General features: G+C 38.0%; 1 protein-coding gene and 1 non-coding gene across 8 annotated transcripts; one reads left to right on the top strand and one right to left on the bottom strand.

Moving 5' to 3' along the window:
* Window positions 1-42,919: 42,919 nt before the first annotated feature.
* On the top strand, window positions 42,920-133,703 carry ZNF638 (zinc finger protein 638). Of its 7 annotated transcripts, XM_061431971.1 has the most exons (29): window positions 42,923-43,010; window positions 44,773-44,881; window positions 55,565-57,080; window positions 61,496-61,557; window positions 68,642-68,680; window positions 69,424-69,716; window positions 70,817-71,094; window positions 72,345-72,491; window positions 73,400-73,522; window positions 93,225-93,283; window positions 93,502-93,554; window positions 98,095-98,145; window positions 99,836-99,907; window positions 100,685-100,771; window positions 101,198-101,266; window positions 101,894-101,931; window positions 103,713-103,844; window positions 109,420-109,548; window positions 110,720-110,761; window positions 111,280-111,414; window positions 113,902-114,027; window positions 116,792-116,829; window positions 122,146-123,364; window positions 123,966-124,031; window positions 125,875-126,829; window positions 127,614-127,718; window positions 130,680-130,769; window positions 131,536-131,654; window positions 133,384-133,703. In XM_061431971.1, the coding sequence occupies exons 3-29, from the start codon at window positions 55,767-55,769 to the stop codon at window positions 133,447-133,449; spliced, it is 5,907 nt and encodes a 1,968-aa protein (XP_061287955.1). In that variant the 5' UTR covers window positions 42,923-43,010; window positions 44,773-44,881; window positions 55,565-55,766; the 3' UTR covers window positions 133,450-133,703. The 7 variants fall into 7 exon arrangements, with proteins under 7 accessions (XP_061287956.1, XP_061287953.1, XP_061287958.1 ...); XM_061431972.1 differs by lacking the exon at window positions 44,773-44,881 and having other exon boundaries at window positions 42,920-43,010; window positions 131,542-131,654; XM_061431969.1 differs by lacking the exon at window positions 44,773-44,881 and having other exon boundaries at window positions 42,920-43,010.
* Window positions 113,176-113,247, bottom strand: TRNAC-GCA (transfer RNA cysteine (anticodon GCA)). Its single transcript has one exon. It is a non-coding gene; the product is annotated as a tRNA-Cys (tRNA).
* Window positions 133,704-144,179: the final 10,476 nt, after the last annotated feature.

Raw genomic sequence — 144,179 nt, 5'->3', positions numbered from 1 at the left:
TTGAGGGATCTCAGTTCCCTGACCAGGGCTTGAACCCGGGCCACGGCAGTGAAAGCTCAGAAGTAATCACTAGGCCACCAGGAAACTCCCTATTCTTTTTCTTTGGTGTTTTAGACCTCCTGGATTGATCCTTTAGTTTTCTTCGCCTGTTTTGTTTTGTTTTTTTTTTTAATCCTTCTCTCTCTCTTTTTTTGTCAACTTCTCAAGGCAATTTTTTCAACTCAATCTTTTAGCACTTCTATTTACTATTAAATTTTGATTATTGCATTTTTAACTTTAACCTTTTTCTCTAATTGCTTCTTTTCATGCATTCTGCTCTTATTTTATAGATGTATTTTCTTATCTTTTAAAAGATATTAGTTAGAGTTTAATTTTTTGAGTTTTCTTTTGCTTTTTTCATTGTTTCTGCTCATTGTGGTCCTTTTTCCTGTTTGGCTTTTCTGTTTCTCCAGGGAGAAGCCTCCAGTACTCTGTAGTGTGGGAATAATCCTTGGTGTTGACATTCTGGCAGGACCAATGAAGGGGAATATGTTGAGATTACCTGAGACTACCCCCCAGGAGTTCCTGGGTGGTCCAGTGGCTAAGACTCTGCACTCCGAATGCAAGGGACCTGGCTTCAGTACTAGTCAAGGCATAGATCTCATGTGCCACAAGTAAGACCTGGTGCAGCCAAATTTAAAAAAAGAAAGGCTACCCCCACAGTTCAGTGATCTGCTAAGAGGACCTTAGCATGTAGACATACTGTGCGTGTGTATGCTCACACTCTCAGTCACTAAGTTGTGTCCGACTCTTTGAGACCTCATGACCACCATGCTCCTCTGTCCATGGGCTTTTGTAGGCAAGGATACTGGAGTGGGTTGCCATTTCCTCCTCTAGGGGATCTTCCCTACCCGGGGATTGAACCTGCATCTCCTGCATTGGCAGCTGGACTGAGCCACCTGGAAGCTGTGATTTAATACAGTGAGAGGATATAGCATAAAACTGGCAAAGGGAAAAGGGAGGTGAGGCAAAGTCCAGAAGAAAGTAGGTGCAAACTTCCAGAGTCCTCTCCCACTGGAGTGACTGAGGCTCTGCTGAATTGTTCCAACACTGAATAGTAGCAACACGTGTGAAGTGTTGTCCATCAGGGGAGCTCATTTGTGACTTAGTACCCCGGGTTTTTACTGGGTGCTGCTCACATAGGTACCCTCTGCATAGCACACACCAAAATTCTAGACTCCCAGAAGGAAAGCAAGTCTTCTGCACAAATCGCATTGTTTGTGTTTCAGTTCAGTTCAGTTCAGTCACTCAGTTGTGTCTGACTCTTTGTGACCCCATGAATCGCAGCACGCCAGGCCTCCTTGTCCATCACCAACTCCCGGAGTCCACCCAAACCCATGTCCATCAAGTCGGTGATGCCATCCAACCATCTCATCCTCTGTCGTCCCCTTCTCCTCCTGCCCTCAATCTTTCCCAGCATCAGGGTCTTTTCAAATGAGTCAGCTCTTTGCATCAGGTGGCCAAAGTATTGGAGTTTCAGCTTCAACATCAGCTTTTGTTTGTGTTTAGGTGCATTAAACCACACGTATCAGTTAGGGGATGATGGGAACCTTGAAATCAGAGTTTTGCCATACAAGGGCTAGCCTTGCAAACAGGCCTTTCAAAAGGAGAGCAGTCATAGGCCTACTCTGTGAGTTCTTTCCTGCATAGGAACTGAAGGCCCCACAGTTTAACATACAGTTGGCACTTGGACAATGTGGAATTGGACTGTGCAGGTCCACTTGTACATGGATGTTTTTCAGTAATTATATTGGAAAAATGGAGATTTATGACAATTTGAGAAACTGGCAGAATGAATATCATATATGTAGATACTGTGCCTATCCTTAGATAAGCATAAGGTGAGTGATATTTAATATAAAATGAATCATGTGTTAGTTTTTTTACTGTTTTATAACTTCAATTTCAAAGAATTACATTACCCATTACAGTATTGTATGCCTGTCTCTTCCTTTCGCCTGATTGGATCAGCCTATTATCACAGGTAAGTGGTTTCTTTGGACTAGGAAAATGGCAACCCAGTCCGGTATTCTTGCCTGGAAATTTTCATGGACAGAAGAGCCCGGTGGGCTTCAGTCCACGGGGTTGCAAAGAGTCAGACAGGACTGAGTGACTGAGCACACACACAGGTGTTTTATGGGAAAAGATAGCAATGTTTCCAATATTGTATTATGAATGTGACTGTAATATTGTATGCCATAAAAATGTTATAATGACTTATTCATTAGTGGATAGGCTAACTGTAAAGCAATAGCATTGATTACCCTGGGCTACCATAAGACAGTCGTGTTGCTTCTTTGTCATTACTAATGCATGAATTGTTATACCTATAAATATACATTTCTTTTTCACATTATCTTTTCATTTTTGATGTTTAGTGTTAATAATACATTAGATATCTGCTGTGTTTTGTATAAGACAATATGATGTAGGTACTGATGATTCTTTAAGATGTATACTTACAGTGTCAATAAATACAGTATAGAGCTGTAAATGTATTTTCCCTTCCTTATGATTTTCTTTTTTTAATGTATTTTTAAAATTTTTAGTTGGAGGATAATTGCTTTACAATGGTGTGTTGGTTTCTGCCATACAACAAGGTGAAGCAGCCATAAGTGTGCAAATATCCCTTCTCCATCCCACCCCTTCAGGTGGTTGCAGAGCACCGGGCTGAGCTCCCTGTCTTACACAGAAACCTCCCACTAGCTATCTGTGTTACGCCCCACTGTCTTCTTCCTCCCCCACCATGTTCACAAGTCTGTTCTCTAGGTCTGTGTCTCTGTTCCTGCCCTGCAAGTTGGTTCACTAGTACCATTTTTCTACATTTTCATATATATGTGTTAATATACAATATTTTTCTCTTTCTGTATGACAGTCTCTAGGTTCGTCCACCTCAGTTCAACTGACTCAAATTCATTAATTTTCTTAATAACATTTTCTTTTCTCTAGCTACTTTATTGTAAAAGTACAGTACATAATACATAAAACATAAAAAACATGTGTTAATCAACTGTTTGTGTTATTGGTAAGGCTTCCAGTCACAGTAAGCCATTAGTAGTTAGGTTTTGTGGGAGTCAAAAGTTGTAGGTGGATTTTTCACTGCGTGGGGATGGGGGTCAGTGTCCCTGACCCCACATTGTTTAAGAGGCAACTATACAGGGTTTCTCTTAACCTCCTTGTCTTCTGCCTAGTGGCCTATCCTTGTCCTCTACTGGTGACCTGGAGGCTGGAGCCTTTCACCTACTGTAGGGCTGACGGTCACCTGTTTGAAACAGGGTAAGAGAGTGGCTCTGAGTGAGTGAATAGCCAACATTTTGCTATTGACTTGTCCTATAACTAGGACCACTAATATGGTCTGGGTGTTCCTGAGATCCTTTTCATACTAACACATGATGTTTGCCTTTTTCTTACAAGAGTACAATGAAGTTTTCTAGAGGCCTATAGTGTTATAATATACCGAATGCAGAAATATAAAGCAATGCCACTCTTCTCACTAATTTATTTTTTGTTTTGGAAAATATAGTTACTTTTTCTTAAAAATCATGAGGTTATTTTTAAATGGACTAAAATTTTTAAATAATTAAAATTTCTCAGTTTTTTCTTAAGATAATAAATCTAATAACTACATATAACCCACATAAGCAAAAGTTCTTTGGAGTATCAATGCTTTTTAATTATTGTAGGTCCTTGGACCAAAAAGCTTGAGAAACCTACATATTGCATTTTTCTGAGTCTTGCAGTTTGTCCTTTTGCTAGTTGTCTATCTATACCTGTGTTGTCCAGTTTGGTAGCGACTAGCCACATATTTAACTTTTAAATATAAGTTAATTAAAATGAAATAAAATAAAAATTCTGTTTCAGTTGTACCAAATTTCAAGTGGTCAATAACCACACGTGGGTAGTGGCTACTATAATGGACAACAGATCTAGAGCATTTTTATCACTGCAGAAATTTCTGTTAGACAGTGCTGATCAAAGCTGTTAACATTTAGAAGCTGTTCTTATTTCTTCCCCTTATGCTTTTCTACTCTCACGTTCTTTGCTTACATCATGATAGCTGAGCACATAAACATATATTATTGGTTCATAAAACATTTCATCATCAGATGATTATGGGACAGGCTTTTCTAGTGCACACACCCATGTGAAATTATGTAACTCACCACCTGGCTGGGACATGAACCTAGCCAAAATCCATGGTCTTTTAACTGAGATCACATACCTGGTTTCAGGACTTAATGAGGTGCAGGTTCTTGATGTCTTATCACAGAAAGAATTCAGTGAGAGACAAAGTGATAGGTAAGAAATAGATTGATTTAGACAACACACTCCACAGAGTGTGGGTCATCTCAGAAGGCAAGAGGCCTCAGGATATGGGGTTGTCGGTTTTTATAGGGGTGGGTAATTTCATAGGCTAATGAGTGAGGTGTCTTCTAGGTATTTTGGGGAGGGGGTGGGGATTTCCAGGAATTTGGCCACTGCTCACTTTTTGACTTTTGATGGCCAGCCTTGGTACTGTCATGGCACCTCAGGCTGTGTATGTGTCATTTATCTTGCTGATGTGTTACAATGAGCATATACTGAAGCTCAAGGTTTAGTGGGAGTTGACTTGTCCGCCATGTTGAACCTTTTTGGTTCTAAATGTCATGTCTTGGCTATGTCATTCTTTTAAATGTTGTGCCCTTACTCTTTCCCCTCTGTTACACTTGTAACATCTTTTACTTTTTGTTTGTTTTTGGCTGTGCTGGGCCTTCACTGCTGGGAGGGCTAGTTGCGGTGAGTTGGGGCTACTCTCTCACATCTAGGCGTGTGAACCAGACAGAGTTCACATGCCTAGATGCAAGAATTGTTGTGCACCACTATCAGTTTTCTTCAGTAGAAACTGAAGAAATAGCTCAATAGCAATCAAAGGCTAGAGTCCGATAATCTGGTAGAGTGTGATCCCGATGCAGCATAGTTTTCCAAAGAAGCACACGTTTTTCTCTTACAAAACTCATCCAGTGACGTCTGGATTTTAATTTGCCTACTTGTGTAAAATTGCTGCAGGGAAGAACTAATTCGACTCCATGTTGGATCTGTTTCTTTGAGTTTATTTACCTTTTGCTTTTTTTTTTTTTTTTATTGCAGTCATACATCATGGCCTGCCTCAGGGAACCCTGCCCTGCTACCTGACTGTTGAAGTGCTTTTATTAGAGACAGTCTGACCTGGCCTACCTGTGAATGGCTGCTGCTGCTGCTGCTAAGTAGCTTCAGTTGTGTCCGACTCTGTGCGACCCCATAGATGGCAGCCCACCCGGCTCCCCTGTTCCTGGGATTCTCCAGGCAAGAACACTGGAGTGGGTTGCCATTTCCTTCTCCAATGCATGAAAGTGAAAAGTGAAAGTGAAGTCGCTCAGTCGTGTCCAACTCTTAGCAACCCTATGGACTGCAGCCTACCAGACTCCTCCATTATGGGATTTTCCAGGCAAGAGTACTGGAGTAGGGTGCCATTACCTTCTCCAGTGAATGGCTGCAGACAAGAAGAAATTAACACATCCCCTCTTATTTTGCAAGATAAATAGATTTTTTTACTTTACTTCCTCACCTCTTCTCCTTCTCTGTCCTATAAAAGAACATCATATCCAGACCCTGATGAGTTGATATTTGGAGACGTTGTTGTTATTGTTCAGTCACTACCTAAGTCATGTCCGACTCTTTGAGACCCCATGAATTGCAGAATGCCAGGCTTCCCTGTCAGAGAAGGCCATGGCACCCCACTCCAGTACGCTTGCCTGGAAAATCCCATGGATGGAGGAGCCTGGTGGGCTGCAGTCTGTGGGGTCGCTAAGAGTCGGACATGACTGAGCGACTTCACTTTCACTTTTTGCTTTCATGCATTAGAGAAGGAAATGGCAACCCACTCCAGTGTTCTTGCCTGGAGAATCCCAGGGACGGGGGAGCCTGGTGGGCTGCCGTCTATAGGGTTGCACAGGGTCGGACACTACTGAATCGACTTAGCAGCAGCAGCAGCAGGCTTTCCTGTCCTTGACTATCTCCCAGAGTTTGCTCAAATTCATGTCCATTGAGTCAGTGATGTCATCCAACCATCTCATCCTCTGTCACCCCCTTCTGTTGCCCTCAGTCTTTCTCAGCATTAGGGTCTTTTCCAATGAGTCAGCTCTTCAGCTTCGGCATCAGTCTTCCAATGAAGATTTGGGGTTGATTTCCTTTAGGATTGACTGGTTTTATCTCCTTGCTCTCCTAGGAGCTCTAAAGAGTCTTCTCCAGTACCACAATTTGAAAGCATCAATTCTGCGGTGCTCAGTCTTCTTTATGGTCCAACCCTCACATCCATAGATTTGGAGACATTAGTCTGCCGTCTTCTCGGGTCAGCCACCTTTCTAAATAAAGTCATATTCCTTGCCTCAACACCTCACCTCTTGGTTAATTGGTCTGTCATGTGGTGAGCAGAGCAAGCTTGGACCTGGTAACAAAATTATCTATGTGAAAATTCTGGTTGACAGAGAGGTTACAGCTAACATTGAAATGAGTAAATTTGTATTCTGGATTCATTTTGTTTGCTAGGTTACTTGCTTGTTTTAAGCAAGTTGTTTAGCTTTATAAGGCAAATCAGTGATGAGCTAAATAGATAATTTAGCTTCTTACTTTGTTCCCAGACTGGTTTCCCTACCAGTGCTGAGAGTGACTGGCAACTTTTAAAAATTCAACACTGCCTGGAGCTTGGAGGACATAGTAAGCCTCAGTCCTGTGTTTTCACTAGAGAGACAGCCTTGTACATAGTGAACCATTACACAGTGTGATAGGTACTGCCCCAGAGGTGGGAAGATGTGATGTAGAATCACAAACTAGGAAGCAGTGAAATTTGGCTGGAGAGTTAACATTTTGTCAGGGCTTTGAGGACAACTAGAATTTAACCAGAATGATTTTTCTATTCATACAAATATGAGAACTTCCAATTGTATTTCTAAGTAAAAAGCCAGTCTCCTAGTTGATCCCCAGATCTAGCCTCCCAGTTGATCCCCAGACCTAGCCTCCCTTATACATATTGTATAAGGATTGCTCTGTATACCTGTATACATAGTGATGGAAGTGGCCGTGTATAGAGTCTAAGATTTGGTCGTAAAAGACATTGCCGCTTCCATGTGGTCTCCTGGTGTACTTGCTCTGAGTGTAACTGACTGTCGTGTTGTGGGAACACTTAAGCAGCCCGGTGAAGAGGCTCATATGGGAAGAAATCAAGTTTACTCTGGGCCAGTGGCCACCCAGCCGAAGAGTATTTCCTAGCTTCCCTGGAACCTAGGTTTATCTTTGTGACTAAGTTCTTGAGAGCAGAAGAGATATGTGCAATTTCTAGTACTTGCCTTTAAAACATACGTTTGCAGTCTTTTTTTCATTATCACTTCTGTAAGGAGCCTTCTTAGATATTTTTATCTCAAATTGCCCCCATGAAAATTTAATACCATAGATATATCATATCTGTTTATGCACTGTATGTAAATATCTGCACTTTAGCATAAAAAGGACTAAAGTTTTTTTTGCCCTTCTGCCACCCGTGAACCAGCGTTTGCCCTTTGGGGGCATTGTGTCCTTTCTGAGAATGCACATTTTAAAGGACTGGGTTTGTTCTCCCCTTCTTTGGGTTTGTTCTCTGTCTTCCTTCTTGTGGACAGAATTGTGTAGTGAGCTAACTTCAATTAGGCAGACAAAAGGAGAATGTAAGCAACAAAACAGAGGGAACTTGGAAGCTTAGGCAGCATCACAGGCCAAAGCTGCTGGCCTGTGACTAGACAGCTAACTGAGAAAGAAACTTACTCTGGTCTCATCCGACTCATATATCGATAATTTGCTACAGTTTTGTTTTGTTGTGTTTTTCAACCATTAGTTTTGTCATAGTAGAGTGTACTAGAACTGAGAGTGTACTAGGAGCACATACAGGATCTTCATGAACATTTTAAGGTACATTTCAGAAACGTGAGAAAAAAATATTTGAGAATTTAATTCTCCAAACTTCAATAAAATAATAGAAGGGGATAAAAAAGGCAAAGAAAGTGGAACAGGAGACCACAGTAATTTCAAGAACCGTTTAGAATATTGAAAGTTATTTTAGGACAGTGATCTCCAAAATGTAATCTCTGGGACAGCAGTATCAGTATTATATGGGCACTTACCGGAAATGCAGATCCTTAGGCCTCTCACCTCAGACCTACTAAATCAGAAACCCTAGGGTGGAGCCCAGTAATCTCTTTTAACGGACTCTCCAAAATGATTCTGATGTGTGTTCAAATTTGAGCAGCATTTCCTTCAAAGAATGGAGAGCCCCTTGAGAAGTTAGCCAGTTCACAGTGTTGTCCTTCCCTCACCCTCCACGCTCACTATTTGTTGGCTCTAGGGGCCAGAGAAGATGGGAATGAGACGTGCAAGCAGGAGTATCCTTTCGCCTTGGGGTGACCACCGTTAACATTCTGGTTACCGTCTTTTCATGCATTTCTGTATGTGCGTACATGTGCATATCTTTTAATTTTATACGTATGAGATCGTATTGATATTTTAATAGTCACTTTTTAGTTAATCGTTCTCTTCTTACATTCCACATCTTAGCAATGTGGTCTTATATTAGCAAGATAATATATACATTTCAGCAAAATTTAGTTTATAAATATTTATAATTATATTGCTGAAATATAAATATTATTTAGCTATACTTTTTAATGCATATGTATATATCATATATAGACACAACCCACAATTTTTTGTCTTTTGAGGTAATTCATGAATCAAATTTTCCATTGTTGAGTCAATTTTTATAATTTATAGTTTGCTGAGAAGTCATGTGTGTTCTTTTGATTTTCAAATTTGTTGTCTAGGGTTGCATGTGATTATCTCTTGCAGTTTATTTAGTCTCTTTTATATCTTCTTTCTTCAGCCATCTCCCTCCTTCCCCACTCTTTACTAAAATCAGGGTTTTGGTTTTTTGTTCTTTCAAAGAACAAAGTTTTGGATTTATATATCCTTGCTGTTATTTTTAAAATTTACTCTTACATTTATCAATTCCTGCTTCTTGTTGTATTCTGTTTTTTATCCTTTTTCCTTACTTTGAATAATAATTTCTTTACATTTTTTAAAGCCTATTTAATGATGAAAGCATTTAAGACTCTAAAATTTCCTCTGAGGACTGTTTTAGTTTTTAAAGTAATATCTCATTGGTCTAAATCTTTTTTCTTTTCATCACCTTCTAAATGGTTTGTAACTTCATTTCTGATTTCTTTGCTCCAAATAATATTTAGTAGTATGTTTGTTAATTTTCAAATATTTACGATTTTTGAAAATCTTTTTACTTTTGGAACTTTATTGACTGATTAGAGAAAGCAACATGTAAAATGCCTTCTTTAAAATACTTTTCCATTGTTCAGTTTATTTTTTTTTCAATAATACTTATTTATTTTGACTGCACTGGGTCTTCATTGCAGCGGGTGGGCTTCTATAGTTGTGGTATGTGGGATCTTAGTTCCCCAACCAGGGACTGAACCCCTGCCCCCAGCATTGGGAGCGGAGTCTTAACCACTGGACTATCAGGGAAGTCCCCAGCTGTGGTTTATTTTATTTTTTAATTGCAGTGTAATTGCTACAATGTTGTGTTACTTCCTGCTGTATAGTGAAGTGAATCATCTATTGTTGTTCAGTTGCTAAGTCACATCCAACTCTTTGTGACCCCATAGACTGTAGCACATTAGGCTTCTCTGTCCTTCACTATCTCCCAGAGTTTCTTCAAATTCATATCCATTGAGTCGGTGATGCTGTCTACTAACCATCTCATCCTCTGCTGCCTTCTTCTCCTTTGGCCTTCAGTCTTTCCCAGCATCATGATATTTTCCAGTGAGTCAACTCTTCGCATCATGTGGCCAAATTATTGGAGCTTCAGCTTCAGCCTCAGTCTTTTCAATGAATATCCAGGGTTGATATCCTTTAGAATTGAATTGACTGGTTTGATCTCCTTGCTGTCCAAGGGACTCTCAAGAGTCTTCTCCAACACAGTTTGAAAGCATCGTTTCTTAGACACTCACCCTTGTTTATGGTCCAACTCTCACATCTGTATATGACTACTGGAAAAACCATAGCTTTAAACTATATGGACCTTTGTCAGCAAAATGATGTCTCTGCTTTTTAATACACTGTCTAAATTTGTCATAGATTTCCTTCCAAGGAGCAAGTGTCTTTTAATTTCATGGCTGTAGTCACCGTCCACAGTGATTTTGGAGCCCAGGATAATAAAATCTGTCACTGCTTCCACCTTTCCCCCTACTATTTGCCATGAAGTGATGGGATCGGATGCCATGATCTTTGCTTTTTGAATGTTGAATTTCCAGCCAGCTTTTTCACTCTCTTCTTTCACCTTCATCAAGAGGCTCTTTAGTTCCTCGTCACTTTCTGCCACTAGAGTGGTATCATCTGCATAGCTGAGATTGCTGATATTTCTGCTGGCATTCTTGATTCCAGCTTGTGATTCGTCCTGTCCTGCATTTCATATGATGTATTCTGTATGTAGCAAAGAGTCGGACACGACTGAGCGACTGAACTGAACTGAATTCTGTATGTAAGTTAAATAAGCAGGGTAACAATATACAGCCTTGTCATACTCCTTTCCCAATTTTGAACCAGTCAGTTGTTCGAAGTCCAGTTCTAACTGTTGCTGAGTTCTGAGAAACCCAGTATAGGTTTCTCAGGACACAGTTATAGGAATTAGCTGTATGTACACCTATATCCCCTCCCGCCTTGGTTTATTTTAAATGACATAGCTGCTTGAGTACTTTTGCCCTGTAGGTTTCTTTGCTTTTCATAGAGAAGAATGGAATTACTAATTGACAGAATGTGTGCCATATATTTAAGAGTTTTGGTGCAAACTGGCTACAGAAACAGAACAAGAATTTCTTGGCCTAGGGGTTTTCTTATTTGTTAATTTTTTTCTACAAGCTTAGTTTAGAAGAGCTAAACAGTTAGCTCCATTTTGAGCTGAGTTTTCTTAGAACAAGGGCGGTTTGGATGACATGAAGTTAGGAGGTAAGGCCATTAAAAAAAGCAAAATAAAAACAACTTAGGCTTTTTTAGATGCAACTGGGTGTTCTGGGAAGTTAACCAAAGTTTTGTAAGAGTGTTAAGCTCCAAACAAAGAAGGGAGAGATTTTTGTGTAAAAAGACTACTGTTTGCTAGTTTTGCTAAGAATATAGATTGATGTTCATAAGACTTAAACCTTATGATGGGTTGAGGAGGGCGTTTGGAGGGGAAGTTGTCCCAAACTGATTGCCTGTGGACCACTTGTTGGACTGTAACAGTGTTTTATGTTTAGGATTAGTTGCCAACACTTTAAAATAAATAAAGCAGATTCAGACTTCCCTGGTGGTTCACCGGTTAAGACTGTGCTTCCAATGCAGGGGTCATGAGTTTAGTCCCTGGTTAGGGGACTAAGGTCCCACATGCCATGATGAGGCCAAAAGAAAAAAAAGCAGATTCACTCACACACACCCCCTGCATTCACACACACACACACACTACACATACACCAGTCTGCATTTCCAGTGTTTAAAGATTCCATGAAGGCTGAGATTACTTTAATGTGCTGCTGCAATAGACTGGAGCTGGGGTGTGCCTATCCCTTTTAGAAAGACACCTCCCCTTGGATGTCTCCACCATTCCCTTTTGCCCCTAGTTTCGAGGCTAAGTGTCAATAGTCAGTTATCCTTTGTCCTTGTGCTACTGTTTTTTCACTGTAGTTTTAAGAAGGAAGGACAGTGTATTTTGAGTCCACTTTTCTCTCAAAAGTAGGGAAAGAAAAAGCCATTTTGATTATTAAAAAAAAAAGAGATTTTTGTTGTAGAAATGCAGAATATTACTGTTTTAGTATGCAAAGTATATCTGTATCAAAAAAGTACAAATTAAGATGCCATTTTATTTTTTTAATTTCAAAGGAGACTTTATTTTTATTATATGTTTATTTTGCTGGGTCTTAGTGGCAGCATATGGGATCTTCAGTCTTCATTGCGGCATGCAAACCCTTAGTTGGGGCATGTGGGGTCTAATTCCCTGACCAGGGATTGAACATGGGCTTCCTGCATGGGGAGCACCAAGTCTTAGTCACTGGACCACTGGGGAAGTCCCAAGATGCCATTTTAAAACCAACCATAGGTAGTAAGCAATGTAACTAGTATATGGAAAAGTTACAATAGGGCTTGTTTTTGAATGTGAAATAAGGGACACTACTACAATATGTAGCTATTTACGTGGTAAGAAAAAAAGTTCCTGGGCATCAATACCATATAGCAATGGTAAGTTCCTAAAGCAATGCCTGTTGAGTAGGGCAGAAATTATGTACCTCAAAGAGAAAAAAAGTAAATGTAAATATCATTGGAAATACTGTTTCATAGCATACTGAAGATATGACCAGGTAATATTACAAATTTAAATCATATGTGGCATTTTTGATTTAAGCTCATGAAAATACATAAAGAGATAATATCACATAGTTAACACGTCTAGTCAAGGCTATGGTTTTTCCAGTGGTCATGTATGGAGTGAGAGTTGGACTGTGAAGAAGGCTGAGCGGCAAAGAATTGATGCTTTTGAACTGTATTGTTGGAGAGGACTCTTGGGAGTCCCTTGGACTGCAAGGAGATCCAACCAGTCCATTCTGAAGGAGATCAGCCCTGGGATTTCTTTGGAAGGAATGATGCTAAAGCTGAAACTCCAGTACTTTGGCCACCTCATGCGAAGAGTTGACTCTTTGGAAAAACTCTGATGCTGGGAGGGATTGGGGGCGGGAGGAGAAGGGGACGAGAGAGGATGAGATGGCTGGATGGCATCACTGACTCAATGGATGTGAGTCTGAGTGAACTCCGGGAGTTGGTGATGGACAGGGAGGCCAGGCGTGCTGCAGTTCATGGGGTCGCAAAGAGTCGGACACGACTGAGCAACTGAACTGAACTCATTTGTGATGCCTGAAAATTTTCATGAAGACATTTTGGATTTGTTGCCCATGAAATGGCAATATCAAGTGACTCTTACATATGTTAGAAAAGTCTGTCAAAATTTAATGTAAGTGTATAAAAATATATTAGCTTGGTTATAGATAGTGCTCCTAGATTAGTGAATAGTTGGGGTTAGCATTGGACCATGTTAAAAAGTCAAGGCCTAGATTAAATAAATTGTTTATTGCAGATTTTACTAGGAATAATTTTTAATTATTAAATTAAATTTTTAATTTGCTTAAAAAATGCAGCCAAGATAGTAATGATCACCATAAATTGGATAGTAATTCCTGAACTTCAGATGGTTCAAGACTTTGAAGAATTTATGGTATGCATAAACCTAGTCTTCAATGTATAGTTTAGAGATGACAGTGCTTTTTTAATGGTTATAAAAAATCAATCTGTACTTGCATCCAAGGGAAAATCTTTCCTCTCAGTTTACCAGTGATGAATGACTCAACTATTTGGCTTTTTTGGTTGGCGTTACAGCTCATCTAACTAGTCATCTTAAAAAAAAGGATTATTTTTACAAGGGCATTCCAAAGGCGTGCCATATAATTCAGCTCTCCTATTTGTAGTAAATATATATATATATATATATATATATTTGGCAAACTTTTTTTTTTTTGGCTCTGCAGCAGTTCCTGGACCAGGGATCCACATGCACCCCCTGCAGTAGAAACACAGAGTCTTAACCAGTGGACTGCCAGGGAAGTCTGGCAAATATTTTTTCAGAAATAGTCTGGATCACTGTCACATACTAAAGTTGGTTTCCAAAAGTGAAAATTGTGGCCTTACTGTCATTCCCCCAATTATGGAATTTAAGATTGAATTCTAAGAGATTTTTTGATTTTATACTTTATGAAAATGAAAAATTAATTTTTCAGTTAATAACAATAAGGTGAATGGATGGCTACAAGTGAAAGTATTTATTTATTTATTTGAATGTGCTGGGTCTTAGTTTCAGCATGCGCGATCTTTAACTGAGGCGTGTGGATTCTAGTTCCCTGACCGAGTCGAACCTGGGCCCCCTCCATTGAGAGTGTGGAGTCTTAGCCACTGGACCACCAGTTATGTCCCCCAAATGAAAGTATTAAAAGCTAAATTTTATAGCATCGGAGCATTAGAATTCTGAATCCTAAATTCAGAACTCACTATGCAAAGCTTCATGTTTGTTTGAAAGTACCTGTGTTTAAGAGGTGTTGTCTTCTTTTATGAAAATCAGTTTAAAAAAATATACTGGATTCAAGGGCTGAGCTCTGTATTATAGGTTGCATGCTAACTACATTGACATCTTGGTAAAGGGTAAAGGGTGTCAAGGTTTTGGTTCTAGATCAAAAATATATGAGCTGCAAGAAAATTTTAATAATTGTTTCTCTTTTAATTTGTTTTTTATTTCAGTTTCAAATTTATAATATCTAATACCATAATTGCTTGCATTTATGTTACATGCCTAAATCATGGTTCATTAAAAGTAATGTTTAATTCTATTTCTGGTGTTGAACTTTCTGTTATCTTGATCTCTTCAATTATTTATGTTCTAGCTTGTCCCCCATGTGTGTCGCACGTCCCCAGTAGGGGTTGGAATTTGTGACTCTTGTCATAGTTGAAAGGTGAAATGTTAGCTATGTCCTTGGGGAAGATGGCAATGAAAATACGGTGATCACATCATTCTAATTAATTACACTGTTATCACGTTTTCTTAACTTAGGCATTAAATCTATTTGCATGATGGTTTGTTTCATGGTGGCAGTTTTAGGGGATGAAAATTGAGCATTTCAACATTGTAAGTATATATCAGACAGCTCAGTATCATGGGACCAGAGCTTTTCCCTTCACCCCTCTCTCACCCCCTGTAGAATCTTCAGTGGGAGTTCCCTGTGAAAACTTCTAGGCAAAGCATTAAAAAACAGCACCCATAAGCTTTGATAGGATCAGAGACCCCACCCAGACTCAGTTTAGACAGGTAATTCTGTTCAAGTGAGGAACCAGAGGCTGTGCTACTTATGTTTTGTACTAACTCCTGAGATACTGTCATTGCCTCATTGAAATTCTTTGGTTTGGGATCAGATGCATGTAGTCTGTGAGAAGCTGCCTGGTACTCCCCTCTCCCTGGCAGCGCTATCCTCCCCTTGGCTCTGATGCTGCTATAGCTCTGCCTTCTCAATTGCTTGCTGTGTATTGCCTTTTCATAGAATTACAGGCTTGAAAGACTGTAGTAATGCTTTTGACCACAGAAAAAAAGTTTTTTTCTAGTTTATAAACTGGCCCGAGGAAAACAGAGAAAAAGAAAATGATGGGAAAAGTTCTTCTAGGGGGGAGGGAGGACGGCAAACGGGCGTCGGCGTGGCCCTTGCGCTCTCCCTTTCCTTCCCAATAAAAAAAAAAAGAAAAGTTCTTCTAAATCTTAAGTAATTTGTAGGTACTGAATTGTCACTGTTAGTATTTCCCTTTTTCTTCCCTAAAGTTCAGTATCTCTTTGGGTGTTTACATTTTAATTTTGCTGAATGTTTAGAAAAAAATCTATTTATTTAAGAAACGGCAATTTCAAAGGGTGAAATGTCAGCTCTTCACCTTTCTCCATACTCCCTTTTGGCCTTCTTTGGGGTCAGATAGGTATGACAAGAATATGTTTCTGGATCTTTTCTTCAGTAGTTCTCAAATGTGGTCCCTGTGCCAATAGTTTCCTGTACCGCCTGGAAACGTACTAAAAATGCAAAATCTTGGCCCCATCCCAAACCTACAGCATGAGAAACACTTGGGGCCTATGTCAGTAGCAATGTGTGATGATCGTGGCATATGCTAAAGCTTGAGAACCACCACTCTAATGACTTGAATTATATCTCTGTTAGCTTTGTACATGGAAACCTATACAAGTTTTAAAACTCCTTTAGTGTCTTCATGCTTTCCTGTCATCGCTTTGGGAGTCTAGGATAAAGTATATATTGGAGTGAACTGGGGACCTTTACCCTAGCTGGCTGGGACTTGTTTGGTTGTTGCAGTCAGTGAACTGCCTTGAATGACAATTACTGATTGTTGAGGTAACGGGTGAGATAGAGATGCCATGGGTACTTTCAGAAGAAATCAGATCTGGCATCCCAGGAACTAGTGACCTGGTTCTGAGACATGGCCAAGACCAGTTATTCTCATCTTGATTAGTGGCGGTAGTTTAGTCACTAAGTTGCCTCCAACTCTGTTGCGACCCTGTGGACTGTAGCCTGCCAACTTCCTCTGTCCATGGGATTTCCCAGGCAGGAATACTGGAGTGGGTTGCCATTTCCTTGTCTTCATTAGCTAGTGTATGTAATTCACTGGAGAGAAAAAAAAGTCTGAGTATACAACTTTGCATGTGAAATCGTGTGTTTCTTTTTATTGTGGTAAAATATGCATAACATGAAATCTACCATTTTGAACATTTTTAAGTATACGCTTCAGTGACGTTAAGTACGTTCACACTGTTGCACATCTATCATCACTATTCAGCTCCTGGACTTCTCCATCGTCCCACACCGAAATTCAGCACCTATTAAGCAGTAACTACCCATTCCTCCCTCCGTGGAGCCCCGGACGACCACTATTCTACTTTCTTTCTCTATGAATTTGACTATTCTAGGTTCCTCATGTAAGGGGAAGGATACAATTTTTGTACCTTTGTGTCTGACTTATTTCACTTAGCATAATGTCTCCAAGGTTCATCTAGGTTGTAGAAGGTACCAGAATTTCATACGTTTTAAGAGCCAAATTCCATTATGTGTATATACCACATTCTGTTTATCCATTCACCTGTGGGTAAAATTTGGGTTGTTTCTACCTTTTGGCTCTTGTGAATTGGTGTACAAATATCTGCTCAAGTCCCTGCTTTCAGTTCTTTTGAGTATATACTTAGAAGTGGAATTCCCAGATCATATGGTAATTCTCTGGGCTTCCCTGGTGGCTCAGATGGGAAAGAATCTGCCTACAATGCATGAGACCCAGTTTTGATCCCTGGGTAGGGAAGATACCCTGGAACAGGGAATGGGAACCCACTCTGGTATTCTTGCCTGGAGAATTCCAGGCAGAGGAGCCTGGCAGGCTACAGTTCTTGGGGTTGCAAAGAGTCATTTAAGTTACTCAAAATCAACTGATTCGTGGAGGTAAAGGAAGAGAAATATGTACTATTGAAGAGGGCCGGAGGGACTGCTGTTGCCTTTTTCTCACTTTGTGAATATGCAGTCCATTCTGTAACAGTCTGTGGAAACTGTGTAAATAGTTTGAAGGGTCGCAAAGAGTCAGATACGACTGAGTGACTGAACTGAACTGACCATTTATAAAGAAGAGTTATGCATGATTCAGGAGGCGAGACAAATGAACAATAGTGGTATTTTTACACTTTGGGGCAGGAATATTAGTTTTAAGGGAATGTCTCACCCATCGCAGGATTTTTATTTATTTTTGTTGAAGTATTGTTGAGGATGAGATGGCTGAATGGCATCACCCACGTGATGGACGTGAACTCGGGCAGACTTCAGGAGGTGGTGAGGGACAGGGAGGCCTGGCATGCTGCAGCCCATGGGGTTGCAAGTAGTTGGACACAACTGGGCGACTGAACACGTAGACACATTGATTTATACTGTGTTGGGTTCTGCTGCATAGCAAAGTGCTTCAGTTGTTTGTGTGTTGTTTTTAGTCACTGAGTTGTGTCTCTTTTGCAACCCATAGACTGTAGCCCGCCAGGCTCCTCTGTCCATGGGATTTCCAGGTGAGAATATTGGAGTGGGCTGCCCTTTTCTCCTCTAGGGGATCTTCCCCACCCAGGGATCTTCTACAGATCTCCTACATTGGAAGGCAGATTCATTACCATTGAGCCCCCAGGGAAGCCCCTCAGTTACATACACACATTCTTTCATTGCAGGATTTTTAGTATATCTGACCCTTGGCTGTTAAATGCCAGTAGTTCCTGAGTTATTGAATCTATCAAAGAACCACTCCTACAGATCTTCAAACATGAGTGGGTAGGGCAGGGGTTAGGAGCATTCTGTCTTGGTTTGTGAACACTAGAAGAGCAAAAGAGGAAGAACACAAGAAGGTCATAAAGAAAGAAAGTTGAGTGAAGAAGCATTAGAGGAACTGACCACCTGGTCTTTAGGATTGGTTGCACAGAACTGTGAATGCTGTATTTGAATAAGGAATTTTCAGAGATTATCTTGACCATAAGGTGGACAAGCAGGTGAGTTGGGTGCACTCAGGTTCTCTCGGAGGTTTAAGTTGGGCTCTCGGTTGCCAACACCAGGGAGCTGGCATGAAATGGACATGTGTCTAAGAGACTCTACAGTCTTCCCCTCTGACCCTCACACAGGAGTGTTCCCCTGGGACCTGCACTGGTCTTGTCTTGCCGGGCCCACCCTGTTCCTTCTCGCTCTCAGAGGAAGGGAAGGGGAAATACCCTTGAGGGGGGAGACCATCCTTGAGGTGAAGAAATAGGTTAGTGACTAATTTAAGAATTCTGATTTGCTATAAAGTGTTACTGGAGTAACTAAGGAAACACAGAATGAATTCTGCATAAAGAACTGTTTTGACTGTTATAACCGGAAAGTTGCATAGGTTTCCCTTCAGGAGGGACTTGGTGGGACAGCTTTCCTTTCTGGTTTTGGGCATGGCCAGCCTTGGTCTAGAAGTTCAGTAATAGACTGGATTATGCCCAGTTTTGGTCTCCACACTTTTAAAAAGGTATAAATTCAGGAGTCCATAGAAGGGGATCAAAATTTTTCCAGAACCCTGCTCAAAGGTTTAAATTTTTCAGTAGCAATACTACAAAAGACCACAAGATGGCAACAAAAGAACTCGAAAATGCCACTTTTTTTTTTTTTTTAAGTAGATTTGGAAGAGGTGAGTAACAGACCAGATGTTCCTTGATGAAAACAAGAAAAAGAGTTTAAGAATGCATATACTTTAAAACTTACAGAATAATCAAAATGCTTGCTCAGTAGATTTTTTTCAGAGTAAATTTGTGCTTGCTTATTGTTTAGGTAAAGGATTTCATACATGTTAAAAGACAGTATTGTGGTGTCACCTGTGAATCTAAAAAAACACCTCAAACTCAGAGAAACATAGAGTAGAAAGTGGTTTCCAGGGACTGGGGGTGGGGGGAGCAGAGGATGAGTTTGTTAGATGGCATCACTCACTCATTGGACATGAATTTGAGCAAATTCTGGAAAATAGTGGAGGACAGAGGAACCTGTTTTTGATGTGCTACAGTCCATGGTGTCACAGAGTCAGACATGACTTAGCAACTGACTAAGCAACATAACCACATCTTTATCCATTCCTCTGTCAGTGGACACTTAGATTGCTTCCATGTCCTGGCTGTTGCAGATAGTGCTGCAGTGAACACTGGGGTCCATGTATTTTTTTGAATTATGGTTTTCTCCAGATGTATGCCCAGGAGGATGATTGCTGGATCATATGGAAACTCTGTTTTTAGTTTTTTGAGGAACTTCCTTGCTGTTCTTCATAGTGGCCACAGCAATTTACATTGCCACCAACAGGGTGGGAGGGTTCCCTTTTCTCCATCTCTCACCAGCATTTGTTATTTGTAAGTCTTAATTTCTTTAGGATCAATTTCTAGATATAAAATTGCTATATTCAGGATGAAGACATTTTTAAAAAAAGGTTTTGTTAAGGTAAATTGCCTTCCAGAAAGATAGCATCCCCATTGATATTGAATGGGAAAGCTCATTTCTTTTCCTTAGGAATAGGCCTTTCTCTGTTAAGCCCCTTCAGTCAATTTGACTGTTTCGGTCTTGACCTCTGTCTTTAGGCATCTTCAAGGTGGGGAGGCACAGCTTATCTTCCTCTTGTCCACAGTCTGCATCCCAGAGACTGGCTTACTACCTTGCGGTATATACCTTTGTCCCACCTAGAGTCATTTGGGGTGGGCTAGAGGAGGCCCGGAATGGCCTTGACTCATCACCTGTCCTGTTTCTGTGGCTCTTTTTTGGATCCTTATCAGATCTCCCATCATGTCTCCTTCTGCACTTTAGATTTTTTTTTTCCTAGGCTGTGCTGGGACTTCACTGGGGTGTATGGTCTTCTCTCTAGTTGTGGCTTGTGGGCTTAGTTGCTATGCGACTTATGGGCTCCTAGTTCCCAGACCAGGGATTGAACCTTGCATTGGAAGGTGGACTCTTCCCTACTGGACCACCAGGGAAGTCCCTCCTTTACTTAGCATGCAGGAGAAGCTTTTGCAATGTAGTAAGGTTAGTATATCTGACTCGCACTATTTTGGGATTTGTGTCTAGGCAATAAAGGCACCTCTTTGCAAGGCTATTTATGGTGTTTACTGTATGTTTTCAGATAAACCAATTTGACTGAAGCTTGTTCTTTCCTGCCATAAATAGTCAATTATATGACAGGATAGTTTCTGACTTCGAGATACAGAAAAACCAATTCAAACAAATTCATTGTTTTACCTAGCAGCAGTAGAGTGGGCTTCAACCTGGTAAAACTCAGCAGTGACTCATTTATGTCATTATTGCTGTTGTTGTTTAGTTAAGTCATGTCTGACTCTTTTGTGATCCCATGGACCCCATCAGGCTCCTCTGTCCATGGGATTTCCCAAGCAAGAGTACTGGAGTGGGTTGCCATTTCCTTCTCCAGAGGATCTTCCTGACTCAGGGGTTTCTTTACTGCTGAGCCACAAGGAAGCCCTGTGTCATTATAGAACCCAGGTTTATTCCTCTCTTCATCTGCTATTATCTGCAGAGGCTTCATCCTAAGGCTGCCTTCTCGTGGTGGCAGGGGAGCTGCCAGTAACTCTGGAGAATACCACAGACTTCCTTGGTGATTTCTTGGAACAGAGGCAGGGAGGATCTTATTCTACTAAAATGAAATAAATCTTTGAATTTGTTATAGTATTGCTTCTGTTTTATGTTTTGGCTTCTTGGACTGAAGGCATGTGGGATTGTAGCTCCCCGACCAGGGATTAAACCCGTATCGCCTGTGTTGGAAGGCGAAGTCGTAACCACTGGACTATCAGGGAAGTCCCCTCACTTTTAAAAAAATTTTATTTTTATTTATTTGGCTGCACCCGGTCTTAGCTGTGGCAGGTGGGCTCTCCAGTCTTCAGTGCGGCATGTGGGGTCTTTAGTTATGGCATACGATCTCTTAGTTGCCCCCAGGCCTTCTGCACTGAGAATGTGGTCTGAGCCACTGGACCGGCAGTGGAGAAGTCCCTGAATACTGTGACCACGAGAATGGAATATTCTGATTGGTCATGTGTCTACTATGGGGTGTGTCGGCGGCAGGGACGTGCAGGTCAGCCACATATAAACTACTTAGAAGTGGTTCCCTTCTGGAAAAGGGTTTGGTTACTGGAAGAAGGCAGGAAAATGCTGGGAACACAAAAACAACAGTTGCTCACTATGATGGAATTTTATTAATAGCAATTCAGAGGAGGTTAGTTTGACTAGGGCAATGGCCTTCAAGTTGTGGTCCCTAGACCTACTGAATCAGAATCTCTGAGGATGGGGCCATCGGTCTGTGTTTTAATAAGTTCACCAGGTGATTCTGATACAGGTGAAGTTTGAGGTCCAGTGATAAAGAGGTTTCCCTCAGGAGCTGTGGAAGTGCAGTGGACTCTCAGTTAATTCTGGGTATAGGGGGATTTCTTATGGGAGGCCTAATATTGTTGGGTCCTAAAGTAGGAGGCAGACCTCACTGTGTGAGGAAATTTCCATTTCATTCTCTCTAACTTCCTGTTCTTCTTTTTCACTGAAGCCTGTGAAAGCCTTCCACTGTCAGTTTACCATATTTATCCTGCCTCTTTGAGCCACTGTGACTCATCTTTTCTTTCTCCTAGAATATCCTTTTTTTTTTTTTTTTTGTCGTCACTGATTTAAACCCTGTGTGTGTGCTCTGTGCTAAATCTCTTCAGTCGTGTCTGACTCTTTGCGAGCCTATGAACTATAGCCCGAAAGACTCCTCTGTCCATCGGATTCTCCAGGCAAGGATACTGGAATCCCAACCCGGGCATTGAACCCACATCTCCTACACTGGCAGGTGGATTCTTTACTGCTAGTGCCACCTGGGAAGCCCTAGCCATTCTTGAAGGTTCAGTTTAAACTTGTCTCTTTTCCAGGAAATCTTACCTGGTAGTCTCAATTTTCATACATTTTAATGATTCCTTGTATACCAGGTAGCACCGTGGTAAGTACTAGAATTGTCTAAATGAATTATACTATTTGGTTTAAAGGATATATATATGCATATTTTTGGAAAAGGCAATGGCACCGCACTCCAGTACTCTTGCCTGGAAAATCCCATGGACGGAGGAGCCTGGTGGGCTGCCATCTATGGGGTCACACAGAGTTGGACACGACTGACGTGACTTAGCAGCAGCAAAACTATACAGGTTTATGTAACTGCCACCATAATCAGAATAAAGAACAGGTTTTGGACTTCCCTGGTGGTCCAGCAGCTGATTCCACACTCCTAGTGCAGGAGGCCAGGGTTCAATCCTTGGTTAAGGAACTAGATCCCGCATGCCACAACTATTACAAAATCAGGTGCAACCAAGCAAAAAAAGAAAAGAACAATTTCATCATTCCAAAAACTCGCTTGTGCTAGCCCTTTGTAGTCATACTTTTCCTCACCCATAACTTCTGACAACTACTGATCTGCTCTCCATAACTATAGTTTTGTGGCTTTGAGGATGTCAAACAAATGGAATTGTATAGTTAGTTCAGTTCTGTTCAGTTGCTCAGTTGTGTCTGACTCTTTGGGACCCCATGGACTACAGCACGCCAGGCTTCCCTGTCCATCACCAACTCCTTGAAGGTTGCTCAAACTCATGTCCATCGAGTTGGTGATGTCATCCAACCATTTCATCCTCTGTTGTCCCCTTCTTCTCCTGCCTTTGATCTTTCCCAGCATCAGGGTCTTTTCAAATGAGTCAGCTCTTTGCATCAGGTAGCCAAAGTATTGGAGTTTCAGCTTCAACATCAGTCCTTCCAATGAACACCCAGGACTGAGCTCCTTTAGGAGGGACTGGTTGGATCTCCTTGCAGTCCAAGGGACTCTCAAGAGTCTTCTCCAACACCACAGTTCAAAAGCATCAGTTCTTCGGCGCCCAGCTTTCTTTATTTTATTTTTTTTTCCAGCTTTCTTTATAGTCCAACTCACATCCATACATGACTACTGGAAAAATCATAGCCTTGACTAGACAGACCTTTGTTGGCAAAGTAATGTCTCTGCTTTTTAATATGCTGTCTAGGTTGGTTATAGCTTTTCTTCCAAAGAGCTAGCGTCTTTTAATTTCACAGCTGCAGTCACCATCTGCAGTGATTTTGGCACCCCCCAAAATAAAGTCTGTCACTGTTTCCATTGTTTCCCGATCTATTTGCCATGAAGTGATGGGACTGGATCCCATAATCTTAGTTTTTTGAATGTTGAGTTGAAACTGTATAGTATGTAACCTCTTATGGCTGGATTCTTTCACCTAGCATGATGTTTTGAATTCTTTCAAGTTGTTTCATGTATTTGTTCCTTTCTATTGCTGAGTAGTGTTCATTGTGTAGATGTACTAAAGTTTGTTTATCCATTCATCCATTGAAGAACCTTTGGGTTGTTTCCAGTTTGGGACTGTTACAAATAAATCTGCTATGGATATTTCTATACAGTTTTTGTGTGAACATAAGTTTTTATTTCTCTAGGGTAGATCTCAGGAGTGGGATTATTGGGGCATACAGTAAATGCATTTAGCTTTACAAGAAAGCAGCAAACCATTTCCTAGAGTTGGCTGTATCATTTTGCATACCCACCGCAGTGTATCATATTACCCTACTGCCTTTGCCACAGCTAATTATATCAGGGGTAAGTGCCTTAGACTTGTGAGTAGACTAGCATGAGAACTCTGCAGCAAAGAGGATAAGAGCACCTCAAAAACTGAATTTGAGATTCTCAAAAAGAAGAGAAGCAAAAGCCAAAGTAGAAGCGAAGCACAAACCTAGAAATACTGAGTCACCTGTGGTAGACTTATTAAGTAGGGAACAGTAAGTGCCTGTTTCAGAGGGAGTGAAGAGATAAATCAGCAGAGCTGCTATTGGATCATGAACGATGAAAAGCTCATAGCCCATTGTTCCTTGAAAACTGACCTGGCTGCTGACTGGAAGACTTACACCTTTAATTTTTTTTCTTTTCTGTGTAGCCTTGAACTCTCATTAGTTATGAAGGGAACTTTTAATATAAAAGCTTCATTGAGATATAATTCATATACCATAAAATTTATCCATTGAAACTATTCATTGTTTTTTGTATATTCGTAGTTACATACTCATAACCACAATCATTATTAGAAACATTTTGATTACTTCAAAAAGAAGCTCAATACCCGCAGCAAAACAGCCTTTCTTATTATGGGGACCAGGTATAGTTCCTGCTCATCCCTAAGTAATAGGTTTACTTTTCTTGCATGCCTATGAACATATTCAAACAAGACAGTCTCAGCTTATGGCCAGAACCAGGTATCAACCTACATTCTCAAAGTTGAAAAGCTTATCTCCCACATGTGATTGTTTACTCCTGTGGGGTCCCGTGTGATGTCCTCCTTCCCAGGCTATAAGTATTAATAGTAAGTGAAAGCAAACTGCTCTCAATCTCATTTTTCCAGTGTTGGTTGTCAGGTGTTCAGTCATGCCCTTAATCCTAAAATGGGCATTCCAACTTCATGAATAGGGTGATGAAGAAGGAAATTAAAACAAGCGCCCAATAGTAGATTTGAGTAGGCAAATCAGCACACTTTAAAATAGTTATTTCAGATTTTCCCATCAGAGGAGCAGGAAGGAAAAAAAATATATAAAATTTTTTAAAAGAACAAACCCTAAGAGGAATGTGGAACAGCATCAGACATACCAATATATTACAGGAATCCCAGAGAGAGAGAAAAGAGAAAATATGAAAGAAGGACATTTTGAAGAAATAATATACAAAAACTTTTCAGATTTGGTGAAAGACATACAATTACACATCCAAAAAATTTAATGAATTCCAAGCAGAATAAAAGAGATCACTGGAAGACACAATATAGTCATATTGTTAGAAGAATAAGACAAATCCTGAAAACTTCCTTGTAGATTTCTCTCATCTACAGAAACGAGGCAAGAGAGAAAGGACCTATCTTGTACAAGGATGCCTCAGTAACAGTGACAGCCAGTTTCTCTTCAGAAACCATATTGGCTGGAAGGCAGTGGGATGACTTGCTAATGTGCTAAAAGAAGAAAATGTCAACCAAGAATTCTATATCTGGTAAAACTATCCTTAAAAAGTGAAAGAGAGTCATATTCCTTCGACTGCCATTGCTGCCATCCCAGGAAGATGGAAGGTGGGAGAAGAGCCTGTGTCACTTGTCACTCAAGTCCTCCAATTGTTACCCCAAAGAGTTTAGGATAGTTAACCTATGCCAAGCTTGTTAGCACTCCAACTCTGATCCAGAGTCGATCCAGGATTGCATCCAGTGCAGTGTCTACGTCATCAGTATTCTCTTTGACTGGAGAGAGCTCTACAGTATTTAATGGGGCCCAGAATGTGTGTGTCTCAGCTAATCCAGTGGGAGTTTCCAACTACAGCAATAAGCAAAAACATTAATCAGTCAGTCAGTTTAGTCGCTCAGTCATGTCTGACTCTTTGTGATCCCATGAATTGCAGGACGCAAGGCCTCCCTGTCCATCACCAAAGTGATGGTGTTCACTCAAACACCCGGAGTTCACTCAAACTCATGTCCATCGAGTTGGTGATGCCATCCAGCCATCTCATCCTCTGTCATCTCCTTCTCCTCTGCCCTCAATCTTTCCCAGCATCAGAGTCTTTTCCAATGAGTCAACTCTTCGCATGAGGTGGCCAAAGTGTTGGAGTTCAGCTTTAGCATCAGTCCTTCTAATGAACACCCAGGCCTGATCTCCTTTAGGATGGACTGATTGGACCTCCTTGCAGTCCAAGGGACTCTCAAGAGTCTTCTCCAACACCACAGTTCAAAAGCATCAATTCTTCGGCACTCAGCCTTCTTCACAGTCCAACTCTCACATCCATACATGACCACAGGAAAAACCATAGCTTTGACTAGACGGACCTTTGTTGGCAAAGTAATGTCTCTGCTTTTCAACATGCTATCTAGGTTGGTCATAACTTTCCTTCCAAGGAGTAAGGGTCTTTTAATTTCATGGCTGCAGTCACCATCTGCAGTGATTTTGGAGCCCCAAAAAATAAAGTCTGACACTGTTTCCACTGTTTCCCCATCTGTTTCCCATGAAGTGATGGGACCAGATGCCATGATCTTCGTTTTCTGAATGTTGAGCTTTAAGCCAACTTTTTCACTCTCCTCTTTCACTTTCATCAGGAGGCTTTTTAGTTCCTCTTCATTTTCTGCCATAAGAGTGGTGTCATCTGCATATCTGAGGTTATTGATATTTTTCCTGGCAATCTTGATTCCAGCTTGTGCTTCTTCCAGCCCAGCGTTTCTCATGATGTACTCTGCATATAAGTTAAATAAACAGGGTGACAGTATACAGCCTTGATGTACTCCATTTCCTATTTGGAACCAGTCTGTTGCTCCATGTCCAGTTCTAACTGTTGCTTCCTGACCTGCATACAGGTTTCTCAAGAGGCAGGTCAGGTGGCCTGGTATTCCCGTCTCTTTCAGAATCTTCCAGAGTTTATTGTGATCCACAGCCAAATTTATTGACACAAGTGCTACAACAGAAGGAATATCTGGTTTTGGTGCTGGTATTGAAACAGTCTTTGGTGGCCTTATCATTAGATATGACAGAAACCCTTCATGAAAGAAAAACAGTTCTCATATGCTATTCTTGGACTTGCCTTGTCTGAAGTGCTGAATCTCTTTTGTTTGGTGGTTTCTTTCTTGATTTTTTTTTTTTTTGCCTTGCAACAGAAACTACTGCTTAAAATGTTTTAAATTTGTATTAATAACACATGTAACTGTGTAGCTTACTGTGACTCTGAAAACTGTAGTGTTGGTGTTGTGGAAATGTATGTTATTTCCAAAGTCATTTTATTGAAGGTAAAAACAAAAGACAAATGAAGGAGAAATGAGGATATTCCCAGATAAACAAAAACCAAGAGAATTAGTTATTAGTAGACATGCCCCATAAGAAATGATAATGAAAGTCCTTCAAGATGAAATGAAAGAGCTGCTGCTGCTGCTGCTGCTAAGTTGCTTCAGTCGTGTCCGACTCTGTGCAACGCCATAGACGACAGCCCAGCAGGCTTCACCGTCCCTGGGATTCTCCAGGCAAGAACACTGGAGTGGGTTGCCATTTCCTTCTCCAATGCATGAAAGTGAAAAATGAAAATGAAAGAGCACTAGACAGTAACTCAAAACTATATGAAGAAATAAAGAAAAATAGTAGAAGTATTGACAAAGGTAAATGTAAAAGTCAATATTATTGCAAGTTTGGTTTGTAACCTTTTCTTCCTATATGATTTAAAAAGTAAACCTATGGTGTAAAGTAATAACTATAAATCTATATTAATCGGCATGCATTGTATAAAGATGTTCCGTTCAGTTCAGTTCAGTCACTCAGTCTTGTCCGACTCTTTGAGACCCCATGAATCGAAGCACACCAGGCCTCCCCTTCCATCACCAACCCCTGGAGTTCACCCAGACTCGCATGCATCGAGTCAGTGATGCCATCCAGCCATCTCATCCTCTGTCGTTCCCTTCTCCTCCTTCCCCCAATCCCTCCCAGCATCAGAGTCTTTTCCAGTGAGTCAACTCTTCGCATGAGGTGGCCAAAGTACTGGAGTTTCAGCTTTAGCATCAGTCCTTCCAAAGAAATCCCAGGGCTGATCTCCTTCAGAATGGACTGGTTGGATCTCCTTGCAGTCCAAGGGACTCTCAAGGGTCTTCTCCAACACCACAGTTCAAAAGCATCAATTCTTCAGTGCTCAGCCTTCTTCACAGTCCAACTCTCACATCCATACATGACCACAGGAAAAACCATAGCCTTGACTAGACAGATTTTTGTTGGCAAAGTAATGTCTCTGCTTTTGAATAGGCTATCTAGGTTGGTCATAACTTTCCTTCCAAGGAGTAAGCGTCTTTTAATTTCATGGTTACAGTCACCATCTGCAGTGATTTTGGAGCCCAAAAAAATAAAGTCTGACACTGTTTCCACTGTTTCCCCATCTATTTCCCATGAAGTGATGGGACCAGATGCCATGATCTTCGTTTTCTGAATGTTGAGCTTTAAGCCAACTTTTTCACTCTCCACTTTCACCTTCATCAAGAGGCTTTTTAGTTCCTCTTCACTTTCTGCCATAAGGGTGGTGTCATCTGCATATCTGAGGTTATTGATATTTTTCCCGGCAATCTTGATTCCAGCTTGTGCTTCTTCCAGCCCAGCGTTTCTCATGATGTACTCTGCATATAAGTTAAATAAACAGGGTGACAGTATACAGCCTTGACGTACGCCTTTTCCTATTTGGAACCAGACTGTTGTTCCATGTCCAGTTCTAACTGTTGCTTCCTGACCTGCATACAGATTTCTCAAGAGGCGGATCAGGTGGTCTGATATTCTCATCTCTTTCAGAATTTTCCACAGTTTATTGTGATCACACAGTCAAAGGCTTTGGCATAGTCAATAAAGCAGAAATAGGTGTTTTTCTGGAACTCTCTTGCTTTTTTTGATCCATCGGATGTTGGCAATTTGATCTCTGGTTCCTCTGCCTTTTCTAAAACCAGCTTGAACATCAGGAAGTTCACGGTTCACATATTGCTGAAGCCTGGCTTGGAGAATTTTGAGCATTACTTTACTAGCATGTGAGATGAGTGCAATTGTGCAGTAGTTTGAGCATTCTTTGGCATTGCCTTTCTTTGGGATTGGAATGAAAACTGACCTTTTCCAGTCCTGTGGCCACTGCTGAGTTTTCCAAATTGCTGGCATATTGAGTGCAGCACTTTCACAGCATCATCTTTCAGGATTTGGAATAGCTCAACTGGAATTCCATCACCTCCACTAGCTTTGTTCATAGTGATGCTTTCTAAGGCCCACTTGACTTCACATTCCAGGATGTCTGGCTCTAGGTGAGTGATCACACCATCGTGATTATCTGGGTCATGAAGATCTTTTTTGTACAGTTCTTCTGTGTATTCTTGCCATCTCTTCTTAATATCTTCTGCTTCTGTTAGGTCCATACCATTTCTGTCCTTTATTGAGCCCATCTTTGCATGAAATGTTCCTTTGGTATCTCTAATTTTCTTGAAGAGATCTCTAGTCTTTCCCATTCTGTTGTTTTCATCTATTTCTTTGCATTGATCGCTGAAGAAGGCTTTCTTATCTCTTCTTACTATTCTTTGGAACTCTGCATTCAGATGTTTATATCTTTCCTTTTCTCCTTTGCTTTTCGCTTCTCCTCTTTTCACAGCTATTTGTAAGGCCTCCCCAGACAGCCATTTTGCTTTTTTGCATTTCTTTTCTATGGGAATGGTCTTGATCCCTGTCTCCTGTACAATGTCACAAACCTCATTCCATAGTTCCTCAGGCACTCTATCTATCAGATCTAGGCCCTTAAATCTATTTCTCACTTCCACTGTATAATCATAAGGGATTTGATTTAGGTCATACCCGAATGGTCTAGTGGTTTTCCCTACTTTCTTCAATTTAAGTCTGAATTTGGCAATAAGGAGTTCATGATCTGAGCCACAGTCAGCTCCTGGTCTTGTTTTTGCTGACTGTGTAGAGCTTCTCCATCTTTGGCTGCAAAGAATATAATCAATCTGATTTCGGTGTTGACCATCTGGTGATGTCCATGTGTAGAGTCTTGTGTTGTTGGAAGAGGGTGTTTGCTATGACCAGTGCATTTTCTTGGCAAAACTCTCTTAGTCTTTGCCCTGCTTCATTCCGTATTCCAAGGCCAAATTTGCCTGTTACTCCAGGTGTTTCTTGACTTCCTACTTTTGCATTCCAGTCCTCTATAATGAAAAGGACATCTTTTTTGGGTGTTAGTTCTACAAGGTCTTGTAGGTCTTCATAGAATGGTTCAACTTCAGCTTCTTCAGCATTACTGGTTGAGGCATAGACTTGGATTACTTGATATTGAATGGTTTGCCTTGGAAATGAACAGAGATCATTCTGTCGTTTTTGAGATTGCATCCAAGTACTGCATTTCGGACTCTTTTGTTGACCATGATGGCTATTCCATTTCTTCTAAGGGATTCCTGCCTGCAGTAGTAGATATAATGGTCATCTGAGTTAAATTCACCCATTCCAGTCCATTTGAGTTCTCTGATTCCTAGAATGTCGACATTCACTCTTGCCAACTCTTGTTTGACCACTTCCAATTTGCCTTGATTCATGGACCTGACATTCCAGGTTCCTATGCAATATTGCTCTTTACAGCATCGGACCTTGCTTCTATCACCAGTCACATCCACAGCTGGGTATTCTTTTTGCTTTGGCTCCATCCCTTCATTCTTTCTGGAGTTATTTCTCCACTGATCTCCAGTAGCATATTGGACACCTACTGACGTGGGGAGTTTCTCTTTCAGTATCCTATCATTTTGCCTTTTCATACTGTTCATGGGGTTCTCAAGGCAAGAATACTGAAGTGGGTTGCCATTCCCTTCTCCAGTGGACCACATTCTGTCAGATCTCTCCACCATGACCCGCCCATCTTGGGTTGCCCCACGGGCATGGCTTGGTTTCATTGAGTTAGACAAGTCTGTGGTCCTAGTGTGATTAGATTGAATAGTTTTCTGTGAGTATGGTTTCAGTGTGTCTCCCCTCTGATGCCCTCTTGCAACACCTACCGTCTTGCTTGGGTTTCTCTTACCTTGGGCATGGGGTATCTCTTCATGGCTGTTCCAGCAAAGCGCAGCCTCTGCTCCTTACCTTGGACGAGGGATATCTTCTCACAGCCACCCTTCCTGACCTTCAAGGTGGGATAGCTCCTCTAGGCCCTCCTGCGCCCCTGCAGCCACGGATTGCTCTTCCCGGCTGCTGCCCCTGGCCTCGGGCGTGGGAGTGTGGGGTAGCTGTAGTTGGTGACAATAACAACATAAGGAGGGTGGAGCTGTAAAGAATTTTTTAATATAATCTACATTGAATTGGTAGAAAGTCTATTTTATCTAACTAATACTAATATAGCCTCTTCAGCTTTTTATTATTGGTAATATTTAATATTTCCTTGATATTTGTTTCCCATTCTTTTACTTTCAACCTAATTGTTTCAATGAGTCTGTAGTGTATGTCCTGTAGACAGTATATATTTGAACATACATTTGTATCTATTTTGATGATCTCTGCCTTTTGATTGGATTCTTTAATCCATTCACATATAATATTATTTATATGATGGATTTATGTCTATTTTACTTTTAGTTTTCTATTAGTCTCATAACTTTTCCCTTTCTGTTCCTCCTTTATTGCTTTGCTTTGTATTACGTAGTTGTTTTCCTAGTGTAACATCTTCATTCTTTTAATAATCTTTTTCTTTATGTAGATTGTTTTGAATTATTTTCTTAGTTCTTGCTCTAGGGTTTACCATGTACATTTAGACTTTTCAGAGTCCATTCAGGTTTGTACTGACTTTGTAGTTATATTTAAAAGCATCACTCTTATAGAGTACTAGTGCCTTGTCCCCTTTTCAGTGCTTTTAAAAATAACATTATATATATATTACATGTGCCAAAATACAGTGTTATAAATATTACTTTATATAATTTTATGTCTTTTAGGGAAGCTGAGAGAAGAAAGGAGAGCAAGTCTATATTTATAGAATTTACTATAGTAACCTTCTTATTTACCACTTTTGGTTCTCTTCACTTGTTCCTGTGTTTTCAAGTTACCACCTGGTGTCATTACCTTACTGAAATACAGATTTGCTTTCATTCATTTTCTTCTATTATTATCAAAATGGATTACATTTCTATGTGTTGTAGGTCAGCCATACAATTATATAACGGTTCTTTTATAAGTTGATTTTTAAATCACTTAAGAGAACAAAGGAAAATAAATATTTATATTGTCTTTCATAATTACCTTTACTGGTGCCTTTCCTTTTCCTGAGGATTTGAATTACTGTCTGCAGTCTCTTGTTTTCCACCTTAATAACTTTGTTTAGCATTTCTTGTAAGATAGGTCTTCTTGCAACAGATTCTCAGTTTTTATTTTGAATGTCTTTATTTTACTTTCATTTTGGAAGATATAAGATTTTTGGTTGACAACTTTTTCCCTGTAACACTCGAGTATGTCATTCCACTGTCTTTTGGCCCCCATTGTTTCTGATGAGAAATCAGTATGCCGTGAGTCATTTTTGTATTGCTGCTTTCAAAATTCTTTTTTGTCTCTGTCTTTTAACATATTTACAATGATATGCTTGTATGTGGATATATTTATATTACTTGGATGAGCTTCATGGATGTGTTGACTAAATGTTTTTCATCAAATTTGTGAAGCCGTTGGACATTATATCTTAATTTTTTTTTTAACTGCTCCTTATCTCCTCTCTCTTCTTCTGGTACTTCCATTATGCATATGTTGGTGCACCTACTGGTATCCAGCATTCTTCTGAGGCTCTGTTCATCTTTCTTCAGCCTTTTGTCTCCTGTGTTCTTTGAGTTGCATAATTACCACTGGTCTATCTTCAAGGGGCTTCCCTGGTGGCTTGTGGTAAAGAATGCACCTGCCAGTGCAGGAGATGTGAGTTGGATCCCTGGGTTGGGAAGATCCCCTGGAGAAGGAAATGGTAACCCCCTCCAGTAGCCTAGGAAATCCAATGGACAGAGTAGCCTGGCGGGCTATAGTCCACGGTGTCACAAAGAGTCAGATACAACTTAGCCACTAAACAACAATAACAGCAACAATGACTGTTGTCAAGAGAGCTGACTCTTTCTTCTATTAGTTCAGATCTGTTATTGAACCCCTTTAGTTAACTTGTCATTTTACTTACTGCACTTTTTATCCTCCACAATGTTAATGTAAGTTTTTTTAAAAAATTACTTCTCTCTGTTTATTGACATTCTCTACTTGTTGCAATTTTGTCATACCCTTATCTACTTCTAGCATGGCTTTCTTCAGCTCTTTCAATATGTTTATAATGATTATTATGAAATCTTGCTAAATCCAACACCTGGACCCTCTCGTAGCCAGTTTCTGTTGCCTATCTTTTTTCCTATGTAAGAGTCAGGCACACTGTCCTGTTTCTTTGTATGTCTTGTAATTTTTTTGTTGAAAATTAGACCCTCTAGATAATATATTGTAGTGAATCTGGATACTGATTAGCCCTCTCCCCGGGGACTTGTTTGTTGCTATTTGTCTACTTAATTGTTTAGTGACTTAACTATTTTAGTGAAATCTATTGCCTCTGTAATGTTCAGACTCTGTACGTGCGCCTCAGAGGTTGTAGCCTTCAGTGTGCACAGATTGCTCTGTGATGACAGTGTTTCAGCAGGGCTCACTTTGTGTCTTTCCCTGATCTCTCTGTTAAGCTGTCTGCCTCTATTGGTATCACACCCAGATTTTAGGCTGATTTTTCTGCTGTTTCTGTCTGTACCCTGGGACATAAATTTCTTTGTAGTTTGGTCCAATTAAATTTGGCCTCCTTTACTAGCGTACTTTTTTGAGACTAGTCTCTTGACATGTTTTCTGTCCCTAGAAGGCTATTTTAGCTTTTTTCTTTCACTGGTTCTCTCTGTTAAACTTGCTGACCTAACAGTTTAGCTTGCTGTTATTATTGAAGCTATCAGACTTCCTTTTAATTTCTTAACTCAATTTTTCCATTATTTTTGAGATAATAGAAAAATTGGCTTAGGCTTGAACTTCTCTATACTGTTTTAAATAAAGTCATTTCCTCTTAGGAGAGATTAAGAGCTCTCTGTTGTTATGGCTGCCTTTCTACCTGGGCAAAATTTCTGAGCCACTGTGCCAGAGCAGGTGTTAGGGACAGTGGCCCACTTCTTTGGAATGACAACCCTGCTTAAGAGCAGATCACTGGGTGAGGCAGTAGCCTCTGGTCTTCCTGGAGTCGAGTCTCTGTCCTGCCAACAGCTTGAAGGAAAGTGAAAGTGTTAGTCACTCAGTCACGTCTGACTCTTCAGGACCCCATGGACTGTAGCCCACCAGGTTGCTCTGTGCATGGAATTGTCCAAGCAGGAATTGCCAGGTGGGTTGTCATTCCCTTCTCCAGGGGATCTTCCTGACCCAGGGATCAAACCCAGGTCTCCCACATTGCAGGCAGATTCTTTACTGTTTGAGCCACCAGGGAAGCCCACCAATAGCTTGGGACAAGGGCAATTAGGGCCACAGTATCTTTGGCCTGCTTCATCTGGGATTGAGCCTCCAATTTATGTGTGTGGTCTGGGCTTAAGAAGGGAGCCCTAAACCTCTATGCTGCACTTGCCTAAAATTTATTCTCTGTTACACAGAGTTAGGAGGGAAAAGAAATGTTGGCGGCTCATCCTTCTGGGGGTGGGGGAAGCCATATCCCTTTGGAGTCAGGGGAAGAGGGAGGCCCATCTTCTTGTCAGTACAACCTAGAGTAGAGTTTCCATCACATGAGCTTGGTGGGAGTGACAAGTGAGTGGGTTATGGGTAAAGTGCCACAAACTTTCACTTCTTACCAAGAATTAGTAGATTTTCTTAAATGTTTCTTCATTTGCCATGTACCTTTAGAGCAATTTACATAGAATTTAAATTATTGTCTTTAAAAATAATTTTCGCCAGTATGTTTGGTTCACTGGGGAGTATGTCTATAGAACTCTTCATGCTTCCACTCTTGAAATGGACCTTTTTGTTGAGTTGCTTTTGTAGCTGGTATGTAGAATTTATACAGAGATATGTGTGTGTGTGTTGCTCAGTTGTGTCCAACTCTTTGTGACCCCATGGGCTGTAGCCCACCAGGCTTCTCTATCCATGGAGTTCTCCAGGCAAATCCTGGAGTGGGTTGCCATTCCCTTCTTCAGGGGATCTTCCCACCTAGGGAATTGAACTTGGGTCTCCCGCATTGCAGGCAGATTCCTTACTGTCGGAGCCAACAGGGAAGCCCACATGCAAAATAAAGTGGTAAGTAATTCATAAGATGAAAATCCTGAAGGTAAAGGATTATTCTTATATTTTTTGCATGAGGAAACTATTTCTTTGTATTGCTTAGAGTTCAAATCAAAATCCTGTTATTTCTAAATCCCAGGTGCTTGTTCACTGACTGATATGCTTTTGATTTGTATTTTTAATGAATTGAGACCCTAATCTTCAGATAACAAAGGCATTTGTTATGTACTGCTACATAAAAAATTTCCCTGAAACCTAATGGCCCAAAACAAAAATACACTTTTTTTTTTTTTTTTAATCCTTACCATTTCTATGGGTCAGGAATTCATAGCTGGGCAGTTCCTCCTTAGATTCAGGCATGAAGGTGCTTTCAGGATGTTGATTTAAGCTGTAGTCATTTATGCTTCACTGACGCTGGGGGTTCTGTCTCCCAACTGGCTCCCTGAAACGGCTGCGAATTTGGTGGTAAGTTGTTGGCTGGAATCTTTAATTTCTCTCCTTATGGGCTTCTCTGGCTTTCCCTAGTGTGAGTAATCCAAGGAGAGAAGGGAGTCAGTCAGAGTTTACTCTTTTCATGGCCTAGCCTTGCAAGTCACATAGCATCACTTGTACCACATTCTATTCATTAGAAACAATCTGGTAAATCGAACCTTCCTTCAGAGGAAATGGAATTGGGCTCCCCTTTGTGAAGTGAAATGTATCAAAGAATTTGTGGACTGATTTAGAAACCATCTTAAGAAGAGGCAAACAGATTTCAGTTCACCATTGCATTAGCTATGATAAAAACTCAGAAAAATATCTAGTTTTCTTGAGTTAGTTTCTACAATTCTCTATATATTATACTTGGCTACACAACTTACAGTCTGGCATAAATCCTGCAAAATTCAAGTATCAGTAAGAACTATGTTTTCTCAATGTTTTTGTTCTGTTGCAGGACCTGAAATGGTGTGGGATTTCTCAAATTTTCATCATGGCCCCTTGTCTATCCCAGTAGTTAGATTTGGATTCTAAAGACAATGGTTGCCTCCAAATTCTATTAGGATAGTTGCAATTGAGATGAAATGGCGATGAGATTCTTTGTCATTGAAACAAAGCCCCATTTATGTTAACAAATCACAGGATATGTTTGTGATGACTATTCTTTTTCTAATACGTTTAGGCATTAAGCTGTGACTGTGCTGAACGGGCAGAAGCTGAGCTCTGGATAGAGCTGCTCCGTACTTGTCTGACCAGTCAGAAAACAGAGTGGGTAAAATAAGAGGGTGGGGAATTGTAAAATAGAGTGTAGGTGAGAAGAGGATATGGGGTAGGATAGCTTTTTTCCCGATATTAGACATTTTTAGATGGGAATGAGAATATCTGTAAGTGGTCCAAGGAGACTAGATGACATGAAATCCTGGAGTAGCATGAATATAGTAGACTCTAAAGAGCCTGGCAGGCTATAGTCCATGGGGTCACAAAGGAGTCAGACATGACTTAGAGACTAAACAACATTAAGATTGAAAAGATATTTTGCCATGAATATTGATGAGCATCCTTCAGTTTATAGGAGATTTCCAGACACATCTTAATAGGCAAGCTAATCTGGTCCCCTCCCTTTAAAGAGATTGAAACTCAATGAGTTTAGTATCAGAGCAGGGACTAGAAAGGTCAGTTCCTAATCTAGTGTTTTATTCAGTGTTTTTATATTGTCTTGAGTGGTTCATAAGGCTTTGCATTATCTGGTTCCTTGATACCTCTCCACCTTCAATTTCCCCTACATCCTGTCACCTCAGCTGAGCTGGCTTTCTTATTCCTCCAACACACCCAACATGCTCTCTCCTCTCCAGGGAGGACCTCTCTGATTACCTTATTGAAAGCATAACCCAGCCCCTTGCTTCATCATTTTCCTTATTTGCCTTATTTCCCTTTAAAGAGGTTATTACAGTTAAATGAGATCAGATGGGTGGGCCCTTATCCATTATGACTGATGTTCTTTTAAGAAAAGGGAGAAACACCCGGAATGCACAGGCATAGAGAAAAGCCCACTTGAGGACCCAGCAAGAAGGTGGCCGACTTTCTTGTCCAAAGAGAGAAGCCTCAGGAGAAATCAAACCTGTCCACATCTTGATCTTGGACTTCCAGCCTCCAAAACCGTAAGAAAATAAGTTCTTGTCGTTTAAGTCATCCAGCCAGTGGTATTTTATGGCAGCTTAAACCAGTATTCCTTGTTTCCCTCCACTCATCTCCTTAGTTACTCATGCTGTTGCAGCCTTGTTAGCCTTCTTGCTGTTTCTCAAATATGCCAAGCTGGCTTTCACCTCAGTGAAACACCTCAGTGAAATGTAAAACACTGAAAGCTTGGAAAGCTCTTCCTCCCACATATCTCTGCTGCTGCTACTGCTGCTGAGTCACTTTAGTCGTGTCTGACTCTGTGCGACCCCATAGACGGCAGCCCACCAGGCTCCCCCATCCCTGGGATTCTCCAGGCAAGAACACTGGAGTGGGTTGCCATTTCCTTCTCCAGTGCATGAAAGTGAAAAGTGAAAATGAAGTCGTTCAGTCGTGTCCAACCCTCAGCGATGCCATGGACTGCAGCCTACCAGGATCCTCCATCCATGGGATTTTCCAGGCAGGAGTACTGGAGTGGGGTGCCATTGCCTTCTCTGAAATATCTCTGCAGCTTATGCTTAATTCCCACACTTCAGTCAGGTTTCTGCTCACATGTTGCCTTCTTAATGATGCCATCCTATTTAAATTTTAGCCTTTGTCATCTCTTGGTTCCCTATGTCCTGATTTCTATGTTTGTTTTTCCTCATACCACTTATCACCATCTGACATACTACATACTTTATTGTCTGTCCCTCCCATTAAGGCTGGAGATGCCATGAGAGCAGGAGTTAGTGTTGCTTTCTGGTTTGCCACTGATACTTTGGTACCCAGAGGGCCCCTGGCACAGAGTAGGCCCTCGAGTAATATTTATTGGATCAGTTGGTGGATGAACAAATGGCACTGGCCCATAGGTAGGCAAAAAGATTGATAGGATAGACTAGAGAGGCCATAAATCCATTTTCATATATAGGAATTTAATAATTTGTTGTCATTTTTTTTAAAGGGAAGAAATTGCAGAGAAGGGAGAAATGGTTGTTTACTTAATGTATGGAAACTTCATGGTTGATGTAATACATTTGGAAGAAGACAAAGTTAGGTTGCTACTTTTTATCATACAAAGAATTCATCTTAGATTAATTGAATGTCTAAATGTAAAAAAGTTATAAAAATATAAGCAAAAATATAGATATTTTAGAAGAATTTTTGGATAATTTCTGTGTGTATATGCTTTGGGTTGGGTGGGGGGGTGAGATGAGGCTTCTTAGACCGAAAGCAAACAATTAACAAACAAAACGCCCACACCATTTAGAAGTCATAACAGAATAAGTGACAAATTTGATTACATTTAAATTTTATAATGGCAAAAGACACTAAGAAATAAAAATTGTCAATGAGGAGGAACCAATTGCGACATATTTGACAAAGGGTTATATTCCTTGTACACAAGCACCAGCTCTTTATAAAAGAGACAGTCAGCTCATTAGAAATACAAAATGTATTAAAAGGGCTTTAAAAAAAAAAAAAAAACTCATCAGGATCATTCATCCTTTCATCAGATATACACTGATTTTCTACTGTGTGCCAAGTATCATTCTAGGTATTAAGAGATAAAGCAGTAAAAAAATCAGACAAATGTCCCTGACATCATAGAGCTCATGTTCTAGTGGAGGGAGATAGGTAGGAAATAATGAGATAAACCATAAGGTATGTTAGAAGGTGATAAGTGCTATAGAAATAAGGCCATGTAAAGGAGCAACATAAAGGAAGTAAATATAAGAGGTTACAGCACCCAACTCTAGGGAAATGAATAAGAAAACTTAGATGGAATGGATGCTTTTTCTAGGAGAATGTAAATGACAAGAATGATTGTGGAGGCAGGAGAGAAATTCTAGCCAAATTATTATATGTCTTAAAATATCTAGAGAAAGTTGTTTAAGAGCAACCCCTAGAAAAAGCGCCAGAAGAGGTATTTCAAAGGTGAATTCTACCAAGGTTAAAGAGCAGACAGGTCCATTGATTTTTTAAACTATTTTAGAGTTTAGAGAAAGAAGTGAGGTTGTAGAGAATGATTATTTGTTAACATATTTAATAACAATGGGAATTCATATAAGTTTTTTGAAAACTGTTGTGTCAATATCTAGTAAAATTAAATTATCTATCTCCTTTAATCTGGCTGTCTCACTATTGGGATTCTTGCCTTTGGAAATAAAAAATATCAGTTGGTAAGGCTGTTTGTATAAAACAATGTTTGTAGTATCAACTTCAGTGTTCAACAGGTTGAATTAATTGATGGGTGAGTTATACTATGAATATTTTATGCAACTATTTAAAAAAGAATTTATATGATTTACTTGGAGAAATGTCAGTAATCAGGAAAGCAAACAGCAGGCTAAGGTGTAAATCTTTGGGGAAAAAAGAATGAAGAACATTTCCAATTACACGCAAATAACATGTTTGTGTATGTTTATATGAATATAAAGAAATATATGAAAGGAAATAATCACACTTGAACCTTGATTATTTGGAGTTTTGGGAGAGCTTGGCTTTTTCTTTGTTGTTTTTGGCTTGTTGCCTCTATCAAAATTTTTAGTATGAAATGAATATCCAGTAAGATATTTTATAAAAGACTTTTCTTTCAGCATTTTCTATGCTAGTTTTAATGTGAATAAAAGACGTACATCTGCTTGGGTACTAGGTAAAGCTGATGCTAGAAACGGGGGAGTTGATATTAATTTGATGGTATCCAAAAGGCAGTATAGCAAGAAGAGATAAGAAAGCCTTCTTCAGCGATCAATACAAAGAAATAGACGAAAACAACAGAATGGGAAAGACTAGAGATCTCTTCAAGAAAATTAGAGATACCAAGGGAACATTTCATGCAAAGATGGGCTCGATAAAGGACAGAAATGGTATGCACCTAACAGAAGCAGAAGATACTAAGAAGAGGTGGCAGGAATACACAGAAGAACTGTACAAAAAAGATCTACATGACCAAAATAATCCCAATGGTGTGATCACTGACCTAAAGCCAGACATCCTGGAATGTGAAGTCAAGTGGGCCTTAGAAAGCATCTCTACGAACAAAGCTAGTGGTGATGGAATTCCAGTTGAGCTATTTCAAATCCTGAAAGATGATGCTGTGAAAGTGCTGCACTCAATATGCCAGCAAATTTGGAAAACTCAGCAGTGGCCACAGGACTGGAAAAGGTCAGTTTTCATTCCAATCCCAAAGAAAGGCAATGCCAAAGAATGTTCAAACTATCGCACAATTGCACTCATCTCACACGCTAGTAAAGTAATGCTCAAAATTCTCCAAGCCAGGCTTCAGCAATACATGAACCGTGAACTTCCAGATGTTCAAGCTGGTTTTAGGAAAGGCAGAGCAACCAGAGATCAAATTGCCAACATCCGCTGAGTCATCGAAAAAGCAAGAGAGTTCCAGAAAAACATCTATTTCTGCTTTATTGACTATGCCAAAGCCTTTGACTGTGTGGATCACAATAAACTGTGGAAAATTCTGAAAGAGATGGGAATACCAGACCACCTGACCTGCCTCTTGAGAAACCTAAATGCAGGTCAGGAAGCAACAGTTAGAACTGGACATGGAACAACAGACTGGTTTCAAATAGGAAAAGGAGTACGTCAAGGCTGTATATAGTCACCCTGCTTATTTAACTTATATGCAGAGTACATCATAAGAAACGCTGAGTTGGAACAACAGACTGGTTCCAAATAGGAAAAGGAGTACGTCAAGGCCGTATATCGTCACCCTGCTTATTTAACTTACATGCAGAGTACATCATGAGAAACGCTGGGTTGGAAGAAGCACAAGCTGGAATCAAGATTGCCGGGAGAAATATCAATAAAGTCAGATATGGAGATGACACCACCCTTATGGCAGAAAGTGAAGAGGAACTAAAAAGCCTCGTGATGAAAGTGAAAGAGGAGAGTGAAAAAGTTGGCTTAAAGCTCAATATTCAGAAAACGAAGGTCATGGCATCTGGTCCTATCACTCCATGGGAAATAGATGGGGAAACAGTGGAAACAGTGTCAGACTTTATTTTTTTGGACTCCAAAATCACTGCAGATGGTGACTGCAGCCATGAAATTAAAAGACGCTTACTCCTTGGAAGGAAAGTTATGACCAACCTAGATAGCATATTGAAAAGCAGAGACATTACTTTGCCAACAAAGGTCTGTCTAGTCAAGGCTATGGTTTTTCCTGTGGTCATGTATGGATGTGAGAGTTGGACTGTGAAGAAGGCTGAGCACCGAAGAATTGATGCTTTTGAACTGTGGTGTTGGAGAAGACCCTTGAGAGTCCCTTGGACTGCAAGGAGATCCAACCAGTCCATTCTGAAGGAGATCAGCCCTGGGATTTCTTTGGAAGGAATGGTGCTAAGGCTGAAACTCCAGTACTTTGGCCACCTCATGTGAAGAGTTGACTCATTGGAAAAGACTCTGGTGCTGGGAGGGATTGGGGGCAAGAGGAGAAGGGGACAACAGAGGATGAGATGGCTGGATGGCATCACTGACTCGATGGACATTGAGTCTGAGTGAACTCCAGGGGTTGGTGATGGACAGGGAGGCCTGGCATGCTGCGATTCATGGGGTCGCAAAGAGTCAGACATGACTGAGTGACTGAACTGAACTGAAAAGGCAGGATTTGTGAATTTGACCAGATTTTGCCAATGATTGAATTTTTTTGAATTTTTGCCAATGATTGAACTCTACAAAGTAGAGTTACGTTGAGAAGTTACTCAGGTTCTCTCAACCCAAGGTTTTTAATTGGTAAAAGAAAGGTTAAAAGTATTTACCACATTCAATTCAGTTCAGTTCAGTCGCTCAGTCGTGTCCAACTCTTTGCGACCCCATGAATTGCGGCAGGCTAGGCCTTCCTGTCCATCATCGACTCTAGGAGTTCACTCAAACTCATGTCCATCGAGTCGGTGATGCCATCCAGCCACCTCATCCTGTGTCGTCCCCTTTTCCTCCTGTCCCCAATCTCTCCCAGAATCAGGGCCTTTTCCAATGAGTCAACTCTTCGCATGAGGTGGCCAAAGTACTGGAGTTTCAGCTTCAGCATCATTCCTTCAAAAGAACACCCAGGACTGATCTCCTTTAGAATGGACATGTTGGATCTTCTTGCAGTCCAAGAGACTCTCAAGAGTCTTCTCCAACACCACAGTTCAAAAGCCTCTTTTACCACATTAGGTAGGTATTTTTATTGTTTAACAACTCAAGAAAGGATCTTTAAAGTGTTAAGCTTTTACCTCAATAAGATTTAATTGAATTCATATTTCCTGACATTTTCAGTGGCTGTGATAGACCTCGCATTATTGCAAGTATATATCTATTTCTATATCTTTATATAGAGGATAAAAGGCAGGCAAAGCATTACAATATCCAATGCCAGATGAGTACTATTTATTTTAATGTATTATTGAAGGCAAAAATGATCAGGGAAGACTTAATGGAGGAGGTGGGACAATGCAGGTCTTACATATGCTCATGATTTGGACAGGATAGTATTGGACAGGCACGGAATCGCAGAGGCACTGATACCGGTGCAGGAGTTTTGCCAGGGACGCCTGGAGTAACACACGCGAGAGCGCCCCCTTCCGGAACCAAGTTTCGCTGGTCGGTTTCTCTTGTCTACGGGAGAACCATGTGCCGGGGGTACGCAGGCGCGGGCAGCAGATGAGGGCTCGCCAAGGCTCGGCAGACGCGCATGCGTGCGGCTCTCTGGAGGCGGTAGCTTCTTCGGCGTCGAGACTGGAGGCTGAGTGCTAAACTGTGGGGCGCAAATGGAATCCGGCGGTTAGTCGGGTAGGCATAGGTAGGACGGCTGCCTTGTGGGGAACAGGGGATTGGAAGGCGGGAGCCCAAAGCGTGGAGGTCCTGAGCCTTTCCTGTACGGTCCAGGCCGACCATTGTATCTGTGTCGCAGCGACTGCGCACAAAATGGCGGCGGGCTGACGGCGGGGGCGGGAGGAGATTGGGGGACCCCCGGGATGGGAAGGGAGCTTGGCTCCCCAGCCACAGCGTCGGTTCACCGCACTGCTCCGGAGGGGCAGGTCGGGCACCGGGGCGAGGACCCTGCTTCAGAAAGAGCCGCCTGACGCGTTTGCACTGGGCGGAGGAACGAAAACAGCCCTTTGGCAAGGCCGTGGCTGCCCCTTCCCCATCGGCGCAGGGCCGGCCGGGCCGCGCCAGGCCTGACAGGAGGAAGCGGTGGAGAGGGAGCTTCGCGGAGGGAGGAACCATTCCCGTCGGGCCCGGAGGAGAGGCAGTGGAGCTCGAGCTGAGCCCATTAGCGAGCGACATTGTATAAGAAGCGTGGAGGAGAAGAACGTGTTTGTGTTCGGGGCTGGGGAAGGGGGAGCTGAGGTGAAGGGGGAGCGTACGATGTAGCGGCTTTGGCTGGTCCGGGTTTCTTCTGCCTGCCTTGTGCGGGAATGAAAGCCAAGAGAATGTCGTCTCTGTGCGGGATACGAAGGGCTCACGAACTGCTCTGATACTTACTTCCAGATTTCTCAGAGCAATCGAGAATGCGGATCGCTAGTGATTCCTAGCTTGGGCCCGTTCTGTTCAAGTTGGGGGGAGAACGTGTACCACATACGAGAATCCTTGAGGACAGCTGAAACAGATCTTCTGTTGAGATAACTGAATGAGGGAGACTTCTATTATTACAAGACCTGTAATTGAACTAGACAGTGAAGGCTGCCTCAAGCTATTTCCTCTTAATCTTAAAATTTGCTCCTAGGCAAAATTTGGGGGGGGGAATACTATTTTGATCTGGAGGAGTTCTGAAAAAAATTTGTTATAGGGATCCGGCGACTTACGTTGGTTTAAATTCTTTTTCTAACCAGCTTTGGAATTGTGCAAACAAAAAATTTTTTTTATTGTAAAGGGTTAATGTATTTTTCAAGGATGTCTGTTGGCTCATTTACAATTAAAATTGATAAACTGAAAAAACTTACAAAAATGAGGTTAATGAAATTTATACAGAAAAATGAACGCATAATTTACATTATTTCAACATAGCTTTAAATATTGTTGATGAGGTATTCTAGACTTAGTGGGCTTATGTTGTATTCTTTTTCTTTTTGGCAACATTTCATATACACTTTATTTTGTATTCCCATACTTTGTAATATACACTTTTAAGTAATTATGTAATATACACTTTAAAATAATATGTAATATACATATTTTATGTAATAGACACTTAAATAATATACACTTTAAAAATTAACACGTTAGTACACTAAAATATGCTGGACCATTCCCTTGATTGGTTGTTGAAACCAAGTGAGGGAAAGATAAAACAGTTGGAAGAAATCACAAAATCTCATCCGTTTTTATTACTAGCTTTATGTCACACATATCTATTACCTTGAGTATTGGTTATATTTTAGTTTTGTAACTGTAATGTGTTATTTTGTTATGGAAGGTGTATACAGCAGATACTCAGGTTTTAAAAATGCTTCTTAGAATCAGTGATCACTTTGTATTTCATGGCTGTCTTAAAGGTTTTCTCTTGGGTGCTCTTAAGAAGGTCATCTCTGGAAATTTTGTTTTTATGTAGTGAAAGAAAATGAGAGACAAATAGTTTAGTGGAAAGAGAATAGGCTTTGGAATCAGAAGATTTGGCTTCGAATCCCAGTTTTCCTCTTACTGTCTGAGTGAAATGTGGGGTAAGTTATTTTAGTCTTCCTGAACTTTTATTTCCTTGTCTGTCAAGTGGTAATAATACTGCTTCCTGCCTGGAATTATTGTGAGGGAGAAAATGTGTGAAAAGCCCCTATCCTTTGAGACATAACTAGGTGCTTAATAAATGTTAGTTGTTACTACTGCAAATTTTTAGGTGCTTTGGAAGCATCTTTTGATAGAAAATTGCAACCTGCAGATAGTCCCTCTTAATAAAAAGAAGAGGCTTAAAGAATGTAGGTTAAATTGATAGAATTTTGGAGCTGAAAGATCATCTAATGTTTCATTAAAATACTTTGTTCATCTATAAACTTTATGTATACCTCTCTTACTTTATGTATACCCCTCTTGAAGCACGTATCAAAATTGTAACCATTTATTTATATGATTGTTAGGCTCATCTTTGTATCTGTCTCAATGCCTAGTTTGTGTTAGATACTCACAGGTCGGGTGAATGAACTCAGCTGATGGTTGCCAGAGTCTGGGTAAGAACACAGGCTTTGGGGTCCAAATCATGCTTTGCTCCTATGACTTAACGTATACTGATCAGGGTTTGGAAAAAAATCTGTCCAAAGGATTAATAAAATGCTTTATATACTGAGAAATAGTGCTTCTAGTCTGGGTACCCAGTAACATATTTTGGGGTGTTTTGCAAGTAAACAAGCCACTGAATGTTGAAGTGGTTTAGAGATCCTCCAAACTGAAAGTAATTATACTTGTGGCTAAAGCCAGTAAGCCTTCTTTATGTTTAGCTTTTCTTACTCTTTCACTGCTTCAACTTATTTATTTACTGTAGTCTGAAATTTGTGATTGAAATGAAAATGAGAGGAAGATAGGTATATGGAAAATAAGAGTAATGGAAAGGAAAAAAACATAGTAGGGAAAAGGTAAGGTATAAAATAAAACACAGCTCTAATGATCAGTGAAGATCAAGAGTAATGGTTTTGTATTGAAAAGAAAAAAGTTCAGGGAGTTTAGGAGAAGGAGTTTTTAAGGTGTGCATATTTTGATATTTTCTTAGTGCTACCTTGGGAAACTTATATTTTGGATTATTTTTCAACTCTTGAGCCCCTTAAATAAATACCAAAATATATTTATTGTTACAGTCTTTAAGTTTTCATACTTTTCCCTTGCCTCATTTCTAGTCCATTTTATTAAACTTTCAGGTGATTTCTTTGTTGTCTCTGCCTAATGAGTAACTGTAACCAACTTTCTATTCTTTTTAATTTCCTCACTTGTTAGAAAAATTTTTTTTAATTAGGGAAAATTTTAAGTCTTTACAAAAGCAGAAAGTATTATATACTTATCACCCAGCTGCAACAATTAAAATTTACAACAATTATAAGTAAATCTTGTCTCTGCTCTCCACCCTATTTTTTTAAGCAATTCCTATGACATATTCCTTAATTTATAGTTCAGAATTTTTCTCTAAAATTTTAGAAAAAGACATGAATATCACACCTAAAGTAATAATAATTCCTTAATGTCAGATATTCAGTCAATTATTCAAATCTCCCCATTTATTTCTTACATGCTACCCCACCGTATTGATATTTTTGGAAATTATCTAGGTCTTAATGAAAGATAACTACCTGCTTCTTAAGTAAAGCATTTTGTTTATTAATGTAACATTTTTTGAGCCATCTGTTGCATGTCAGGGGGTATAATTTTAATCATTTTTTACATCAACAGTACGTGGAGTCATGGGTTAATCAGCTTGCTGAGGCTCACATTTTTAGCACTCCAGGATCAGAATTAAAGCACTGAGTCTAGGGTCTAAGTTCTTAAAAAAACACTATGCTGTGTTAGTCGGAAATTTTATTTATGGGAGTTACCCAATTTTGCATGAAATCACTTGCTGGCACCCTTCGTAGTAGGGTGGGTGTCTTCAGATCAGTGGAAGTTTCCCCAAAGATCAGATTATTATGGATTGCATAATGGTCTGACTAACAGTCAATAGTTAGGGAGTGAACATGATGTAGAAAAAGAATAGCCAAATCCAAAAAAGTGCTTAGGGCTGATTTTTTTTTTATCATTGCCAGTTTTCTGCCTGTAGCCATACTTACTTATAGTCCTTTTTTGACTGAGGATGTAACTAAGATGTTAGGTAGCCCAGTGTTGGGTCATTAACTATTTTTGAATGAGTTAAAATGCTGGCTGACAGGGGAATACCCTATTTCCCTTCCCTCTGTCCTTTTGCATGCTTGAATGCACACACACCCTTATTTTTTCCCTGAACTATTTTGAAAGTAACTTGCACATACTGTACTCTTAACCTTTATTAGTTTATTAGTTATTTAGTAGTTTATTACGTAAGAATAGGATATTTTCTTCTGTGGTCATAGTACAGTTATCAGTCTCAGTAAATTTAATGTTGATTTGATTTTTTTTTTTTTTTTACCATTTTCTGATTTTTTTTCAGTTGACCCAATAATGTTTCTTGTAGCAGTTCTCCCCCTCTCTAGTATAGGATCAGTCTAGGATTAGGTAACTGTATTTAGTTATCATGTTTTTTTAGTCTTGTTTACTTTGGAATATTCTGTAGTCTTTTTATCTTTTGTGAGGTTGACATTTTTGAAAAATACTGTTTGCTTTCATTTAATAGAACATTTCTCACTTTGGATTTTTTTTTTTTTATTCTTTTTTTGATGTTTCCTCTTGAGTAAATTATATGTCCCTGGCCAGAAAAATCAAGTTTCTATGTTCCCCCCATGGTACCAGATCTATAGATGAAGTCCATCTACCCTTCATGAATTATGATGTCTGAGCACAGGTTTGGTCAAAATGTTTTTTTCCCCCTTGAACTGATCTGTGGAGATTTAACACCACCCAAATGTCTTATTCCTCATTAAAATTTAACTCAGGATTTTTGCCTGAACCAATCTTTACATTACTATGATGTTACACAGTGATTTTCCAACTCAGTGATTCCTCTGTGTTTACAATGATTGATTGCTATGGAGGTGTGGACACCTGGTTTTTTCAGTGGTTTGTAATTTATTACTGTCCAGTTGTTTATTGCTTTCTCTTACATGTGTATATGTATGTGTGTGTGTGTGTGTGTGCACATGTGTGTATGTGTGCACATGTGTGTATATGTGTGTGTGTGTGTGTTAATCCCTCAGTTACGGCCAACTCTTGGCAACCCTGCAACACCATGGGCTGTAGCCCACCAGGCTCCTCTGTCTGTGGAATTTCCAGGCAAGAATACTGGAGTGGGTAGCCATTCCCTTCTCCAGGGGATCTTCCTGATGCAGGGATCGAACCCAGGTCTTCTGCACTGCATGTGGATCGTTTTACCATCTGAGCATCAGGAAAGCCTGTATATGTATATTTATAATCCTGTTTTCCACAGTCAGAATCCTGGTTCCCAGTGCTATAAAACATTTACCTAGGCTCTTCTCGATCCCATGGTATATCTGAAGTTATTTAAGAATTAATTCATCCATACCACTGCAAAAAAAAAAAGCAAAAAAACCCAGACTACTAAAAAGAGTGAGAATTCTTAAAAGTTATCTTTTCGCCTAAGTCAAATAGTGGTTTTATAAATTACTTAAGTAGTTTTCCTTTTCCCTTTTAAATAGCTATGGTGTTCATTTGAAAAATGAATTAGTTTGCTTTCAGTTTTAGCTTTCCCCTCTTCTTCCCATCCTTTTTTAATTTAAAAAAAAAAAAAAATTACATTGTTAACCTGATTCTGAAAGTCAAAATTATATAGTAAGGTATACTCCATAAAGTATCATTTCCATTTATTTCCTTTCAGTCCTTTCTGTTACCCCTTATGTAACCTACTTGTTTCCTGGTTATCCTACTTCTTGTAACCGTTAAGCTAAGTGGATATATGTGTCTTCTTGTTTCCATTTTTTACATAAAAAGACACATACGCTGTTTTGTAGTTTGTAAAGACTTTAAGGCATTTGGCTTTTTAAGACATTTGGCCAGATAATTTAGGTATGCTTAATTGAAGATTTTGGATGGCATTACCGATGCAATGGAGATGAACTTGGGCAAACTTTGGGAGATGGTGAGAGACTGAAGGCCTGGCATGCTGGAGTCCATGGGGTCGCAAAGAGTCAGACATGACTGGGCGACTGAACACCAACAAATTTAAGATTTTGGAAACCCATTCTAGGCAGGTGGGAACATTTTTTGGCTCATGCACTTCTTGAGGGCAGGGAGGGCAAAGATGCAGTTTTACCTCAAGAACAACTGAGTAGTAAATGTCTTCAGTACTATAGTTACCTCTTGGTCCTGCTTACCTGTTACATTGGCATTATTTTGTTTCAGTGTTTGTGCTTTCTCACTAAGGTGGTGAGTATGCTGTCAGCTGCATTTTGTCAACAGTTTTATCCGTACTTATGATTTTTCTCATTTCTAGTTTTAAAAAAATCCCAGAAAAGATTTCTTTATTCCAGTTTGGATTTGGTGGTTTCTTTTGGACTGATGTGTTTTATTTTTTGAGAGTACTGAAGTAATAAGCAGAACCACCATCTCAGGGGGGCATCATTTACTGGGAATACTGTGTTGTCTGTAAAGAATCATTTATGTGTACAGTATGTATATTCCTAAAAAAAGAAAAACATGTAAAAATTATACTCACGTATCTTATTTATAAAAAAGTTTGTGTTCCTGAAAATAATAACTATCAAATCATTGCTATCCAAGGTTTTTAATGGCTTTCATGGTAATCTATTTCTGATATTGTGCATTATTAGCAAGTTGATCTTCCATTTTCTTTAAGATCTGAAATCATGATGGTTACCAATCCTTTGTGAAGTTTGTGATGCCCTTCATGATAAAAACAGTGTTTCTAGTTATCTGCTTATTTTTTCTTTGTTTCTTTGGCACTTTCATTGAGGTGTGCCACATTTTGGCATTTTAACATCCAGCATGATATTCTGTATTTACGCTTGTGGCACCTTCAGAATTCTGTGACTTCCATACCTTTTGTGGGACAAAACTAAAGGTAGAAGAGAGTTGGCTGAGTGGATCTGTCTGTATATACTAGAGGAGATTAGAAGGTTGAGAACCAGTTAAACTGAGAAAAGCACAGAAGTAACTGGTCAGTGTAATACTTGCGTTGTTAGTAAGTGTGAAGGTAGATTTTATGTATTCTGAGACACAGTTGCTCTGACACAGGGTATCAAATCAGGTATGTGGGTATAAAACTAGAAAAGTAATGTTAATGGTAGTTTTCCTTTTGTGGTAAGGTTAGAAGACTGTTCTTTTCTGCATGTCATGAAGATGATATTTCTTTGGGGAGGGTGGTCATGAACAGGTATTGCTTTTTTAATAATTAGAAAAAACAAAGCTATAAAATTTAAATTTTATGTACCTAGAATACAGGATGGAAAGAACATTGAGAGGGGTTCAATTTGTGACCTTGCCAGTTAGTTCTAAGGCTTTACTTAATCGTAAACTTGAATTCCCTTGCTTACTTGGTGGTTGTAAGCTCAGATGAGATAATGAATACCGAAATGCTTTTTAAACCATGAAGTGGTTTAAAGTTCAAGTATGGGGTTTGATATAAATCTTTTCATTGTGAATCTAATTGGAGCCATTATGATCTGCCTGACTAATTTTTGGTGATGCTTTTATATTTTTAGATTTCAGACTTCTTTATCAATACGTATAAAGAAAATGAAGGATTCTTTTCCATCTGAAAGACTGTATCAAAATAGCAAGTAGTTTTTGATTGTGGTAGTGGACATGTCAGAAAGTATCTCAAGGGATATAATGGTGAATTTTTTAATACATCAAGCTATTCATTTCTGTCTCAAGAATTCAGTTTCTACTAGATGCTTCCAGAGTTTTTCTCATTGACTATATCTTGTTTCAGAGAGGCATGTTCTAGTTGATAGGGCATGGAAGATCGTTTTTAACTGCTACTTGTCTTCAGGAGTTCAGAATGTTTTCTGACCATTAAATACCCTGTTTTTGAAAAATATGGAACATAGGAAAATAAAATGTTAATTTAAAATAGAACTAGTATAGTTCATACAATGAAGTTTTGTGTACCTTCTTCCCCTTTCCATCCATGTATGTGTGCACATATACAAAACTAGAAATTCCATCAAAATATTAGTTCATTATCAGTAATGATTTTACTGGTAAGGATTTCACTTGCTGCTTTTTATTGTTTTCTTTAACAAGCATATATTATTTATATCATCAAGAATAAAAATTCATTTTAAAGGGTGAGTATTATTTAATCACAATTGTGTTCAAAGTAATTAATAATTAAGGACTCAGGTCTCAATTCAGATTTTTCTAAGTTAGTTTAATGATGTGTTGATTCTCTGTAAATTTGTTGGGCGAATGAACCTTTTTGTGGCCAGAACTCCTGGAGTTAAATGAAAAAGGCTTTATAATTGTTGTCCTTATTTGTTCAGTTGTTTTCCAGGTGTTAATGCCAAATTTACCCTTGTCTTACTGGTTCTTGTTTCTTACCACATTGTTTTTAGGTTATATCAGTTGCATTCTCAAAAGACTTAAGGTTTATTTTCTTTGGTGTGGGATAACCTAATTGCTACTAAGAGGCTTCATATCAAGAGCCCTTGGCTTATTTTGCTTAATTTTACTCAATCTCACAAATAGTTTTTTCCCCACCAAAATAAATATTGAAACAGAGAGGAATGAGATATGTGTTATCTGAATGAATGAACTGTTTAATAACAAGTCAGTTGAGTCAGGTGGGAAGGAATGATGTAGGGGAAAATGAACTAGATGAGATTTTAGACAAATCTGCATGTTATTTATATGTTGCCTGAAAATCATAACAGATTAGCTGATTTTGGCTTTGTTAGACTTTGGTGTGATAATGTTAGATTTGATAGAGAAGTATGAAGTTATGTTGGTTTTATACTCTCCAACCCTCCTTTTTTGTTTTCTGTTAAACATTTCATACTTAATATTTAGCACTTTTTTTGGGGGGGTTTTTTGGGGGGGTAATGTTCAGATGTGTGAAAAAGTAGAGAGGAAAGGTAATAAATTCTTTTGGACCCGTCACTCACCTTCCTCAACAAATATTTTTGCTAGTTGTGCTTCATCAAACTTCCCTCATCCACTAAACACCACACTTCACCCCTGCCAAAATGCATCCTTTGTTTTCTAGATTATTTTAATGAAGATCCCAAATTATTTGTTACACTTGTTAGGTACAATAACATTTGATTCTTTAAATACTGGTGCATCAGTGAACCTCTGTGGATTTTCAGTTTATAATAGTCAAAGAAAAAGTGTTTAGTTGGGGGTTGGGGAGCTTGCCTTTTTCCAGTCTTTTTGCATTTTTGAGTTTTTTTTTTTTCCAAAAGACATTTCCATTATTATGAATTAATTGCTTCAAAACATCTTTTATAAAACACAGTTAATTTTGGTGATTGCTTTTATTTTTGGACTTCCAGAGCACCTGTTATATTGTAGTTCTTCCAGGATGGATCTTGTTTTCTGGAGATTTAACTCTGTTCTTCTTCTGAGTCTGTTAGGATAGAGGTTGTATGTGAAAAGAGAAATTATTTTTATGATTTCTGCTTTTGCTCATCTCTTAGCCCCCCTGCCCCAAATTTAACTCCCCTCTGCTTTGCAAAGATTAAAAAATACTGATGCTTAGGAGTGTAATTTACCTGCCTGAAAGGTCCCTGCTTAATGGAGTGAGGGCAGGGAGAGTGACACTAACGTTTATTGGGCAGCTCCTTTATTAGATGTTATACATATTTATATTTCATCTAACTTAGTCCTTAACAGTCGGAGAAGGCAATGGCAACACACTCCAGTACTCTTGCCTGGAAAATCCCATGGATGGAGGAGCCTGGAAGGCTGCAGTCCATGAGGTCACTAAGGGTCAAACCCGACTGAGCGACTTCACTTTCACTTTTCACTTTCATGCATTGGAGAAGGAAATGGCAACCCACTCCAGTGTTCTTGCCTGGAGAATCCCAGGGACGGAGGATCCTGGTGGGCTGCCGTCTGTGGGGTCGAACAGTCGGACACGACTGAAGTGATTTAGCAGTAGCAGCAGTCCTTACCAGTAATCCAGAGAGGAAGATACTGTCCCATTTTACTCATGAGAAAACTTATGGTCCAGAGGTTAAGTAGCTTGTCCAAGACCTTAATAGTAAGTGGTGAACCTTGTAGAATTCAAACCCTTCTCATCTGACATACATTACTAGTTTAGAAATGAATTTGAATATTGCATGAATTACTGCATTTATTAACACTAATAGCTAAAGTGTGCCATTGTTCAGTTGCTAAATCGTGTCCAACTCTTTGTGACCCTAAGGACTGCAGCATGCCAGTCTCCCCTGTCCTTCACTGTCTCCTGGAGTTTGCTCAGACTCATGTCCATTGAGTTGATGATGCTATTCAACCATCTCGTTGTCTGTCATCCCCTTCTCTTCCCACTGGAGTGGGTAGCCATTCCCTTCTCTGGGGGATCTTCCTGACTCAGGGATTGAACCCAGGTCTTCTGCATTGCATGGCTTTACCATCTAAGCCATCAGAGAAGCCCAAAGTGTGCCACAGGAAATGCGCAAAGAGATTCTTGTAAGGTGTGACTTGGAAACAGTCTTGAAGAGTGAGCTTGGTTCAGAGAGCTAAGGGTATTCTAGGTAGTACAGTATGAATAAAGTGTGGAAGCAAGAATGTTGAAAGTGGTCAGGAAATTGCAAATAGACCCATTTGGCTGTAGCATACATTTTTAAATTTAATTTTACTTATTTTTGACTGTGTTGGGTCTTTGTTGCTGCGCTGGCTTTTCTGTAGTTGCGGCAAGTGGGGGCTATTCTTCATTGTGGTGTGTGGGCTTCTCATTGTGGTGGCCTCTCATGGAGCATGGACTCTAGGTGTGTGGGCTTCAGTAGGTGTGGCAGATGGGCTCAGGAGTTGCAGCGCACAGGCTTAGTTGCTCCACAGCACAGAATCAGTCCAGAGTCTCCTGCATTGGCAGATGGAGTCTTTACCACCAGTGAAGCCCCTGTAGCAGAAACTTTTCATTAAGTATTATTGGCTAGTAAAATGTGAAAGGTAGATTGAGATTAGATTATATACTAAATGCCAGGTTGACAAGTTTGGACACTATCTTGCAGGTAGCAATAAAGTGGTGAAGGTTTTTATGTAGAGGAGTGATGGTAAATGCTTTAAGGATATTAGTAATGACAGAATGAATTGGGATGAAGGGCAGCTGTGGTGAGAGTGATGAGAGCTTGCAGTAGGGTTGTGATGATGGTGAAAGGAAAAAAAATTCTATATTAGAGATTTTGACAGGAATACATAGAATTTTATAGTTAAAAAAATTAGTTAAAAACGGAAAATAAGATGCTTTTGAGCCTCTGTGACTGAAGGAATTGGTGTAGAGAACAGTATTGAAAATGGATAGTTTGGGAGAAAATTCCAAAGTCAGTAAAAACAGTAGCTAAAAGTTGGCATAAAGGAGAGAGGTTCTTCAGAAGTATTTTTTTCCTCTGTCTTCATAGATAATTTTATTAAATAGTCCTAGAGTTACTGAAGATTCACATGTCTTAACTGAAGCTATATTTTGTGTTGGGCCAGAATACTATAGCTTTGTCAGAAACATGCAGTTGATAAATTTAATTAGTTTTAAATTTTTAAATCATCCCAGCAGTCTCTCATTTTATTACAGTATTTTATTTAGAAACCTTAACCTAGCCTGGCAAATCCCATGGACGGGGCAGTCTGGTGGGCTACAGTCCATGGGGTCGCTAGGAGTTGGACACAACTGAGCGACTTGACTTTAACTTTTCACTTTCATGCATTGGAGAAGGAAATGGCAACCCACTCCAGTGTTCTTGCCTGGAGAATCCCAGGAATGGGGGAGCCTGGTGGGCTGCCGTCTCTGAGGTCACACAGAGTCGGACAAAACTGAAGCGACCCGAGGAGCAGCAGCAGCAGCAGCAACCTAGGCTATTCTACATTTTCTAAAATTTGATAAACACATGTTGAGTAAGATCTTATTATCTGAAATCTCTCTTCTCCCAGTTTCCTCAAAACTCTAGAGGATACCCACCCTATGAAGCTCAACTCAGGTATTCTTGACTTCTCCCAGAAATAAATCCATTCCTGATGTTTTTTAGTGTTGTTGTAATAATGACACAATCTGTTTTTCTTGTTACATCGTTTGCACTTTGCCTATAGGAATCATGTTTTACTTGGCTTGAATACTTCATAATGATTGTCATATTAGATAAAAATTTTTAATAAAGTGAATGAATGATTCTGAACTCATTCCTTTCCACTAAAATCAAAAGGGTCTGTGCAGGGAAGGGGGGAGATCTTTGGTGATAAACAAGAACTGAGAACTTACCGACCACAGCAACTGAATGTTATTTTCACCCCATCCCCCAGTGGCATGCAGGATTTGGACACTTCTAAGAAGTTTTAAAAGGAGTTGTAATTGCCGCTCTGCACCTAGGACAGCACCCAGCGCAGCATAGTGTACAGGAACTCTGGCTTGAGGTTTGGGGTTTGTATTCTGGATTCGGGAAAGAAGAGCAAGTTTTTGGGAAAGTTTAAAATCCTCATAAACAACTCTAAAAATGTATGAAATGCAGAATGGTTTCATGGCTTTGTTTCAAAATGTTTTACACTGGCTGTAGAACCCACTTCATGAAGTAGTTTGAGTTAAAATGATCTAATATTTGTGTTTTAACTTTCAGCTTTGTGTTATTCTTGGAAAATTTCGCACCACTTGTGAATTCCTTGAACCTGGGCATTGCAAACCCACTTCTGTTGGGCCCATCTCCTTTGCACTTTGCTCAGATTAAGACTCAGTTGGCGCTGCAGCAGCTGAATGCCATTGCCTCACATAGTTCAACACCACCTTATACTTTATTAAATCAGGCTTTCTTGAAAATAGCCATGTCGAGACCCAGGTTTAATCCTCGAGGAAACTTTCCACTTCAGAGGCCACGAGCACCTAACCCTTCTGAGATGAGGCCTCCAGGACCATTTATGAGGCCTGGATCTATGGGTCTTCCAAGATTTTACCCAGCAGGGAGAGCCCGTGGAATTCCACACAGATTTGCCTGCCATGAATCTTATCAGAATATGGAACCACAGAGAATGAATGTTCAGGTAACTCAACACCAAACTGATCCAAGATTGACCAAAGAAAAATTGGATTTTCATGAAGCACAACAAAAGAAGGAGAAGCCTCATGGTAGCCGATGGGATGATGAGCCTCATATATCTGCGTCAGTGGGAGTGAAGCAGAGTTCTGTAACACAGGTTACAGAGCAGAGTCCTAAAGTACAGAGCCGCTATACAAAAGAGAGTGCCTCAAGTATCTTAGCAAGTTTTGGATTATCTAATGAAGACTTAGAAGAACTCAGTCGCTATCCTGATGAACAGCTAACTCCTGAAAATATGCCATTAATCTTGAGGGATATAAGAATGCGAAAAATGGGGCGCCGATTACCTAATTTACCTTCTCGGAGCAGAAATAAAGAAACACTTGGTAATGAGGCAGTTTCGAGTAATGTGATTGATTATGGGCATGCAAGCAAATATGGCTACACAGAAGATCCACTTGAAGTACGTATTTATGATCCTGAAATTCCAACCGATGAGGTCGAGGATGAGTTTCGGTCACAGCCAAGCATTTCTGCATCTGTTCCTGCTCCAAATGTGATGTGTAATTCTATGTTTCCTGTTGAAGATGTGTTTCGACAGATGGACTTCCCCAGTGAGTCCTCCAGTAATCAGTCCTTTTTCCCAGTTGAGAGTGGAAGCAAGATGTCAGGTTTACACATTTCAAGAGGACAGTCAGTCCTTGAACCTGTAAAATCTGTCAGCCAATCCATTAGCCAGACAGTTAATCAGACAATGAGTCAGTCTCTGATTCCTCCTCCTATGAACCAGCAACCTTTTTCATCGGAATTAATTTCAACTGTAAGCCAACAAGAGCGGATCCCACGTGAACCTGTCATTAATTCGTCTAATGTACATGGATCGGGAGGAAGTAAAAAGAATTACCAGTCAGAGGCTGACATCCCCATTCGGTCTCCCTTTGGGATTGTGAAAGCATCCTGGCTACCAAAGTTTTCGCATGCTGATGCCCAGAAGATGAAGAGACTTCCAACTCCTTCTATGATGAATGATTATTATGCAGCATCTCCAAGAATATTTCCACATTTGTGTTCTCTGTGTAACGTAGAATGTAGTCATTTGAAGGTGAGTGTTTTTAAAGATCACTGTATCATGATAACTCAGTGCCCAAGTTTCATCTAAATTCTCATATGTATGCTGGTGTTAACTAGTCATTAAGGAAATGGCAGAAATTGTGATTGCAATGTCAGTGCTTAGTTGTAATCTTAAGTAGCCTGGCCTAAGTATTGAATTGAGTGTTAGGCTTTCTGTATTCCTGTGACTGGGCACACCACATGGATTTTTCCATTTATTTTGAACTTTTGAGAGGTTATCCCAGAGAATGCAACATAAAATTTATATGACACAAACTGTATTTATAAGACAATGTCACATGAGTTACCTTTATCTGAATAAGAGAATCTGTTAGTAAAAAATAAAAATTTGGAATAAAATATTTGTACTGCACACTTTTAAAGAGACAGTATATTTTAGCTTTGCATGTATCTTACCTGTTTTGAGCTAAAGATAGTTAATGTTGATTTAAATATTTTCTGACTCTATGATTCTTATCTGGATTTTTAGTGCTTCATGAGAAGGAGCTTCTTAAGATAACTAAATCCATAGCGTAGCAAAATTGAGTCAGAATGAATTATTGGGACCAGCTGTGGGCTCAGAGCATAGAGTGTAAAATGATCTGTACAGAGAAGAGTCTTTAAAAAACAAAGGAGCCTTAGGTGTCTTCATGGTTAGGAGAGTTAGAATGAAAGTATTTTACTGAGGTCCTGAGGAATAACGTAGAATATATTGTTTGATAGTAATCACTGGTGGATTTGAGTAGAATTTTCTGAATATTTACTATATATGTTTGGAAACTACTGTTTTTTCTATTTACTAATGTGATTTGAAGATTTATATTACATGTGACCAGGAAGGAATGTATTGCAGTATTTCCTATGGGAACAAGCTATGATTCAAGGCTGTAGCATTGGTTGTATACTTTAATAGGCTTAAAAGTCTATAGGTGTTTATTCCCTTGGTTTTTTTTCTCCTTCCAGTATTGTCCTTTTATTGTCTTTCTGTTACCCACTCACCAGGTTTCAGCCAACAAGAATCTGATACCTGGAACTGATGCTTCGGTCAGAAATGTTGTTGAAAGCAAAGGAAATCAGCATTCTACCTCATTTTAGCCAGATTTTCTGAGTGCTAATAATAATTGCCTTGCTCTGTCAAAGGGAATAGCAAAGTCTTTAAAAAATCTCAGCACTTAGTTAAAATCTAGCCCTGGCCCAAGTACTGAATTGAGTGTTAGCCCCTCTATGTTCCATTTATTTTGAACTTTTAGTTAGTCATGATGAATCTAAGAAAAAATAATATCTTAAAAGTTTTAATTTTTATTCTGTTGAATAGAAAATACACACATTCAGTAACTGTTTACTGGTTACTAATTTTGTACATGATGCTACATTAGGTGCTGGAATGAAAATAAACTACATAAAGTTTACATGTTGTTCTTAAGCAGTTTATACATTCTCACTGAAGAGAAAAATTACACACCTAAGGAATTTTTTAAAAATTAGAAGGCAACAAATAGTTTGGTGATTGTAATTGACTTGTTTGGATAGGCTGTAGGGAGAGAGAGATTTAATATTTCTATCTTGATTGTAGGCTTATATCAGTTTAGGCCAGCATTATCAATTTACCAATACTTACTGTGTATTTCACAGTGTGTAATTAAAAATCATGCTTTCTGGCATCAGAAGACTTCTATACTCCAGTTAGATAAGACTTGTTGAGTGACTAGGTGCACTAAGTCTGTCTGGATTAAAGTGATCTGGTAGAGAAGACTTCATGGAGTAGGTTGAAGGTGGTTCTTGAATGATTAGTAGGCTTAGATGTACCCAGGGGAAGGGGAATGACATTTCAGATGGGAGTAACAATGATAAGTTTGAGGGGCCTAGAAAAACTAGCCCAGGGAGTTTAGATGTGAAATGAGAGGCATTAAGCTAATTAAGATTCTTTGATTCGTGAAATGACACATTAAAAAATATATTTCAGGAAGATAAATCTGACTGCTGTGTGCAAGATGAATAGGAATGAAGAGAGAGAGGGTAGGACGCCTAATTTGAGGCTTCCCTAGTTATTCAAGTGTATGTTGGTGACAGTATGGATTAATATGATAAAAGTACAATAAAAATAAAAATCTTCCTCACCCAGAGATCAAACCTGAGTCTCCTGCACTGCAGACCGATTCTTTACCATCTGAGCCACGAGGGAAGCCTGTAATGTGATAAAAAGACATTAAACATTAAAAGAAATCATTTAATGATTATTAGAGTTCATAGAAATCAATTGCCTTTTTAAATGAACAGATACCTTTTAACAGCCGGAACAGCACAATGGACCTAACTAATGAATTCTTCTCTACTAGATGACAAATGATAGGGATTTGTGAACATGGACTTAGGTAGTATAACCTACCTCTCTTGTTTCTGTGATGTATTTTGTTGCCCTGTAAGTGTGCATGTATTTGACATTATAAATGTGTAACCAATAAATATAAATTATCAACTGCAAATTTTTTTTGCTAAGTAACAGCTAACGATGTTACCTACCCCTGAGTCAAAACTACAGTCTGAAAAAGACAAGAAAAATGAGGAATTTTTTTTTTTTCTAAATTGAGTTTCAGACATCAGAGAAGTCATGCTTAGTTTAGAAGTTATGTCTTTTTGACTGTCACAGTTGGTTTAGAAGTCTATCCTTGGTTTAAAGCCATGTCTTTCTGACTAAAATAATTCAGTTCAAAAAAATACTGACATAAATGGTTTTTTTAAGTAGTTGGTAGATAAGAGAGTGATATGGGTAGGTATTTTCAAAGTTGGATTCTGGGTCCACTCAAGTCTGCAGTCCTTGCTGCATCTTCTGCCTAGTAGGTAATTATTACTCTCTCTCTGGAGAGGAGTCCCGCTTTTGGACCCTTGTCTTATTGGAGAGTAGAAATTGGGGTGGTGTAGATATATTTACTGAACCTAAAAGTGAGTAATGTCAGTAAAGTGGATGTGTGTGTGTGTGAACTGGACAGAGTATGCCTTAAATAACTTTTAGCTGTCAGCATTAGCTGATAGTTGCTATGTCAAATGCATATCTAGTATTCTATCTTCATGTTTTTTCAAGAAAAGCTGAAAGTCTGAATTTTTATATATTGGCAACTTATTCAAATAAAACACTTTGTGGTCCGATTAAATCATGCCCATTTTGATACCTGTCAGTGTGTCTAATGTAAACAATATCTAGTTACTATCAAAGATACGGGTTTAGCAGTACTAAAGACTCCTAACTGCCAGTCTCTTCTAGCTTCCTATTTCCCTGAGCAGGATATGCAGACTTTATTTTTTGTAATCCACAGTCAGTTCCATGGCTTAATGAAATACTTTAGGGTTTGTCATAACCTGCTGCTGAGTATTGCAAGTAGCATGCACTTGTTTTCAGATAGTTCTTGACAAGGCAGATTCCAAAATTAGTGTCAACTGTGGTTTTTAACTGGATAGTTCTAGTCTTTGGCAATGACAGACTAAAATGTTTTTGAAATGGAAATGAATAACATTTTCCTCAAGGAATGTTTTAAAATATGGAAGGAACTGTTCAGTAAGTTTTCTACCTGTCCAAATATTGGAGACACAATAAAACGTTACTCACACTTTGCTTTTAACTAATTGTTTCACTTGGGGGACTCTCTTTGAAAATTGTAGTGCCTTAAAAAAAAAAATCAGATGTGTCTTCCAGGAGCTTTTTATGGGTACAAAATATAATTTTAGGGCAGCTTGTGAGTGAAGTTAAAGGAGAAAGCATTTTGTTCATTGTCAAGCTCTATATGTAAGGCATATTATGTCTTTGAAATGATACTGCTTTCCACTATATCCTGAAAATAAATGTTTTGATCAGCAGCATTTTTTCATATTTTTACTAATCTTATCCTTTGTCAGTATATAGTGAGTACCTTGTTTGGAATGGTATTGGCCTGAGAGGTAGGATTTTTTGTTGTTAATGTTGTTAGCTTGAAGTTTAGAGTTGTAAGGCATCAAGACTATATTTTGGAGATGCCATTTCAAATACCATTCTATTTATAGAGTTCTTGATACTGTCTGTAGTGCGTGTTTTTTTTTTTAATATTTGAGATGAGTTATTTCTGATCCATGCTTTTATTTTCTCCAAGTTTAAATGTATGTTTGACTTCAAAATGAGTGTCTATGGGTAGGATTTTTAAAATGTTTGCCATAGCTAAAATGTTTTAAAATGGCAGCAATGAGTTGATATTAAGTGCTTTTATTTAGAGTCCTTTTATTTTTGTTTGTGAAATTTTTATTGAGTAGCCATATGGTATTTATAACTAGGTTTGTTTAATTTTTGAAAAAACAAAGGATGCTGTGTCATGTTAAAAAGCCTAATGTAATTAGTCAAATGAGGAATGTTCTAATTTGTGCACTTTTCTCCTTTTACAATAGGATTGGATTCAGCATCAAAATACATCTACTCATATTGAGAGTTGCCGACAGTTACGTCAACAGTAAGAACAATTTTTTTCATTCTTATAGGTGGCAAATTTACAGAATAGTTAAATGTTTCAGGTATGATTGTTTGACACCTTTAGTGTGGTACTTTGGAGAAAAATATTTTTAGAAAGCTATTGCCTATTTGAAATACTAACTTTATACAAATTTATTTAAACTTTTTCTAAAAGAGAATTAAATACAATCCTTTTTTCTGACTCCTTCCCAGTAGGTAAATTTAATATAATTGGTTCGTTCCTGCTGCCTTGCCTTCCTTGGAATAGTTTATCTGCTTCAGAATACAAAGCCTTCCCTTCTCCTATACTTCCCTCTCCTTCTTCCTACCCTTTCCTCAAAGAATAACTAACTAAAAACCACTCAAACCAAACTCTAGTATTTAATTTCAGGTCTAAATCTCTCTTGGTTTAGAACCTGTTTTCAGAAAAAAACCCTTAAGTAGGAAATGAACAAGCTAGATATGGTGCTTCCTAACCATTGGTTCTTCAGTTCTTTCGCCTTTTCCTTCTTTAAGACAGGGCACCTATGAAGGTAAAAAGTGTGATTTTCTCTTGCGTCGTCTGGAGTTAACATAAAATTGTGTTCCCCTAGTATCGTTAAACATGCTGATTCAGTTGTGTGTCAAATTCCTGGTCATTATAATGATGATGGTAACATGTTCTTGAGCAAATGAATTTGTGACAGCTGTTTTGGTTTTTCACATTGTTCTTTATGAAAATGTCACCACAATTTTTTTGAGATTATTCATGACTCTCCTTATCATACATGATAAACCTTTCTCGGACTAGTTTTTTGAAGTAGGGACATTTATAAGCTCATTTAACTAGGAAGCTTGAGTGTTTCTAGTTTTAGGAATGGCTGGATTAGGTGCTCAAAAATCAATGTGTCAGTAATACTTTCATTTCTTGTCTGTTCCTTTCTGCTTTGTCTTCATGAGGACACTTCTCCACAAAGCAAAGTGACCCCCTTAGTTCCAGACTTAAGTGATCTGAATATCTAGCATTCCTGGAGTTAAAAATAAATAAAAGCACTTCTTTTCTCATAAATCCTGCGGAAGTCTTTGGTTTGAGTCTTTTGGACCACTGTGGGTTAGTTGTCCATCTCTAAACCAATTACAGTGGTTGTAGGAATAGGGTACTATGACTCAGTTGGTGTCATGTGCCTACTCCTGATGTAGGGTGTGATAGAAGCCCTACCTGAATCATATAGACTGAGAATAGAGAGTTGCTTACCTGTATAGATCTGTGCACAAAGACATTGGTTGTCATATAAAGATAATTTGTTACTTAATTGGACCATACTGCCACTGTAAATGGAAAATCTCGCCTAAAGTCACAAATTTTCCCACAGAAACTCAGTGGGATGTCTCATTTTTATGAAGCTAGGGGATTTAGATGTGAGGGAATTAGTTGCTGTAGGTAGGCATTAAATGCTAGTTACAGGAGTCGAGCTACATGCACTGCCATTAATTTTCTATGCCAAATGGCATTTATGCCTACTGAAAGCTTTTTGTGTAGATAAGCCTTTTTTTCATGTACATAGGACCCTAATTTTAAAGCAGGTAGTTTCCGTGCCTGGTACTTTGTTGTTCTGTTTTACATTTTTACCTTTTTCAGGTACTCTTGAATAATTTTTTCATGGCTTTCTCTCTACTGCTTAAAAAATAAATGCATTAGATTTGATTAGGTGCTTTGGATCTTTGCAAGACAAAACATATGCTATTTCATTGTTTTTTTATAAGCTGCATTGTGCTTCTGTACTTAAATCTATTTAGTCATTTCTTTACTGATGTATGTGTGAGTGCTCAGTTGTGTTTGACTCTTTGTGACCTCAGGAACTGTAGCCTGCCAGGCTTCTCTCACCATGGGGTTCTCCAGGCAAGAATACTGGAGTGGGTTGCCATTTCCTCTTCCAGGGGATCTTTGCAACCCGGGGATCCAACCTGTGTCTCCTGCAACTCCTGCATTGGCAGTGGATTTTTTTTTTTTTTTTAAACTACTGAGCCACCTAGGAAGCCTGTACTGATATATATTTAGGTTTCAATTTCTTTTCTTAAAGGTTTATTATCTCTTCTCTCCGTCTTATTGAATCTTTCTGGGTTATGACACAGAAGTAAAATTGATTAACTTGAGAAAAGATAGTGCATTATCTTTAGTATTAAAAATAATAATTAACATAATAAAGAGCTATATGCTTGTGTGCTGGACATTCTTCTAAATGCTTTTTACACAGTGTAATCTTCAAAGCAACTCTGTGAGATCATATTTCAACCCTGTGAAATAATAATATTTCATAATATTAACTGAAATATTATGTGAGAGATACATGTAATGATTTTTTGTGATTTTACCAGTGAGAGGCAGCTTCCCAGCTGTCATACCGCAAATAATTGGCACAACTAATATCTGACTCATGGCTCTTTGTTAAAACTTTTTTCCCCTCAATACTTTATTCTGAAAAGTTGCTAAGGTGCAACAAATTTGAAGGGATAATAAACATAGTCTTCCTCTTTATTAACCAACTGTTAACATTTGATGTGTCTATTATACTTTATATGGACATTTTTAATATTAGTTACAGTTTTTAAAAACTAATTGAAAATACATTGCAGTCATTGTAACACTTCACTCCTTAATTCAACATCTACCTCTTAAGAAAAAGGAAAAAAAATTTTAAAGCTTTTATTTTATATTGAGGTGTAGCTGATTAATGAACAATGTTGTGATAGTTTTAGGTGAACAGGGAAGGAACTCAGCCATATGTATGTATACATGCCATTCTCCTCCAAGGCTCCCCTCCATAAGAATAAGGAAATTTTTTCTACAGTGGTTATCTGTTTTAACTACAGTATAACACATGATTAACAATGATTTCATAATACCTTCTAATACACAGACCAAATTCAAATTTTCCCATTTTTCCCAAAATGCCATTTATAACTATCCTTGCCTCTCCCACTCCCCACACTTTTTTTGAGGCTATTTTCACAACGGTTGACTTTTGAAATGTCTTGTCTTGTAGACTGTTCCACATTCTGCACCTTTCTGGTTTTTTCCTCTTCATTAAATTCAGGTTGAACATTTTTGTCACAAAAACTTTATAGGTAATATATATACTTATGTATCACGTTGGGATATAGATGATGTCGTTTACTTAGGTCCTTGTTCTTAGCCATTATATTATATTGTCATGTATTATGCTTCTGAAACATTTTAAAAAACTGGTTAGGTAACACACAGGCAGCAGATATAAGAACATGTAGTCTAGTGGTTAACTTAGATCTAAAACATCATTTCACATCTGAAATATTATTACCCCCTCTTGAATTGGAAAGCTCTGGAAATTTAGTAATTTCTCTGTGTTGGCAACAAGCTGTATTTCCAGGATCGCACGTAAGAGAAAGCTAAGGCTTACTTATATTAAGTAACTGACTTTCAGATTGTTGTACTCAATCATGTCCGACTCTTTGTGGCCCCATGAACTGTAGCCTGCCAGGCTCCTTGTCCATGGGATTATCCTGGCAAGAGTACTGGCTACTGCTACTGCTAAGTCACTTCAGTTGTGTCCGACTCTGTGCAGCCCCATAGATGGCAGCCCACCAGGCTCTGCCGTCCCTGGGATTCTCCAGGCAAGAACACTGGAGTGGGTTGCCATTTCCTTTTCCAATGCATGAAAGTGAAAAGTAAAAGTGAAGTCGCTCGGTCATGTCTGACTCTTCGCGACCCCATGGACTGAAGCCTACCAGGCTCCTCCATCCATGGGATTTTCCAGGCAAGAGTACTGGAATGGGTTGCCATTGCCGGAGTGGGTTGCTATTTCCTCCTCCAGCAAAATGCAGTACTTGGGTGTAATCTCAAAAACAACAGAATGATCTTAGTTTGTTTCCAAGGCAGATCATTCAACATCAGGGTAATCGAAGTCTTGCCCCAAACACTGATGCTGAAGAAGCTGAAGTTGACCTGTTCTTTGAAGAGTTACAATATCTTCCAGAATTAATACCAAAAAAAAGGATGTTCTTTTCATCATAGGGGATTGGAATGCAAAAATAGGAAGTCAGGAGATACCAAAATAACAGGCAAGTTTGGCCTTGGAGTACAAAATGAAGTAGGGCAAAGGCTAACAGAGTTTTGTCAAGTAGAATGCACTGATCATAGCAAATACCCTTTCCAGCAACCCAAGAGATGACTCTACATGTGGACACCACCAGATGGTGATGGTGACCAAAATCAGATTGATTATGTTCTTTGCACCCAAAGATGGAGAGGCTCTATACAGTCAGCAAAAACAAGACCTGGAGATGACTGTGGCTCAGGTCATAAGCTCTTTATTGCAAAATTCAGACTTAAATTGAAGAAAGTAGGGAAAACCACTAGGCCATCCAGGTATGACCTAAATCAGATGTCATGATTATATAGTAGAGGTGACAAATAGATTCAAGGGATTAGTTCTGGTAGAGTGCCTGAAGAACTATGAACAGAAGTTCGTAACACCATTCAAGTGGCAGTGACCAAAACCATCCCAAAGAAAAAGAAATGCAAGGAGGCATAGTGGTTGTCTGAGGAAGTTTTACAAATAGCTGAGGAAAAAAGAAAAGTGAAAGGCAAGGGAAAACGGAAAAATATACCCAACTGAATGCAGAGTTCCAGAGAATAGCAAGGAAAGATAACGCCTTCTTAAATGAACAATGCACAGAAATAGAGGAAATAACTAGAACGGGAAAGATGAGAGATCTCTTCAAGAAAATTGGAGATATCAAGGGAACATTTCATGTTCATGGAAGGATGGGCACGATAAAGGACAGAAATGGTAAGGACCTAACAGAAGCAGAAGAGATGAAGACGAGATGGCAAGAATACACAGAAAAACTATACAAAAAAGATCTTGATGACCTAAATAACCCATGATGGTGTGGTCACTCACCTATACCCAGACATCGTGCAGTGTGAAGTTAAGTGGGCCGTAGGTAGCATTACTACCAGTAAAGCTAGTGGAGGTGATGGAATTCTAGCTGAGCTATATAAAATCCTAAAAGAAGATGATGTTAAAGTCATAATCCCTTATACATACATACATATATATGTAACATACATATATATACACACATAGTAGAGGTAACAAGTAGGTTAAAGAGATTAGATCTGATGGTGCCTGAAGATCTATGGATGGAGGTTTGTAACACTGTACAGGAGACAGCAACCAGAACCATCCCAGAGAAAAATTGTAGTAGTAGATGAAAAAAATTGTTCATGTTTGACAGTTGTTGATGCTGAGTGATAGATACACTGGATTGAAGTTAAGTTTTTTACCTTCTCAATTTGTCACATTGATAGTTATAAGATGCTCCAGCCTTCATATCTGCTCTCAAAGCAGGAAGGATGATGCAGAAATTTTCTCAGAAGTCTGCCAGTGGTTTTGTACCTATATGTCATTGGTTTGAACCTATTAATGGCTCTCTTCTAAAGAGACTGGGAAAGCAGATTTAGCTTTCTTTAGCCTTTGTTACGGAGGCAGACCTGGGAAAAGGCAATTGAGAATTGGCGTTTTTGTTTGTTTTTGACTGTGCTAGGTCTTTGTTGTGGCTCCCAGGCCTCTCTGGTTATGGTACATAGACTCTCTATTTGGCACATGGTGAGAATTGCTTTTGAGTTAACCTGCCAACAATATCTGAGACAAATGTCAACAAATAAAAACTGCTTTACCTTTAGTTAGTTTTTGACCTCACTTTATTTTCTTGTCAGGTGGCTTGCTGCCTGCATTTCCTTATGTAGTTCTCTTCTTGGCTACTGAAATTGTATTTTTGTACATCTGCGATTTAATAATTTAATCATTATTTCCCATTAACATGTAGAGTCCGGATTCTCTGGAATAGTTGAAGGTGAAGATGTCTTTTTCTTGGACTTCTGTGGTGTTACTTCTCCTACTTTTTCTTTCTGTGATTACCCCTTAATTTCTTTCATTGGTTTGAAAGAACCAATTGCTTTACTCTTAAGTGTTAGTGTACATAAGATTCTGTCCTCAGCCCTCTTCCCAGTAACTCCATTCTCTATCTCATTAACTCTTAGTGCTGTAGTTGATGTCTGATTTCTAAATATCTCAACACTCATCTTTTTCTAGACATTTATTTCCAGTTGTTTTGCAAACATTCCTATGTTCCCTTCACTTCAGAAATGTTTATTGTTCTCCATTGCCTTTTACTTAGGTTCAGCTTCCTTAACATGACTTCAGGGACCTTCAAAGTTTGTCTCTGAGCTGTCTTGCCAGGTTTTCTGCCTCATAATTCCTTTTTGTCATTTCCATGCTGCGGCCACACTGGTTCCTGGAATAGAACACATGTTTGCCTGTAATCCTCCTTTTACGTATTGCCACAGTATGAAACCTAACCTGATCCTTCCCTCTTGATAACCCTTTTTAAAGGGCTACCTGAAAAGCAACCTTTTCTTTGAATTGTCCCCTGAGATCCTCTCTGAGGAACACTTGGTACAATATAAGGGGCAGCATTCATGTCTCATTCTGTAGAATGGTGTCCTCTAGAGTTCTGCAGAGTTGAGTAAACTGTCTTTAACGCTTACCTAAGCTGGTGTTTTACAGCTCTTCTATACCTCTTAACAATTTTATGTGTACTTCCTATTTTACCTAAATAAATGTCAAGGCATTTAAAGTACGGGGAATGTGTTTCTTTTTCCTGAGTTGCCTGAAACTGACTCTTTATTGAACTAGACACTCAAAATATTTTACTTTGAAGAAAATATTCATATTTTAATATACTAATAAATCACTTAACTTTTTTAAATGTTTTAAATTTTTTTAATTAAAAACATTTTTTAATAAAAAAATTTTTTTTCCAATTTTTAAGATTTTTTATTTTTTATTTTTTTTTTGCTGCACCACATGGCTTGTGGGAACTTAGTTCCCCAGCTAGAGATTGAACCTGTGCCCTTAGCAGTGAAAGCATGGAGTCCTAACCATTGGACGGCGAGGGAATTCCCTTAACATTTGTTTTGAACAGTATTCTCTATATATTGCAGGGAAAGATTGAGCCTTATAATCTTAACTGTTCATTAATATTGTTTATTCTCAAAATAGGTATCCTGATTGGAATCCTGAGATCCTCCCATCAAGAAGGTAGTTATTTTTTTTTAATAGTGGTATTATTGAAATTTGATTTTCCTTTAAAAGTAAACACTTTTTTTTTTTTAAGGCACTGTTTTGAATAGAATCTCATTTTTACCATTTTTATTTTTAAACAGTAGGGAAATGCAACCATCTCTAGAAATCTTTAGTTACCCCAGTTTACCTGTAATAGCTCCCATCTGTGAACTTTTCTTTTTTAGTCTTTTCTGAAAATACTTTATACTTTTATTCTTATTTTATGTTTGTGGGATCTTAGATTATAAATGGCAGATTATAAATGGCTTGAAGGCTGAGAATGGAGTTTCCCTATTCAGTGTGTATAAATACAAGTATAGGAGTCAAATATTTGTGGAAGGCGTAATCTTCGTGGGAAAATTGTTGAGAAACATTTGTTATTTCCTAAATTCTTTATATAACTTAATACTTTCAAAACATAATTGGATATAGTAGTGATATAGGAAAAATGCAAGAAATTGGTGATATTTATTTGTGAGTAAACAAAACAGGAATGTAAGCAGTCAGAGGTGATCATCTGCTTTGACTGATCCTTATTCATTTACAAAACCTAACTGCATCATAACAAGCAGGTTTTTGCTTTACATAAATACATGATATTAGAGTTTGGCATTGTTAATATTAATAGCTTGATTTTAAGAAGGTAAATCTGTCATTGATATAAATTTAAATTTATAGAAAATTGATGAATCTTGTGCTTTTATTCTTGCACTTTGTAGAAATGAAGGCAATAGAAAAGAAAATGAAACTCCAAGAAGACGATCTCATTCCCCCAGTCCAAGGCATTCTAGGAGATCAAGCTCAAGTCACAGATTTCGTCGATCTCGAAGCCCCGTACGTTGTATGTATAGACCAAGAAGCCGAAGTCCAAGAATTTGCCATCGTTTTATTCCTAGATACAGATCCAGATCCCGTTCACCGTATCGAATGAGAAATCCATTTAGAGGTAGTCCAAAATGCTTTCGATCAGTTAGCCCTGAAAGAACATCAAGGAGATCAGAGAGATCATCAGGTACACTTATGTTTGTGAATAATAAGTACTTATTTTGACTAAACCATTCTAGTTTTTTTTTTTTAATTCATTTGATTTTTTTTTTCCTGTATTTGCGTTAAGCTTGAAATGTGACTTACTTACTCTTCTCAAGATTTTTTTTAAATGTTGACATTTTGAGATATTTGGCTCAGCTCTTTTTGAAACTTCTAAGGTTTTTAAGAAATTAAATGTTGTAATTTATTAAATTTTAGAATTTCTGTGTGAAATTTGACTCACATTACCACCTCTTTCGTTCTTCTTCCCTTTATTATGTATCACAAGAAATGTGGGAGAGTGTATCTACACACCCAACATCAAACTTAAAAAAACCGGGGATATACAGATATCTTAGTTTGCCTTAGTAATTGATTATAGACTTGTCTTCCATGAATTAATTTAAAACATTTTAAAATTGTTCAAATTTTCAACGTGTGTCTTAATGTTGGTTTAGTGACCTTTCCAGAAGTATTTTTTACATAATTTTTTTTCTGAAATCTTTTCAGAGGTCTGAGATTTTTTTTCCTTTTTCAACTACATATCTCTGAAATAAAATATGGTAGCCAAAATAGTGTATCCAGCACATTGGATGCAGAATTCTCTGATTAGAGAATTCAGATGTCTTCTTTTAAGCCCAACATTTAAGTGTTCAGGAAAATAATACTCATCTAAAAAATTTTTGTTTTGAAAGTAAAGTTTTTTATAAAAATATATTGTTTATGTTAACATAGGAGTTTTATTATTAAATAATATTTTTAAAATTCTATATTAGTTTCTTCTGTGGTAAATATTGATAAATTGAATACAAATGCTCTTTGGAGTCCTCAGTTTTTAATACTGTAAAGGGATACTGAAATCAAAAGTTTGAGGATCTCTGGTATAAGAGAAGCTCACTGAATAAAGGATCTTCATGTGAATACCTTTTGAGTAAAGAATTAAAGACTAATAATTTTTTTGTATGTATTTGCCACCTGTTGGCCTAACAGTGGCTCAGTGTGTTAAATATTTGGGCAGTTGAGGGGTTATATTATTTTTTTATAAAATTCTTTTCAATTGAAGTAGTATTTGTGTACTTTTAATAGATAGAAAAAAAGCATTAGAAGATGTAATACAACGATCTGGGCATGAGTCAGAATTCAGTAAACAGAAGCATCCTGAAGCAGTTGATAAAGGACACTCACCAGCACAAAAACTTAAAACTGGCAGTGGAGCAAAGACATCAGTTAAATCTACAAGTTCGGCAAAGAGTGATTCAAATATAGGAGGACATTGTACTCGTTACAAATCAAAGAATCTTGAAGATGATACCCCATCAGAAAGTAAACAAATGGCTGATAAAACGGTTTCTCTGCAACGTAAGGTCAGTACTTCTTTGTTAGTGAAAGTAGAAGTGTGTACCTTCACTTGTTAATATGACAAAGAGAAAACAAAGTTGTTCAGAATTTTTAATTTTCATATTTTTGAGGAAATTGTGATTTATTTTGATACAAAATATTTTTTATTGATTTCTGTTTTGAATACAGGAAAGGTCCAATAATTAAAGTCTTATAGATTACAAATATCAAAATTGAGAACATTTTGATGGTTTGGTGTTTTTGGCTGACCACACTGATCCATGTTACAAGTTTTGCTCTCTGATTGGGGAAATGGACGTAATCAGTAGTATTAATGAGTTTTTGTAATCTTTGTTAGTAATCTATGAGTGACTATCTGCTGAGAATCATTTTTAATCTGTTTTATGTTTTTTTATAGTATAGTTCAGAAGCTACTTTGTTGCCCAGTGTAGAATACTAGTCTGTTTTCTGGGTACTAATAGGTGTATTTTATAACATTAACAGATCTTCAAGTGTTTAGGTATACATTTCTCTTAACATTGTCTTAACTTTAAACAATTACAGTTCCTTGCCCCCATAGAGCTTATATTTAATAGGATGAACTTACAGTAATCAACCTGATACTACAGAATTTTGAAGAAATATTGAGTATAGGGAATTAATTTTGAAAAGGCTAACTGGTTCTGTAACATTCATTTTGTTTCTAGATTTCTAGATGGCAGTAGTGGAACTTTAAAAGTTTTTTTGAGTCAATTTTTAACATAGGTGGTAAATAATAAAGTATATTCAAATTGTATATATGAATCTATTAAAATACTATGTCTATCTAGATATTTTTTAAATTATTACAACAGACTAAATAAAGCTGTAACTTCAGCTTTACTGATGATGTGCCATCCAATTTTGTATAGAAAAGTACTCTTTACTAGTTTTGGACTACTTCATAGGTCTGGTTTGTTACGAAATGCTTCTCTGTACAGAAAAGAGCATCTGTGATTGGTTGCCTGTAAACTGCCCGCTGTTGGGTTTGAGTGGTAAAATATAAAACATTTCTTCCTGCTTTTCTTAGTATTTCAAAAAGTTTTTAAATGTTCTAAAATATTTGTATAAGTAGAAAGTATAAGAATTATTTATATTTATAAGCAGAAAATATGATATTTTAATAAAAAAGATTGCTTAATGTACTAGGATAAATGGTAGAAAAATTATATTGGGAATTATTGTAACTATACTTTGTCACTTAATTTGGTTTAATTTTCATTCATCTCAAAAATAGCTTCGGAAGGACCAGTCTTCACATTATGGTCCTGTTCTTCTGATATCTGAATTACCAGAAGATGGCTGTACTGAAGAAGAAATTAGAAAAATATTTCAACCATTTGGAAAGGTTAATGATGTCCTGATTGTTCCATACAGAAAGGAAGTGAGTTATTTAGTCTGTTCTAAAAAGTCATAATTTTGTTTTATAAAGACTTGTCAGATCTTTCAGCTTTTACTCCATATACAACTGTTACTTGAGTTATGTAAATGTTTGGAATTGAATGAACAGGGTTCCTAGATACTGCTTTATATCCTTTACAACAGCACACTGTTTTTTTAGACGAGTACACTTTTCTTTGAAGGGCCAGATAATATTTTAGGTGTGGCATGTCATAGGATTTCAACTATTTTGCTCAGCTATACAACTCTGTTGTAGTACTTAACAGTTATAGATGATATATAAATGAATACGCATGGCTGTGTTCAAAAAAACTTATTTACAAAAAAACAGATGGCAGGCCATAGTTTGCCATTCATTGCTTTAGCACTTCAGTGAGGTGATGTTAAAAAAAAAGATTTTGTTTGTACAGTATTTTTTACATTTGAATTGTATTTCTGTAACTTACATAGTAAAGTTCTATAAACTCTACAAACCCTGGAGTAAACAGAACATGAAATTAGGAGGTAAAACAAGGGAACATAGTTGGTATAATTTTCTTTGTTGCAAGAAACCTTAAAAAGTTCAAATTTAACGGCAGCTAGACTAGATCCTGCCTTCTTTCCTATTGTTCAGTGAGCCCTGCCTTCCTGTTTCTTACTCTCTTATGATCTTGCCATGGACTGCTTCCTCCTTATCTTGGTAATGGTATAGAAATTCCATTAGGTTAAATGTCCATTTTGTGTGTGAAAACATCCTAAAGATCAGATTATACTTTAGCAAGAGGAAAAAGTGAAAGGAGGTAAAATCAACAGGACTTGAGGTAATTTCAGTTTTACATTCCACAAGGAAGTATTAAGTCAGAGAATTTTAAGGTAGATTTTTGACTTAAAGTATAATATGTTTCATTTTAGGCTTACTTGGAAATGGAATTTAAAGAAGCAATTACTGCAGTCATGGAGTACATTGAAACAACACCTCTTCTGATAAAAGGGAAAAGTGTGAAAGTATGTGTTCCAGGAAAGAAAAAGTCACAGGTAAACTGAATTTAGTTCTTACACAGTTCATTGTTGTTTAGTTTAATTTTTTTGAAGTATGTTATATACAGAGAAGTGCATAAAACTTAAAATGTTAAAAAAAAAAAAAACTTAAAATGTTAACTCCATAGACTGTGTATAAATTCACATACACTGAACTTAACTTCGTGTATGCATGTGTCTGTGTATGTGTGTGTGTTAGTTGCTTATTCGTGTCTGACTCTTTATGATCCCATGGACTATAGCCCAGTGGGCTCCTCTGTCCATGGAACTCTCCAGACAAGAATACTGGAGTGGGTAACCATGCCCTCCTCTAGGGGATCTTGCCCACCCAGGGTCGAACCCACGTCTCATGTCTCCTGCATCAGCAGGTGGATTCTTTACCACTAGCAGCACCTGTGAAGTCCCATATGGGTTTCATCAGTTCAGTTCAGTTCAGTCGCTCAGTCGTGTCTGACTCTTTGCGACCCCATGAATCGCAGCACGCCAGGCCTCCCTGTCCATCACCAACTCCCGGAGTTCATGCAGACTCACGTCCATCGAGTCAGTGATGCCATCCAGCCATCTCATCCTCTGTCGTCCCCTTCTCTTCCTGCCCCCAATCCCTCCCAGCATCAGAGTCTTTTCCAATGAGTCAACTCTTCGCATGAGGTGGCCAAAGTACTGGAGTTTCAGCTTTAGCATCATTCCTTCCAAAGAAATCCCAGGGCTGATCTCCTTCAGAATGGACTGGTTGGATCTCCTTGCAGTCCAAGGGATTCTCAAGAGTCTTCTCCAACACCACAGTTCAAAAGCATCAATTCTTCGGCACTCAGCCTTCTTCACAGTCCAACTCTCACATCCATACATGACCACAGGAAAAACCATAGCCTTGACTAGACGAACCTTCGTTGGCAAAGTAATGTCTCTTGCTTTTGAGTATGCTATCTAGGTTGGTCATAACTTTCCTTCCAAGGAGTAGGCGTCTTTTAATTTCATGGCTGCAGTCCCCATGGGTTTCATAAATGTTTGCTAATTCTGTTACATTGGTATTTTCCCCTACTGGATTGCTTGCCAAATGGCAAATTGCTTGCCACATTGTAAACAATTAAATGGTAAGCAATAGAGTAGGGGAAAATATGTAACAGAGTTAGCAAACATTTATGAAATCTCTGGCTAGGTCCAAACCACAACCTTGACTACATCCTGCAAGCCCCTTGCATGTTTCAGTCACTTATTTGGAAATCAAACCACGTTAAGACTTACACATTTTCCTCATTCTTTGAGAGTTCTGTGTGGCATTACTTGGTATGAACATACCATGATTATTTTATCAGTTCCCTTGTGGATTGCTTTTTAGGTTATTTCTAGTTTTTCATTACTATAAACAGGACTTCAGGTAACTTTCTTGTATATGGCTTTCATAGGCCTTTATTATGCATTTTGAGATGATGGCTATAGTGGACTTGCTGGGTACTAGGATATACTGTAATAAGAAATGTTGGATCACCTGTTAAATAGCTGTAACAATTCACAGTCTAATAATTTATGTGAGTGCAGGTGTCTCTCCATTATAAATGACATTTTATTATTTGCAGTTTTAAAATCCAGTATGTAAAAAATGGTATCTAGTTTTGATGATCATCTTTAATGTTGTGTTTGAGTTGCTTTTTTTTAAATGTGTTTATCTATTGTAGTTTCTGGATTTGCTATTCCCACAAGGTTTTCTATATATGTATAAGGTATTTTAAGTTGCTGGTCTGTTTCCTGTTTAGCGAAGTTGCTTTAGTGTTTGTTGCAAGCTGGTCTGCTGGTGCTAAATTAACTTAGCTTTTGTTGTTGTTGTTGTTGTTCAGTTGCTAAGTTCAGAAGCATGCCAGGCTTCCCTGTCTTTCACTGTCTCCTGGAGTTTGCTCAAATTCATGTCCATTGAGTTGATGATGATATCTAATCATCTCATCCTCTGCTGTCCTCTTTTCCTTTCCCCTTCAGTATTTCCCAGCATCAGGGTCTTTTCCAGTTGAGTTGGCTCTTTGCATCAGGTGGCGAAAGTATTGGAGCTTCATCTTCAGCACCTATTCTTCCATTGAATATTCAGGATTGATTTCCTTTAGAATTGACTGATTTGATCTTGCTGTCCAAGGGACTTTCAAGAATCTTCTCCAGCACAATTCAAAAGCATCACTTCTTCAGCGCTCAGCTTTCTTTATGATCCAACTTTCACATCCATACACGACTACTGGAAAAACCATAGCTTTGACAATACATACCTTTGTTGGCAAAGTGATGTCTGCTTTTTAATACACTGCCTAAGTTTGTCATAGCTTTCCTCTCAAGGAGCAAGAGTCTTTTAATTTCATGGCTACAGTCACTGCAGTGATTTTGCAGCCCAAGAAAATAAGATCTATCACTGTTTCCATTGTTTCCCCATCTGTTTGCCATGAAGTGATGGGACCAAATGCTTGATCTTAGTTTTTTGAATGTTGAGTTTCAATCCAGCTTTTTCACTCTCCTCTTTCACCCTCATCAAGAGGCTCTTTAGTTCCGCTTTACTTTCTGCCATTAAGAGTGGTGTATAATCTATATTTCTGAGTTTGTTGATATTTCTGCCAGCAGTCTTGGTTCCAGCTTATAATTCATCCAGCCCAGCATTTCGCATGATGTACTCTACATATAAGTTAAGTAAGCAGAATGGCAATATACAGCCTTGTCATACTCCTTTCCTAACTTGGAACTGAACTGTTATTCCATGTCTAGTTCTAACTGTTGCTTCTTGACCTGCATACAGGTTTCTCAGGAGACAGATGAGGTGGTCTGGTACTCCCATCTCATTAAGAATTTTCCACAGTTTGTTGTGATCCACTTAGTCAAAGGCTTTAGCATAGTCAGTGAAGCAGAATTAGAAGTTTTTCTGGAACTCCCTGTTTTTTCCATGATCCAGTGAGTGTTGACGATTTGATCTCTGGATCCTCTGCCTTTTCTAATCCCAGCTTGTACGTCTGGAAGTTTGCAGTTTAGGTACTGCTGAAGCCTACCTCGAAGAATTTTGAGCATAACCTTGCTAGCATGAGAAATGAATGTCTTAGCTTTTGCTTGTCTATAAAGCTTCTGATTTCTCCATCGAATCTGAAGGAGAGCTTTGCTGGGTAGAGTATTCTTAGTTGTAGGTGCCTCCCTTTCATCACTCTAAATATAATTGTGCCATTCCCTTGTGGCCTGCAGAGTTTATGCTGAGAAATCAGCTGATAATCTTATGGGTGTTCCCTTGTTTGTTATTTGCTTTTCCCTTGCTTCTTTGAATATTTTTTTTCTTTGTCTTTAGTTTTTCTCAGTTTGATTACTGTGTGTCTCACCATGTTCCTCCTTGGGTTTATCCTGCTTGGAACTCTGCTTCCTGGGACTCTATGTGGACTTGGATGACTTTTTCCTTTCCCATGTTAGGGAATTTTTCAGCTATTACACTAGTATTTTCTCAGGTCCTTTCTCCCTTCTCCATTTGGTACCCCTATAGTGTGAATGTTGGTGTGTTTAACGTTGTCCCAGAGTTCTCTTAGACTGTCTTCATTTCTTTTCATTCTTTTTTATTCTTTTCCATGGCAGTGATTGCGACCATTTTGCCTTCCAGGTCACTTATCCATTATCTGCCTCTCTTACTCCACTATTGATTCCTTCCAGTGTATTTTTCTCTGCAATTATTGTTTTTTTTTTTTTTATCTCTGTCTGTTCTTTAGTTCTTCTGTATCTTCTTGCATCTTCTTGATCTGTGCCTCCATTCTTTTTCTGATATCATGTTTCATCTTCATCTTCACTGTCATTATTGTGAATTCTTTTTCCGGTAGTAGGTTGGCCATCTCTACTTCACTTAATTATTCTTCTGGGGTTTCATGTTTCCTTCTTCTATGACATATGACTCTTCTCTCATTTTCTCTAACTTTCTGTAACTGGTTTCCATTTCGTAGGCTACAAGATTGTAGTTCTTGCTTCTTCTGTTGCTCTCTGGTGTATGAGGCCATCTTAAGCGACTTGTGCAGGCTTTCTGATGAGAGAGGCTGGTTCCTCCCCTGCTGTAGACTGAGCTGCATTTTGTCCCTCGCTTGGGCAGGGCCATGCTGAGGGAGACTTAAGTCTGCTCATGGGTGGGGTGTGTTCCTGTCCTGCTGGCTGTTTGGCTTTGAGGTGACCCACCACTGAAGTTTATAGGCTGTTTGGTGGAACTAATGCGGGCCTCTAGAAGGACTCATACCAATGAGTACTTTATAGAATTGCTGCTGCCAGAATCTTTGTTCTGCAGTGGGCTACAGCCATCCCTGCCTTTGCAAGATCTTCCTTTAGTAGGCAGGTGGGTCTGACCAAGTCTCTATGGGGTCCTGCTTTTTTCCCCTGAGTCCTGGTGCACACAAGACTTGTCTGCTCCTTTCCAAGAGTGGAGTTTGTGCTTCCTCCAGCCTTGTGGAATTCCTGCAGTCAAATCCTGCTGGCCTTCAAAACCCAATTCTCTAGGGACTCCTTCTCCTGTTACCAGACTCCAGACTGGAAGCCTGACATGGGGCTCAGAACTTCCAATCTTGTGGGATAACTTCTGTGGTTTAATTGTTTTCCCGTTTTGTGAGTTGCCCACCTGTTGAGTATGGGATTTGATTTTAACATGATTGCACCCCTCCTGACATCTCATTGTGGCTTCTCTGTCTTTGGATGTAGGGCAATTTTTTTCTGGTAGGTTCCAGCCTTTTTTTTTGGTCACTGGTTCTTCAGCAGTTAGCTGTGAGTTCGGTGTTTTCCTAAGGAGGTGAGTTCATACCCTCTGCTCCACCAACTACAGTATTGACTTTAATTTATCTTTTTCAGTTTTTTTTAATTGAAGCATAATGTATTTACAGTGTTATACCAGTCTCTGCTGTACACAAAGTGACTCAGTTCAGTCGCTCAGTCGTGTCCGACCCCATGGACGGCAGCACACCAGGCCTCTCTGTCCATCACCAACTTCCAGAGTTTACTCAAACTCATGTCCATTGAGTCGGTGATGCCATCCAGCCATCTCATCCTCTGTCATCCCCTTCTCCTCCTGCCTTTAATCTTTCTAAGCATCAGGGTCTTTTCAAATGAGTCAGTTCTTTGCATCAGGTGGCCAAAGTATTGGAGTTTCAGTTTCAGCATCAGTCCTTCCAATGAATAATCAGGACTGATTTCCTTTAGGATGGACTGATTGGATCTCCTTGCAGTCCAAGGGACTCTCAAGAGTCTTCTCTAATACTGCGGTTCAAAAGCATCAGTTCTTCACTGCTTAGCTTTATAGTCCAACTTTCACATCCATACATGACCACTGGAAAAACCATAGCTTTGACTAGATGGACCTTTGTTGGCAAAGTAATATCTCTGCTTTTTAATATGCTGTCTAGGTTGGTCATAACTGTTCTTCCAAGGAACAAGCATCTTTTAATTTCACGGCTGCAGTCACCACCTGCAGTGATTTTGGAGCCCCCCAAAATAAAGTCTGTCACTGTTTCCATTGTTTCCCCATCTATTTGCCATGAAGTGATGGGATCAGATGCCATGATCTTAGTTTTCTGAATGTTGAGTTTTAAGCCAACTTTTTCACTGTCCTCTTTCACTTTCATCAAGAGGCTTTTTAGTTCCTCTTCACTTTGTGCCATAAAGGTGGTGTCATCTGCATATCTGAGGTTATTGATGTTTCTCCCAGCAGTCTTGATTCCAGCTTGTGCTTCTTCCAGCCCAGCGTTTCTCATGATGTACTCTGCGTGTAAGTTAAATAAGCAGGGTGACAGTATATAGCCTTGACATACTCCTTTTCCTATTTGGAACCAGTCTGTTGTTCCATGTCCAGTTCTAACTGTTGCTTCCTGACCTGCATACAGGTTTCTCAAGAGGCAGGTCAGGTGGTCTGGTATTCCCATCTCCTGAAGAATTTTCCAGTTTGTTGTGATCCACACAGTCATAGGCTTTGGCATAGTCAATTAAGCAAAGTAGATGTTTTTCTGGAACTCTCTTGCTTTTTTGATGATCCAACAGATGTTGGCAATTTGATCTCTGGTTCCTCTGCCTTTTCTAAAACCAGCTTGAACATCTGGAAGTTCACGGTTCACATATTGCTGAAGCCTGGCTTGGAGAATTTTGAGTATCACTTTACTAGCGTGTGAGATGAGTGCAATTGTGCAATAATTGGAGCATTATTTGGCATTGCCTTTCTTTGGGATTGGAATGAAAACTGACCTTTTCCAGTCCCATGGAACCGCTGAGTTTTCCAAATTTGCTGGCATATTGAGTGCAGCACTTTCACAGCATCGTCTTTCAGGATTTTAAATAGCTCAACTGGAATTCCATCACCTCCACTAGCTTTGTTCGTAGTGATGCTTTCTAAGGCCCACTTGACTTCACATTCCAGGATGTCTGGCTCTAGGTGAGTGATCACACCATCGTGATTATCTGGGTCGTCAAGATCTTGTGTTGTTCTCTTGTGTTGCTGGAAGAGTGACTCAGTTATTCTCTTATATTCTTTTCCATTATGGTTTATCACAAGATATTGTATTCTCTGTGATGTACGTTAGGACCTTATTGTTTATCCACTCTAAATGTGATAATTTGCATCTACCAACCCCGTACTCCCAGGCCATCCCTCTCCCTCCCCCCTCCACCTTGTCAACCCCAATTCTGTTCTCTGTGTCTAAAAGTCTTTCCATTTTACAGATAGGTTCATTTGTGCCATATTTTAGATTCCACCTGTGTGATATCAGGTGATAATTGTTTTTCTGACTTCACTTAGTGTGATAATGTCTATAGTTGCATCCACGTTGCTGCACTTGGCATTTCATTTTTATGACTGAGTAGTATTCCACTGTATTTATACCGTATCTTTGTCCATTTATCTGTTGGTGGAAATTTAGGTTGTTTTTGTGTTTTGGTTCTTGTGAATAGTGCTGCTATGAATATAGGCGTTCATGTGTCTTTTTGAATTACAGTTTTGCCTGGATGTATTCCCAAGATTGCTGGATTATATGGTAATTCTATTCTTAGGTTTCTGAGGAACCTTCTTTTTGTTTTGCATTGTAGCTGTACCAGCTTACATTCCCATCAGCAGTGCAGGAGATTTCTCTTCTCCACATCCTCTCCACATCCTCTCCAGCATTTGTTACTTATAGACTTTTTAATCATGATCATTCTGGCTGCTGTGAGATTGTACCTCATTGTAGTTCTGATATGCATTTCTGTAATGTGATGTTGAGCTTCTTTTCATGTGCTTACTGACTATTTGTATATCTTTGGAAAAATATCCGTTGAGGTGGAGAATTAACTATTAAGATCTTTTGCCCATTTTTTGATTGGGTTGTTTGTTTTTTTGTTCTTGAGTTATATAAACTATTTGTATATTTTGGAGTTAAGCACTTGTTGGTCCTATCATTTATAGAAATTTTCTCCCACTCCATATCTTGTCTTCATTTTTTGTTGTTTTTGTTGTGTTTTTCTTATAGTTTTCTTTGCTATGCAAAAGCTTGTAAGTTTTATTAGCTCCAATTTGTGTTTTGTTTTTTTTTTCTTTTCTTTTTCTTTTTATATCTATTGCCTTGGGAGACTAAGCTAAGAAAAACGTTGGTACCATTTGTATCAGAATGTTTTTGCTATGCTCTATTTTAGGAGTTTTATAGTGTTAAATAAAACTAGACACTGAAGGTGGCAGAGCAGAAGGATATGAACTCACCTTACAAAAACGCCAAAATATGTTTTAAGTCTTTAAGCCATTTTGAGTTCATGTCTGTGTGTTGTGAAAGGGTATGTTCTAACTTCGTTTTTTACATGCAGCTGTCCAACTTTCCCAGCACCACTTGCTGAAGAGACTGTCTTTTTCCCATTGTTTATTCTTGCTTTGTTCATTGGAGATTGACTGTAATTGTATAGGTTTATTTCTGGGCTCTCTATATTGTTCCAGTCATTTGCATGTCTGTTTTTGTACCAGGTGCAAACTGTTTTGTTTACTGTAGCTTTGTACTATTGTCTGAAGTCTGGGAGAGTTATGCTTCCTGCTTTTCTTTTTTTTTTCCCCCCTGACAATTGCTCTGGCAATTGTGGGTCTATGGTTCCACATAAATTTTTGGATTATTTTACTTCTGTGAAAAAATGTCATGAGGGGGTAATTTGATAGGGATCACATTAAAATCTGTAGATTTTTCTGGATAGTATTTCCATTTTAACAGTGTTCTTTCAATTCAAGAGCATGGGCTATTTTTCTGTTTCTTTGAATCTTCTTTTATTTCTTAATATTTTATAACTCTCAGCATGTAAGTTTTTCACTTCCTTGCTCAAGTTTATTCCTAGGTTTTTAAATTTTTTTGGTGAAACTTTTTTTCTCGTGGAAGGTTTCTTTTCTTTTTTTTTTTTTTTTCGGTTTGTTTATTTTTAATTGGAGGATAATTGCTTTACAGTATTGTGTTTGTTTCTGACATATATCTTTTGGTGAGATTTTAAAGGACATTCTCTTTCTGATATTTCATTGTTACTGTGAAGGGAATGCAACCAATTTCTGAATGTTAATCTTGTATCCTACTACTTTGCTGAATTCATTTATTAGATCTGTTCGTTTTTATGTATAGTTCTTAGGGCTTTCTATATATGTATCATGTCATCATATAGTAACAATTGTACCTCCTCCCTTCCAATTTGGATCCTTTTTATTTGTTAGGTAATAGGAGTTTTTATCTTGAATGGATATTGAATGCTTTTTCTGCATCTGTTGAGATGATCATGTGGTTTTTGACTTGTTACTGTGATGTGTTACGTTGATTTGTGTATATGTTGAACGATACTTGTGAACCTGGGATGAATCCCACTTGGTCGTGTTATATATGCATCAATGATACTGACCTGTAATTTTCTTTTTTGGTGGTTTCTTCCTCTGGTTTTGGTATTAGAGTGATGGTGGCTTTATAGAATGTCTTTGAGACTGTTCTCTCTCCTTCAGTCTTCTATATTCTTCTTTGAGAGAATTTGCCTATGATGCCCTCTGGTCCTGGGCTTTTTTTGTATTGGAAGTTCAGTTTTGTTTACCCTTTGAAAGAACCAGCTCTTGATTTTGTTGACTTTTTTTCCCTATTCCTAATCTCTATTTTATTTCTCCCCCACCCCCATCTTTATTTCCTTCCTTCTTCTGACTTTAGGTTGTTTGTTTATTTTTTTTTTTAATTCTTTTGTGTAGTAGATTAGGCTTTTTACTTGGGATATTTTTCTTGTTTTTGATGAAGACCTGTTATCACTATGAACTGGTCTCTAAGAACTGCTTTTGCTGGATTGCATAGGGCTTCCCTGGTAGCTCAGACGGTAAAGCGTCTGCCTACAATGTGGGAGACCCGGGTTTGATCCCTGGGTCGGGAAGATCCCCTGGAGAAGGAAGTGGCAACCTACTCCAGTACTCTTGCCTGGAAAATCCCATGGATGGAGGAACCTGGTGAGCTACAGTCCATGGGGTCCGAAAGAGTCGGACACGACTGAGCGGCTTCACTTCACATAGATTTTCTATGGTTGTGTTGTTGTTTGTCTCACGGTACTTTTTAATTTCCTTATTGAACCTTTTTTTTTTTTTTTTTAAGTAGCATGTTATTCAGTCTCCATGTAATCTTTTTTTTTTTCTTGTTTCCTGTGGTTGATTTCTCGTTTCATGCCATTGTGATCGGAGAAAATGCTTGAAATAATATCTGTACCCTTAAATTTGTTTAGGTTAGTTTTGTGCCCCAGGACATGTGGTCAATCCTAGAAAATGTGTGTGCACTTGAAAAATATGTATATTCTGTGGGGTTTTTTTGGATGCAGTGTCCTGAAAATACCTATTAAGTTTTACTTTTCTGTTGTAACATTTGGGACTTCTGTTGCATTTTGATTCTCTGTCTGGAAAATCTCTCCACTGATGTGAGTTGGGTGTTACTTTCCTACTATTGTCTTCCTGCTGATTTCTCCCTTCATATCTGTTAGTTATTTATGTATTTGGGTGCTCTTAAATTATGTGCATATTTGTTGATGAGTGTAAAATCTTCCTCTTGTATTGATCCTTTTATCATTATATAGTGTCCTTTATCTTTGTAGCCTTTGCTTTAAAATCTGTTTTGTCTGATATGAGTATTGCAAGTCCTGCTTTCTTTATTTTTGCATGAGATATCTTTTTCCATGCCTTCACTTTCAATCTGTATGTGTCCTTTGCCTTAAGGTGGATCTCTTGTAGGCAGAATATGGTAGGCTTTTATTTTTTAATCCAATCTGTCACTCTTTTATTTTTTTTTTTAATTTTACACATGATAGTGTATATCCCCTCTTCGGTTTTAAAAATTAATTAATTTTTGGCTGTGCTGGGTCTTTGTTGTGTGTGGGCTTCTCACTGTGGTTTCTTCTTTTGTTGCTGAGCACAGGCTTTATGGGTTTGGGTTCAGTAGTTGCGGCACACAGACTCGTTAGTTGTGGGGCCAGGCTTACTTGCTCTGTGGCATTTGCAATCTTCTAGCACCAGCGATCGAACTCGTGTCTACTTCATTGGCATGCAGATTCTTATCCAGTACTCCACTAGGGAAGTCCTACTCTATGTCTTTGGATTGGAGTATTGACATTTAAAGTAATTATTGATTCATGTATTTATTTCTATTTCTTTTTTTTTCCCTTTAAAAATTTTGTTGAAATATAGTTGATTTACACTTTTCATTAAAAAAAATGTTGAAGTGTAGTTGATTTACATATTGCCACACCAAACTTTATTTTCCAGTTGATTCTTTTCTTCTTCCCTTTTACTTTTTGTGATTTGATCATTTCCTTTTATTCTGCCTCTCCCTTCTGGCCTGCAGTATTTCTGTATTGAAGTCAACTGATAGCCTTCTGGAGGTTCCCTAGTAGTGAACTCTGTTTTTATTTTGCTGCCTTTAGAGTTCTCTCTTTGTTTTTAACTTTTGCCATTTTTATTATGTCTTGGAGTAGGTCTATTTGGGTTCATCTTGTTTGGGACCTTCTGTGCTTCCCGTATCTGGATATGTTTCCTTCTTTAGGTTTGGGAAATTTTCAGCCATAATTTCTTCAAATACATTTTCAGTCCCCTTTTTTCTTTCTTTTTCTTCAATCTCTGCATAGACTGGCCTGCTTTATATTATTACCCCATAGGTCTCTTATATTGCCTTTTTTTTTTCATTTGGCTTTCTGTCTGCTCTTTTGATTGGGTGCTTTCCATTAGTCTGTCTTCTAGGTCACTTATTCTTTCTTCTGCATTATTCATTTTGCTATTTACTGCCTTGAGCTCAGCTTTCATCTTGGCAAATGAATTTTTAGATTTTACTTAGCTCCTTTTCACAGTTTCTAGTTCTTTTTTAATAATAATCTGTATTTCTCTTGATAGCCTTTCTTAATTCCTTCAGTATTTTCATTATCTCCTTTTTCAACTCAGTGTCTTTTAGACTGAAGAGTTTTGTTTCATTGTTCCTTCAGGGAAATATTCTTGATATTTTAACTGAGAGTGGTTTCTCTGCTTCTCATTTTCCTTGTACTTCTCTTAGTCCAAGAGTTTAGGAGAAACAACTGTCTCATGTTGTCTTAGAGGGCTATTTATAAGCAGGAACATCCCCGTATAGCTTTTTTGGGTTTTAATATTTTTTTGGTGTGAAGGCCGGTTTTGATTTGGATGCTTGCTGTCTCTTTCGTCAGCATGTGCTGGTTGTTACCACCTTGATAAGGGGTATGCAAGTGCACAGATGCTCGACTGATGTAGGTTCCCAGGAAGGTGGGGGCTGCAGTTGTGTTCCTCTGCAGTGACAGTGTTATTCTGCAAACCCCCAGAGAGGTGGGGGCAGTGGTTGGCATTGGGTCATGAAACCCTTGGCAGCAGAGGCAGGCCTCACATGCTCCCAGGGAAGTTGACCCTGAGTGCGGACTCGCAGCAGTGGCAAGCCATGCAAGTTCCTGGAAAGGTGGGGCATTGACTTACAGATTGTTTGTGGAACTCTTGGCAACGGCATTGGCACCAGTCTGTGCCTACCCCTGGAATCTGAGATGGCAGCTATGACTTGCACCCAGCCCTGGAGTTTGTGTGGGCTGCCTATGAGCATATGGAGAAAGAAGCTTCTGTGACACCCCTCTCCTCTTGCGCCCCCTCACAGTGGTCCCTTGTCTCTCTGAAGAACCTGGGCTTCTTCTTGGACTCCCATCAGTTGTGGTGTACTACCTCATAGCCCCTTCAGACTGTCTTCACACAGCCAACTCCAGTCCTGTCCATTGGGCCTGACCTCCAAAGCCCAAGCCTCAGGACACAAGCTCCACCTGCCCTAGTGGTTAAATGAACAAGCATCTTAGGCTGTGGGGAGCTGACCAGCATCAGCAGTCTGTTCAGGTTTCCCTTGGCTTTGTCCTCTGCACCTCTGTCGCTGAGCTCTCCTCTGAGGCTGTATTTCCCCCCCTCTCTGTTACAGCTGATCTCATCAGTGAGGGGACTTCCCAGTGTGCAGAAGCCTTTTCCTCTTTCACAGCTCCCTCCCAGAGGCACAGGTCCTGTCCTGATTCCTTTCTTTATTTTCTCTATTCTTTTGCCCTTCCCTGTTATGTGGAGATTTTCATGCTCCTTTGGAAGTCTGTCTTCTGGTATTGTTCAGTAGATGTTCTTTGTAAGTTGGTCTACATGTGGATGTACTTCTGATGAATATGTGGGAGGAGAGCACTGCATCCTATTTCTCACATTTTTCTATTGGGTTATTTGCCTTTAAAAAATTTTTCATCTGAAGGTGTTCATTATCCTAAGAAACTAATTTTGTATTATACATGAGAAGTATTTTCTTTTAGAATGTTGCTTATATGATACGTAAAGTTTTTTTAATTTTGGTGCACTCCAGTTTTACTGCCTTTTTACTCTTAATGGCTTTTTTCTTTTATTTTAGAAGACCTTTATACCAATGCCAGAAAGATATATTTCCATTATGTTTTAAATCTATTATTTGTGATACAGTGTGTGAATGATATGACTGTTTGCAAAATGGGTAACCAATTAACCCAACACTATTTATGCCTCATTTATCTTTCCTCATTGATTTGTAAAGCTGTCTTGTGTATAAACTACCCTATACACATAGAGCTGTTTCAGTCTGTTAATTTTCATATGAATGCTATGTAGTTTAAATTTTTCTAACTATAGTTTTATAATACTTGCCATTTTTCTAATAGAATCATTTTTCTTTGTTTTCTCCTTCCATGTATTTTTGCTTAATCTTAAACATTTACTCCTACGTATTAGATTTAAAATCCGTTTGTTCTCTAAAAAACCTTAATGAGCGTTTAATTGGTACTGTACAGAATTTGTATTGATGTATTTACAGTACTAAATCTTGCTGTCCAAAAACAGGTTTTATTCCTTCATTTATTTAGGTTTCATTTTGTGTCCCTCAGCGAGTTTTTACATTTTTTTCCCATAACGTTCTTTTGTATGTTTCCATAACATGCATTTTGGAAGAAGTGTTAATTTTTATTTATTTGTATATGTCATAAATATTCTTTCAATTGCTATTAAAAGAGTTTTATTTTTTATGTTTTCTGGTTAGTTATTATTGGAGTAACCCATCATTCTGGTTTACTAATATTAGGTACATACATGCCCATCTCATTGTCCCATTGTCCTAATTTGAATAATTATTACATGGTGACCGTTGTCATTACCAATTTAGAATTTCTTTCATTTTCAGTTAACAGAAAACTTCTCCAATGGTTTATTAAACAAATAAGAGGTTTATTTATCTTATAACAGGAAATTGGCTGGTGGGTGATCTGTGGCTGATACAACAGCTCTAAAATATCTTCAGGAACCCAGCCTTTTGATTTTTCTAATTCACTGTCATTAGCATGTACTTTTTCATCCTTTTTGTAAGATGGTTGTTGTACCTTCTGGTATTATTTCAATCTTTCAAACAGAAAGAAAGGAATGTGTCAGGAACACAATGAATTTTTAGTGTCCCTCTACCCCCCACACACACTCCCAAGAAGGAGGAGTTCCCCAGCAACTTCCACCTACTTTTGATTTATCAGAACTGTGACACATATCCTCCTCTATTGCAGAGAAGAATAAGGGGAAGCAAGAATTGAATGCATAATTTAATAATTTAAACTTTATTTTGAGACATTTAAATGTTATTCAAAGTTTTCAGCAGGGCTTTGACAGTGAAATCGATGGATTTGAAAGATTCATCAGGAAGTGATCTGCAGAATGAATTAGTAGGGCAGATGACTCTGAAGGCAAAGAAAGCTTAGCATATTGATTAAAGGAAAGAAGAGAAAAGATCACTGAAATCCAGTTAGAGCACTCATCTAGACAAGCAGACTACTCTAACAGTTTGGGGTAGATTAGTAACCTTGAGAATAGAAAGAAGAAATAGCTTTTATACCATTGACTCTCAAGCAGGACTAGCTGATTATTAAAGTTTTAAATGTGAGATCAATATTCTTTAATTCTAAAATGTTTAATCTGGGAAAATGACTGAGTAGTGATACATTTAGGGTATTATAGTATTTCAAACAGATTAAAATAATTCTCTTAGATGACTTTTTTATAAGGTTGGTAAGGCAGCAGTGTAAGTTGAATAGTTCAGTCATTAACTGTTTTTGATTTTCATAGTAAAGAATGGCCTAAGTATCAGCACTGAAAACTAGAAAACATGCCATCTACCTGTCACAAACATTGATGTTCTTCAGTTAAATATGGTTTGAGTGGTGCTGAATTAAAGCCTTTGAAGATTTACTCATGACCTCTCTCTTGTGGTTGACCAGAGGGAACCCCCAACAAAACTCTGGTTATGGCTTCTTCAAGGTTAGAAGTTTATGGGACAATCTTTTGGCCTGTTACCACAGGGGAAGACATTAAGTTTTCCTGTCAGAGCAAGCACAAAATAGACTGGAAACTCAAACTAGGAAAAAGAATGTCAGCCTTATAGCTTTCTTGGTCTACACCTTAATTTTGGCATGAATAGTTAAAACCATGACAAAACCTTTCTGCCTACATTTGATGTTTCATGTTAGGACTGCCTTGGACTCTGTGATTCAGAAAATACTCTCTTCATTTTGCTACTTTTCGGAATCAGTAATAAAATGTTAGAGAAAAGACAAAAACTTTCTACAGCCCTGTATTACACCTGAAGGATTAAAGTATGGTTCTGCACAGTTCTGGTGACAAACCTTGTCTAACAAATAACCATGTGTTTAATTACAAGCCAGCATAGACATGAGTCTTTAACAATGATTCTTAACCAGTCTGCTGAAAGCAAGCATTCTTCTTTTCCAGAAAAATTGGCACATGTTGGTACTCAGAATTTTCCTTAAGGAAGCAGGAGCTCTTGATACAGAAAAAAATATAATCAGAGTTTTCAACAGACAGAAGGACCTTTGCAGTTATAAAATAGTGCTATGGCTCTTCAAGAAAACAAAACAGAAAAAACAAGACTTAAAAAACTCAGATTTACTGGTTTCAGCAAGATTCATGGTGACCATTACATCTAAAACCTAGAGCAAGCAGTTAGCTTAGATTTAAGAAGACTGCATGGAGAACAAAAACAATGCCAGGAAGCAGTGCACAGTGGTTTGAGCATTATGGAAAGTCTGATTAATAACAGATAAAACTGAGGATATACAATCAGTTCAGAAGAGAGTTTAGTTTCATTTTAATTCAAAAATTATTCTTGGGACTTCCTGGTGGTCCAGTGACTAAGACTTTATGCTTCCATTGCAGGGGGGTGTGGGTTTGATCCCTGATCAGGGAACTAGCTCCCACATGTGACAACTAAAAGTTTGTGTGTTGCAACTAAGAACCAGCACAACCCAATAAATAAATATTTAAGGAAAGAACTATTTCTTAAACATCTTTTGTATGTCAGCCATTGTGGTACATGCAGAAGATGCATTAATGAACAAGGCAAATATGCTTCCATCCTTCTTAGAACTTAACAGTCTATTAGTAAAGGTTAAAAGGTCTAAAATAATGAAGAGGAAAGTCATGGTGGATGCATCCAAGAGACCCAGTCTGCATATAACTAGGATTACAGAAAGAAGATATCACTTAAAAACTGGTGAAGATGTTAAGTTTCATAGTTATAAAGGTGAAAGCCCTAGTGATCCAGGCAGAAACTATGTAAATGTAAAAAGAGGTAGACCAGCCTTAGATAGCCAAGCAAGTCATTCTCAAGGTTGAGTGAGAAAAAGATTGATTCATTGTGATTTATTATGTGGATTTCAAGTCAAATAATCAAGTTGTATGCTAGGACAGTATTCTCAGACATATATGGGTTCAAAGAACCTTTCATCTATATGTATTTCCTAAAATATAATTATCAAAATGAAGAACTTAAGAAATGGGGAAGTTATGATATAAAACGGTAATTGCACCAGGCTTCTCTGGTGGCTCAGTGGTAAAAAATCCATCTGTGAATGCAGAAGATGGAGGTTTGATCCCTGGGTCATAAAGATCCCCCAGAGAAGGAAATTGCAACTCACTCCAGTATTCTTGCCTGGGAAATGCCATGGACAGAGGAGCTGGGTGGGCTACAGTCCATGGGATCGCAAGAGTTGGACACGGTTTAGTGACTAAACAACAGAGAGTAATAAAACCATTTAAACATAGAATGCATGTATGCTCAGTCGTTTCTGACTCTTTGCTACCCCATGGACTGTAGCCCACCAGGCTCCTCTGTCTGTGGTATTTCCCAGGCATGAATACTGAAGTGGGTTGCCATTTCTTCCTCCAGGGGATCTTTCTGGTCCAGGGATCAAACCTGAGTCTTTTGGATCTCCTAAATGGTAGGCAGATTTTTTTTTTTTTTTTAAATCACTGAGACACCTGGGAAACCCATTTAAACAGGATAAAACACAAATAGTTGTATCTTTATAAAATAGTATAAATTGTTTAAAAAAATTAAAAACAATAACTTTGTCTTAAAATAATGTCATCAAAATTAGCATGTAAGCCAAGGTGTAAGGGCTTTTAAATTTATAAGAAGAAATCAATAGTTTCATATTTCTTTTGAAATTGGAGATACCCATTGAAAATGAAAGTGAAGTCGCTCAATCGTGTCTGACCTTTGCGACCCCATAGACTGTAGCCTACCAGGCTCCTCCGTCCATGGGATTTTCAAGGCAAGAGTACTGGAGTGGGGTGCCATTTCCTTCTCCAGAGGATCTTCCTGACCCAGGGATCAAACCCGGGTCTCCTACATTGTAGGCAGACGCTTTACCATCTGAGCCACCAGGGAAGCCTATTACCCATTAGTAGAATATAAGTAGGAGGATGTTAAGTCACTTCAGTCATGTCCGACTCTGTGTGACCCCATAGACAGCAGCCCACCAGGCTCCCCTGTCCCTAGGATTCTCCAGGCAAGAACACCGGAGTGGATTGCCATTTCCTTCTCCAATGCACGAAAGTGAAGTCGCTCAGTCGTGTCTGACTCTTCCGACCCCATGGACTGCAGCCTACCAGGCTCCTCTGTCCATGGGATTTTTCAGGCAAGAGTACTGGAGTGGGGTGCCATCACCTTCTCCGAAGTAGGAGGATGAGTATCTTCTAAACTACTGGGGGTAAGGGAGATGTTGGGATAAAATCCCGTATGGCACAAAAATGCCTCCAAAGAACAGAAAACATAAAATGACAGCAATTATGAGTTCAAATCATTTTAACACATTTATTCAGTTCAGTTCAGTTGCTCAGTCATGTCCGACTCTTTGCGACCCCATGAGTCGCAGCACGCCAGGGCTCCCTGTCCATCACCAACTCCCGGAGTTCACCCAAACTCGTGTCCATCGAGTCAGTGATGCCATCCAGTCATCTCATCCTCTGTCGTCCCTTTCTCCTCCTGTCCCCAATCCCTCCCAGCATCAGAGTCTTTTCCAATGAGTCAACTCTTCGCATGAGGTGGCCGAAGTACTGGAGTTTCAGCTTTAGCATCATTCCTTCCAAAGAAATCCCAGGGCTGATCTCCTTCAGAATGGACTGGTTGGATCTCCTTGCAGTCCAAGGGACTCTCAAGGGTCTTCTCCAACACCACAGTTCAAAAGCATCAATTCTTCGGTGCTCAGCCTTCTTCACAGTCCAACTCTCACATCCATACATGACCACAGGAAAAACCATAGCCTTGACTAGACAGATTTTTGTTGGCAAAGTAATGTCTCTGCTTTTGAATAGGCTATCTAGGTTGGTCATAACTTTCCTTCCAAGGAGTAAGCGTCTTTTAATTTCATGGTTACAGTCACCATCTGCAGTGATTTTGGAGCCCCCCAAAATAAAGTCTGTCACTGTTTCCACTGTTTCCGCATCTATTTCCCACGAAGTGATGGGACCAGATGCCATGATCTCAGTTTTCTGAATGTTGAGCTTTAAGAAAACTTTTCCATTCTCCTCTTTCATTTTCATCAAGAAGCTCTTTAGTTCTTCTTCACTTTCTGCCATAAGGGTGGTGTCATCTCCATATCTGAGGTTATTGATATTTCTCTTGGCAATCTTGATTCCAACTTGTGCTTCTTCCAGCCCAGCGTTTCTCATGATGTACGTATAAGTTAAATAAGCAGAGTGACAGTATACAGCTTTGACGTACTCCTTTTCCTATTTGGAACCAGTCTGTTGTTCCATGTCCAGTTCTAACTGTTGCTTTCTGATCTGCATACAGGTTTCTCAAGAGGCAGGTCAGGTGGTCTGGTATTCCCATCTCTTTCAGAATTTTCCACAGTTTATTGTGATCCACACAGTCAAAGGCTTTGGCATAGTCAATAAAGCAGAAATAGATGTTTTTCTGGAACTCTTCTTGCTTTTTTGATGATCCAACAGATGTTGGCAATTTGATCTCTGGTTCCTCTGTCTTTTCTAAAACCAGCTTGAACATCTGGAAGTTCACGGTTCACGTATTGCTGAAGCCTGGCTTGGAGAATTTTGAGCATTACTTTACTAGCGTGTGAGATGAGTGCAATTGTGCAGTTATTGGATGTTCACTAATTGCCAAGCTTAAAGAGCAATGCACCTTTCAGTAAGGTAGTTATGGAAGGTCTCATTAAAAATGTGAAAAGGAAGTGAAGGTGTAAATTGTTCCTTGAATTGGGAGCATTCCAAACAGCAACTGCAGAAGACTTCCCAAGTCCATGCCTATGTAGTTTGTTTTGTTTTAGGAGTTTAAAGGGTGCTTGGGATTGAAAGTGGAGATGGCTGTAAAGAGATATGTGGTGATTTGGGGGTAAAGAATGGGTAAAATGAGTAGTGTAAAAGTATTAGCTTTTTTTTCTGAGTGTGATGAAAGGTTTTGAGTTTAGGAGTGGTAGTTATCAGTCTGGTTCTGTGTTAAAAATGGAGTGAGGGTGGTTGAAAAGCAAAGACAGAAGCAGAGACCATTATGAGTCTATTATAGTAATTAAAGCAAAAGATTGTGATAGATTGGACCAGAGTGATAATAATTAGTATCAGAAATGGTATGGCACTATTAGAAATGTCTTTGAAAGATAGTGATAAGAAAATGCCAATAAGTGATAAAAGACAAGATATAAAATTACACTGTATAATCACAAGTTGAAAATATTTTATTTCTGTCTATAAATAGAAAAGGTAATTAGCATTTTTACTTCAGGGTAAGAAGGTTTTTATTTATGGTTGTATATGTGTGTAGATTTCATATGCTTTTGTGTATTTTGTACATTCCCTTTTATAATTTGAGAAGAGGCTTAAGGTTTTCAAAATATTTTTCTTTCATAGAACAAAGAGGTGAAGAAAAAGATGTCAGATTCAAAGAAAACATCTGCATCTACTTTAAAGTAAGTAATTCTATGATTTTCTGCATGAGAACAAATATACATATGAATTAAATTTTAAAAGTTTTGACAACTACATTTTTAATATATTTTAATCTCCCTGACTCAAATGGGACATCATTCTAATTGAATTATTTTAAACTTTTTTAGATACAAGCTTTGTATCTTTAGAAGATTTTGGTGTTAGAATTTCTTGGCTAATTTTTTTCTTCTTTTAATAGAAAAGATACAGATGCTTCCACAGCTGTTGAAACTGTGACTGCAGCTTCTGCTAGTAAGTTGTTCGTTTACTACTCCTCCAATATGAGTATATTTTGTCAGTTTACTGGAAACTTCTTGCAGGATGATGCTAGGAAAATAGTATTCATTGTGCTTTAGTAGAAGGGATCCACATTGGCCCCTGTTTTAAGCTAGTGATCCACTGGAGAATGCCCATATTCTTCAGCCTTGCATAAATGAGCCCTTACCCTTTCCCCCAGATTACTTTTTCAGTCTCTTGTCACACATATGTATATTATGTTTCAGTTACTCAGAGCAGTTCATTTTCCAGCTGTTCTGTCCTATTTCATTTCACAGGTCTTTATACTGTCCATTCATGTAGAGTCATTGTCTAAATTACAGATAACTTTACTTAGTAACAACCTGCTCCAGTATCCTTCCCTCTAGATCCCGTGGACAAAGGTGCCTGGTGGGCTGCTGTCTATGGGGTCACACAGAGTCGGACACAACTGAAGCAACTTAACATGGGTGTGTGCATTGGAGAAGGAAATGGCAACCCACTCCAGTGTTCTTGCCTGGAGAATCCCAGAGATAGAGGAGCCTTGTGGGCTGCTGTCTCTAGGATTGCACAGAGTCAGACACAATTAAAGCGACTTAGCAGCAGCAGTAAGCACTTCTGAAGTACCTACTTAGTAGGTACCAGGCCTTGTGCAAGATAATGAAAATACAAAGCCAATTAAAACTCCTTTTGGAGGGTCAAGGTGGGGCAAATTCCAATTTATTCTTTAAGGCCTGTCTCAGAAAATGCTTCTTCTTGATACCTTTCATGACCCTTAGGCAGTTCAGTTCAGTTCAATCACTCAGTCATGTCTGACTCTTTGTGACCCCATGGACTGCAATAGGACAGGCTTCCCTGTCCATTACCAACTCCTGGACCCTGCTCAAACTCATGTCCATTGAGTCGGTGATGGCATCTAACCATCTTATCCTCTGTTGCCCCCTTCTCCTTCTGCCTTCAGTCTTTCCCAGCATCAAGGTCTTTCCTAATGAGTCAGTTCTTCACATCGTATCTTTGATCTGCTTGCAGTCTAAGGGACTCTCAAGAGTTTTCTCCAACATCATAGTTCAAAAGCCTCAATTTTTTGGCACTCAGCCATTTTTATGGTCCAATTCACACATCCATACATGACTACTGGAAAAACCATAGCTTTGACTCTACAGACCTTTGTCTACAAAGTAATGTCTCTGCTTTTTAACATGCTGTCTAGGTTTGTCATAGCTTTTCTTCCAAGGAGCAAGCATCTTTTAATTTCATTACTGCAGTCACCATCCGCAGTGATTTTGAAGCCCAAGAAAATAAAACCTACCACTTTCCACTTTTCCCTCACCTATTCACTATGAAGTGGTGGGACCAGGTGGGGCCATCATCTTCATTTTTTGATTGTTTGAGTTTTAAGCCAGCCTTTTCACTCTCCTCTTTCACCTTCATCAAGAGACTCTTTAGTTCCTTTTTGCTTTCTGCCATAAGGGTGGTATCATCTGCATATCTGAGGTTATTGATATTTCTCCCCACAATCTTAATTCCAGCTTGTGCTTTGTCCAGCCCAGCATTTCTCATGATGTACTCTGCATATAAGTTATATAAGCAAGTGACAATATACAGCCTTGACATACTCCTTTCCCAGTTTTGAACTTGTCTGATGTTCAGTGCCTGGTTCTAACTATAGCTTCTTGACCTACATGCAGGTTTCACAGGAGGCAGGCAGAATACCAAGGTGGTCTGGTGTTGCCATTTCTTGAAGACTTTTCCGCAGTTTGTTGTGATCCACACAGTCAAAGGCTTTAACATAGTCAATGAAGCAGAAGTAGATGTTTTTCTGGAATCTCTTGCTTTTTCTATGATCCAACGGATGTTGGCAATTTGATCTCTGGTCCCTTTGCCTTTTCTAAATACAGCTTGAATATCTGGAAGTTCTTGGTTCATGTACTGTTGAAGCCTGGCTTGAAGGATTTTGAGCATGACCTTGCTAGCATGTGAAATAAGTGCAATTGTGTGGTAGTTTGAACATTCTTTGGCATTGCCCTTCTTTGGGATTGGAGATTGGAATGATACTGACCTTTTCCAGTTCTGTGGCCACTGCTAAGTTTTCCAGATTTGCTGGCATATTGAGTGCAGCACTTTGACAGCATCATCTTTTAGGGTTTGACATAGCTCAACTGGAATTCTGTCACCTCCACCAGCTTTGTTTGTAGTGATGCTTCCTAAGTCTCACTTGACTTCCCATTCCAGGATGTCTGGCTCTAGGTGAGTGATGACACCATCATGGTTATCCAGATCATTAAGATCCTTTTTTCCCGGAGTTTTTGTATAATCCTTTTTGTATAATTCTGTGTATTCTTGCCCCCTCTTATTAATCTCTTCTACTTCTGTGAGGTCCATGCCATTTCTGTCCTTTATTGTTCCCGTCTTTGCATGAAATGTTCCCTTGGTATCTCGAATTTTCTTTTAGAGATCTCTAGTCTTTTCGCATTCTATTGTTTTCCTCTGTTTCCTTACATCATTCACTTAGGAAGGCTTTCTTGTCTATCCTTGCTGTTCTTTGGAATTCTGCATTCAGATTGTTATCTTTCCTTTTCTACTTTGCCTTTAGCTTCTCTTCTTTTCTCAGTTATTTGTAAGGCCTCCTCAGACAACCATTTTGCCTTTTTGCATTTCTTTTTCTTGGGGATGGTTTTATCACTGCCTCGTGAACAGTGTTAAAAACCTCCATCCATAATTCTTCAGACACTCAATCAGATCTAATCCCTTGAATTGACTTGTCACTTGCATTGTATAATTGCAAGGGATTTGATTTAAGTCATACCTGAGTGGTCTAGTGGTTTTCCCCTACTTTCTTCAATTTGTCTGAATTTTGCAATCGGAGTTTATGATCTGAGCCACAGTCAGTTCCCGGTCTTGTTTTTGCTGACTGTATAGAGCTTCTCCATCTTTGGTTGCAAAGAATATAATCAGTCTGATTTCAGCATTGACCATCTTGTGATGTCCATGTATAGAGTCGACTCTTGTGTTGTTGAAAGAGGGTGTTTGCTATGACCAGTGTGTTGTCTTGGCAAAACTCTGTTAGCCTTTGCCATGCTTAATTTTGTACTCTAAGGTCAAGCTTGCCTCTTACTCCAGGTATGGGACTTCCTATTTTTGCATTCCAGTCCCCTATGATGAAAAGGTGTTAGTTCTATAAGGTCTTTCAGGTCATCATAGAACTGTTTAACTTCAGCTTCTTTGGCATTAGTGGTTGGAGTATAGACTTGGATTGCTATGATACTGAATGGTTTGCCTTGGATAGGAACAGAGATCATTCTGTCATTTTTGAGATTGCATTTCAGACTCTCTCGTTGACTATGAGGTCATCATAGAACCATTCAACTTCAGCTTCTTTAGCATTAGTGGTTGGGGCATAGACTTGAATTATTATGATATTGAATCATTGGCCTTGGAAATGAACTGAATTACTACCATATTGAATGGTTTTCCTTGGAAACAAACGGGGATCATTCTTTCGTTTTTGAGATGGCACTCGAGTGTTGAATTTTGGACTCCTGTTGACTATGTGGGCTATTCATTTCTTCTCAGGGGTTCTTGCCACCAGGAATCAGTAGATACAGTGATCATATGAATTAAATTTGCCCATTCCGGTCCAGTTTAGTTCACTAATTTCTAAAATGTCAGTGTTTATTCTTGCCACCTCCTGTTTGCTATTGCTGCTAAGTTGCTTCAGTTGTGTCCGACTCTGTGCAACCCCATAGATGGCAGCCCACCAGGCTCCCCCGTCCCTGGGATTCTTCAGGCAAGAACACTGGAGTGGTTGCCATTTCCTTCTCCAATGAATGAAGGTGAAAAGTGAAAGTGAAGTCCCTCAGTCATGTCCGACTCTTAGCGACCCCGTGGACTGCAGCCTACCAGGCCCCTCCATCCACGGGACGTTCCAGGCAAAAGTACTGGAGTAGGGTGCCATTGCCTTTTCCGATCTCCAGTTTGACCACTTCCAGTTTACTTTGATTCATGGACCTAACATTCCAGGTTCCTATGCAGTATTGTTCTTTTCAGCATAGGACTTTTACTTTTGCCACCAGACACATCCACAACTTGGTGTTGTTTCTGCTTTGGCTCAGCCTTTTCATTCCTTCTGGAGCTATTTCTCCTCTCTTCTCCAGTAGCATATTGGGTATCTATCATCCCAGGGAGTTCAACTTTCATTGTCATATCTTTTTGCCTTTTCATTCTGTTCATGGGGTTCTCAAGGCAAGAATGCTGAAGTGGTTTGCCATTCCCTTCTCCAGTGGACCACGTTTTGTCAGAACTCTCCACCATGACCTGTCCGTCTTGGGTGGCCCTACATGGTATGGCTCATAGTTTCATTGAGTTAGACAAGGCTGTGATCCCTGTGATCAGTTGGTTAGTTTTCTGTGATTGTGGTTTTCATTCTTTCTGCCCTCTGATGGATAAGGATAAGAAGCTTATGCCAAGTTAGCTCTTTCCTAAATGTAAATGATATTTTTTGTAATGTGTTATTGATGTATTTTTCTTACTATTTTAGCCAAAACTGGACAAACCAAGACATCTGCAACCAAAGTAAATAAATCTTCAGGTATGTTTTCTATATTAGGATGTTAGACATATTAATTAAATTTAAATTGTTTAAGACGGTTATGTCAGTAGTCTCGGATTTCATGTGATAAAGTGTTTGCTGAGTATATACCAATTTTTGAAATTTATAGTTGAGAAAGCATATTTAGTAGACAGTGCTCTTTTCCTGCAGTTACTATAAAAATAAAATAATTTAACTGGCAAACTATTTCTCATGGTGAATATTAGAAATATTTCCCTTTTTCTCTTTTTGGTCTTTTCTGTTTACTTTTCTTTTATAAAATAGTTTGGAAAATAAACTTATGGCAAATTATGTTCTATTTGCCTTTTTTCGTAGGCTACATTATATTTTAAAGTAACTAATTTAATTTAACCAGTTTAATTTTTTTTCTCCTTGCCCTAGTATTTATCCCCCTTTCTGTTTTTCCTCTACTAGAAGTAGTAAAGTGAATTTCTTTGTGGTAATAGCATAGAATAGTGAAAGAAGAAACATCTTAAGGGTTCATTTGGGCTAAGGTTACTGCAGTGTGACAAAACTTGGGCATGACTAGGAAATGACTGGTTAAATGACAATATAAAGATTAGTATTTCTCTTTTTGAGCAAAAATTAAGGTCTCTCTTTGGATATGAACAGTGAATTTGTAAGCTGTTTTGATTAAATATTATAGATGTCCTAATTCCTTTTAATAACTTTTCAGAAGCATGATCATATTTCAGAGAAGGTCCTGTTAAATAGGGCGATTACCACCATTGTTTATGAATAGGGTAGTGTGCACAGAAATCAGTAAATTTCCCCAGACTTAACAATTTAACTTGGAATTCAGCTTGGATTTAATGACTTCTGATCCTGGGCTTTTTCCTCATATACTGTCTTGCTGCTTGTTGAGAATCCTGATTCTAAACTTCTTGTTGCTCTCTGAATAAAAAGGTTCACTTTTTCTTGTTCTCTGGCAGTCTTTTTAGTGACACTTAGATGAAAAAGTCTTTATATAAACATCATTTTGGAATATAGGCAGCAGTAATATATGCATATGTACAAAGTGTTAGAGCAGTTCAAAAAGTTGTGTTAAAATAAGGACCCATTACGAATGAGTCAAAACAATCTTGATGTGGCCTGACCATGATATAGGTATTCTTTAAGGGCTTCCCTGGTGACTCAGCTGGTAAAGAATCCGCCTGCAATGCGGGAGACCTGGGTTTGATCCCTGGGTTGGGAAGATCCCCTGGAGAAGGGAATGGCTACCCACTCCAGTATTCTGGCCTAGAGAATTCCATGGACTGCATAGTCCATGGGGTTACAAAGAGTCAGACAAGACTGAGCGACTTTAACTTTGAAGGGCTTTTTAATTGACTGGGAGCCAAGGAAGTGTGAACTGGGAGGTCCTAAATATAACTGCTTTTGGAACCATTAAAGCTATCATACAAATGTTTTTATATACTGTAGTTAGTAATTTTGCTTCTAGTTGATTTGATTTAAGTAACTTGCCTGAATGCTATTTTTTAAATACCCAAAAAGGGAGGTGAATTATCATTTCTAATTTACCACATAATCTGTGTCCCTAAAAATGATAGCATTTTATGTTTTGAATAAAATATAGTCCGTTGGCTCTTAGATCCTTTGTGAGGTTCTTTCAGTATTGTTGATACTAGTTAATAAATAAACCAGTTTTGACTGAGCTTTTGTGATTTAGGGAAGTCAGCGGGTTCTGTCAAATCTGTGGTAACAGTAGCTGCTAAAGGTAATAAAGCTTCAATCAAAACAGGTAAGACTGTTGAAAGGTTATATTAAGTTTATTTATAATTCTGGTTTAAAGAATATAATAAATATCAAAAGCAAGTTTTAAATTTATATAATTTGTATCTAATAACATCTGGAAAAGTTCAGTAGATACTTCTTTGATACTTAAAACTTAACACACATACAGCTTTTGTTTTTAGGTGCTTTGGTCTTTGACAGTTTTTGCCATTGCAGATATTTTTGGAAATATTTCTGACAGCTGTATGATATTAGGCTGCTATCACCACTTCCCCCTTGTTTCATCTTTCTTTTCCTCCTGTTTTTAGAGTTGTCACTTCATATTATCTTTCTCAGCTTATAGAACTCCCTTAATATTTCTGCTTTAAAGATTTTCTTTCCATGTTATAAGAATGTATCCTCCATCAAGAAATGGAACACTTAAGTTGTAACATGTTGAAACTATCATGATCTGTTTATTAATATATTTTCCGAGTAGACTAACGTAATTGTAAAGAATCTTTGTGGAAATAATAAAATAGAATTTTTGTGTGTGATTTTGGTGTGCTTTTGGCACATGAGGATCAAATTTGTGAGTCATTAATAACCCTTAACAAAAATTATATCTCAGTTTATATTTTCTTTTAATCTTACTGGTAAACAGATATTGAAAAAAATTAGAAATAAATACATGGAAAAGAGCTCCTTTTATAATGAAGTTGAACTACTTATTTACTGACGTATTAGTATGAAACATGCTAAATGACTGAATAGAGCCTTATAATAATAATTCTACTTTTAAAAGCAAAATCTAGTGGAAAGAAGTCTCTGGAAGTCAAAAAGGCTGGAATTGTCAAGAACAAAGACATTAGTAAATCTGTGAATGTACCAGGTAAGCTTGAATTGCTATCATTCAGTGCTTTTGTTTCATTAAATCCTATCTGTATAATTCGAGGTATATTTTGGAGTCGATGCTTAAAAATTGTTTCAAAGGAAATTTTGTATTAGCTTTGTCTTCAATCAGGTCAGCTTATGGAGACTTGAAATAACAAAAGAACCTAGCTTAAGTTCTGTTTATATTCATTAGTTTTAATTGTATTAGTGTGTTTTTCTAGACTAATAAGGGCTCAGCTGGTAAAGAATCCACCTGCAATACGCGAGACCTAGGTTCAGTCCCTCAGTTGGGAAAATCCTCTGGAGAAGGGAAAGGCTACACATGCCAGTATTCTGACCTGGAGAATTCCATGGACTGTATAGTCCATGGGGTCACAGAGTCGGACGTGACTGAGCAACTTTCACTTTCACTTTGATCTTGCAGAAAGCTCTGAAATGAAGACAAATGTGGAAGTCAAAACCACTGAAAATGGAGCTAAAGAAACTATTTCAGGTAGGCAAATAGAAATTTAATTTTGTTCTTTTATGTTTAAAGATGAAAGATTAAAAATATATTTTACTAAGGTTTTTGTGTCATGTGTGTATATATATATATTACATATATATATTACACATATATATTACACATATATTACACATATATATTACACATATATATTACACATATATATTACACATATATATTACACATATATATTACACATATATATTACATATATATATAAAATATGTTGGAAATGACAACCCACTGCAGTATTCTTGCCTGGGAAATCCCACGGACAGAGGGGCCTGGTGGGCTACAGTCCATGGGATCGCAAAGAGTTGGAAACAGCTGAGTGATTCAACAGCAACAACTATAGGGTCATACCTAGGTGAATTTAAGAATATTGTGATTCAGATCTTCACCTTATGTCTTGATTTTGCTCTCAGAAGAAATAAAACTGAATTTATTATTTAAAAGCCAGTTATTTTTGTAACTGTATCCTATTTAAATTTCTCTGGTCTTTTGCCTGTTATATACATTTTCATGAAGCTACTATTTAATCCATTGTGGAATAAAGTTAGATCTTGATAAATAAAATACATTTGTGTGAATTCTTATTTTATTTTGTATCTTCAGCTGCTTTGGAGGCCACAGAAAATGAACCAGTCAACAAGGTCAGTTTTTAATTTCACTTTTTTTTTTTTTTTTAAAGCTTAAGAGATTGTGACACAGTGTAGTTTTCTTACTATAAACCTAGGTAAAAAATGTACATATAAGGTATGGTGAAAATCCTGGTCTTTTGTGACCTTGTAAATATGTTTTGAGTTTAAAAATCGTGAGTTGCAGAATAAGTCACAGAAATTTAGGTGCAGATTATCATAAATAAATGTACATGTTATTGAGCATTTCTTTTCACTGAGAAGAGAGTGTTAGGCCAGCTGGGTTTTTGAGTAGAAAAACAACAGAATTTTGTGAAATTTCTTTTTTTCTTTTTTCTTATAGAGGCAAATGGGAGATATGTTAATACTTAGAATACCAGTTAATTTTTTGTATGTTTAGAGGAGCAAGTGGCATTTGCAATTCTATTTCAAGGGCTTTAAGTTCACTTTGTTTTCCTGTGCTTATATGTATCATCTTGAATATGTTAAAATTGCATTAATTTAGAAATTAGTGGTTAAGATCTTGAGACCATTCAGATGCTGAAGATAAGTTCATATTAGAATGGTTGCCCTATTCTTCAAGTAGTAGTTAAGTAGTATGTGTTAACTTACTATTTTGGTTTGAGAAGAATATTTTAAAGCAGCAGTAGAATATTTAGATTTACTTATTGCATTCTAGAAGGAATCATTTGTGAACACAGTTTGCATGCTGTTTAAAAATCATTCTCAACTAGCTTATGAAAATTATAATTTCCTACCCTCTCACCCTCCAGAAAGAAAAGTTAGAAGTTGCCAAATTTACTATAGTGCATTTCTGTGGATTTCACCCAACATCCACTAAAGGAAAAGTTGGCATTTTGGGGGGAGTCATCTTGAAGAATAAAATAGATCTAAGAGAAGAGAAGGCAGAAGTGAAAGTATTTTGTAGTGAGGATTGGGTTATGGAGTAAGGATACTAAGAGACTAGGTAAGCTTTTTTATATTGCTTAAAAGGGATTATTTTACTCAGTATGATAAAAGGATATGCCCTGATTTCCAGTAGTCCTGTATAGATGTGAGAGTTGGACTGTAAAGAAAGCTAAGCGCAGAGGAATTGATGCTTTTGAACTGTGGTGTTGGAAAAGACTCTTGAGAGTCCCTTGGACTGCAAGGAGATCCAACCAGCCCATCCCAAAGGAAATCAGTCCCGTATAGTCATTGGAATGACTGATGCTGAAGATGAAACTCCCATTACATTGGCCACTTGATACAAAGAACTGACTCATTGGGAAAGACCCTAATGCTGGGAAAGATTGAAGGCAGGAGGAGAAGGGGATGACAGAGGATGAGATGGTTGGACGGCATCACTGACTCAACGGACATGAGTTTGAGCAAACTCCAGCAGTTGGTGATAGACAGGGAATCCTGGTTCGCAAAGAGTTGGACATGACTGAGCAACTGAACTGAACTGAGCTGATTTGGAGCATCAAATATTAGCATCACAAGGCACAGGAATGGGAACAGTACATGAAAGAGTTATTGTCAAAGACAGGCAGCATTATGTTTTTAAACTTGTTTTTAAATAATGGTTACGAAAGAGAACTAAAGACCTTGACTAGATGACAGAATTATTCTGTATACTTACAGAGTGGGAAAATGCATTTTGTTTTGTTTTTAATTTGTGGTTTAGACCAACTGTCTGAATTAATCAATATTAAATGCAATTTAAATACTAACAGTGATCTGCAATGTAAAACTTAAATATTTAAGTAAATAACAGTTAAGTTTTAATGTCAATTCTTAAATTTGTTTTGAAGGAAACAGAAGAAATGTGTATGGTACTTATTTCTGATTTGCCTAGTAAAGGATATTCTGTTGAAGAAGTTTCCAACCTTGTAAAACCATTTGGTGGTTTAAAGGATATTTTGATTTTGTCATCTCATAAAAAGGTAAGAGTTGAAAATCGTTGTGAATTCATGTTGTCTGCAAGCTCATTTTGAAAAATATTAACTTTACAAAACTTGGAACAAAGGGTTTAAGAGCAACACCTCAAAATAAGCTGTCTTAAGCTAAGGCATTTTTAAAATACAAAATACAATCTGTGACAAAGGAGGCAAGAATATACAATGGATTAAAGACAATCTCTTTAACAAGTGGTGCTGGGAAATCTGGTCAACCACTTGTAAAAGAATGAAACTAGACCACTTTCTAACACCATACACAAAAATAAACTCAAAATGGATTAAAGATCTAAACGTAAGACCAGAAACTATAAAACTCCTAGAGGAGAACATAGGCAAAACACTCTGCGACATACATCACAGCAGGATCCTCTATGACCCACCTCTCAGAATATTGGAAATAAAATCAAAAATAAACAAATGGGACCTAATTAACCTTAAAAGCTTCTGCACATCAAAGGAAACTATTAGCAAGGTGAAAAGACAGCCTTCAGAATGGGAGAAAATAATAGCAAATCAAACAACTGACAAACAACTAATCTCAAAAATATACAAGCAACTCCTACAGCTCAACTCCAGAAAAATAAACGACCCAATCAAAAAATGGGCCAAAGAACTAAATAGACATTTCTCCAAAGAAGACATACAGATGGCTAACAAACACATGAAAAGATGCTCAGCATCACTCATTATCAGAGAAATGCAAATCAAAACCACTATGAGGTACCATTTCACACCAGTCAGAATGGCTGCGATCCAAAAGTCTACAAATAATAAATGCTGGAGAGGGTGTGGAGAAAAGGGAACCCTCTTACACTGTTGGTGGGAATGCAAACTAGTACAGCCACTATGGAGAACAGTGTGGAGATTCCTTAAAAAACTGGAAATAGAACTGCCTTATGATCCAGCAATCCCACTGCTGGGCATACACACTGAGGAAACCAGAAGGGAAAGAGACACATGTACCCCAATGTTCATCACAGCACTGTTTATAATAGCCAGGACATGGAAGCCACCTAGATGTCCATCAGCAGATGAATGGATAAGAAAGCTGTGGTACATATACACAATGGAGTATTACTCAGCCATTAAGAAGAATACATTTGAATCAGTTCTAATGAGGTGGATGAAACTGGAGCCTATTATACAGAGTGAAGTAAGCCAGAAGGAAAAACATCAATACAGTATACTAAAGCATATATATGGAATTTAGAAAGATGGTAACAATAACCCGGTGTACGAGACAGCAAAAGAGACACTGATGTATAGAACAGTCTTATGGACTCTGTGGGAGAGGGAGAGGGTGGGAAGATTTGGGAGAATGACATTGAAACATGTAAAATATCATGTAAGAAACGAGTTGCCAGTCCAGGTTTGATGCACGATACTGGATGCTTGGGGCTAGTGCACTGGGACGACCCAGAGGGATGGTATGGGGAGGGAGGAGGGAGGAGGGTTCAGGATGGGGAACACATGTATACCTGTGGCGGATTCATTTTGATATTTGGCAAAACTAATACAATTATGTAAAGTTTAAAAATAGAATAAAATTAAAAAAAAATACAAAATACAGTTAATCACATTTTTAAAGTTTTATTCTATAATCAGGTGTAGTTTTATGGTGAGAAGGATGGATTTCCCCATTAAAAATTTGCTTGAAAATTTAACAGAAAATACTTTAATAATAGTTTTTTAACAACTTACAAAGTTTTGTTTGGCTGTCTTTACGAGTATTTCTGCTTTTTTTTTTTTTTTTTACCATTTATACTCAAATGGGAAATAACCATTTTCAGACTCACACTGATGGAGTCATCAGTACATAGAACCAGCCTAGTTTTATCTGTATGTCTTCAGTTTTCTATAATAAGTGTTTATTGCTTTTGTAATTTTAAAACAAAATGTGTTAATAATGAACAACTTGTAGGAGATATTTATAGGACATGAAAGTTCAGTGAAGTTTAAATAGTGGAAACAGCACCCTCAGAGTGGTGGCACATAGCATTCTTATAGAAAGGAGTTGGTGATCATTAGAAATTTTTGAGAGTGAAACCAGTGTACATAAGAAAACAAAGAAGGAAGGGATAGTAAGTGTAAGTAATTACATTCAGTTTTACCTTATATCAGAAGTAGATTACTTGAATGGTTACACAGTTCTACATTAAAAATCATTGAACTGTACACTTAAACAGGTGAACTTTATGATATGTAAACTATATTTCATTAAAGCTATTTTCTAAAAAGCACATTATTTGTAATGTTTTGAGATGGATAAAAATTGAAAAAGAATACATTTTTTTAGTATAAGAATTTTATGTGATAATACATTGACATGGGGGAAATTGTGAAACTCTGGGAATGAATAATTCAGATTCGTAGTTTGCATCATATACCGAAGTGAATGTGCATAAATATAAAATCCAAATACAAATCTAGATTATTTATGCCCAGTTTTGATTAGACTATCAAGTCTAATCAGTTGAATAGACTATTAAGTTTTTGGAGATTAAATATTTTTCTAGATGTTATGTGGAAAAATATCAGATTCACTCATATAAACATTTTAAACATTTTTGAAATTAACATAAAGGAAAATTGAAATAAAAGATTTAAAATATTTGTGTAAATGGGAAACAGAAGATTTGTATAAACATGCTATAAAATACTAAAAGTTTGATAAATATGCTGGCTAATGACATAAAGAGATAACTCATTTTATTAAAACTATAACTGTAAATAAAAATATGAACTGTTTTCACCTCATTAACTATCAAACATATGGAACAAGGTTAAATAGTAGCCAGGTATGAAAATTAAAACCAAACTGTCAGATCAGATCAGATCAGTCGCTCAGTCGTGTCCGACTCTTTGCCCCCCCATGAATCGCAGCACGCCAGGCCTCCTTGTCCATCACCAACTCCTGGAGTTCACTGAGACTCACGTCCATCGAGTCAGTGATGCCATCCAGCCATCCCATCCTCTGTCGTCCCCTTCTCCTCCTTCCCCCAATCCCTCCCAGCATCAGAGTCTTTTCCAAAGAGTCAACTCTTCGCATGAGGTGGCCAAAGTACTGGAGTTTCAGCTTCAGCATCATTCCTTCCAAAGAAATCCCAGGGCTGATCTTCAGAATGGACTGGTTGGATCTCCTTGCAGTCCAAGGGACTCTCAAGAGTCTTTTCCAACACCACAGTTCAAAAGCATCAATTCTTCGGCGCTCAGCCTTCTTCAAAGTCCAACTCTCACATCTATACATGACCACAGGAAAAACCATAGCCTTGACTAGACAGACTTTTGTTGGCAAAGTAATGTCTGCTTTTGAATAGGCTATCTAGGTTGGTCATAACTTTCCTTCCAAGGAGTAAGCGTCTTTTAATTTCATGGTTACAGTCACCATCTGCAGTGATTTTGGAGCCCCCAAAAATAAAGTCTGACACTGTTTCCACTGTTTACCTATCTTTTTGCCATGAAGCGATGGGATCAGATGCCATGATCTTCGTTTTCTGAATATTGAGCTTTAAGCCAACTTTTTCACTCTCCACTTTGACTTTCATCAAGAGGCTTTTTAGTTCCTCTTCACTTTCTGCCATAAGGGTGGTGTCATCTGCACATCTGAGGTTATTGATATTTCTCTCGGCAATCTTGATTCCAGCTTGTGTTTCTTCCAGTCCAGCGTTTCTCATGATGTACTCTGCATATAAGTTAAATGGTGACAATATACAGCCTTGACGTACTCCTTTTCCTATTTGGAACCAGTCTGTTGTTCCATGTCCAGTTCTAACTGTTGCTTCCTGACCTGCATACAAATTTCTCAAGAGGCAAATCAGGTGGTCTGGTATTCCCATCTCTTTCAGAGTTTTCCACAGTTCATCGTGATCCACACAGTCAAAGGCTTTGGCATAGTCAATAAAGCAGAAATAGATGTTTTTCTGGAACTCTTGCTTTTTCCATGATCCAGCGGATGTTGGCAATTTGATAACATAACAAACACCCTCTTTCAACAACACAAGAGAAGACTCTATACATGGACATTACCAGATGGTCAACACCGAAATCAGATTGATTATATTCTTTGCAGTCAAAGATAGAGACGCTCTGTACGGTCAGCAAAAACAAGACCAGGAGCTGACTGTGGCTCAGACTATGAACTCCTTATTGCCAAATTCAGACTTAAATTGAAGAAAGTAGGGAAAACCACTAGACCATTCAGGTATGACCTAAATCAAATCCCTTATGATTATACAGTGGAAGTGAGAAATAGATTTAAGGGCCTAGATCTGATAGAGTGCCTGATGAACTATGGAATGAGGTTCGTGACCTTGTACAGGAGACAGGGATTAAGACCATCCCCATGGAAAAGAAATGCAAAAAAGCAAAATGGCTGTCTGGGGAGGCCTTACAAATAGCTGGGAAAAGACGAGAAGCGAAAAGCAAAGGAGAAAAGAAAAGATACAAGCATCTGAATGCAGAGTTCCAAAGAATAGCAAGAAGAGATAAGAAAGCCTTCTTCAGCAATTAATGCAAAGAAATAGAGGAAAACAACAGAATGGGAAAGACTAGAGATCTCTTCAAAAAAATCAGAGATACCAAAGGAACATTTCATGCAAAGATGGGCTCGATAAAGGACAGAAATGGTATGGACCTAACAGAAGCAGAAGATACTAAGAAGAGGTGGCAGGAATACACAGAAGAACTGTACAAAAAAGATCTTCACGACCCAGATAATCACGATGGTGTGATCACTCACCTAGAGCCAGACATCCTGGAATATGAAGTCAAGTGGGCCTTAGAAAGCATCACTATGAACAAAGCTAGTGGAGGTGATGGAATTCCAGTTGAGCTATTCCAAATCCTGAAAGATGATGCTGTGAAAGTGCTGCACTCAATATGCCAGCAAATTTGGAAAACTCAGCAGTGGCCACAGGACTGGAAAGGGTCAGTTTTCATTCCAATCCCAAAGAAAGGCAATTCCAAAAAATGCTCAAACTACCGCACAATTGCACTCATCTCACACGCTAGTAAAGTAATGCTCAAAATTCTCCAAGCCAGGCTTCAGCAATATGTAAACCCTGAACTTCCTGATGTTCAAGCTGGTTTTAGAAACCAAACTGTACGCTGCTCCAATTTTATACTTAAGAAAATAACAGAACAGAACTTGATAACCGTTACACATTTCTTTGGTTCTTTCTTTCTTCATATTTCTCATATTTTGTCAATCATTGAGTTTATTTACTTGATTCATGATCGTTTATTGTCTGCTACATACTATATATTGCTCTAGGTAGTAAGGATATAGTGATGAATAAGATAAATAAGATTTCCTTAGTGTCATTTACTACAGTGTCCCTTGTTATTCCTCTTTAGTATTGCTTTATGAGTTCAGTCATTATTTCTTGGTTTTAGTTGTAATGTTCTTAGTGTATATGCCTCACCTTTCTAAGGAATGCATTTTTTATTTTAAAAATATTTGGTAAGTTATGAAATTCATTTGACTCATAAGTATTAAATTTTTTAAGGAGAAGTAACTTAATAAGACTTTTTTTTGTTCTTGTCATTTCTATTTTAAAAGGCATTTATAGAAATAAATAGAAAATCTGCAGATTCTATGATAAAATTTTATACCTGCTTCCCAATATCAATGGATGGAAATCAACTCTCAATAAGTATGGCTCCTGAAAACATGAATTTAAAAGACGAGGTAAATAATAGATTTACCATTGTATTTACTAGACTATTATTAAAATTTTTAATCAAATTTATTATAGTCTGTTTTGTTTTCTAGTTTTCTTCTTTGGGTCATGTTTTTTTTCTCGGACACTAAGAAAGCATCTTCCTTTTTCTCCATAGTCTCCCATCTCATTGTTTGAGAGTTACTTCCATACTGAGGGAATCCAATCCCTCATGTATGGTGGAAGGGATTATTTCCTTTCATTTCTTATAACTGGCTCGTGCTAGGTCTGATCTATTTTAACTTAAGAAATTTCTTCTCTCTTCATCCCATTCACCTTTGCTTCACCTCTTTAAAACTCATACTAAAAATAGTTATTTGTTATATCCTCTGCCTTCAGTTTTGTCTTTCTCAAAACCTTTTTCACAAAGTCATGACACTGGCATAAAATTCAAATTTATTTGAATTTAACTAATTTAGAAATCCATCATTGTTTCTGTGTGGCCTACAAAGATTTACTGCTAAGAGGCATGAAGCAGAGATACTAGGAATCTCTAGAGAAAGGTGGAAATGCATGTCTTTTGAAAAAGCTTTCCATACAGAATCATTCTAATGTGATATAATTGCTGGGGTAGTTTTATATATGTCAGCATTGAAGAGAAAAAAATTTAAGAATTCTTGTCCCATAAGGTAAAGTTCGTTTTCTGTACATTTAAGCTTTCATCAGCTAGCTTCTTCCAGCTTTGATGTCTTTGTGTTGTGCCACTCCTGGCCTCTTTATATAATTCAGTAACATCAAATTGCTATACACTTAAGAACCTTGTGATGTTTTTTTCACTAGCTTATATCTCTGTGTGTTCTCATCCTCGAGTTTGCTTTGTAATTTGAGTTCTCTTAGTGTCTGCTAAATTAGATCTCTTATTCCTTGTATGTGAATTTGAGTGTCTTTCCCTCAATGGTACCCTCTTGGTAGTCTTTAATGTTCTTAGGGGACTAAGAAGAATTAAAGTCTATGGTCAGGTATGACTTAACTTTTGTAGCAACAGGGAAAGATTTTTGGAAGGAACAGAAATTTTGCTTGACTCTCATTTTATGAGGTAGTTATTAATGCTTGTTCATATTTTATTATAAATCTTGACTAATTAAATATATAAATAAGAAAGAGTATGCACCTTCAATCTTCTTTATTTTGCCTTTCTAGGAAGCTATATTTACAACCTTGATTAGAGAAAATGACCCAGAGGTAAATTTTGCATTTAAACGCTTTTGTACACTTGTTTAACTGATAAAAACATTGTTTGTTTTATTGTTTTCACCTGTCAAGAATTAAAGAAAATCTTGGCACTAGCTTTAAAAATTGAAGTGATGGAGATGTCATATGAGTCTTCTCTTGGTAAAAAAAAAAAAAAAAAAGAAATAGAGGATAAAGGAGTCCCTAATGTGAAATATTTTTTAGATTCTGGAACCATATTAACTGACTTGGATAAATATTGGGTATATTAGGTATTTTGGGTAAATGTTATGTTGATAGAAAAAAGATTATACTTCTTTTTTTTAGTATATTGTTTCACTGATCATTCAGATATAAAATTAATACATTATCTTTACCTATATAGTCATTTTCTTACTCTTCCGAGGGGATGTCACCTAAACTCAGAAAAATTAAATTATTGTTAATCTGTGTTTTACAGTTTGATACTTCAGCTGTGTGTGTGTGTGTGTGTGTGTTTCTAATGCTGTCTCTTAAAAAAAAAACTACAGGTAAATATAGATAAAATTTACGATCGATTTGTACATCTTGATAACTTACCGGAAGATGGACTTCAGTGTGTACTTTGTGTCGGACTTCAGTTTGGGAAAGTGGATCACCATGTATACATGAGTAATAAAAACAAGGTAACAAGGTCCCTTCTATTTTAGCTTGTATATATATATCTTTTAGAGAATATGTTCAGTTCAGTTCAGTCGCTCAGTCATGTCCGACTCTTTGTGACCCCATGAACTTGCAGCACTCCAGGCCTCCCTGTCCATCACCAACTCCCGGAGTTTACCCAAACTCATGTCCATCATGTCGGTGATGTCATCCAGGCATCTCATCCTCTGTCGTCCCCTTCTCCTCCTGCCCTCAATCTTTCCCAACATCAGGGTCTTTTAAAATGAGTCAGCTCTTTGCATCAGGTGACCAAAGTATTAGAGTTTCAGCTTCAACATCAGTCCTTCCAATGAACACCCCGGACTGATCTTTAGGATGGACTAGTTGGATCTCTTTGCTGTCCAAGGGACTCTCAAGAGTCTTCTCCAATACCACAGTTCAAAAGCATCAATTCTTCGGCACTCAGCTTTCTTTATAGTCCAACTCTCACATCCATACATAACCACAGGAAAAACCGTAGCCTTGATTAGATGGACCTTTGTTGACAAAGTAATGTCTCTGCTTTTTAATATGCTGTCTAGGTTGGTCATGACTTCCAAGGAGTAAGCGTCTTAATTTCATGGCTGCATTCACCATCTGCAGTGATTTTGGAGCCCCCCAAAATAAAGTCTGACACTGTTTCCACTGTTTGCCCATCTTTTTGCCATGAAGTGATGGGACCAGATGCCATGATCTTCGTTTTCTGAATGTTGAGCTTTAAGCCAACTTTTTCATTCTCCCCTTTCACTTTCATCAAGAGGCTTTTGAGTTCCTCTTCACTTTCTGCCATAAGGGTGGTATCATCTGCATATCTGAGGTTATTGATATTTCTCCTTGCAATCTTGATTCCAGCTTGTGCTTCCTCCAGTCCAGTGTTTCTCATGATGTAGGATATGTAGCTGAACTCTGTGTTCAGTACAGTTTGCAACTTATAATTCAACTTCTGAACTGTAAACATTATTCAGTATCTGAGCAGAATTATAATATACCGTTTTATTTTCTACTGGGCTGTAATAAGAAGGAAGAACTCCTAGTTTTAAGGGGAAATAGAGACTTGCACAAGGTAGAAAGGTAATGTGTGCAAAGACCATTATCTTATGGGGAAGTTTAGACTTGAGTTCATCTAGCCTTAAGTACCTTTGTGACCTTAGCTAAGTTGTTTACACTTTTAGTTCTTATTTGTAAAAGGAAAGAGTGTCAACCAGGTATTTTCTAAAGTCCTTTCCAGTGTTAAAACACACAGAGATAACTCTGTTAAGTTATATGTAAAGAAGTAGAAATAACCATTCCTTATTTTCATAATTTGGCTAAAGCCAAAAAGATAAATCCTTTTTACATTTGCTGTACCCTCTGTCTTTTCTTAATTCACACATGTGCCCATGAAAATTAGGGTTTGGTTGAGAAGAGCCCTGGAGGAGGAAATGACAACCCATTCCAAATCCCATGGACAGAGGAGCCTGGCAGGCTACAGCCCATGGGGTAGCAAAGAGTCGGACATGACTAAGCAGACATGGACACAACCGTATATTACCTAGAAAGTTCAAAAGGATTTTATAGCAAACTTGACAGTATTTGCTCCATAAAATACACCCGATCTCCCAAGTAGAAGTGAAGTGAAAGGAAGTCGCTCAGTCATGTCTGACTCTTTGCAACCCCATGGACTGTAGCCTACCAGGCTCCTCAGTCCATGGAATTTTCCAGGCAAGAGTACTGGAGTGGGTTGCCATTTCCTTCTCCAGGGGATCTTCCCAACCCAGGGATCGAACCCGGGTCTCCTGCACTGCAGGCAGAAGCTTTACCATCTGAGCCACCCGGGAAGCCCGATCTACCAAGTAGTAGATAGTAATTCCTTTGACATGTTTAAGAAATTTCTTAAATCATGTTTGTCAAAGTAGTGCTAACCATATTTACATTATTGTTCAGCCATCACCACTCTCCATCTCCAGAGCTCCTTATAAACTGAGACTTCCTATCCATTAAACAGGAACTCCCCATTCTCTCTTTTCGTAGCTCCTGGCAACCACCACTCTACCATTCACATTTTTGTCTCTCTGAATTTGACTATTGATATTTTAGGTACCTCATATAAGTGGAATTGTACAATATTTGTCCCTTTGTGTCTGGTTTATTTCACTTAGCATAATGTCTTCAGCATGCTTTGTAGCCTGTGTCAGAATTTCCTTCATTTTTGAGGCTGAGGCTGATAAAATATCCCATTATATGCATGAACCACATTTTATCTGTCTACTCATGTGTTGGTTGACACTTGGGGTTACTTTTGCCTTTTTTTTTTTTTTTTTTTGCTTTTGACTGTGTGAATAATACTGTATGAACATGCATGTACAAATACTTGCTCCAGTTCTGGCTTTCAATTCTTTTTAGGTATATATTAAAAAATGAAATTGCTAGATCTTATGGTAATTTTACTTTTAATTTTTTAAGAAACTTAATATTTTTTTGTCTTCTCCAAGGCAATTCTTCAGTTAGATAGCCCTGAATCTGCTCAGTCAATGTACAGCTTTCTGAAACAAAACCCACAGAACATAGGTGACCATGTATTGACCTGCACATTATCTCCAAAGATGGACTCATCAGAGGTAAGATGATTTTGTATCAGTTTTTGTTTGTGCTTTTAGAAAATGAAGGAGACGTAAAGGTTATTCTCCCAAAGCTAGAGGATATAATCTGAAAGTAATTTTGAGAATTATTCTTGGGCAGTAGTCAAACTGGTTATGAGTTCAGATAGTTTGTTTTAAAATTTTATTTTGCAATCACTATTCCAGTTTTTATAATTTATGAAACAGTGTGAATTTGTCTAAATGAGAATAAATTGAGGTAATCTTAGGAAATGTAGCATATATGGTCATACATGCAGAGCAATTCAATATTCATAGCATGATTATCTCCAGAATGCAGAATCTACACTGAGTCCATTTTTACTTTCTCCTGATAGGTGTTTGTTTTTTTCTTTTGTTAAATTACTTATAAACTCTCTTCTTTTATAAGAAATAAAATTTTACAGTTTCTTGGCTTGCACCATAGTAAAAACACTGTCGTCGTGTTACTCAGGTCATATAACTTAATTACTATTTTTTGAATCTGCTCTCAGAGCTGTTTTTCTCACGCTCTGTTCTGAATTTATGGTCATTTGCTTTGTTAAGCACCTGTATACCTCTGCTTTTCTTTTTATTGGTCTTCTGAGTTACATCTGTTATTTCTTGGACTCCGTATCTCCTGTTCTCTTGGATTACTTTCTGTTTGCTAGAATACATTGTCAACTAATTTTCCCAGAAAGTATATGTGGCCAGTAGACCTTTTGAATCCCTGCATATTTGGAAATGACTTTATTTTTCTCTTACTTATTTCATTGATAATGTGTTTAGGTGAAGAATTCTTTGCCCATACTGTTCTTTTATTGTTTGTTTTTTTAGTGGAGAAGACAGACTGTAGATAATTCACACACACATATACACCTTATCTATTATAAAATAGGTTAGCTGCAATACGTTGTGTGTGTGTCAGGTGGTTAAAAAGTGCTGTGAAGTACTGTGGAGACAAATCAAGCTAAAAGGATACAGAGTGCTGAATGACCGGGTATGCCAGGGGGATATGTGTATTTTAGACTGGTCAGGCCCCTCTGAGAAAGAATTATTTGAGAAACGTACAAGAAAGAAGAGAGCAAGTTCTACTAACATAGCAAGGAGAAGAGGTTTTTAGAGAAAATAAGCGCCAAGGCCTTAAGGACAGTTTGGTGATTTGGGAGGATCAGTAAGTACAGTGAACAAGGTTTGAACTTGGTTTGGATTTTATTTTCTACATTCTTCAGATCTAAAAATTAGTATATTCCTTCTTCACCTGAGGAAAATTTTTCTCTTATGTCTTTGAATATTCTCTTCAAAGTTTAATATTCTGTCTTTCTGAAAGTAGCACTTGTACTGATACTGTGGATGCTATATCCTATTGAATTTTTAAAATTTTAAGAACAGTTCTTTAGAGAGTATTCTTTAGAGTTCTTTTTAAAGGAGTTCTCTGAAATATCTTTTTTTTGTATGCTTAACTTGTTCTCTTTTGTGCATTTGTTTCTCTCTGACTAATTTACGAATAAAGCAAGTTAGCTAATACAGGTATCTGGTATAGATTTCCTTCACTATCATATAGGTTGGTTTTTTTCTAAGAAGTTTTCTCAAGAGAAAACTGCTGGTAAGCACTATGGATAGGGTTTATACTGCCATCTTTAGTTTTCTTTATGTATCATTACAGTGTAGGTGCAATACCTTACCAGGTATCCTAGTAAAGAAGGCCTTTACTCTGGGATGTGAACTCTCACACCAGGAACCTCTCTAGAAATATTATTCAGTTTTTATATAATATAGTTCTCAGCTTTTAATCTGACAAGATCTAAAGAAGTATCATTCTCAGTTCAGTACACATGATTCCCCCCAAAAAAAGCCTTCAGCTAGTATGTAAAAGTTCTGAAACCTGGATATTTTTGCTGTTTTGTTCAGTGATGTATCCTAAGTGCCTGGATCAATGCTTGGTACATAAGCACTGAATTTTAATTCCTGCTTCTTTCATTTTGGGCTCCAGGACATTGCTTTCTTGGTGGTTCAGATATATGTTTAAAAGGATTGTTGTTAAAATTTGTCCAGGATTTCTATATGTTTTGTGTAGAAAGCTTTTTAACTAGTTTGGAGAAGGCAATGGCAACCCACTCCAGTACTCTTGCCTGGAAAATCCCATGGATGGAGGAGCCTGGAAGGCTGCAGTTCATGGGGTCGCTGAGGGTCGGGCACGACTGAGCGACTTCACTTTCACTTTTCACTTTCATGCATTGGAGAAGGAAATGGCAACCCAGTCCAGTGTTCTTGCTTGAAGAATCCCAAAGATGGGGGAACCTGGTGGGCTGCCGTCTACGGGGTCGCACAGAGTCGGACACGACTGAAGCGACTTGTCAACAGTAGCAGCAGTCTCCCTTATAAATATTAATAGAAGTCTTTTAAAATTATAATTTCACACAAAAAGATGTTGATATTTCAGGTTTTTATTCTTAGCAGAAGTGGCATTGCCAGGCTTTTAAAGTTAAAATTTTTCCTGTGTACTTATGGAAACTTATTTTTCTCATTAATTTCTGTGTATCATTTATTCTGTATAACCTTATTTAGAGCTTTTAAAAATGGGGGGAAAAGTTCTAGAACATGATAATTATATGGACACTGAGAACTACCTGTTTTGGTATATTTTTAAGGTATGGTTTTGTCTTTTTTAGCTTAGATTTTTAAGAACTGAAAACACTGCATTGATGAATTAAATATTTGAAATCCAGTAGAATAGACCCTAATAAAATATGGAATTATATTACAGGTGAAAGCTGAGAAAGACCCAGAACTAGGAAAGGAAAGGTATGTTTCTTTAAGTTTGCTAACACTTTTTATAAGTTAATTACTGAATTTTATTTCTGTATTTTATGGTAATTGTTTACTTATAATAAAAAGTTTATCTTTCATGATAATTCTGTGTGTATATGAGTGTTGTCAGGGTGTTTTTTGTTTTGTTTGGGGGTTTTAGGGGCCTATGTTTGACTTTCGGGCCTTTTGTTAGTGTTGTTTTTGGTCTCTTTCAGATATTTACTGAATTGTTTTTTTTTTTAAAGGAAAAGAGAATGTATACACACAGTTTATATTAAATATATAAATTTGACTTCTTTATAAAATGTTTTGCTAAGACTTGAACAATTCAACTGTGTTATCACTATTTGCTAGACTTTTCTATTCCAAAATAGTTAGGCACAGTAGTAAATTTTCAATTTTTTTGTAGAACCTTTTGAAAGTTCATTGAGTTTTTAAAACGAAAAAGATACTATTTAGTGTATATTTTGGTATAAAACAAAATAATATGTACACTGCTTTGTATTTTCAGAGGTTGAAAGTTTGTTCTTCAGAGTCTATACAAACTAGTAACTCACCACTTTTTTGGACCACATATGGTATATCCTCTGCTTAGTGACTTTCTCATCCTGATAAATACCATACTCATTACCACCTTTGTCCCACCGATGAATAAACCCCCATTTTACTCCTCATCATTGGGAATCACTCATTGAGAATTCTTTATCTTTTATAGTAAGGAGTTTACCCTTACTTCTTAGTCAGTTGTAGTAAGAGCTTATCAATTTGAAGGAGGAGTTTGAGTGTTTAAATATGGGAAGTTTATATTATTTGATACACTGCCTAATTGTAAGATGCCTGAAAAACAGAATTTCTTACAAGTTTTTGTCTCAGTTTTTATCAAATGAGACTTTTAAATGATAAAGCTGATTATAAGTATATTTATAAGCAATAGATTTGCTATATGGGTTCACACAGACTTTTTTAAGTTGCGCATCATTGTACCAGTTATATTTACATGCCTAAGAAGTAGAAACCAATAGCAGTGTTTGCTATAAAAGCCTACAAAGGGCTGAATAAATAACAGTGCCACATGTGGTAGTGTAAATAGACCTGCAGTTTGGGCACAGTAACTGGCTTGTAAGTAAGTAGGCTCTTCCAAAAATCCACTTTATATATTTCATTTGACAGTTTCTTTCATGTGTGAAAGAATAGGTATTGTATGTGTTTTGGTCATTTTCTCTTTCATTGTTTTGACTTTTAAAATCAGGTGTGTCTTAATTTACAGATAGTTGTCTGAGCTTATAAAAAGAATTTTTAAAGTTCTAGCACTAATAATTTTTTAATTTCCATTTTGCAATAATTTTTTTCTGATATGCATGACATTAGAGAAAAGAGATATGGGATATTGCTAAATACTTCACATTTCTTTTTTTTCTCTCTTTTATTCACATTTCTTTATTGGAGTGATCCTGAGAAAATACTGGTGCTTGTTCCTTTTTTTTTTGTTAAAGCACTTATGGATACTAATTCATTAATATGATCCTCTTGTTTATAATTAATGTAAAGCGTTTGCTTTTTAAAAGAAATCTCACATGGATATATTACTAATTTAATAAAATTCTGCATTTTACCTGTTCTAACTGCCCCCCATGTCAGCATTATTTATCATGTGATTAAGGGTGCAAAATGAAGTGTTTGCAAGTTCATTAATAATGTTGGGAAAAACTCAGTGGCTGTAACTAATCTTCAGTGTTATGTCTCATTCTAAAGTTTCTTGGAAGTATGTTGTTGTTCAGTCGCTAAATCGTGTCTGACTTTGCGACCCAGTGGACTGCAGCACACCACACTTCCCTGTCCTCTACTATTTCTCCTGGAGTTTGCTCAAACTCATGTCCATTGAATCAGTGATGCCATCTCATCCACTATTGACCCCTTCTCCTGCCCTCAGTCTTTCCCAGCATCAGGGTCTTTTCCAGTGAGTCACCTCCTCCCATCAGGTGGCTAAAGTATTGGAGATTTCAGCATCAGTCCTTCCAATGAATATTCAGGATTGATTGCCTTTAGGATTGACTGATTTGATCTCCTTGCTGTCCAAGGGACTCTCAAAAGTCTTCTCCAGCACAACAATTTGAAAGTGTCAGTTCTTCAGCACTCAGCCTTCTTTACAAACTCTCACATCACACATAGCTACTGGAAAAACCATCGCTTTGTATCTTTGTCAGCAAACTGATGTCTCTACTTTTTAATATGCTGTCTAGGTTTGTCAAAGCTTTTCTTCCAAGGAGCAAGCAATCCATTTAATTACATGGATGCAATCACTATCCACAGTGATTTTGTATCCCAGGAAAATAAAATCTGTCACTGTTTCCATATTTTCCCCCATCTATTTGCCATGAAGTAATGGGACCCGGTGCCATGGTCTTCATTTTTTTAATGTTGAGTTTCAAGGCATCTTTTTCATTCTTTCACCCTTACCAAGAAGCTCTTTAGTTCCTCTTCACTTTGTGCCATTAGAGTGGTATTATCTGCATATCTGAGATTGTTGATACTTCCTGTCAGTCTTGGTTCAAGCTTGTGATTCATCCAGCTCTGCATTTCGTATGACATACTCTGCATATAAGTTAAAGAGACAGGGTAATAATATATAGCCTTGACTTACTCCTTTCCCAGTTTTGAACCAGTTGTTCTGTTTGTGGTTCTGTTCCTTCTTGACCTACATACAGGTTTCTCACAAGGCAGGTAAGGTGGATGAAGTAGATGTTTTTCTGGAACTCTCTTGCTTTTTTGATGATCTAATGGATGTTGGCAATTTGATTCTCTAGTTACTCTGCTTTTTCTAAATCCAGCTTGAACATCTGGAAGTCCTTGGTTCATGTATTGTTGAAAACTCGCTTGGAGAACTTTCAGCATTACTTTGCTAGCATGTGAGATGAGTGCAATTGTGCGGTAGTTTCAGCATTCTTTGGCATTGCCTTTCTTTGGGATTGGAATGAAAACTGACCTTTTCCAGTCCTGTGGCCACTGCTGAGTTTTGCCAAATGTGCTGGCATATTGAGTGCAGCACTTTATCAGCACCGTGTTTTAGGATTTGAAATAGATCTGCTGAAATTCCATCGCCTCCCCTACCTTTGTTCATGGTGATACTTCCTAAGACCCACTTGACTTTCACACCCCAGGATGTCTGGCTCTAGATGAATGACCATACCATCATGGTTATCTGGATCATTAAGACCTTTTTTGTACAGTTCTTCTGTGTATTCTTGCCACATGTTAATCTCTTCTGCTTCTGTTAGGTCCTTACAGTTTCTGTCCTTTATTGTGAAACATGGAAAGTGTGTGTATGGTGTTAATCTTTGATCTCATGGCCAACTTTTATTGTATACCTTTTCTGAAGGTTTTGAAACCCTAGTGTTATGGTGGGATGGGGATAGGACAGGAATGGGAAATTAGATACCTCTGTACTGAATCCTGCCTTCCTGAAGTCCTTTTTTGGTCTAGTTTCCAGAATATGACTTTGTTTTCTTTGATCTTTTAAGAGACTGGTTTTTTGACTCTGGTGTTAATACTTTCACTTATCTGACTTCTCAAACTGACTCTCCAAGCTAACTTGGTGAACACTGAAACTTTTTCCATATTAGCCAGAAAACTAGATACTATTTGAATCCTGTGAAGAAAGCAGTATAATTTTAAAAGACTGACACACAAGAACAAATACAGAATTAAGCTGTTTTCCCAAGTAGGCTCATGCTGTCTGTCCGAAGTGTGGACCTGCATAGTGATTCATTATGTTAAAAAGATAATAGCTTTTTAAATTTATTGACAAAATTGAAATATGGTAGACAGGAAGGACTTGGCTATATCCTAGAGCCAGGAATCAAAATCACCAGTTTTCTCTTTCTAAAGCCCGATAAATTGGTAGTTTCATATAGCCTTAACTTGTAAAGCCTTTAGGGTTACTGTGCAGTTCTGTAATGAGGCAGGAATTTGAATTAAATCATTATTGGAAATCAGTCTCTTAAAAATGAAACTTAAAAATGAAAGCTCACGTTTTGAGAAGTAATATTTACATGACTGCTTTAACTGAATATCACAGCTTTTTCTCATCTTTGTCATATTTGTGCTTGGCAACAAGTATTTTCTTGATGTGTTAGAATTTGGGACATCAAATGTCAGCCATTTTATATTTTAATATAAGGGATGTGAATTATTTCAAATAAAAGTCTTTAAATCTTTTCAGGTATACAAAGGGTAGCTTATACAGATGAATAGAATATTATTTGATTAAAGTCTATGGTTGCTGACTTTTTAACTTAAATAAATTCTTGAAACTGTTTGCCTTAACAGCTTTCCTATTCAAGAGGTGTTTCTCTGATCTCTTAGGAAAGTTTTCTCTTTTGGAATTTTAAGTTTACAATCTTTGAGGGAGGGAGAAATTGTTTATTGGCTCATATGATTAGACCCTAATGTATAGCAGTTTTTCCAAATTTTTGAAATATTATTAATGTCTCAGGACACAGATAATACATCATCTTGTGGTAACTGAAGAGTAGCATATCTTTAATTATTCTCTATAACTGGAAAGATTTTAACATCTTTCTTGTGATATAGCAAAGGCACCTACATACTTTATAATAAGACTACATGTTTATGTAAAGGTGATCTTATCAGCTTTGCCACTAACTTTAAATTTCTGACAAGAGTATTTAAAAGGTATTTCCCAAGAAAGTTTTCTTATAAGTATTACTAACAAATACAGTTCTTGGGAAATTAAAAACAAATCTGTTTCATATCCTAAAGAAAGAGGTGACATATTAAGAGTGTGAACTTGCACTTTCTGTTTATGTTCCTTTTTGGTAAGGCTCACTTAGAGAATTGTAAATTTTAAAGCATAGTCATTAGTTACATGAACCATGAACATATTTTACTGATGGGAAGCTAGGATCTAATAATTTTCAATGTCTTGAATTCACATTTAGCCTTCTAATATCGGGCGGGGGGTAATGACACAGAGGGGGAAAAAATGGTTATAACTTACGTGGGTAAAAGGCTCATACCAGTGGTCATAATATTGCCATTATTTCATTGAGCTAAAAGGAAATCCTTAGTGCAGTGGAGGCTCTTTTTAAAATTTTATGTTATCTGTATATTTACATCAAAACTTCTTAACCATTTTAATGTTGATTGACTGGATTTCCCAGTGCTTATCACTATTGCATTAGGAAGTCTTGACAGCATAGGCAGGGTTATTTATAATGGTTGAATTCTCATCATAGTTTGATTTTTGTTTGTGTTTTTGTTTGTATTCTTTTTGTTTTTAAATACTTATAGCCCTGACTTGAAAAACAGTCCAGTTGATGAAAGTGAGGTGCAAACAACAGCTGATAGTCCCTCTATTAAACCTAGTGAGGTTGAAGAAGAATCTGTTCCCAGCGTTCAAACAGGAACTTTTATACAGCAGAAAGAGCCTTTTGAGGAAGAACCAGAAAAAACACTGTGTGTCTCTGATTTTGCTCTTGAAACAGTTGAAGTTGAAACTCAAGGAGAGGAGGTCAAAGTGGAAATTCCTCTTGTAGCATCCACGTCAGCCAGTATTGACTTATTCACTGAAAATGTAGGGGAATCTGTTTTAAATCAGCAGGTGTATACTGGTGACTTTGAGAAGGAAGAGACAGAAATTATTAACCCGGAAACAGAGTTATCAACCTCTGATAATACATTTATAGAAGAAAGGAACATCAAAGGAATTCTAGAAGACTCTCCATCTGAAGCAGATTTCTTTTCTGGGATTACAGAGTCTATGATAGAAGCTGTAGCTGAAGTAGACAAACAAGAAACTGTTTCAGAAATAGTACCATCTACTTGTGTTGTGGCCTTAGTACCTGGAATTTCCACTGGGGATGAGCAGGCAGTGAGCACAAAGGGAATTTCTGAAAAAACTAACATGGATGAGAAGGAGGAGAATGAATTAAATACTAAGGAAGCCAGAATGGATCTGAAAACAGGAAGAGAGAAAGCTGAGAAGAATGATAGGATGGTTACAGAGAAGCTGGATAAGGTTGTAGCTGCAGTGAAAGAAAAGCCTGCAGAAAACTCAGTGACCAAGGCATGTCCAAATAAAACAGTGGTTCAGGCCAATAAGCCTGATGAAACTAGTAAAATCAGTATGCTGGTTGCATCAAATGCATCTAGCAGTAAATCAGGCATCAAGGCTGATGTGGTCTCTTCTACAAAGGCAAGAGCTACAGCTTCAAAATCTGAAAACCAGAAAAGTTTTCTAAAATCTGTACTCAGAGATCAAATAAATGCTGAAAAGAGGCTTTCAGCCAAGGAATCGGGTCTACTTAAACCTACAAGTGCCAGGTCAGGCGTGGCTGAAAACAGCAGTAAATTAAAACCCATTCAGAGCGGTGTTACCAGAGGAAGCAGTGGAAGGATCTCAGCCCTGCAAGGCAAAGATTCTAAACTGGATTACAGGGATGTTACAAAACAGCCTCAGGAAACAGAGGCTAAACCTTCCATCATGAAACGGGATGACAGCAACAATAAGGTGAGAAGGGTAGGAAGAACTAAGTGTCTTTGAAGTGATTAGTCTCTCTATTGTAGCTAAGGAGTAGGAGATGTAATTCCGTTTTATACTTTCATCTCCTCACTCCTTTTGCCCCCAAGCTCCCTTTTCCCTTTCTTAAATGACTCCATTGATTTAAGCCAGTAGACACTTAGAATAATAAGCTGAAATTTGTAATTTATTAACATGTGAAAGCATTATTTGGATAAAATATGGTCAGTAATAAAACTTTGGATTTAAAAATAATTCTGCAGTGACACTCCTGCAGTGATTTAACATCCTGCTTCTGAAATGGGAAACCGTTTTCTCTTTTAAATTGAAGCTTCATTTATCAACTTACTGATAGACATTGTAGCTATTGAGAAGAAAAGATTAGTAAAACTGAGTTGAACTACAGTTTATGGAGATGATGCCTGTACCGTTAAATGATTGTTGACTTCACTTGGAATACCTATTAAATATTTGTATCATTGAATGTGTTTGGGTAATATTTGCTTTCTGCTTTCTTTTTTTGTTTGTTTTAAAGGACATTAATAATTAGTTGTAAATTCTGTTTTTCTGTGTTTCTTATTTAATATTTCAGACTTTGACAGGGCAAAACACTAAGAATCCTAAAAATACCACTGGTAGAAGTTCAAAATCCAAAGAGGTAAGAAACAGTCCACTAATATGGACCCATCTGTTCCATCATTCCATAAGAGTTCGTCTGCCTTGTAACTTGTGTCTCTCCTATAATAATTAGCTTGATACAGAGCAAGGGACAGGAATGAGATATTTTAATTTCGACCTTACTACCAGTTTGTTTTCTGACCTTGAGCTAAGCTAAATAGTTTGTGTTCTTAGTGTGGAGCAAAAAGTTATATAAGGATGGAAAGGGAATTAGAAAGGGAGACACCTCCAGTCTCCTCTCAATAGGAATAAGTTATAATACAGAATAAAATCTTGTGTGTAAAGGAGATTGACTTTTGACTGGAGTCCTCTCCAATTTGTAGTCCTTTTGGTATAGTTCAATATACCCTAACTAGATGGGCTCTAAGATTTAGTTTCTGATTACTGACATCTACTGCCAAATAAACATACTATAATTTTTATTTGGCTGTTTGGTATTTTAGGTTTCTGTTACTCATAGATTATTTTTTCAGTTATTTTACTTTTTTCTTCTGGTAGGGGATAAATTTGAGCCTATTTTATTAGAGCAAGGAGAAATGTTACTAGTTTAAAAAGCCAGAAGTAAGGATTATGGTTTATTTCATGGCTTAATAAATTAATCGTACAATTGCGTACAGATTCCCCCTCCTGCCCCGAAATTAATGGGGTATGTATTCTAATGCCATTATCATGTTTGCTAGTAATTGGCCATTGATAGCATACTAAATGCGTAGGAGGCCTGCCAGGAATTTATTTTCTTTAGTATTGGCACCATTTTTCAAATCACAGATAACTGTTTCTTTTTAATTTTTTTTTACGTGTAGTTATATTTGTCATTAAATCTTAGTAATAAATTTTCTGTGTAACGTTCTCAAAACATAAACCTTACATAGGCATACCTTAGAGATATTACAGGCTTGATTCCAGATTGCCATAGTAAAGGAATATCACAATAAAAGTGAGTCACATGAATTTTTTGGTTTCCCAGTACATGTAAGTTATGTTTGTACTATACTGTACTCTGTTAAGTGTGCAGTTGCATTGTGTCTTCAGGAAATGTGCACACCTTAATTTTAAAATACCTTATTGCCAAAAAACGCTATCATCTGAGCCTTCAATAACAGTCTTTTTGTAAATAGAAGCATCAAAGATCACTAACTAGAGATCATCATAACAAATATAATAATGATGAAAATGTTTGAATGTGAGAATTACTGAAATGTGACAGATACATGAAGTTAGAAGATGCTGTTGAAAAAGTGGAGCCAGTAGACTTGCTTATCACGGGGTTTTCATGAATCTTCAATTTGTAAAACATGTATCTGCAAAGTATGCCTGTATCTTAATATTACATATCTTAAAATATATATTATATTTGTAAATTCATCAGTGGAACAATCTAGTTAGCTGTTAACTTTCTAGTTTCATTTGAAGTGCTTTTAGTAGTCTGTGAAGTCTCCAAAACTCTTGGAAGATATCATTTAACATATGGAAGCTGTAAGCTTTTACATTATATTGTTTGATAAGTGCTTTAAATGCAGTATTTTTGTGCATCATATTTTAAAATTCATACATCATTTAGGAAATAATTGTAATCTTACTGAAATTGGATTGATATTGTTAGGATTTACCTTTGGCATTGTTTACTCTTTGGCTTTTGGGGGCTTTGAAAAATAATTTCAGCTGTAGGAAACATCTCTATGCTGAAATTCTCATACTATATCTCTTGAAATTCTCACAAATGATAGATATGTCATGCACATTTATTGAAACTATTTGGGACCTAGCCAGTTATCAGCAGTTATTCACAGTTCTGATTTTTTTTTCTTTAATTTTTCCAACAGGAACCTTTATTTCCATTTAATTTGGATGAATTTGTTACTGTGGATGAGGTTATAGAAGAAGTAAATCCTTTTCACGTCAAGCAGAATCCACTGAAGGGAAAAAGGAAAGAAGCTCTCAAAAATACCCCTTCCTCTGAACTGAACTTAAAGAAGAAGAAGGGAAAGATCTCTGCTCCTCGTGTGGTTGAGGGAGAGTTATCTTTTGTAACATTGGATGAGATTGGGGAAGAGGAAGATGCAGCTGCACAGCTAGCACAAGCTCTAGTCACTGTGGATGAAGTAATTGATGAAGATGACATAAACGTGGAAGACATGGTTAAAAATTCAAACTCACTTCTTACATTAGATGAGTTAATTGATCAAGATGATTGCATTTCTCACAGTGAAACTAAAGATGTTACTGTGCTGTCTGTGGCTGAAGAGCAAGATCTTCTCAAACAGGAACGCTTGGTAACTGTGGATGAAATTGGGGAAGTAGAAGAGCTACCTTTAAATGAGTCGGCAGATATCAGTTTTGGTGCTTTAAATACTAAAGGAGATGAGGGAAATACTGGAAGGGATTCTCTTGGGTTCATTTCTTCTCAGATGCCTGAAGACCCTTCTACTTTAGTTACTGTAGATGAAATACAGGATGACAGCAGTGATCTGCATTTAGTGACTTTAGATGAAGTAACTGAAGAGGATGAAGACTCTCTGGCAGATTTTAACAATCTTAAAGAAGAGCTTAATTTTGTTACTGTTGATGAAGTTGGAGAGGAAGAAGATGGAGACAATGATTTAAAAATTGAGTTAACACAGAGGAAAAATGACCATCCCACTGATAAGAGAGGTGATAGAAAAAAGAGAACTGTGGACAAAAAGAAGACAAAACTTGAAGCTCTGTCTCAAGTGGGCCCAGTAAATGAGAATGTTATGGAAGAAAATCCAAAAACCATGATTGAAAGACGTTCAGCAGGTAGATACTTAGAAGTGGTAATTTTTGTTTTGTGAGAGGACTGTATTTAAATTTTTTTTAATATATTTTATAGTATTACTGATATAATTGTGGCCAAGTGATACTTTCCAAAGAAATATGTTCAAGATTCACAAAGTTGTCTTAGTTCAGATATTATGCCTAAGTTACTGTATCTCAAGAAAAAAATAACAAAAACAGAAGGCAAACTAGGGTAGCCAGATTAGAATTGGAATGACAATGTTATATTTGTATTATTGAGAATAATACAGCTTTTAATAAGTAGAAGGCTATTTATATCTAACTGCCTCCTAGTTTTTGCTTAGACATAGAATTTAGAAAAATTTGTGAAGGTCCCATTTCACTTTTAAGTAATATTTTGATGGTATACAATGGTAGGGCAGTTCACTTTTAGTACTTCAGAGAGAGCAAGATAATTTCCAGTACAGAAATCTTAAGTGATTTAGCCAGACTAAGAGGGAAAATTCTAGAAAGATCCCACAGACTTGTGGAACAAAATAGAAAAAAATGTTTGTAGGTTCTTTAAGAAAAGCAGGTAGGAAAGTGTAGTTTGGGTCAAGGTAAATGGGAAAATAAAAGGAGAATGCTTAGACTAATGCTGACTGTTTTAAAATAGGAGTCTCCTATTTTTTTATTAGAAATAGGTTTCCTTTCCAAATTTGTGTAATACTGTATTTTTTGTAAAGAAGTATTAAAGTTGTTATTCAGAATTAAAACTAATTTAAACACTGTTACTGTTGTAATAAATTAGACTTTCTCTTCAAAGCTACAGTGCCAACCAAGAGAGTTAGAATTGGAAAAATGCCACCATCAGAAAAAGTTGTTACAGTGGAACCAGTGAAAGATGAAGAGGCCTTCCAAATTAGTGAAGGTAAAGTAAGATTAATTGAAGTGGGAGAGAGAGTAACACGACATGAGGTGGTGGTGGTTAAAGTTCCAAAGATCTACTAAGAAAAGTGTCAAAAAAGATTGAATAGGGCAAGGGATGGGAGTGAGGGGAGGCAGCCTATTAATAGTTAGATATGGGTAAAGGTTTTTATCTTTGACATTATAGAGATTATTGGAGTGGGATAATAGAAAAATATTATCTAAAAATGTTACTAATTTTCATGGAAATGATCCATGAAAGGTATTCTGACCATGTTGCAGCATCAAGTAAGGATCGTTTACTAGCTAACTCACCTTGTGGACCAGGTTCCTCGCTTTGTGGATGCTGGCACGTAGCCAGCCAATGAATTAAATAAGATGTCTTAATAACATTAATGTAACTTATGTTGACACAAATAAGAAACAGTATCTAGAATGCTCCAGTTAACTTGACAAGTATTTGTTACCATGTATGTTATGTGTGTTAGTCACTTCAGTCCTGTCTGACTCTGTGACCCCATCGACTGTAGCCTGCCAGGCTTCTCTGTCCATGGATTCTCCAGGCAAGAATACTGGAGTGGGTTGCCATGCCCTTCTCCAGTGTCTGTTATATTCATAGCAAAATGCTAAATTCCTTGTACCGTTCTCTTTGCAGCATCCTCATTGCCCTTTTGCTTTTGTATTCCATGTTCTCTAAGGAAAAATGGCCAACTGTGATGCAGTCCAAGCTCACTGACCTAGCTCTCAATTGGGTCCTAAGTGCTGTTCCACAGTTTATTTAGGCCTCTTTCCTTTCCCATTTCCTAACCAGGTGTAATAAAAACTTGAAACCTTTCTGCTTTTTGTCAAACTGGATAAAATTTTTTTCTTTTTAGTCTTAACTTGATTTCTCTGTATCATTTGTTACTCTTGATCATGTGCTTTTTCCTGATGCTCTCTCTCTGTTAAGTGGGTACTCCTTCTTTGTCTATTCTTCTCCATTAACCTCTCCTTGATACCAAGCCATAGGCAGTGGTTTTGTTGCTGTTTAGTTGTTCAGTTGTGTCCAACTCTTGTGACCCCACAGACTGTAGTCTGCCAGGTGCCTCTGTCCACAGGATTTCTCAGGCCAGGTTACTGGAGTGAGTTGCCATTTCCTTCTTCAGGGGATCTTCCCAACCCAGGGGTTAAACTGTGTCTCCTGCATTGCAGGCAGATTCTTTACCACTGAGCCACCAGGGAAGCCTGTTAGTGGTTTTACTAACTGACAAATGCTTCTAGCATGATTTCATCAGAGCTTCCCCCCCCTGAGGATTTCTACTGTGATGCGGCAGCTTCAACTGTCAGCTTGCTTAGTACTGCCTCATTTCCACAGAAAAATAAAGAAAGGATCACTTCTTTACTGCTTTTGTAACCATTTATTTTCATTATTGGGCAATATGTTTGATGAAAAACCTAGCTTAAGAAAGTAATTTCTTAAAGAATTTTAAATTTAAAATATTTGTTTTAATCTTTTAATTATTATGTAACATATATATTAATAATACATGGTATTGTTTTTATTATTAGATAAAGGTGCCTTTGGAATGGTAGGAGCAAGTGTGTTTGAGAAAGCTTGTTACTCTGGTAAGGGAATAAATTCTTACAGCAAGAGACTGGAGGCTGTTTTAACCATCAAGTCAAGAAAAGGGAGACAGTCTTTTTAATCAACTCTTTGGGACTTGATGACTGATAAAATGAAAGGAATAAGAGAAGAGTAAATAATGAATTCAGTAGTTTCTAGCCATCCCCTCAGATGTGGTAAACGGTGGCCCAGTTACACGGGGAGAGCACTGAACTTGAAGTCACAAATCTCCCATCACTTCCTGGCTATGCAACCTTGAACAAAATCAGTTTCTTACCTCTTTTGGTTTTGCTTTCTCCTTTGTGAAGATATATGGATAGTAATGATTTGACCTGCCTATCTCATATGTGTTAAAAGCCAAATGGGATATATATATAAAAGATTTGTCAAGTGCTATATTACAGTTAGGTATTTCACCTACTTAGGGTAACTAGAATTGCTTGGAACCAGTTTTTGGTTTTGTCTTCCCCCAAGATCATATTATGCAGTCTGCTGATAACATTGAGTACTTTCTTAGATGTTAATTCACTTTGCTGGATTTGAATGTTTGTAATTTTACTTGTGATTCAGTGTAACAAGGCTCTTAGTCCATCAGTGTAGACTCTGTTTTTCTTGGTTGGAATGGCTTCTGTAGAGGCTGTCAGAATTATTCTCTGCTCGTGTGCTTTTCCCTTTAATCTACACTCTTCTCCCAACCCAGCACTTTTGCATACACATGCTGTTATCCGTAATGTAGAACTCGAACTTCTCCCATTTACCTTTGAATTTTTTCTGGAATCATGTATAAATATGCTGTTAAACTTTAGTCCCATATCCTTAAGTCCATTTAATAAAGTTGAACTGATTTACCCATTTATTCCATATATAAAGACTCTTGGAAAAATAGTTGGGTGAGAAAGGTTTCCTTAGAGAGATGATCCATAAATTAATCTTTGAAGGCAGGGATTATCTGATGTTAGCCTCACAAAATCTGGAAATGGACCTATTTGCAGTGAAGGAATGGACATACAAATGTAAAGAATGAACTTTGTAGACACAGTTGGGGGAGAGAGTGAGTGGGATGAATGGAGAAAGTAGTATCAACATATATACACTATTGTGTGTGAAGTGGATAGTTGGTAAGAAATTGCTGTATAACACAGGGACCCAGTCTGGCGCTCTGTGATGACCTAGAGGGGTGGAATTGGGGGAGGGGAGGGGGGAGGCTCAGGAGGGAGGGGATGTATATATATAATTATGGCTGATTCGTGTTATTGTATAGCAGAAACCAACACAACTTCATAAACATTAAAAGACAAATCTGTAAATCTATTTTGAGTAACTTTTTTTCTTTGAAAAATTTAATGACTTTGGTTGGTGAAGAATCTGGATTAGAGGATTCAGAACCAGAACAGAAACGCAAGAAGATTGAGGACTCTTCAGGGAGATCAGTGGCACCTGATGTCCCTGAAGGTAAAGTAAAAATGATATTTTTCCTTATCCACGTGAAATAAAGATTCAGTATCATAATAAGTATTCTGTTGTTTAGGTAAGTAATGTGGTGAACTTGCTTAGATAATTAGAGTGGAAATTAACAAGTTTTGCGCACTGGCATTTCTGTGTTTTTACCTGGCAAAGATATTTTTATTGCACTCTTGAAGTCTGGGATAGGTACTCTCTTTGTTGCTCTGGTAAAATTGAGTTATACTTTCCCAGACAGAAATTACAGTTGAGTATTAGGACATGCTAGAAAAGCTTAGCTAGCAAACTTTGTTCATGGCCAGCTCAGATGAGCTGGGGGGCATCTGAGCCAGGGCTGAGCCAGCCAGCTCAGATGATCCGGGGGCATCTGAATGTGTTAGGCATTACCTAATATATTCCTCAAGCAGACAGTTGCCTGTCATTTTGCCTCTTCATACCATTATACCATTTCTTTAAAAAAAAAAAACCAACAGTGGATGCTTAAGAGATTTATTTCAAAGACTGCCAGATTCTTTTCCAGTGCCCTGGCATCCTGGAAGCTCTGGAATATTGTAGAATTCATTTAAAAATAAAGACCTCAGTTTCGTGATTAGAAATTTAATTGCTCTTGATCGCTGTGTTTGCATATATATGTAAGTATATGCTGTGTGTAGTATGTTTGTCATGTTTAGATAAATTTATTAACACAGCTATAGAAAGAATATAATTGATTTTTTTTTCCCTTCCTCTTCCCTTTCTCTCTTTCTGAATTTTCAAGATTTAGACTTTCTTGTACCGAAGGCTGGATTCTTCTGTCCAATTTGTTCCCTCTTCTACTCAGATGAAAAAGCAATGACAAATCACTGCAAGAGTACACGTCATAAGCAAAATACAGAGGTAAGTTTTTTTATTCTTAACTCCTCATAGAATCTTCAGATGTTGTTACTACAGTTAAAGTACTGAAGTGTCCTTATAAAATGTACCTTCTTTCCCCTTGAAACAACTTTTTAAGGTTTGTGCCAGTTTATTTGTGTCCTTCACTGTATCTTGGCACTAACTTCTAGTTTTTATTCCTTATTTTCTGGTAGCATTTGCCAGAGTAGATTTTGTGTATTACTAGTCCCATGTGACCGGAGAAGGCAATGGCAACCCACTCCAGTACTCCTGCTTGGAGAATCCCATGGATGGAGGAGCCTGGTGGGCTGCAGTCCATGGGGTCGATAGGAGTCAGACATAACTGAGCGACTTCACTTTCACTTTTCACTTTCATGCATTGGAGAAGGAAATGGCAACCCACTCCAGTGTTCTTGCCTGGAGAATCCCAGGGACGGGGGAGCCTGGTGGGCTGCCGTCTATGGGGTCACACAGAGTCGGACACGACTGAAGCGACTTAGCAGCAATAGCAGCAGCAGTCCCATGTGACACTCCATTAAAGTGTGGGAAACTATATAATCTGATGCCCTCTTGCAGAATCATGGACACATAATGTATTAATGTTTTGGACTTGTCTAGCAAAAGAATCCACTTTATTTAAACCATTTCCTTACTACCACTATCCCCTTTTTAAGTTGTAAATATCTTTGGGAAGCATTTAGAATACAACCCCAGAGAATCATCATTAGCCAGAGTTGAAACAGTGGTTCTCATTTCCTCCTGAATGTTTGAGAGTTGCTCTGTGTATCCTCTATATTTAATTTGTGGCACAGACACTCATCTAATATTCTTTGAGCTGTTATTTATTTGCTGGAAGCTTATTCAATCCCCTAGTCAACTTAAAGAGTATCTAAACGCAAGGATCTAATCCCCAAGATCACATAGCTAGTTAGGGGCAGATTTAGGATTTGAACCTACTTTTGTTTTATTCTAGGCTTGTTCCCTTAAACATTGTGCTATGCTACCTGTGCTCTTAAGTTATCATGTCACTTTTCCACTCGAAATCTTCCACTGGCTTCATATTACCCTTAGAATAATATCCAAACTTCTTATTGTGGGTCTTTAAGGCCCTACATGATCTGATTCTTTTCTGCTTCTCTGACCTCCTATTATTGCTCACCATGTTCCAGCTTTTTTGTCTCTGTTTTATTTTTCCTATATTAAAGGCCCTTTGCACCTTTATATTGCTATTCCTTTGCCCTTCTGCAACCCCTTTTGTCTAACTGGTTCTTCATCCGCTTTTAAATCCCAGCTCAAACAACAGCTTCCCTGAAAGGCCTTTGACAGAGAAAAGACCTAGCTAAAATAGAGAACTCCTCCCACCTAAAAAAGAATCAGTCTCATTTACTATACTGTCTTTCTTTCCCTTATAATACTTACTGCCACCCCCCAAATTATCTTAATTGTTTATTATTTCTCTTTCCCCACTAGAATGTAAGCTCCATGAGGTAAAGGGTCTTACCTATCTTGTTGACCACTGAGTCCCCAAGCATCAATATAATGCATATTATATCATAAATACCAGATGATTGATGAAAAGAAATAATGTTAATATAAGGCACTGTTTCTTTAATCTTTATTTTGTAGGATCAAGCTTATTAAATTGTAAATACAATGAAATGTGTTAGGTATAATTGTAACACAGCAAAGCAGCATCTAATAAATATTTTATATTATGAATTGCTTTTAACAGAAGTTCATGGCCAAGCAAAGAAAGGAAAAGGAGCAGAATGAGGCTGAAGAAAGAAGCTCTAGGTGATTGAGGGGGTGGGGGGAAGAATTCATTAGAAATTTGTTTAGGGTCCAGTTGATTTGTGTATTTTTGTTATCACTTAATTTGTAATTTTTGTTTCAGAAGCAGATATTCATGTTGTACAAATTTCTGATTGCCCTTGATGTAGAGAGACTGATGGGGAAAGTATGATGGGTTTGATTTTTATATCAAATCATCAGGCATGGAGAAATATCTTTTAGAAGTGTTAAAATAAATGTTCCTACTGTATATTTAAAATATCATGTTGTGTTTGTGGCTGATTTATTGAAGACTTGCTTGCCTCTGGTTGCAGACAGGCTTCTCTACAACCACTGTGACTTGGGGTGCTTGGGGATCCTTCTTACATTACTAGGAATCAAGGCATGACAGTGTTTGGCTTTGCTTCAGCTATCCTTGTACAGGTCAAAGATTTCTTAAAATTTTCAGTTTTTCTGGATAAAATTTAATTATGGCATGCTTAGCCCAGGTAGGTTTGAGTAAAACTTTGCTTGACTTTTTTAATGGATTAGAAAGATACTTTTTCTGCTTCTGGTAACAGCTGTTTTTGCCAGGACCCATTTAAGGTGATTCCTAGCAAGTCATTTAATATTACCTTGAAACTGTGAAGACAGAACAGCTTTTACTTCCTATAGACCACAGGAATTGCTTTGTAAACCGTTTGAATTATTATTGAATATGTTCGTAGGGAGTTGTAAAGGTGCAAAAAAGGAACTCACTGAATTGTTAGGTGCTGGACACAGTCCTGTACTGTGAAGTTGTAGATGAAACTGTGCTTCAGACATAAGCCTACTGACTTTGAATTTTTAATATCTGATCCTTCCATCTCTTAATATTGCTGTTGTTTGAGTTGCTAAGTCATGTCTGCCTCTTGTAACCCTGTTAACTGTAGCCTGCCAGGGCCCTCCATCCATGAAATTTTTCAGGCAAGCATGTTGGAATGGGTAGCCATTTCCTTCTCCCAACCCAGGGATCAAACCTGTGTCTCCTGCATTGGCAAGCAGTTTCTTTATCATTGAGCCACCAGGGAAGCCCCTCTTTTTATTAGAATGCACCAATTAACAAAGAGGGTGAATGGAAGGAAACAAAAAACAACTATTTGTTTAGATCTCTTACTCCCATAACAGCACACACTACCTCACAGTCAGCAAGAGAGAAATGAAGAACACAAGACAGCATTTTTCTGTTGTTGCTCACCACACTAAGTGCACACTCAGTTCACACTTAACCATAGCCTGAGCAAAATGGCATATTACCACATGCCACAAACTAAGGAATGGTGTGTGGAGAGGGATGGCCTATGAATGCCAAGAGTCTATTATAATTATTAAAACCATATAGCTGAATGAGGTGACAAGAGAGAGAAGAACTCTTAAAACATTGGAGTATACGGTGCTGGCAGGCACTTTCACTGCCAAGGCTTGCATTCATTCATTCCCTGGTCTGGAACTTTTATTTTTGCTGTGCCTTTGCCAGCAAAGGTCCATCTAGTCAAAGCTATAGTTTTTCCAGTAGTCATGTATGGATATGAGAGTTAGACTGTAAAGAAAGCTGAGCGCCAAAAAATTTATGCTTTTTGAACTGTGCTGTTGGAGAAGACTCTTGAGAGTCCCTTGGACTGCAAAGAGATCAAACCAGTCAATCCTAATGGAAATCAGTCCTGAATATTCATTGGAAGCTGAAACTCCAATACTTTGGTCACCTGATGCAAAGAACTGACTCATTTGAAAAGATCCTGTTGCTGGCAAAGATTGAAGGTAGGAGGAGAAGGGGACAACAGAGGATGAGATTGTTGGCTGGCATCACCGGACTCGACGAACATGAGTTTTGAGTTACCTCCGGGAGATGGTAACAGACAGGGAATCCTGGTGTGCTGCAGCCCATGGAGTCGCAAAGAGGTGGACACAGCTGAGCAACTGAACTTAACTGAACTGTGGCTTTCAGAATCACAGTTCCCCAACCAGGGACTGAACCCAGGGCATGGCAGTGAAAGCATAGTCCTAACCACTAGATCACCTGGGAATTCCCTAATCATAAGAGTTTAAATGTGAAACACTAATTTCCTTCAAATTAGTTATCGGGACATTGAGATTCTAAATTAAAAGGAGCTGTTAAAGTGCAAAAGTATAGTAGAGGTGATTTATGTGTTTCATCCTAGTAACAGATGTTGATGTTTTCACTATATGTAGTAAACAATGTCCTCTCTGCTGCTGCCCATATTTAAGACTGGGAAGTTTTATCTTAGGGCTCCAAATACGAAAGATTTTTATTTATATCCCCCCCCCCCCAATAAGCATATATTCTTTGCATATAATCTTAGAAGTATTCTAGACTTTTCCAGAAAAGCTTGAAAATATCTCCCTTTATTGACACTACACACATGGACTGTCATTTGCATAGTAGTTCTGCTTATTAGTTAAGGGATATAATTGGATTGCAACTTTTATCATTTCATCATAGTTTGTATCATTTCTTTATCTAGACACCAGAGCAAGAAAAGGTTGTGTTCAACACCTCTATAAAAGCTTTTAGATTTTTTTATCCTTTCTGTCAAAGAATGTGGTGGAAATTTGCCTCTCCAAAACGGCTCCTTTTGAGTTCTTTTAAAAAAAAGTATGAGAGTCAGGTTTTAAAACTTAGAATACAGTAATTTATTTATACATACTAATTACCTAGTTTCACTTCTCATTGTAAAGTAAATCTCAGCATGTCATTTTACCCATAAATGTTTCATTATGTATTTCTAAAAGATAAAGATTCTTAACATAACCGATAATATGATTAAAAATATTTCTTAAATAAAAATCGAGTTCAGATTTTCTACTCTTTCATAAATGATTTTTCTTTTACTGTTTTAATCAAGATCAAAGTTAGATCCATATATTGTTAGTATTCATAGGTCTTTTAAATTATTTTTAATATATAGACTCTCTTTTGGTGTTTTATATAATAAAGTAATGAGATATTCAGTTCTGTAAAGCCATGCTACTCAGAATTTGGTCTTTGGATCTAGGGCCAGTCCACAAACTGGTATTAGTACAGAAATTGAAAGTGTTGGGAAACTTTATCACAGTTTGACAGAGACTGTCTCTTGGATCTAATAATTTTTAAAATTGGGCTTGTATTTTTTTTGTTGTTTTTTATTTGATTAAAAAAATTGTACAAATATTAGTCTGTGATAGATTGAAAAATAGGGTTAAAAATAGATTAAAAACTAAACTGATCCATCACATAGTTTGAGAAGCAAATTTTAAGTATTTGAATTCATAAATCTTAGTATATTTGTTGCAAAACCTTTGCAGTATTAGCCTGTTGATGTTCAAATTGTTTGATTTTTGGCCTTTTTGATTTGACTTTTCATTCTTTTTAACATGACACAAGTAATTTTCATAGGTTCCTTGCTATTCGTATGTGAAGGTTTTGCACACTTGTTTTATATACCTCCTGCCCTAGATCTGAAGTCAGCCATTTCTTAAAGAACAGTGGCTATTTAGGGTGTTCATTGCTTGTATTTGGTTATTGCTCTTTAGTAGATGGAACTTGGAATTATATGTTTTGTTTTTAAAATAAAATGCATCATGGAGACTTCCCTGGTGGTCCAAAGGGTAAGACTGCGCTCCCAATGCAGGTGACCCAAGTTCAATCTCTGGTCAGGGAACTATATCCCCCATGCCACAACTAAGACCAGATGTATTTAATCTCTTCTGTCTTAAATCTAAATCAATCTTTGTCCTATGTTAGAAATTCTGATTCTTAAGGACATCAGTTAAAATTAACAATACCAAGAGCACAACCAACAATGTGATTATTAAAAACAAAATTTTAAACTTAAAAGCTTTTCCATATAAAAAGAAGCCATAAACAAAATGAAAAGATGATCCTCAGAATGGGAGAAAATATTTGCAAACAAAGCAACCAACAAGATTAATCTCCGAAATAACTGGGCTGGCCAAAAGGTTCTTTCAGGTTTTTCCAACCTGAGCAAACTTTTGGGCCAAACCAATACACAAACAGCTCATGCAATTCGATATCAAAAGAAACAACCCAACAAAAAACAGGTGAAAAATTTAAATAGACATAACTCCAAAGAGACATATACATGGCCAAAAAAGGACATGAAAAGATGCTCAGCACCATTAGGAAAATGCAAATCAAAACTACAATGAAGTATCACCTCACACCAGTCAGAATGGCCATCATCCAAAAATCTATTAATACTAACAGAGGGTGTGAAGAAAAGGGAAACCTACACTGTTGGGAAGGTAAATTGGTATAGCCACTTTGGAGAACTGTATGGAGGTTCCTCAAAAACCTAAAAATAGAGGTACCGTATCATTCAGTAATCCCAATCCTGGGCATGTATCTAGAGAGAATCATAATTCAAAAAAATAGATGCAGCCCAGTGTTCATTGCAGCATTATTTACAATAGCCAGGACATAGACGCAACCTAAATCTCAATCGACAGAGGAATGGGTAAAAGAAGATGTGGTACGTATCGACAATGGAATGTTAGCTGTAAAAAAAAGAATGAAATGACCTGATTTGCAGCAACATGAATGGACCTAGAGATTGTTACACAAAGTGAAGTAAGACACAGAAAGACAAATACATGGTATCGCATATAAGTGGAATCTAAAGAATGTTACAAATGAACTTACCTACAAAACAGAAATATGTATTTGTATAACTGATTCACTTTGCTGTATACCTGAAACTGACACAACATTGTAAATCAGCTGTACTCCAATAAAAAAATTTTTTTCTACTTTCCTTTCACGTTGTCTTCAAAGTATAGGGCTTTCAGGTCACCTCCAATAGTTAACAGTTAGGCTGTCATCTAGATTAACATTGAGGTTTATTTAATTTCATTTTTATTTCTAAGGGTTACCTTTTCAATTTAGTTTTGTGTTACATAAAACATTTTACATGGTTCTAAAGTCACACTTAAAAAGAAGCCTGGTTTCTATCTCCATTCTCTTGGTTTTCTTTCTGATACAAGTAACCTTTCTTTGTTAATTTTGTAATGTATTTTTATGTATATATGCAGTCATACCCATGGGATAATCAAATAACCTTGTGCTGTTGATTGCTAACCTAAATGGAAATCTTGTGCATGCTTGTGTGCTCAGTCATGTCTGACTCTTTGTGACCCTATGGACTGTAGCCCACTAGGCTCCTCTGTAGGATTTTCAGGCAAAAATACTGGAATGAATTGCCATTTCCTATACCAAAGTATATTGCTGACCCAAGGATCAAACCCATGTCTTTTGGGTTTTTGGCCTTGGCAGGTAGATTCTTTACCACTGTGCCACCTGGTAAACCCAACCTTAATGGGGATCCAGTGACAAAAAAAACAGGTTGAAGGTGGAGGAGAAGCTGGGAATATCTGAATCCTTTATAAACATAGGAGGGGATTTGCCAGATGCTGAATCTTTCATATATTACAAAACTGCTGAAGTTAAAATTACATGTTCCATGAGCTGAAGTACATCTTTTAATAAAACTTTAGTATTTTTTTTCTTAAAGGAGTGGTTTTTATAAGAAGATCTTAAGAAGATTTGAAAAGGGAGAGTGGGAAATGGAAAACGAATTCTGTGCTACAGAGTCCATGAAAAAAGGGAGATAGGGTTCTGTGATTGACTCTCTACCATTATACTCTGCCCTGACATCTATGAATCTTGATCAGCAAAACATTACAGGCTTCTGAGGTATTTGCTGAACTTTTAAAGGGTATGTGTATATATGTTGTATGTAAATCATGTTCCTGTCTTTTTCAAAGGATTATATGGTAACAAAAGCATAAAAAGAGAGTTGACAACTTCACGTATGCTGAATGCTGAGAGGTATAGATGTTGAGAGTTGGAACATATGGAAAAGTAAAATATGGAATAACATGGAAAAGTAAAACATGGAAGTAACATACGGAAAAGAAAAATTACAACAAAGGGGGAAGGTTAGTAAAGTGGAATTATGCTGTTTTTCATTTTTATGTTACTTGTGAAGTGGTATAATAACTCAAGATAGATGGTGATAAATTAACCATCTACCACCAAACCAAAAAAAAAAAAAAAACTCATAACATTTAAAAAATCAACAAAGAAGATAAATGATTACTAAAAAATAATATACCACCCCCCCCCCCAAAAAAAGGAAAGGGCAAATAAAGGATTAAGTTTTCTATTTGAAAACATACAGAAAGATGATAGACTTGGACCTTATGTGTATCAATAATTTTATGAAATGTCAATGGACTATACATTTCAATTGAACTAAAGTATACTTGAGGCATGAACTGAAACTAAGTGGTTGGCACATCCTCACTTGGCCAGCTTCTTGTACTGTGGTGGGCACGAAACTTGTAGATGAAGGTTTTACTTGTCTTAAATTTTAAGTTTTCATACAGAGAAAGTAATACAACCTGTGAGTAAACAACTCCAATGACTGTAGACATATAATTTGTATGAAAGTTCTTTCTTATGTAAGATGAGCTAATTTATCAAACTAGACATTGGAACTAGAGTCAGGAGTGAGTGGAAAAAATAATATTGTCTGGTAGAGTGTGGACTTGTAGTATTTATTTCTCATAATCTAGGAGTATGTGGAATATGAATCTTATTTATGTGCCAGAATGCTAAATGTTTTGCAGCATTCTCAGTTAATCTTTGAAATAATCCTAGGAAATTGATGCTATGATAATTCCCATTCTACTTAATGAAGAAGCAAGCTCAAAGAGATGGTGACTACATCTAGCAAGTGTTAGCACTGGGATTGAAAACCGTTATCCCAGAGCCCCATGCTTTTTTTACCCTTCAGAGTTCTGGTCAGCTGATTAAACTCCTTGGAGTCATGAGGAAGAGAAATTGATAGATAAAACATAGTGATGGAGTCAAGAGAAGGAAGAAGGATGGCCTTCCTTGCATAGGGATGGAGTATTTTGTTTACTTGGAAAAGCATTAGTGGATAAGGTGGAAAATCTTGGTAGCTCACTGGTAGGAGTGGTCTCTGGGAGGGTAGGGTATTTTATTACTAATATTGTATAGAGTTGCCTGCAGTAAATGATGATGATAAAAAGCAGTCATACTCAGTTTTTTTTATTTTTAAGTATTTTACAGACTGCCCCTTTCCCAATTGGGCCTTTATGGAATAGACTATGCCCATTGCTCTGCCTTTGTACACTCCTGCTAGTGGGCTGCATCCCCCTAGCAGGGGCAGCCCTGCTGCATCTAGGGTGACTCCTTCAGCCTGTAGAACAGCTGCAGCCTCTAAGCCTCTCCTCACTTGCCAAGAAAAGCTTCCTTGTGGGCAGGAGGGGGCACCTGGAGTTTGTTGGTGCCTTTTTGGAAAGATTAGCCAGAGGCTTGAGTGGAAGTGTAATTGTAATTCATGCACCACCTCTTCCTAGGCTTGGTTGCAGCTAAGACAGCCTCTTGACTCCAGGTGTGTGTAGGCCCCAGAGGTGGCGCTAGTCATGATTTAAGGACCAAAGAAAAGATGCCTGGCTTGTAACAGACACTGCAGGGACTGACTGGGATGTGCACTCAAGTGTTATCTATCCTGTTATGGCCCTGTTGTCCGAAACTTTCTAATTTTCAGTCCTCTAACTCCCAACAGCGGAGAAGGCAATGTCAACCCACTCCAGTACTCTTGCCTGGAAAATCCCATGGATGGAGGAGCCTGGTAGGCTGCAGTCCATGGGGTCGCTGAGAGTCGGACACGACTGAGCAACTTCACTTTCACTTTTCACTTTCATGCATTGGAGAAGGAAATGGCAACCCAGTCCAGGGTTCTTGCCTGGAGAATCCCAGGGGCGGTGGAGCCTGGTGGGCTGCCATCTATGGGGTCGCACAGAGTCGGACACGACTGAAGCAGCTTAGCAGCAGCAGCAGCAGCAGCTCCAACAGACCTGTTGCCACCACCTTCCCAAGGCAAACCCCTGTGGTCAGCTGTCACAGCCAGGGAAGGAGGGGGTCAAGACACCACAGGGATGTTGCAAAGGTGAGGTTCAAACTTTTGCACTGAGATACAACTACTCTGCGGTTATAGAAGTGGCGCCATACTTCACTGTGAGCTGCTGGGGCTCTTGTTTAGTGTGACCCAACCAAGTTCTTCTAACTCAGAATATTTAAAGCTATATTATGTTAGAAAACTGAGGAACACTTAGACAAAAGGAAATGGAATTCAACAGAACAATGTTGAATCTCCTTTTCTTTCTTGGAGCCCTTGATTAAGCAATTAGCTTGTATTTCAGGACTTTCTTACTTAAATACATTGTGTCATTAAACGTGGAATTATACCTGTGACCTACAGTTTGAAGGAAGGCAAAAATCATGCCTTCTTGTGTTCACCCAGGGCACCTTTCTCCTTGAGTAGAAGAGCTTAGTACCTAAGTATTTCAAACTTCCAATCTTATCTGTCCAGCATGTCAATTAAAGGGACATATACTGTAGCTCCAAGACCTGAGAGAGAAGGGTTGATGTGGTGGGGAAGTGAGGATTAGAGGTGGGAATGAAAGGTACTTAGGAGGGCTTGTATATGTGTGATTACTGATGCTTTCTTGTGAAGCACTCATTTCTTCCCTTCTAGGTAGTCCTGCCACTGGGGACCAACGTGGAAGCCACCCTACCTCTGGGTTTTCAGTTCTGAGAACTAACACATTTTCTTAGGTTTTGTCAGCATTCTCTCAGACTCATAGCTTTAGATGTTGAGGTAAGGAATTTGAACTTCATCCCATCGTCAAGGGAAAATTTGCAGAGTTTTGAGAGGAAATCTCATATTTAGGAAAATGACATTTACACAGTGATTTTTACATTCCACCTGCTCTGACGCTGATGTAAGGGAAAGGCTTTTTCCCCCCATATTTTCTGTAATGTAATATTACTGCTTTCCTTGTTCATCTGTGGCTGATGTCCACTAGTCTCTTATCTCTTTCATCTCAGCCTTGCTTCAGGCATCCACACAGACAGAGTAACTGTCATATCCTGTGGATAACCCCAGTCTGCTTCCTCCGACTCCCGCCTGAGCCCTGATGCCAGTGGTTAGGACCTCCACACTGCCTGGTTTCCCTGCTTTTCAGGCTGTTTGTTGTGGTTGTCTTGGCAGTGGAATCTCAGTTCTGGGAGGGCTGTCAGAGGTCACCAAAGCAGTCCTCAGAAGCTTGAGATTCTCCATGGCATTTCTACCACAGAGTGTCCATTGAAGGAGTATTCTCTAGGGCCTGGGTGCTCCCACTGTGGACAGTTCCAGTTTTAGATATAGTTATTATAACCCTCTCTTTATAATTTGAGTGTTATAAACCTAGAGATAATCCAAGAGAGAAGTCCTTCAGGTTAGGAACTGTTAAGATATTTTTTGTTTGGCCTTCCAGATCCACTCTACCCTTTCCCACCCTGCTTTCTGCCTAAGAGGCTAACCTATGTGAACTGCATCCCTTGCTTGTCCACTTCTTACTGGCTTTGAATAATGAGGAGCCAGGGCAAGAGATTGAATAGAATGAGGTTAGAGTATTTCTCCTGGCTCCCTCCCTACAGGATCACCTCAGACTGGCTTTGTACTTCAACCATAGATCAATATTTTTTATCAAGGCTGTGTGTTCTTGATCAGATCAGATCAGATCAGTCGCTCAGTTGTGTCCGACTCTTTGCAACCCCATGAATCGCAGCACGCCAGGCCTCCCTGTCCATCACCAACACCGGGAGTTCACTCAGACTCACGTCCGTCGAGTCAGCGATGCCATCCAGCCATCTCATCCTCTGTCGTCCCCTTCTCCTCTTGCCCCCAATCCATCCCAGCATCAGAGTCTTTTCAGTGAGTCAACTCTTTGCATGAGGTGGGCAAAGTACTGCAGTTTCAGCTTTAGCATCATTCTTTGCAAAGAAATCCCAGGGCTGATCTCCTCCAGAATGGACTGGTTGGATCCCCTTACAGTCCATGTGACTCTCAAGAGTCTTGTCCAACACCACAGTTCAAAAACATCAATTCTTTGGCACTCAGCCTTCTTCACAGTCCAACTCTCACATCCATACATAACCACAGGAAAAACCATAGCCTTGACTAGACGAACATTTGTTGGCAAAGTAATGTCTCTGCTTTTGAGTATGCTATCTAGGTTGGTCATAACTTTCCTTCCAAGGAGTAAGTGTCTTTTAATTTCATGGCTGCAGTCACCATCTGTAGTGATTTTGAAGCCCAGAAAAATAAAGCCTGACTGTTGCCACAGTTTCCCCATCTATTTCCCATGGTGGGACTGGATGCCATGATCTTCGTTTTCTGAATGTTAAGCTTTAACCCAACTTTTTCACTCTCCACTTTCACCTTCATCAAAAGGCTTTTTAGTTCCTCTTCACTTTCTGCCAAAAGGGTGGTGTCATCTGCATATCTGAGGTTATTGATATTTCTCCCGGCAATCTTGATTCCAGTTTTTGTTTGTTCCAGTCCAGCGTTTCTCATGATGTACTCTGCATATAAATTAAATAAACAGGGTGACAATATACAGCCTCGACGTACTCCTTTTCCTATTTGGAACCAGTCTGTTGTTCCATGTCCAGTTCTAACTGTTGCTTCCTGACCTGCATACAAATTTCTCAAGAGGCAAATCAGGTGGTCTGGTATTCCCATCTCTTTCAGAATTTTCCACAGTTTATTGTGATCCACACAGTCAAAGGCTTTGGCATAGTCAATAAAGCAGAAATAGATGTTTTTCTGGAACTCTCTTGCTTTT

This window comes from Bos javanicus, chromosome 11, assembly GCF_032452875.1.
Source record: "Bos javanicus breed banteng chromosome 11, ARS-OSU_banteng_1.0, whole genome shotgun sequence".
NCBI classification, from domain to species: Eukaryota; Metazoa; Chordata; class Mammalia; order Artiodactyla; family Bovidae; genus Bos; species Bos javanicus.
Note: the sequence above shows the minus strand (reverse complement) of the source record. Positions and strands in the feature narration are given on the sequence as shown.

Excerpts from the sequence above, each read along its gene's own strand:
- ZNF638 (XM_061431969.1), top strand. The coding sequence starts at position 55,767 with ATGTCGAGACCCAGGTTTAATCCTCGAGGAAACTTTCCACTTCAGAGG. Across the intron at positions 110,762-111,279 it reads TTAGAGAAAATGACCCAGAG|GTAAATATAGATAAAATTTA; the intron begins GTAAATTTTGCA and ends AAAAAACTACAG. Across the intron at positions 116,830-122,145 it reads CCAGAACTAGGAAAGGAAAG|CCCTGACTTGAAAAACAGTC; the intron begins GTATGTTTCTTT and ends AAATACTTATAG.